At 40.2% G+C, this 116,468-nt stretch overlaps 8 protein-coding genes and 1 long non-coding RNA gene across 12 annotated transcripts; 8 read left to right on the forward strand and 1 right to left on the reverse strand.

The window, feature by feature from the left end:
- The first annotated feature begins 5,393 nt into the window (after nucleotides 1-5,393).
- On the forward strand, nucleotides 5,394-19,418 carry st6galnac5b (ST6 (alpha-N-acetyl-neuraminyl-2,3-beta-galactosyl-1,3)-N-acetylgalactosaminide alpha-2,6-sialyltransferase 5b). The gene is made up of 5 exons (XM_079350447.1): nucleotides 5,394-5,568; nucleotides 6,029-6,232; nucleotides 14,756-15,165; nucleotides 16,085-16,192; nucleotides 18,505-19,418. Exons 1-5 carry the CDS (start codon nucleotides 5,554-5,556, stop codon nucleotides 18,746-18,748), a joined length of 981 nt encoding a protein of 326 aa, XP_079206573.1. The 5' UTR covers nucleotides 5,394-5,553; the 3' UTR covers nucleotides 18,749-19,418.
- A 9,759-nt stretch (nucleotides 19,419-29,177) lies between these two features.
- Nucleotides 29,178-33,106, forward strand: ptgfr (prostaglandin F receptor (FP)). The gene is made up of 3 exons (XM_079350242.1): nucleotides 29,178-29,343; nucleotides 29,881-30,689; nucleotides 32,634-33,106. The coding sequence occupies exons 2-3, from the start codon at nucleotides 29,895-29,897 to the stop codon at nucleotides 32,940-32,942; spliced, it is 1,104 nt and encodes a 367-aa protein (XP_079206368.1). The 5' UTR covers nucleotides 29,178-29,343; nucleotides 29,881-29,894; the 3' UTR covers nucleotides 32,943-33,106.
- Nucleotides 33,107-34,164: 1,058 nt separating this feature from the next.
- On the forward strand, nucleotides 34,165-39,052 carry btf3l4 (basic transcription factor 3-like 4). Its single transcript, XM_079349692.1, has 6 exons — nucleotides 34,165-34,273; nucleotides 34,647-34,708; nucleotides 35,460-35,573; nucleotides 35,766-35,967; nucleotides 38,400-38,459; nucleotides 38,689-39,052. Exons 2-6 carry the CDS (start codon nucleotides 34,655-34,657, stop codon nucleotides 38,733-38,735), a joined length of 477 nt encoding a protein of 158 aa, XP_079205818.1. The 5' UTR covers nucleotides 34,165-34,273; nucleotides 34,647-34,654; the 3' UTR covers nucleotides 38,736-39,052.
- A 140-nt stretch (nucleotides 39,053-39,192) lies between these two features.
- On the forward strand, nucleotides 39,193-48,615 carry zfyve9b (zinc finger, FYVE domain containing 9b). 2 transcript variants are annotated; one of them, XM_079349691.1, is made up of 16 exons: nucleotides 39,193-39,519; nucleotides 40,974-41,776; nucleotides 41,861-41,960; nucleotides 42,037-42,239; nucleotides 42,353-42,464; nucleotides 43,210-43,332; nucleotides 44,099-44,254; nucleotides 44,388-44,612; nucleotides 44,695-44,777; nucleotides 44,903-45,007; nucleotides 45,849-45,999; nucleotides 46,426-46,506; nucleotides 46,766-46,928; nucleotides 47,168-47,273; nucleotides 47,359-47,538; nucleotides 47,893-48,615. In XM_079349691.1, the coding sequence occupies exons 1-16, from the start codon at nucleotides 39,456-39,458 to the stop codon at nucleotides 48,052-48,054; spliced, it is 2,817 nt and encodes a 938-aa protein (XP_079205817.1). In that variant the 5' UTR covers nucleotides 39,193-39,455; the 3' UTR covers nucleotides 48,055-48,615. The 2 variants fall into 2 exon arrangements, 1 of the variants encoding a protein (XP_079205817.1); XR_013779662.1 differs by lacking the exon at nucleotides 47,893-48,615 and having other exon boundaries at nucleotides 46,674-46,928; nucleotides 47,359-47,375.
- Nucleotides 48,616-49,792: 1,177 nt separating this feature from the next.
- elovl1b (ELOVL fatty acid elongase 1b) lies at nucleotides 49,793-65,589 on the reverse strand. 2 transcript variants are annotated; one of them, XM_079351497.1, is made up of 9 exons: nucleotides 65,461-65,589; nucleotides 56,944-57,043; nucleotides 53,806-53,908; nucleotides 53,527-53,717; nucleotides 53,261-53,341; nucleotides 53,079-53,135; nucleotides 52,885-52,990; nucleotides 52,422-52,558; nucleotides 49,793-50,546 (listed from the first exon to the last, which is right to left on the reverse strand). In XM_079351497.1, the coding sequence occupies exons 3-9, from the start codon at nucleotides 53,882-53,884 to the stop codon at nucleotides 50,241-50,243; spliced, it is 957 nt and encodes a 318-aa protein (XP_079207623.1). In that variant the 5' UTR covers nucleotides 53,885-53,908; nucleotides 56,944-57,043; nucleotides 65,461-65,589; the 3' UTR covers nucleotides 49,793-50,240. The 2 variants fall into 2 exon arrangements, with proteins under 2 accessions (XP_079207623.1, XP_079207622.1); XM_079351496.1 differs by lacking the exon at nucleotides 56,944-57,043.
- On the forward strand, nucleotides 65,003-73,298 carry mob3c (MOB kinase activator 3C). Of its 2 annotated transcripts, XM_079351499.1 has the most exons (6): nucleotides 65,003-65,218; nucleotides 66,870-66,932; nucleotides 68,628-68,722; nucleotides 70,371-70,969; nucleotides 72,024-72,226; nucleotides 72,895-73,298. In XM_079351499.1, exons 4-6 carry the CDS (start codon nucleotides 70,552-70,554, stop codon nucleotides 72,922-72,924), a joined length of 651 nt encoding a protein of 216 aa, XP_079207625.1. In that variant the 5' UTR covers nucleotides 65,003-65,218; nucleotides 66,870-66,932; nucleotides 68,628-68,722; nucleotides 70,371-70,551; the 3' UTR covers nucleotides 72,925-73,298. The 2 variants fall into 2 exon arrangements, with proteins under 2 accessions (XP_079207625.1, XP_079207624.1); XM_079351498.1 differs by lacking the exons at nucleotides 65,003-65,218; nucleotides 66,870-66,932 and having other exon boundaries at nucleotides 68,394-68,722; nucleotides 70,313-70,969.
- Nucleotides 73,299-73,713: 415 nt separating this feature from the next.
- Nucleotides 73,714-81,352, forward strand: mknk1 (MAPK interacting serine/threonine kinase 1). The gene is made up of 14 exons (XM_079349690.1): nucleotides 73,714-73,841; nucleotides 74,423-74,485; nucleotides 74,911-75,016; nucleotides 75,119-75,217; nucleotides 75,329-75,426; nucleotides 75,887-75,966; nucleotides 76,052-76,125; nucleotides 76,224-76,328; nucleotides 76,409-76,464; nucleotides 76,566-76,661; nucleotides 76,759-76,953; nucleotides 77,352-77,516; nucleotides 77,659-77,702; nucleotides 79,310-81,352. Exons 2-14 carry the CDS (start codon nucleotides 74,432-74,434, stop codon nucleotides 79,527-79,529), a joined length of 1,392 nt encoding a protein of 463 aa, XP_079205816.1. The 5' UTR covers nucleotides 73,714-73,841; nucleotides 74,423-74,431; the 3' UTR covers nucleotides 79,530-81,352.
- A 545-nt stretch (nucleotides 81,353-81,897) lies between these two features.
- LOC306828453 (transmembrane protein 275-like) lies at nucleotides 81,898-83,716 on the forward strand. The gene is made up of 2 exons (XM_079350935.1): nucleotides 81,898-82,188; nucleotides 82,619-83,716. Exon 2 carries the CDS (start codon nucleotides 82,634-82,636, stop codon nucleotides 83,210-83,212), a length of 579 nt encoding a protein of 192 aa, XP_079207061.1. The 5' UTR covers nucleotides 81,898-82,188; nucleotides 82,619-82,633; the 3' UTR covers nucleotides 83,213-83,716.
- A 3,324-nt stretch (nucleotides 83,717-87,040) lies between these two features.
- LOC306828442 lies at nucleotides 87,041-99,510 on the forward strand. Its single transcript, XR_013779744.1, has 3 exons — nucleotides 87,041-87,111; nucleotides 87,350-87,475; nucleotides 99,063-99,510. It is a non-coding gene; the product is annotated as an uncharacterized lncRNA (long non-coding RNA).
- Nucleotides 99,511-116,468: the final 16,958 nt, after the last annotated feature.

Consider the following 116,468-nt stretch of genomic DNA (forward strand, 5'->3'; position numbering starts at 1 on the left):
TGATTCAGAGAAAAAATATCAGTCGGGGGGTTATTGATCCCCAGTGGGCATATTCAAGTGTTGCAGCAGTAAAACACACCAAGAAGAACATGCATGAGTACTAATACAATTAGAATATATAGGAAGAAAATAAAAAGGTAACTGTATTCCATAACTAGTATAAGCAAGAATTAAGTTTGTACAAAATTCAAATCTTAACTATACACTAAAAATCTATACAGGACATTGACTCATTAATTGGCAAGTTGAATTTCAAGTGACCAGTTACAAGATAAAGTGACAAAGTAGCAAAAGATAAGCAATAAATATCTAAATAAGATCAGCCTTCTCTGTCCCTTCCTGAAGAGGGTGTCAGTGTTGTGGGATCAGTCCAGTTTATGGTTTATGTGGGCCTCAAGGTACTTGTAAGAGCTCACTCTCTCCACTTCATCCCCCTGTATGCTGACTGGGCAAGGGGCTCCAATTCACATGGCTTGCATTAACCCCAACTTTTTGGGAACCAGGTGCCCCCACTATAGCTCAAAGTCAATGGAGCATCTATATACATCGGTCAAAATATTTCACAACAAAAATCCACAGTAAAAAAAGTGCAGTAAAGATAAACAAGGGCAATTGAGATGTAAATTAATAGTTTTTACACAACAATGTGGTATTGGTACAAAGCATTTCACAATAGAGTGCATACTGTCCCTTTAAATGACCATTGTAAGTGACCAACGTGATTCCATCAAGCACTTAGACTTGTCCATTGTTATGTTAATAAAACAATCTATCATATTTTTTGGAATATTCTAGCCTAATTTACAGATGAAAAAAAAAAAAGGAAAAATAATAATAACAATAAAAACCCAATGAATGTAGTGGAGGAAAGGGGAACAATACAATTTGTATTTGGATGCAGAGAACAACAATGTTCATGACTACAAACAAAACGTTCTTAAGAACAAACTTTAGCATGAGCTCTAACATTAGAAACTCCAAACAGATCCCACTGAATAATGTCTTTGAGCGTTCATATTGCGACTTTGACCAGGAAGTGGCAGCAGAGACTGGAAATCATTCACAGCTGATTTAAGAGCTCCAGGGTGAGATCTACAAACAGGTTACATACATACATGTTACAAGCTTTTTTTAATAGGAGAAAATGTTAAAATATTGTGCATTTTACGAAGAATGGAGTAGAAATGGAGAGGAAATTGGTATTACAAGCTGTTCTGTCTTTGTTAATGCTGTGGAGATAAAATAAATGAAAAAATCAGGTTGCCAAAGGCCAGCCATTAAGAAGGGATTGACTTCCCTGGGACAGATAAGATGTAGCAGGATCAGCTTGAGTGGCACACAGAGAGAATTATAATCACATTATTGCCAAGTGCAATATAGTGAATGCAGAATAATCAATCTGAGTGACGGAGGGCTAATTCAGTGATAGTCAATATTTTATGGCTGAGGAGTGTGCAGCATACATCCTATATGGGCTGTGAAACAACAACATCAAAAAGGGAGGGCCACTGAAACCAACAAATTATTTTCATAAGATTTGGAAATTGGTACAACAGCTGGATAGATTTTAGATTTCTACATCTGGATATTTCTGTTGTGCACATTTTCATGACTATTATAATAAAAGTGTTGGTGTGTTTTACCTTACTAACTTGTAACTCCTATGTTTCAGTAATTTAACGAGAAGAGGTAAAATATTCATGTGATCGCACATGCAAACCTTGGTCAAATAAATGATTCACAATTGGCATTAGTGCCATCATTATAAAACAAGGACAATGACACATTTCTGGTGATTTGTGTTCTCCTTCAAGAATGACTGTATTTTCAAGAGTTGGCGGCCCATCTGCTTGTCATTCTGTAAAAATGATGCATGCCAACAGCTTGCAAACAATTCACCACATAATGGAGAATGGCCATGACAGTTACAGGGACATTTGTGCTGGTTTACTTTGCATGTCATTTCTAATTTGTCTTTTTTACAGTTTAGACAGATGAGGTATAGTGGTGACAATTGTTGCAGATAAACCCCTCTGACTACCCAAAGTCCCTCCATACAGGGGGAGATCTGGTAGAGCAGTAGCACAACCAGGTTGTTTGTCTTCTTTCCAGTCAATTGGGTACACACAACAAATCTAGTATACACACTTCACATTAAGTATGAAAAAAATGCATTTGTGATAAGTTTGGAGCCAGTCCATGATGAGTCAGTTTTGACTGTGTTTTATCTCACAGGCCAGAGAATGCACTGCACCCTACTGCTTTTACAAAGAGACAAAAGTGGAAAAAACGATGTAATTTTGTACATTTGGCCTTAAAGAAATAACATTACAATAACAATGGAAAGGGGGTGAATGTTGGCATGGCTGGTTGTCTGTCTCTATACGTCAGACGAGCAAAGGAAGCTGGGATCGGCTCCAGCCTGCTGCGACCCCTAACAGGAAATGGTGGTACAGTTGATGGGTGGATAACTGTCAACTTAGAAGGAACCATTAGGGCTAAGACTAAACCAGAGAAGTGTAAACAATTGTAGTTCCTCACGTGGCCACTTGAGGCTCATGACATTAGCAGCTCAATCCCCATCACTGGTGCCACATTAGCCACAATTTACAGTAAAATTAATCATATTTACAGCCTGCTATAGAAAACCACACTAGTATTTAATATTTCAGAGCATGAAAACTTCACAGAGATTGAATTAGTATATAACATTAATATTTAAATAGTTGTAAGCCTTGTTATGCATAATTAGGGGCTTGGTTGATTTAAGTAATGGGTGCGGCTGTCTCCAAGGCATCAACTGCTTATTCAGATAATAAATTGGACCTCTATGTTTGTTGTTTAGCAGTGTATGGACCCAATTGCAGCACGACAGGAAACTGGCATATAAAGTCACACACACTTCACCCCGGAAAACAGGCAAACAGGAACCTGAAGGGGCTGAAGCAATAGTCGTGGTTGGGGACAGAAGGCTGAGGTAATTACTGGGGTTTTGACAGAGTAGGTGAGCCCAAGGCAAGCAGGGTTGGAGATCAGTTCAAGGGGAAAAGCTAAGAGAGCAGGTCAGCTGATGAAGAGGGTGTGGCTGAATATACTGAGAGGCAGAACAGGGCTATGACATGATTAATTCTTTGGGAGCTTTAATTTAATTTAACAAAAGAGTGTGATTTATCCCTGGCAGAAAAACAATGGGAGTGTTGCTGTCTTTTCAAATGTAGTCACTGTTTGCTCCAGAAACCAACATGGTGGCAGCCATACTGCAAACTTAAGGTTCCAAAGGCAGTCAGCCAACCAATGGCAGTGTCCATTATTGCTATAAACCCATTTTTTTGTGCCAACAAGTCGAATCTAACTTCCATCACTGAGAATTTGTTAGTGTCATACAACATTTTTATCCACTAGTCAGCGTTCCTAATACAATTGGGCTCAGAAATATTCAAATATTATTGTAACAATAGCTTTGAGAAAAGTAAAGCATTAATGCCATTAAGACTTCTTACACAGGTGTCCATTCATATGCAGGAATGGATCTCTGATAAACCACCATATTGCTTGACTAATATCATCTATTTAAAAGCGGTTGCTTAAGCTTGGCTCAGCTGATAACAGCTTTTACTATTGAAGATATTTATCAGATTCATGAGATGATCAAAGCATTAGATTTATATAGCTTCTTATAGAAGTTATATTACATGACGGTTCCTGGCTTTTATATAAAAAGCTAGTGAGTCTAAAGAGGAACTTGTTTTAACTTTTGTCAAATCTAGGCCAAAAACAGGAAAGCAACAATGTGCTGTTCCCACTGATTTAAAGTAGGCTACCCGGATCTTTCTTGTAACATCTGTTCTGGTTGTTTTTTTAAATTTTTATTGTTATTATTTTTTCAGATTAATTAATTATCAATTACCACAATGCCAAAGTGAAACATCTTGGCAAATCATCTTCAAACACGCTACAAAATGAATTTCTCATTCTACTTAATCTGACATGAACCCAATGTCTGTGGACATTGACACAATTTCTTTTAGAACTTAAAATGTTCTTAGAACTTAGTTATGTGTGACAGATAATTTGATTTTGGTATCTTTTTTTTCACTGTAAAAGTTTATAGTGTGACTCACAAAACTGAGGCGCTACCTGATCTTTATCCGTTGTCACCTTTTGATCTGCTGCACCTGTGGACTGTTCTACAAATGCCTGAGCTCCTCCTTCTCTCAAACTGCACCCAGGATCAGAAGAATGCCTTTAGCCACTACATTTTTCTTTTCTTTGAGTATTTGTTTTATGTTGTTTGGCAATAAGGCAACCTGAGCAGCAGAAGCTCATTGGGAGACAGACTTGCTGGAGGCTGTAATCTTGTAGGAAGGAGCTGGGAAATTGAGAATGAGTCTTTTTACCATCTTAGCTGATGACTTTGTTTTCATTTTCTTATCTTTTGTTTTTATCATTCCTCAATATTAATAGGTCTTGCTCTGTAAACTGATAAGTATCCTCTGACTTTACATTTAAAACGTTTTTTCCCCCCCAATTCATAACACTTCTTACATTGAGACACAAGTTTCACTAACTGTCTATAGAAGCAGAGTGGGATTTTCTGGCAAAACTTCACAAACTACCAAGAGTAGAAGGTTTGAATGGGTCAAAAAGAACTATATACACCTGAAGAACAACTCTATACGCATGAAGAACAACTTTATCAACAAATTAAATTTGAAATTAATACTACAAGTGTTGCTTGAGCTATTTGGCCTCGAACCAATAATGTTTAACGCAACAACAACAAAAAAAATGTTTTGAAAGTGCCTTAAAACATTTTATTAGAAACTCATTTTCATATACTAAATCCATTAACGGGATATTAGAATATATTTGCCATTTAAAAATGCATTTTTATGTGATGATAAAATTGAGTTTTTGATAATGGTGCTCAGAGGAAATTGTGAAATAAATTTAGCCTTTATTTTGCAGCGTTTTGTTCACACTTCCCCTCTTTTGTTGGTCATCTTCCTGCCTATGTAGGCTACGTTGTCCCCAGTGGTTTTCCTGCTTCTGTCATCGTTTGACCGGCCTTAATTATTTTCACCTGTGCTGTAGGCCATATTGTCTTATCGATGCGACCCTATACTCAACCTGCCTATATCTGTGACAGTAGCTTATAGCCTATAGACTACAACGATTTGTGTGGTTAGTCACATGTAATTCTGCTTTTGAGATTCGTTGTAATACAAAGATAATATGTAGCCTAGTCTAGACTATTACAATGTTTATTAGGAAAATGTATGTCTCATGAACCACCAGGGAAACCTGAATATGATGTAAACTGGTAAATGGAGTTGTTTAGGACCATGAGGCGCACGCTGGTGAATCCGTGTGAAGGAGCGCATGGACGGGAGAGGAGCGTTGTGTTGGAGCGTCGATCGTCTCATCGCCGCGCTGATCCCGGTGATGCTGCCGCTCAAGTGTTGCATGCTGAAGACTCCAGATGCCGTGAGGGAGCTCCGACTCCGATACTATGAAGGCTCGATGTGCGGTGGGCAGCGAGGGTAATTGAAGATGAAGATCAGAGTGGTAAGTAAAGAAACCTGCTGGAAATTTGACTGTCATGATCCGCTGTATGGAGTCTTTGTCAATATGTGGTCTGCTGTGACCTAGTTGCACTTTGTAGTGTTTTATTTTCATATAGCACGAGCTTTAATTTAACTTATTCCAATGAAAGGATTATATGAGCGAGTGAAGGTTTTTTTTTCTACAGTGGGGCAGTAACTGGAAGATGTTTAATGTCAGCAGCCTATAGTGCTTTTCTTTCCCACATGTTGCCCTGCTAATGTTGAGCACATTTGAGTGGCACAGCTGACATTTTATTTGCAGCCTTGCACGAGGAAAGAGCAGCTGCCAGTCAAGCAACAATCTGCTTTAAATCATAAATCTATTCAGCACTCTGTTCTAAAAGAAAGCTGTAGCAATTTCTCCTGTTTCCTATTTTTAGTATGTTCCTTTTTGAAGTTGTGTTTTACATTTGTCTTTCCAGTGCCAAGGCATTAGTGGCATCATCATCATCACCATGGTTACCAGTTTTATGCTGGTGTACAACAGCCGCACTGGGGACAGATCCTCTTCCTCGTCAGCGTTGGCATTGTCATCCCAGCGTTCAGATGGATCTGCTCCATCCAGAAAGCCACAGAGACCTTCAGTATCAACACTGGAGGGATACACAGGTGTAATGGATCACAAGGTAAATATGCACCATCTGTGCTCACAGGCGGTCTGTCCCCTGATATTACAGGTAAAGATGATGTTTTTGTCATTTCTAATGTTTGTTAATTCACTGCATATAAGCAGGTAATTGAATACTAAATATAAGTCAAATTATTTTTTGTGTAATTTTATATGGTATATGCGCTCCTTAAACTCGTCACACAGCCACAGCTCTGTACAGGTCCAGCATTGGCGCTTTAGTACTTTTTTGTATATTATTTATTTTTCTTACTATAAATTCCTAACAATAGTTAGATTACTTTTGCACTAAAACACTGAGTCAAACTCCTTGATGTAGTAAAATACTTGGAAATGAACCAAATTCTTAAAATAGTTTAGCACGTGGAGGCCTGTAGTGGTGATATGACTGAACAGAACAAAGGCACGAGATACTTCAGTGTGCACCTCAAACATCATTATATTTGGTTAGACGTGGGATAAATCAGTCTCTTGTATGAGCTTCTTTACGTTGATTTTGTCAGTGCATTTCACATGGTAAGTGTCCTTAAACATGATGTTTTAGTGTGCTTTGGAGGTTTAAAAACAATCACTTCCACTCCTGTATATGTCTGCACCTCTTCAGTATTCAGCTCTCATCTATGAAATGCAGGGAAACTAACGTGTGAAAGTAGAGTCCAGGTATGCACACAAAAATTGATTTTTGAAGCTTCCGGTGCTTCCCTGGCTTCAAAGAGAACTGAGAAGTGGTCTGCATGTGTGGTCCGTGTCCTAAGCCTTCCTCACAGCTGCACATGTTGTCTTTTGATTTTAATAAGTGAGATATAATATTTACAAAGTGTTCTTATTTTGAAGACTGTTTCTAGCTGTACCAGCAAATGTATCTTGTGGTAACTGGAAAACAAAATCAGAATTTATTTCAGTTTGGTTTCTCCTCTTAAGACCATAATTATAAAAATCATTCCTCTAATCATCAAACTCAAAAGCAGAAATTGCAGTAGAGGTATTTTCTTTGGCTCCCCTTTGTTTATCTAGTGTCTTAATTTATAATTAATGCCATTACCATGAAATATTTAGTGACAGAAGCACAAAAAAAAGGGATGCGTTTCTATTAGAACAGCTACATCACTGCTGTAACAGTTTAGTTTTTAAAGTTTTACATTCAATGATTTAAACAAATGAATTTTATTCAGACCTGCAAGGTTATACAGGCAGCTCATTTCGACAGCGTCACCTCTCTCCTCAAAGAAAAAGAGAGCAGTACAGCCAGGAGTAGAGGATGTTTCCCTGGGTGCATTGGATAGGACAAGTTTGAAGTACAGTTTGTCTGTCGGTGGATGACCAGTGACTTGAGAGTATAAGTTTGATAAGAGGTTGGATCTGGCTCAAGTTCTCTGGATTTTATTTCTGTTTCTTGATGTGCTAGATTTTTAAATGCAGAGCTCCTGAGATGTTGTATAATCATTTCCCTTTCAAGTAAATGAAAAGGAAACATTAATTTGAAGATTAAACAGGGCAGCTGCTTGCAGTTTTTTAGCCACTGTGATTTTCACACTTATTCCTGGCCGACCACCTTTTCCTGGCTGACAGCTGATTCATGATGTATCCGCACTGCAAAATCTTCAAACTGCATAATGCCCCCCCCCCCCCCCCCCCCACCCCCCACCCTCCCATGGGGGCTGCTGCTGCTTCTGCATCCTCACAGAGCCGATGGAATAACTAACCAGAGGAGACCTGCTGTGGGGTTGTCAGTGGGTGGACACGTCTGTACTTTTCTCTCCAGGGTCATGTGAGGTCTGCTACTGTTGGAGGGAGTCTTTGCTTTGACACACATGCAGGAAGCCCCAGGCAAATGCCCAGAGACAATGTAAATGTTTAATGCCCTCATCAGAAATGCAAAGTGAGCTCTGTTAATGTGCCTGCCAGATCCTGTTTTATGGCCCATGTTAGCTTCTGTGTGTGGCAAAGCGGGAGAGGGGATTGTGGTTTTGGTGGAAAGCTAACAATGTTTAACAATAATAGACAACGCCACCTGGGGGCTTGCACAGGTTCAAAAACTGAAGAGGCAGAGACGTTTTATAGAAACGTAAAAAAGGTTATTTTAATTAATCAAAAGAAAGTAAAAAATAACAAAAAAAGCAAAGTACAGGGAACTGAGCTGAGGGAAAACTGGTTAAACAAAAGAAATCCAAATACTAATAATAACTCAACTAACTAATAATTACTAACTAATAACTAATTAATAATAACTAACTAACCAACTAGTAATAAATAACTAACTAATAATAACTAAAAAGAAATAAACCAAAACTGAGCTTAAGCCACTTAATGAAGAGGCAGACTACGCTGAGGAAGGTGTGGGGGTGCTACCATATACTTATAGTCGTGCAGCACCGCAAACCTCACAGCACCAAAACGTTACTGCCGTCTATTAGTGACCCAGTGCTGTTAACTCGCATGCAACTGGAAGGACTTCATCCTGGGTACCTAGCCTCTAAACAAAGTGGCTCAGTGGCTGAAAGAGAAACACAACTTTAAACAATCAAAACAAAGCAATCAAAGGAAAATGTCAGTTGGTCGCAAAACAAAGCTAACCAAGGCTATAAAGGGAAACCAGTACAAAATAAGGTAAAAAGAAAAGGGACCAAAATAGGGCCCGTTAGTCAAATCAGCCACATCCCTTGGTATGGCTAATTATGCAAAACTCTTGGCCTTGATTTGATCAGATTAGATTAAAGTTTTAACTAATTAAACTATTGTGACTAAAACTGTTTTTGATAACTGCCAGGCTGTCAATATGTTCACCCCTGCTGTCAAAATGGCCATTTTAAATATGCGCACCAAAGAGGATTACTTAATTTAGCCAGCCACAAATAGACACTCAATGAACTGCATATATTGTTGCATTTCCGCACTGGCTTAATGTATCAGCTATGCAGGTTGGAGCTTCATTGAAATCCACAAAAAAATGTTAAAAATATTAAACTTCAAATACTGAACAACAAACGTGTCATGTGTTGGATGTATTTTGAACAATTGTGGTTCATTTTATTTCTCTGTACGTGCTTTGTCTGCAGGTTTTTCGTGTGACGTGTTTCTCTGGCATTTCTTCTATTTCTTCTTCAGGCTACAGTAATTAGAGCTGCTGGGTTTCTTAACCTCTTTCAAATCCTATCAACCAAATTTCAGTCTGAACAGCTATTTTTCTACCTTTGCTTCTCATCCTCTTTCCATCTCTGATGTTGTACCAATTTAAGAGATGTTGACCTTTTTGAAGAACCATTGGCAGAATCAATCTACATTGGCCTTTCTGTGTATGGCAATTGTGAGAGCACTCGTGTGGATTGTGTGCCTGTTCCAGTATATGATGTACCTGCTTATTATGGGCGATAACTTTCTGTGCTCTGACAGCCTATAATACCGTCCTTCTGGGAGAAATGGTTGTCGTAAAAAAAAAAAAGTATGCAAAATATCTATGACAACCCCTTTCTAAGGTTCTTATTCTAGAGGTATGTACCAGATTGATTATGCAGGAAAAAAACAGGTCACTGGGTATGTCTAAGCTCTATTAGCGTACCTAAAAATCACACTTCTGGTATACGATGGTATACAAGGATTTCAAGCCATAGGTGCAGTAAAATAGCAGTATATCTGGACACATTATCTATCCTGAGCTCTTTGCATATAAACCAAGCATAAAGTATCACTGTTATTCCCAATGTGGCCAGGTTTTGGTACCATGTGCTGCTTGCTACAAGGCTAATTCTTCAGAGACGCTGTCTGAGGTTAACATGACATTGGAGAAATGTTATTCTGACTTTCCTTTATTCAAAGGAAATGAATACAGAGCATGTTTCAGATAGAAACTTGAATATGTTTCACACAGAGGAGCTTAATGAGCTGTCAACTGTCTGGAGGATGTCTGTATAATTAATTAGTGTCTGAGAAAACAGAAGATATGCTGATCATTAAATCCTCACACCTCAGTTTTTACAAAATCTGCCTCCGCTCTCAGTCAGACCATTAGTACGATTTTCTATCATGTACATTCTTTCAACATTTAAGTTTATGAACCCAGCAGCTATTATATCACACGTTGAAGCAGTGTATTATCTCTTAAAAGGATTCTTTCTCACTTTTTCCTCATCATGGTGTTGCACTAGTTTCTTAGGAGTTACATTTATCAACATTTCAGAGATCGCTTGTAAATTAAAATCACCAACTTACATGACTGTAGGCATTGTTCATTCTTTACTGATGAATGTTCTGCAACTTCTTAATAGCTCACCCTGTTGGAAGCTAGTCTCTCTGTAGGTTTGTGCTCTCAACCTATCTTAAACTGAAATGTAGTTGAGGGCAAAGACTGCCGAGGCACAGTCAAGTCTCTTGTGCCATATTTAAGGCTGGCTGGTGGGGTTTGCTCTGAAAGCAATTATGATCCTGTGTTCTCCTGGGAACCATAAATAGGACCATACTGATGAGTCTGCAGTCAGTGTGTGGGCTGTAATTGACTCAGACTAGAACCAGAGAGCCGTAGTCCTAACAATTGCAGCTCTGGAAGCTACAGCATTGTCTTTTGTTCAAACAACTATGGATTTAACCTGAATAGTTGAATACAAAAATACTGGTGTATCCTAACATACACAAACTGGCATGTTAAAAAAATATCTTTTAGATTAGATGTTGGATTAAATATTTACAATGGTAATGCCCCATTTATAAAGTAAAAATGACGTCCAAAATAACTATGTAGCCAAAGAAAATCAAACAGTTCTAAAAAACGTTTACAATTGAACTCAAATTCCTTTAAACACTTTGAGGTTTTGAACTTGGAAAATGTTTTTCAAAGATTTTGTTCGAAAAAATTGCCTAGAAATATCTCGATTGTGCACCAGAATATACAATGACGAATCTTGAGCACGAGAATCAGAATAATTGGAGACATTCTCATTCGTTTCCCCCGCCCTCTCCTCCCTAGAGGTAATTTCTACACGGGTTGCCCAAGTGATAACTTCTGATGTTGGAAAAAAATGAAGCAATTGGTAATGCAAAAACCTGAAAGTCACATCCACCCATTACAGTTTTTAGGGTTGCCCTGTCAGAAGCCAGTTCTGCATCGATTTTGAAACCTCTTTAAGTTTTAACATTGCTTTATTTTTTAAAAGCATCTCCAATATGTATCCTGGTTTTATCACATTTCTGGTCACAGAGCTTCTTAGAAAATGCTGAGATGTTAAGAATCAATTATCTCGGAAACAGGCAAGCAAACTAGTTCAATCACTGCAACACCTGCTGGTTTGCAGTTTGCCTGACAAGTGGGCGAGGGGCAAGACGGCAGTGTGGGTGTGACCTAAAGCACTTCAGTGGTCAAAATGGATTTAGACTACTCCAGACCAGGATCAATATTTATACAGAAGAACCAACTGGCTTCTGCTTGTTTTCCAGAGAAGCCAGCGCTTCAACATGTTTGCTTAATGTCTGCTGATATAATAAGGTCATTTCATGGTTTAATTCAGCACACATCGTACATATTGCTCCTTTAATAAGAATGTGATTTACGGAGGAAATGCTGTGTTGTAAAAAGTTTAGAAATATTATTTGACAGTTGTCAATAATATTGCATGGTATGATTATGACTTTAATATAATTAACTCTGTAGATGAATAGCTAAATACTTAGTGGCACCAGATAATTAATTTGTAGACTAATGTACAATCTGCTCTTGCAGTTAAAAAAGGTCATTTCATATGGGTTAATTAAACTTTAATTAAAAGGCGTTGTTTTCTGCTCCCTCTAATTATCTGCTCTTGATCAAACCAGGAGCAGCAAAAACTATTTCTGAGAGCTTGACGGAAATATAAACACCCGAAACATCATAGATAGATAGAACATCATAGAAGCTGGGAAATTACGGCAACTTTTGACAGTCCTCAAAAATACATCATTCTTGGATAATATATAACATTGAATCACAAAGAGTATATCAAAAGGACAATATTAATCAATGTATCATCCAGTAGTTTAGGTGGCTTCTTGCCACCATGAAACTTAAAGTTTGGACAGTTAAATCCAACATGCATCACATTAAAGCTCACTAAATGGCCTCCTTGGGTTGAACATTTTGTCTTTAGACCTTGTTTTTCTGGGGAGGAGCATTGCTTCCCACGATATGCATTATTGATAAAGGCAGACAAGCCTCTGTCCTCACGATGAAGTGCAGACTGACTGTGTGTGTGCCTGTTGGCAAGGGTTACAAAGATAACTGAATCACAAATCGAAGATTACAGTGTTAATTAAAGGCTGATTATACATTAAACAACAGTGTTAATATTCATTACATTGCACTCACTCACATATTCATTCATTCATTCAACAGTGTGTGGGTTGCCACTATTAGCTGCTTGTCGTCTGTAATATTGTGAAATTGACTGTGAAAGCCTCTTTCAATGTGATCCATGGTTTACAAGTGGCTATTTCCCAACATCACCAAGCTGTCAGAGGCTGAGTGGGAGCTGGCAGTGAAGCTTGAGCCTCACTGTTAAGGACACTATTATTTCATCGACACTTCAAAGCGTAACGTCACAATTGCAACCTTCAATCACCTTTTACCGGTTTAAAAAAATCCATGACTTCTGATGTGATTAGAAGTTGCTTTGGGGTAACTGTAAGGACAGAGCTGATAGGATAATGCATGTGATCTGTTTTTGTCGAAGAAGAAACTACTTTAAGGTTTTTTTTCCCCAGCAAAGATGAGGAAGGTGTGTTTGTGCAGACAAGGGTGTAATTTGCTCAAGTCTACTTCTTATGGAGGGAAAGGGGGTCTGAGGACAGAGCGAAAAACACACTCCAACAGGAAATGTCTTGTTTTTGGAAGTATGTTTTGGTATTCGAAATCCTGCTCCTGAGTGCAAAAAGGCTGGGATTGTTTGTGTGTATAGAGGGGATTACAAATGGTCTAAAACCTTGACACTTTTTAGACAGCTGCAGCTTCTTGTAAGGAAAACGTGATAGTATTACATATCCATGGGGTCATCAAACTTGACAGTTTAAAGGAGCTCAACAACTATAACTATAAAAAAAAATACAGATGCAGTACACGCACACACACACACACACACACACACACACACACACGAGGGCAATCACTCAGTGTGGGGCCACAGAGATAGTGGAAGAGTATTACAAATATAGCACTGTGAGCGGCACAGACTCTGGCCCCTGTAACATCACCTGCATGTCAGTGTGTGTACACACATATGGACAAACGCATCCCCACCTCAGAACCTGATGGAGTGTGAAGCTCAGGCCACAGTTCAGAATGCCAATGTAGCTCTCTATTAAGGTCGGGAATAATTCATGTGCAGAGTGGGGGATTTTGCTGTTGGATCATTCAATCAGAGCTCACCTTTTGGTGATAACAACATGAATATATGGTCAAACAAAAGTGTAAAACTAATGCAGCACTTCTGCAATACATTCTTCCTTTGAAATCATTCATACATACATGAATAATACATGAATTTACTGTAAGTGTATATCACTAGAAGTCTGCGTGTGACTTCATTTGTCACTTCAGTATAGGTTTATGTTTTCATGATTTCCATTTGAAATCCCATTGAAGAACTGTCTCTGCTTCAACGGCTAACAAGATGGGTGTGTTTGAATAACAGTATAACTAAAAGAACAGGCTGTCTGGATAACGCTTACCTTATTTACTGTATGTGTTTGAAACACTAAAAAGCTATACTATCAATGAGACTAACATTAATACTGTATATTAAAGAATCTTTGCGTTAAATCCCAAAGTTATGGCTTCTTTAGAGAGAGAGAGAGGTCAATGATATAATGGAAAGGATCCATAGGTCCAAGTGGAGCCCGGTTTCCTCACTTTTTAAGACTACAGCCTCTGCATGAGGCATACGAGTTATCCACCGGCATCCCATGGCTTCACATTCAAAGATGCTCTATAAAGCTTGAGGACATTTGACAGGTCTTAGCTATTGTCTGCGCATGCACCACAGACTGTTAAAGGTTTCCATGATTGAGCTTCATGGTTCTCTTGCTGCTTTGTCTCTGCTTTGCTCTTTGTCTCTTTTGGACTTTGGTCATTCTCAGAATTACCCTCAATCACTGAGGTTCAGCATTTTGGAAATGACCAATGAGCATGAATTACAGGTTCTGTACACATAGACATGTTTTGGTGATCCAAACCTTTTCTTTTGTCCAAAAGTTTGATTGACTAATTATCTACAAAATTATTGCTAATCCTGGAGATTCAATGACACTTTGTACCAAAAGCCTATTTTTGATTGTTAGCCTGCCAACACATTTGACAAACATTTTGAACAAGATCATATGTATACCTATTGAAAATAAGTCTGTTGGCTGATTTGTTTAGAGAGAGTAAAGCCAGACTTATTCAATAGAAATGTAATGGTTTAATGAGACTCTACTCTGGCTAGCTGTTCTACAGACCACAACCTGTCTTGAATATTTCTGAATGAAACTACAAATACATACCTTTGACCTTTCGTCTCTCTAGCATCTGAAGTTGCACTGCAAGACATGTGCCCTGGTGACCAGCTCCGGTCAGCTTACAGGGAGCAAGAGAGGAGAAGAAATTGACATCTCTGAGTGTGTAATCCGTATGAACGATGCCCCCAACGTTGGCTACCAGCAGGATGTTGGCCGACGCACAAGCCTGCGTGTCATAGCTCACTCGAGTCTGCAGAGGGTGCTGCGGACCCGACATCAGCTGCTAAACGTGAGCCAAGACACAGTGTTCATCTTCTGGGGACCCAGCAACTGCATGAGACGGGACGGGAAAGGACACGTTTACAACAACCTCAGGCTGTTAAACCAGCTGCTGCCCAAACTTCAAATCTTTACTATTTCCAGGATCAGAATGCTGAAGTTTGACGAACTTTTTAAAAAGGAAACTGGAATGGATAGGTAAGTGTCCCCAGAATCATATTTCTGTTTTTATGATTTATGTTGGAGCTGTCTAAGTGAGACAAACCAAGCATGTTTAAAACAGTAAAAGAGTAAAACGCTTCAGCTCATGATTCTCGTTTACAAAGGAAATATCAGAGCGTAAAACAACACTGGCAGCATTATTTACAGGATTTACATACAAACCTCAGGGATTTCATGCAAAGTATACGTATCTATCTATTATCTATTATCTATCTATCTATCTATCTATCTATCTATCTATCGTGTCGTGATGATGGAGAGTGGCTGGATGGGGAGTCATAACAAACCAATCTGACACTGTTCTTTTCATCTTACTGTGGAGAATGATTTAATAGAGAGGTGGTTTTGTATTTCACATTTTCAGAGGCAGTCGTTGAGCTTGGTTTGGAACAAATAGAAAAAACCTTTCATGAATGCGAAGCAAATGGCCATATAAAAAGGATGAGACAACCCCACACAGCACACATATTTCTTTCTTTCATGCTTAAAAATGAAAAGAACACATCATGCAGTGATTGTACCTGTGCTGTAGAAAAATGGTTAGATGAATCAGGGCTTATAAAATGAAGACAATAAGACATTTATCTATGTCATTTCATCCTTTCATAAACTCATTTGCATGAGAACAGCTCGTCCACAGGAAGATAAGATGACATTGCATTTGAATGGAAAATCCAATGACTTCAGCCTCCATGTAACAGAATAAATGACTTACTCATTAATCATTTCCTTTTTGTTGTGTACAAAACAAAGAAGACTCTTAACTTTATGGATTTTTCCCTGAAAAGTAAAAATGAAGAACTATTGGTTCACAGTATAACACTGGTCCCAGCTAACAGACCACAGACTACATGAGAACAGATCTACCAATAAAGACGTTTTTCTTTTCTTGCAGGAAGAGTTCAAACTCCTGGCTGAGTACTGGCTGGTTCACCATGGCCATCGCCCTGGAGCTGTGTGACAGGATTAATGTGTACGGCATGGTGCCTCCTGATTACTGCAGGTAGAGACACATTGTTTATATCCATGATTTAAACCCTTAAACTTTACATACCCAGAGAAAAACATACTGTAAATATCCAAATACCACATAACTAATACTACATGCATTTTAATTTTAGTCTGTCTGTCGGGATGTGTTATAGTTTTCTCAAATGTTAACTTTAATTTACTTCCAAACAGTTTGGGGCCACTTACATTGCCAGTAGGATACATATTACCAACAACCTTGAATTTAATTGTTAGCTTTGTAGCTTTTATACAAATGTACTATTTGTATATTTGTACTGTTCCAACGTTTACCTCCATTTTATGTCTCTGCCTCTTCCTAAGAAAAGCATCAGTCTCTGAATGCTCTATTATTGCTAACTTTGCATGTTTGGTTTCAGAACAGGTTGTCTTCATAAGAGTTTGTCTTTAACTTTCTTACTCTAAACACTTCACACATCTGTCATATTGGATTTGTAAAGTGACACACAGAACCAAAACAGCAACTTTGTCACCGTTAGGCCAAAGTAGTGAGCTGAAAGACACCAAAATTCTTCAATAAGTCAGTGTCCGTTTCTTTATCAGTTTCCTAGCAACAGTGTTCAGAAGACTTAATCCATGTGCATGCCAATAATATTGTGTCCTTGACTTTCTGCTGCTTGACTTTCATCTGAGGGCATTAAAAGTTATAATGCAATGAAAAATCCACCTTATTGATAATTTCACCATCATTTTCACATACTAATGTGTTTGAACAAATGGCTTACAAGAAAGACTTCATGTAAATATTATATTTACTCTTGTAGGATAGCAGCAGGAAAATCATTTTTTAGTTTCTAATAATATAACAAATGTTTTGCAGCTCCATTCTGCATGCTGACAACATGCATACAAATAATACATAGTATATTTAGAAAGATGTCTTCCACTTGTAAAGTCTATGTTATATTTACTACCTGCTGAGATTTATTCAACATTTTTTGATTTCCTGCTGTCAGGCTGATAAATGACTAAGATTTTTAGCCAGTGAACATTTTTTGAATTAAAATATCAGAAAAAAACAGATATTAATAACAATATACTTCAAAAGTTGACGATAGACTTTAAGTTGATTGGGGGCGGCAGTAGCCTAGGAACTTGGGTTGAGAACTGGAGGGTCGCCGGTTCAAGTCCTAGCACGGATCAAGTCCAGAAATTGGCTTGGTAGCTGGAGAGGTGCCAGTCCACTTCCTGAGCACTGCTGAGGTGCCCTTGAGCAAGGCACCAAACCTCAAAACAGCTCTAGAGCCTTTGTGGGCAACCCCTAACTCTGAGACCTCTCCATTTCAATCAGGATAGACAAGTGATCTTAAGAATGAATTTATTACAGTGAAAGTGTGATTGACAAAATGACATTTGACAGAAAAGTTTTAGCGCTTGGACTCTATGGGGTAGAAGATGCGATTTAGTGATGAAGTTCAGCTCGTCATTAGGATAGATCCCCCCCATGTAGGTCAGACCCTTGTGGTGGAGGACTGATGCTTTGATGAGACCGAGTGAGAGAAGAATTGATGGGAGTTGACTCTGCTTCTGAAGATGGCGGTGATGGGGAGGTGGAGGGGCGCACGAAGCCAGCTTGAAAGAACTCGGGAAGAAAAAGAATCATATTTAAAAGGAGAGCTGAACGATGATAGGCTGCGCCATTGGTTAGATGAGGTCTGGTGACAGAAAAGCTGATTAACCCGCGGACGGCCCAAACTGACAGCTTGAGAATGACAGCGGAAATGAGATAGCGTGAAAAAGTGTGACTGAGAAACCTGATTGTGGATGACTTAAAGTCTTCCTTACTGAACTTTCACTAAGCTTCATTAATGCATTTAGGATTCTGTTGTATTTCGGCCTACGTGTCTGTTCATGTCCATTAAACAGAGTGTTAACCGAATTTACCCTCGTGGGATTGATAAAGTATAAATTATTATTTTTTATAAATAATCAGAGAAATAATGTTGTTCTCACTTTAATCAACAAGGGCATAAAGGACAGTCTTGACACATTTGAATATTCATAAGAGGAAAGCAGCGCAGGGATTGATGTGACTCTTATTTGGCTGAGCCTTCAGCTCTGTGGGACAACACATATCAGAGGAATAAGATGGTGTATAATGAACACATCTGTGAGCCCACATTCCTCTGATCATCCGTTTTCCTTTGTTCTTATCGCCTTTTCTTCCCTTGCCTTGCTTTTTCTCCCCTCCCTCCCACCCTGATAATTATCCCCTCTCTATCTCCCCATCCCTCCCTCTCACTTTGACTTTCATGTCTTTTTACGTCTCTCTCTGCTCCTGTGCAGATCTTCCTCCCATCCCTCTGTGCCGTATCATTACTATGAGCCCTCGGGGCCTGACGAATGCTCCATGTACCTCTCCCATGAGAGGAGCAGACGAGGAAGCCACCACCGCTTTATCACGGAGAAGACAGTGTTTGCAAACTGGGCTCGAACCCTCAACATCCACTTTTACCAGCCTGACTGGAAGCCAGCTGCTGTCATCACTGGCATGAACAGTTCCTTCAATCTTGTTCCTGCTGGATCCTGAGATTCACTCGTGAGACGATACCCAGAAGTGCACAATATGAGCGTGGATGGTTTTCAGTGTTCAGATTCTCGCTGTGGCTGACATGAATGTATGAGACAGCAGTAAGACTAAACAAGCCTCTGTTGTGGCTCTAAGCCCTCCACCATAAGCAGCTTGGCAGAATGGGATCATTGCATAAAAGCAGCACAAAGCCTCAACAATGTTGTGGAAGTATAACTGCAATAGGATGAATCTTATACTGGAATCAAACCAACAGCAGCTAGCTCAATTATGATTTTTAACACATGAGTTCGAAGAGGCAAGTCACTGACAATGAGACAGTTCATCTCTCCAATAGCTGCACACTGATTCATTGTCATGTATTCAAATCCATGACAAACTCACTTAGGACACATGTCATATCTGTGTTGTTTATAAAAGTAAGTATTGAAATGACTTGGGAAAAGTTTGTACTTCTCAGTTAGATACTGTAGACTCATAGATTAGAACAGATTACATTTATAAAGGCTGATTATGATGTTGAGAGCTACCATCCAACAATTTTTAACATGTTTATACATTTACGGTACCTCTTGTTGAAACTTCCATTTTCATAGTACAGACAACAGGGTCAAAACAGAGAGAAATACGTGTTCATACTGTTAAAATATATCAAAGAACAATTGCAGAAGGTCACTGAAATTACAAACATGCAAAAGTGACATTGAAGAACTAAAGAATGGAGGAATCAGGAAGAAAACGTTATGGTTAACTGGTTTACATGTAAATATGTTTTTGGTATATTTTTTTGTTTTTAACAGATGTTTAAACAATATGTACTGGGGCTGGGCTTATAAAGTGCATCAATAGTGAATAACATTGGATCTGGATCTGATGATTTTATCATCCAGCTGCAACAATGTAATGTCATTATTATTTGAAACATTCATTTAAGATTACTTCGACGAGTCAATTTTGCTATGAAATGTCAGTAAGTTCTGAAATGTAAAAAAAAAAATTCAAACCCCCCAAACATTTAGTTTTCAATGATGTAAAACAGAAAAAACAAGCAGCGACTGGTTATCATTTCTTATCTGTATTGTAGTAAATGCATCGTTTCATTGCTTGTTTTATTGCAGTATGAAAACTCCTAATGTGCAGCGATGATTTAAAGAGCTGCAGGGGCAGAGCATGTGGTCTACTGCTGCTGATGACTGGTGATGTTGAATGTAGGACACGTGTCAGAACTTAATTTAAGGACACATTTTCCCTGTTAATTAAAGTGGAACTTGCTCATAATTTTTGTAGCACAAAAAAATGAAATTGGAGAAGAAGATTGAGGCTTTGACCAGCACTAAGTCCATCAGCTTGGGAAATTATATGAATGAAACAGGAGAAACTGAAAGTGTAAAGTTTTTTGGTCATTTTGCTTCATGGTAGCTTAAATATTGGTGTTGGCTCTACCTGGGGATAATATGCATGCAGTTAATACACTTACATGAATCAATAGAACGGTGGGCAAGTGATCCCTCAAATCAGTAAGTTCAGGTCTGAAGTATTTTCCCACTTTTTTAAACTGTAAATAAATAATGTTTAAAAGTATGGTGATTTGACCTGATTTTATTGTGCATTCTTTAGACATCTTAAACAATAAGATTAAATTGGCATATATTACATGTTTTCTTCTATTGCTATTGAACAGATGGCCCCTCAGAAAGCCCATGTGTCTGATAGTCAAGGCCATGATTTGTCCTCTTATTGAAACCTATTGCAATTAAAACCAGAACTAGCCCTTAAAGGCTTTCCTAGCCAGTCAGCCACAGTATTACTGATACAAATGATCAAAGTGTCCTGAGAGGCTTCTTCAATCGTGACCCAAGGGCTTCAGTCTCGGCCTCTTCAGCATACAGAGAACTGGTTGTTCGCAAGGGATTAGACCATGCTTTCCAACCATATCCCCAGGGTGATGGAAACAGCAAGACGTCTGCAGAATAAAAGGTCCCATCTGACCAAAAAAGAAACTGATTGCTGCCTGTTCTCTGTTTTCCTTCTGATTTTACTGCGAGTGTCTGTACTTGGGTTGAATGTTAATGCTGGAATACTCTCAGGTACTCTGAGAAAAGCCAGAGCAGTGCTGGGTGTCATGCTAAGTGCACTGGCTGCTCCTGAGATCTGCGCTGTGTGCTCTGAAAACCAATTGCTGCTGCTTCAGGTGGAAAGGTGGGATTTTAAAGGCTTCAAAGGACAAACAGGCTTCAAATAAGCCTTCTGTGGCTATTTATGTAGATGGGCCGTAGATGGCCGATAGGCCAGCGGGGACATCATGATTTTCATCGACCTTGGAAACCTGAGGGCGTTTTCAACAATGAAAATGGGGTGCTTGTTGCCAAAACAGTGTTGCATGTTTTGGGGTAAAATTGAGCTCTGCAGGCTGATGAAGATGTTTAAGAATATCATTTATTATGTAACTGCGCAAGTTTCATTCACAATTAGCAAAACCAAAAGAACATAAGAATATTCAGCGATGCACTCATTATAGGCTATAAACGTTACTTGATAAATACACTCAACAAAAATATAAACGCAACACTTTTGTTTTTGCTCCCATTTGTCATGAGATGGACTCAAAGATCTAAAATTCATTCCAGATACACAATATTACCATTTCTCTCAAACATTGTTCATAAATCTGTCTAAATGTGTGATAGTGAGCACTTTTGCTTTGCTGAGACAATCCATCCCACCTCACAGGTGTGCCACATCAAGATGCTCATCAGACACCATGATTAGTGCATAGGTGTACCTTATACTGCCCACAATAAAAGGCCACCCTGAAATGTGCAGTTTTTGCTTTATTGAGGGTCTGGGGACTCAGAACCAGTCAGTATCTGGTGTGACCACCATTTGCCTCATGCAGTGCAACACATCTTCTTCGCATAGAGTTTATCAGATTGTCAATTGTGGCCTGTGGAATGTTGGTCCACTCCTCTTCAATGGCTGTGCGAAGTTGCTGGATATTAGTGGGAACTGGTACGCGCTGTCGTATACGCCGGTCAAGCACATCCCAAACATGCTCAATGGGTGACATGTCCGGTGAGTATGCTGGCCATGCAAGAACTGGGACATTTTCAGCTTCCAAGAATTGTGTACAGATCCTTGCAACATGGGGCCGTGCATTATCTTGCTGAAACATGAGGTGATGTTCATGGATGTATGGCACAACAATGGGCCTCAGGATCTCATCACGGTATCTCTGTGCATTCAAAATGCCATCAATAAAATGCACCTGTGTTCTTCGTCCATAACAGATGCCTGCCCATACCATAACCCCACCACCACCATGGGCCACTCGATCCACAACATTGACATCAGCAAAGCGCTCACCCACACGACGCCACACACGCTGTCTGCCATCTGCCCTGAACAATGTAAACCGAGATTCATCCGTGAAGAGAACACCTCTCCAACGTGCCAGACGCCATCGAATGTGAGCATTTGCCCACTCAAGTCTGTTACGGCGACGATCTGGAGTCAGGTTAAGACCCCGATGAGGACGACGAGCATGCAGTTGAGCTTCCCTGAGACGGTTTCTGACAGTTTGTGCAGAAATTCTTTGGTTATGCAAACCAATTGTTTCAGCAGCTGTCTGAGTAGCTGGTCTCAGACGATCTTGGAGGTGAACCTGCTGGATGTGGAGGTCCTGGGCTGGTGTGGTTACACGTGGTCTGCGGTTGTGAGGCCGGTTGGATGTACTGCCATATTCTCTGAAACGCCTTTGGAGACGGCTTATGGTGGAGAAATGAACATTCAATGCCCGAGCAACAGATCTGGTTGACATTCCTGCTGTCAGCATGCCAATTGCACGCTCCCTCAATGCTTGCGCCATCTGTGGCATTTTGCTGTGAGACAAAACTGCACATTTCAGAGTGGCCTTTTATTGTGGACAGTCTAAGGTACACCTATGCACTAATCATGGTGTCTGATGAGCATCTTGATGTGGCACACCTGTGAGGTGGGATGGATTATCTCAGCAAAGCAAAAGTGCTCACTATCACACATTTAGACAGATTTATGAACAATGTTTGAGAGAAATGGTAATATTGTGTATCTGGAATGAATTTTAGATCTTTGAGTCCATCTCATGACAAATGGGAGCAAAAACAAAAGTGTTGCGTTTATATTTTTGTTGAGTATAGTTCACATCTCTATGACAATTAGGCTAGTGCCAGAAGCTGGTGAGCTTAGCAGAGCAGGTATTTTTTGAAAACTAGCATGATTTTGTAAGTGGCATTCTCTCTGTGTTCCATCTTCACCCAGACCCTCCCCTCTGTGCTCCCTCAAAAGCCCATGCACCATAGCGCAATTGGTCCAGAAATAGATTTCAGCTCATGCTTTGAGTGTGGGCTCATGCATGCGCGGGGTAGAGAACGATTGGGGAGACATGGAGGTAGGATTGGTTCATAAAACGCGTACAGACAGTCAAAGTTTTTACATGCTTTAACTGCTACAGATGGCAGACTTTTTCATTTGTTTTTCAGAGTAAATTATTTATTTATTGCTTACTTTCAGGACCTAAAAAGAATTTCAACATTTTGTGTATCAGGAGGAAATTACCCTGCCTTCACATTGCGTCTCTCTCTCTCTCTTTCTCTCTCTCTCTCTCTCTCTCTCTCTCTCTCTCTCTCTCTCTCTCTCTCCCCGTCCGTCTGTCCGTCCAACACGAGAGCAACATAAATATTTTGGCCCGATTTTGTTTACTCAAAATCAGTTGATCTGTTCAAATTCAGTGTAAACAAAATATGCTACATTAGCATGCAAAGAATAGCTAGTAGCCACTTAGGGTCTTATGGTCCCTGGTACGGCAAATCTGATCTCAAGAGTGGATCACTGCCCCCCTCGGGATCCAATCTGATTGGAGCAGACTAAAATGTTCAAGCTTTATAAAAAAACAAACAAATAAATTGTATGTTTTATGGCAATTACATCTTCCATCGCTAATCAAATGCTCCCACTCTACAGTACTTTCACTCAATCTAGACATGTTTGGCTGTGACACCTTTGTAAATATAGTCGAAGTATAGCTGTTGCTAACCAGAGCGTGTGAACTGGCCTGACTTTCAGATACATCCTGTTAATCACAGCTATGGTTTTGAGCCATAGCAACAGGCTGCCAAAATACAATCATCATATGAAATGAAAGTCATATTTTATGTATCCGCTCTCTGTTTTAGAAAAGAATTCTCGATTAATCAGTCAAGTTCTCTAAGATAAAATCAACCTTTTCCTTAACGTTCATGTAGGCAAATGTTTCACATATCTTTACTGACACCTGGTGGCTACATTTGTCTCTGCATCTATGCAGCTCCATCACCTAAAGACCCAAATAAAGTTGTCTTTGATGCATTTATTTGTTCATGTGTTGGAAAGTGTAAACAAGTAAGGGGTTCAATATGGGTAGTTATTACCTAGGTCTCAAGTGTAGACTGGGTCTCAGTGAGACATTTTAATACAGCATTGAAAATGAATAAATGGTTCAAGGTTATCGTTTTGGTCCTGAGAAACGGTTTCTTTATCTGATCTACAAAACTGTATAATTGCTACAGTTATTGTCATTAAGTTGGCACTTATTCAGTATTGCTTGCCAAGACCTGTATACTGTTATTCATATCTTAAAATGGTAGAGTTGGCCCCTGTGTGTGATTGGATATTCAAACTCTGTTCTGAAGTCAAACTATCTCAAAACACAGACACATTCAAACAAAACCACAAGCCCATGGGTAAGGATCGGTGTACAAAGAACAGATATATAATCCAATAACATCAAGCAAACCAAATATGTTTGAACTGTTTGCTTTGTTTTGTCTCTTTGTTTCTTACAATCAACATAAAGCCTATCTATTGTATCACAGCACACCTTGTCGGTAGGAAGTAGCTTGGAGTGTTTTTTCTTTTATTTCTCCAGTTTGGCAATAAACACACGTCATAAGCCGATGACAGAACACTACATGAAGGCAACCCTGCATGGTGGAGATTAATTTCAGTAACTGAAAGTTCATTATAACTGAAATAATATTCAATAATTTAGTGCATTATACACTCTATTTTGTTTATATGAATTATGTTCTTTTGGAAGGATTACATTTTTAGCTTTAATATCTAGATTAAACCTTTTAAGATGTGTTTAATTCAGGGGTTGTTGTTTTTTTTTTTAAATAGATCCTCCAACTTTAAGTAACAATACTTCTGTGACTGAAAGTTGACAGAATAAAAAGTAATTCTGAAAGGTTTTGCAGACTCCTTAAAAACTGTAAAATGCACTTGAATATTTGTCCAAGACTTGCAAAAGTTTAAGAGAAGTTCTTCAAGAGTCAGACTTTGAGATGTCTGAGGCCGTTTCACCCAAAAGCAAAACTGAACTGAACAAAGCTGAACAAAACAACAACACACATTTTTGTTCACTCCCTCTTACAACCATCTGCTTTGTTTGCAATATGACTTTCAGATTTGCACGTTCTGCAGAGCTGTCAGAAATGTTTTAACTTTTCATCAACAACTTTAGGTAAGACTGTGCCTTGACTCCATGGCAACAGCGTATGGTGTCGTGTATTTCTAGAGTGCTCTTCACTTAGTACAGCTGTATGTCTCGTGCTGGATCAGCATGTTTGTTTTTCCAGGACAATCATGATGTCCTCTGCAATCACTGAACCTGATCTTCCGCTGGCTTTCATAAAGGTATTCCTGCAAAAGTCATGACACTTGCCACCGTCTGACTGATCTGATTTTATAACATCTGCAGCAGGTATTTGTATTTCTTTTGAATGCCTGCTGTCATCAGATATCCCTTTTTGGATTGACAAACATCACTGACACATTTTGCAGCTTTGCTGGATCCAGCGTCATCATAAATACCCAAAATGAAGGAAATCTTTGGGTCAGTGTGACAGGCAGAGACATAATGGCAGAGTGAGATCGGAAGAGGGGTGCTTTTGTTATTTGTGAATCTTGGCTCAGGAGTGTTTTCATGATCAGGTGGAGGAAGCGACAGTGCTGCTGGCAGAAAGCCCGCATTATGGGTTATTTTCTCATCTCGATAAAACTACTTGCAGCTCCATCTGAACCCCATCGAGGCAGTCAGTCTATTACACAGCCTCATTTGATACAACTAACAAAAGAATGTGATTGCACTCCCATGCCTTTGCTTTGCCTTGCATTGTCACAAGCACTGAGCTGCCGGCCATTACAGCATGCAGCAGACGCTGTGTGACATCACAATGGAGGTGTAATGTCACCCTGAAGAAGATTTCCTCCTGAGTCACCTTGTCAGATCATTAAAGACCATTCGGCTACATGCGGACTCTCAGAGAAAGGTTTCATTATCATAGTAAAAGGACTTGATAATCTGTTATGTACAAAAAAAGAAGACATGTCTATTCATTTATCAATTCATTGTGATTTTTTTTCTATCACTTCCTGGACTCATTTAGTTGCTGTCTAGAACTGATGAATAGATATAATTTAACAGAGCAGCTAAATTATCTCCTTCTAGGAGATGTCTTAACAAAGCAAATAGTCTATATTGTATTTCTTTGATTCAGTTATGGGCTTGGGAAATAGAAATTGTTATTAAAAATGTCATTGAACAACTATTTTTGAGCCAATTAGACAACCATTTTGTCCGCGCCACCATGAATGTTTGATTGAAAAATAATACTGTATACCGTGCTGTGCCTTTTCTGCCTACTTGAACATTGACCCTTTGGAGGAAATTTACATTCATGAACATATTTATAAAAAAGCTTTTAGCCTTTTCGTGTATTTGCTGGTTTACATCCCTTTGTTAAAATGACTCCAAGTAGGAGGCCCAGGCTCAAATCCAGCCGGTGGCTCCCTTCCCTTCCCTCTCTTTCCACTCTCTCTTTCTCCCTGATTTCTGACTCTATCCAATGTCTTATCTCTCCTATATAGGCACAAACGAGGAAATGCTGTCATATCCTGCTAATGCCGAAGTGTCAAGTGTGAAAAGGAAAATGACAGCAACAGAGTATATGAGGATCTTTGGGCTTGATAATGATCGGGTTGTTGTACTCCCTCAGGAACATGAGAAACAAATTCATGAAAAAAAAGTTCACATTTTCACTGCAACTTTTTTCCTTCCTGGAAAGGTAGAACTATCTCCTAAAACTAAATCACAGCTTCAATGTCCTTCTTTTCTCAGCCAAAAAAATCACTTAGAAACATCCTGTTTGGAGAACAGGCTTTCTTCCTGCCCAGTGATGATGTGCTTAAGTGTGTGCAAACCACTACTGCAAACAGATTGTTTGGTTAAATTTTGTCAGAGGATCTACAGAATCAAATCGAGCAATTTGGCACAAATAACAACACAACCAAACACATTTAAAAGAGAGAGAAAGGAGTGTGACAGCAAAAAGAGAACTCAAAACATGTTTACTGGAGATGTTCTCAGCTGTGAATATGGCTAACAGCAGTAACCAGTGCAGATTATTATTATGTTAAACTTATTCAAATTGGCTTTAAAAGACGTGCACATTTGGATAATGTATGTTATGTGACAATGCTTCTTTTGAGTTGATTCAATTGTTTAAGTTTGCCTTCAAACCTCGAAGTTTTAACAGGTGTCAGATCTCTCAGCTTCAACTTGTGGAGCTTAGAGGAAGTGAAATCAGGAAGACTTACTTTGCTCACTTCCAAGTTCACTCAGCTGACTGTGTGTTTACTTATTTCTTAATCAAGCAATAAGACCAAATCTAAACTGTCAAATTTGTAAAGTATTAGTTTATGTTGTGCATCAGTAACCATTTTAGTGTCATATTGCCCCCTCCCCCTTATTCACTTCCAGATTTCTCCACAAGCAGCCATGGGTCCTTAAACCAAACCATAAGTTTCTCTCAACATCAAAGCATGAAGATGTTGAGCTTCTCTCCAACATTTTGACACCATAACTTATATTTTTCAATCCATCCTGGATATTTGCCCCTTAAGCTTTAAGGCATTGACTTTCCCTTAATGTTATGGTCTAAGTTGTTCCCTCTTGTATACATTATCTACATTTAAATTCTCTTAAAGACTCCATTTCAATTAAGACTCTTCCAAATTAACAAAGAAAAGTTGTAAGAAACTGGTTGATCCAAACTGTTAGCTTACTCATGCCACTCAAGATGACAATATGAGTTTTAAAGGAAAAAAATGGTGGGGTTTGCAAAGAAATTGCTTGTTTGGTACATTGCTCATTATGAGTCCAGCATTGTTATAGGTGCACAATCCTAACTCAGTGAAGCACTTTTACAGTTAATACTTTGATAATAATATTAGTAATTCAACAGTTAAAAAACAGTTAAACCTTCAATTGCTGAGATAACTTAAAAAGGGACATGTCACGATAGAAAAAAAAAACATTTCTGGTATCATACGTTATCATGTTGGAATTAGACATGCATTTGGACATTACTGCTAATTGTTGACAGACACAGCTGTGATCCCTGTCTGAGAATCCAGAGAGAAATCCTTCCCACTTTGATTTTTTTTTTTTTAATCTAACCAGAGTTAGGAGAATATTGTTTTGAACCACCGCCCAGCTATGTGTTCAGCAAGCCAAGACTCTGTGTTGCAATAAAATATTTTGCATTTGTTCTCACACTGACTAAGACATGTTCTTTAAATAACGTGATAGCTTTCCATTGTTAAAGCCAGAGAACTACAGAATTGGATGGTTAGTGCTGAAGTTCTCAATATGTTCAAATTATTTTTCTATTTAAAATATGCCACAAAGTTAAACGTAGGGACGAAGTCAGTCGGCACATGAATGATAAAACATTAAAAACAAACTAAAAGACACCTTTGCAAAGTTACAACACAAGGTGCATATTGCATCTCTTTTTATTTTTTGTTTCTTATAACAGTGTTGTGGAAAAAAACTGTCTAATCTCTTTAAAGAAACATAGAACCACACAAACAAAACGTGTAAGTCCCTAGCAGGTGATTTTGTTCTGACAGACACACATCTCTAGGTCATCTCAGGAAAAGTTAACATCTTGATTCTGTCATCCCCAAAAAAGAAAAAAAAAGAGGAACACACAATGACAGTTAAGATGCGATCTGACATACCACAACATGTGAGTGCACAGAGAGTCTCTAAAATAAAATCAGAAACAGTAATGTATAGCTCTTAGCACAATATATAGATTCAAATTGTCCATACATTCAAGACCTTGAAGTCGGGGCAGTCATGCGTAATTTTAAGAATTCCACGCTGATTTCGGTTTGTTTGTGGTTAAATATTAAAACACGAGCAAATGTATGCATATTTTTAACAGATTGCGACAAATGTGAACAAGTAATGTGCGTGTGTGCTTGAAAAGGGACCACGTATGTTGAAGCGCTGCTGTCTTAACTGACTCTGCTCCAGCGGAGCGCAGACGGAACCAGTGCCACACATAGCCTCGACGGAAATATCGAGGAGGTTAGTTTCGGCGAGGTTTATCTTTTACTCCCTTGCTAAAAAAAACTTGTATTTGTTTTATTAATTAGCCTATCCATGAAGACGGATTGGAAAGACTGTTAACTTATGGCATGGTGTGTGAGAGAAGAGCAAATGTGAGGTAAGAAATGATATCTCATAGATTTTTACGAGTCCATAGTCATGTCAAAAGTTATTTGCTCATGAGAGTGCGAGATATTAAACAACAAGTTACAGTGTTGTCACTTAAAACTGCTTCATCTCTTCAATTCTTTTGTTTCGCCACTTCTGATACATTTATTTAACTACGTCGCAAATTAAGTTTACGCATGGCACGTGTTGCTAAAGCTGTGTAGTCAATATAGTAAAATGTGTAAACCTATTTTGCAAACGCTGCTGTACAGGATTGGTACACACGTTTCGTTATATTCTTTATACAATGACAATAAAGTGTATATCTATCTAAATCCTGCAATATAAAGCCAAACTATTTTTCTTGAAATTGGTGAATCTACAAGGTTCATATGGAGGATAAAAAAAAATCTAAACTCTCACCAGACTGAATTTTGTAACAATATTTTCCCTCATAGGTATTGTTTGAGGTTGTTTTTTTTTCTTTTTTTCTTTTTGGTATTTAAATTAATCATATCATCAATCCATCTTCAGTCCTCTCCTCCAGATATCATTCCCACCATGTCTGCGAATGGGAGCTCAGAAACAGGCTGCAGGTCAGAGATCAGACCAAGCAACACCACTTGCAGCCAGAAGGAGCTGTCTGTCGCCACCTCTGTCATCTCCATGACTGTGGGCATCTTGTCCAACAGCCTCGCCCTCTTCATCCTCATCAAGTCTTATAAGCGCATCCGGGTCAAGTCAAAGGCATCCTTCCTGCTGTTTGCCAGCAGTTTGGTGGTCACAGACCTGCTGGGTCACCTCATCAACGGCTCCCTGGTGCTGTATGTCTATGGCTCCCACAAGGAATGGGAGACGTTTGACCCTCATCGCATTGTGTGCAGTGTGTTCGGGGTGTGCATGGTGTTCTTCGGCCTGAGCCCCTTGTTCCTGGGGAGTGCTATGGCTGTGGAGCGCTGCATTGGAGTCACCATGCCTATCTTCCACTCCACAGCATTAACTTCTCACCACATGAAAATACTGCTGGGACTCACCTGGCTGCTGGCTGCACTGGTTGCTCTGCTGCCTTTGGTTTTGTGGAGGCCCTATAAGATTCAGAGCTCTAGAAGCTGGTGCTTCTTCCACATGGAGGAGTTCAAAGACTGGGTGGATGTGCTCCTGCCTCTGCTCTTTTCCATGCTGGGGCTGCTGGCTCTGCTGCTCTCCATCGTGTGCAACACTCTGACCAGCTTTGTGCTGCTGCTGTCCAGAATTAGACGCAATCATCACCGCATAGGCCCGTCCTACCACATAGAGATGATCTGCCAGCTTCTTGCTATCATGTTAGTGTCCTGTGTGTGCTGGGGCCCTTTACTGGTAAGTCTAGAGCTTTGTAGACCTTAAACTCTGCTTTTTAACTTTGAAAAAAACATTTATAGTGCGCTGACTACATTGCAGAGGCCGAGCTGAAAGTCCTTAGATAATTCCACATTAATGTTAAGTTGTTGCAATTTTTGTAGAAGACATGATCCGAAATCATTTTTTTTCTGCCCAATACATTCATACTACCAATTCTCTATAATACAACATCATTAAAAACATTTTAAAATTGATTGATTTGTAATGTGAAACTACTTAATTCAATATGTTTTCTGTTTAAAAATGCTTATATTTTTTTAAGCTGTCTTCTTCTAAATTGGAGCTGTTTTCACACATGCACTTCTGAACATTTCTAGGATTTCAGTCTGTCCCTCAAATATACCTGACTTGCCTATTCCCATTTACACCTCACAGCTGTAAAACTTACTGTGTGTGCTGTTTTCCTCTCTATGTATGAACAATCCAGTTCACAAATGGTGTATTTAACATAAATTAATACCTGATACTGAATACCTCATTCCCCAAAGAAGGGGTATCAATTCTGGTATTAGTTTCAGAACATTTCTTTAAACTAGGTACTTACACTCACATATGCCAAAAATGTTCTGATATTCAAAGCACATCTACTTACCAATGCCTGTCTGCATTTTGTATGGTGGTGAGAACAAAGTGGCAGACTGTTAGAGACATGGAAATTGGTTTTGAAATGAGACAGAAAACTGGCAGGTTTTATTATCTATGATGTGAAAGCATTACTCCTTGTGCCATTATATTTCATTTCCAATCTGTCCATCCCTCACATTCTTTCTGCTACGGCTCTCATCAATTTATTTATGTTTTCAAGACTGAAATACTTAAAGAGTTACCTGTTTGACCTTTCCTCTAAATTCCATAAAATCTGCAGTAAGTCTGCAGTAAGTTCAGAATCTCTGAACTCTCATACACCCCGCACTGTCCTTCAAGACTTACATACTCCTGGCAAAGCCGAAATTTCTCACCCTCTCATTAAACTTACATTCTTTATACCTTTAATTACCAATATTATAATGTCATCCACACCGTCTCTCCTCACTGGATGTTTTCATTGAGACGAGCTAAGCAGCTAGCAACACTCCTGCTTACCTGCAAAATCACAATTATATTTCTCACCTGTAAGGACCAAAACATGATTGATACTTTAGAGACTTTATAGTTTCAATCATTTCAGTGAGGTATTTGCATGTCCTATCATGTTATGAATTATAATATTGCTTGTTAGTTGTCATGTGAATTGGTATTTACATATATTAACATAACATAATGCCCTGATTATGTATTATTGTGTCATATTCACTCTTCAGACGTGCACTCTAAAGGACACAGCTTATAATGGCCTTGAAATCAATGCGACATGTAATTGGATGTACTCACAGTATAATAAGTGGAAAAAGCATATTGAACAGAAAAGTGGATGAAGCTGCTTTATTACACAAGGAAGGATCATAAGGATGAGGGAAGAAAATAATTCTTTGGGATAGTTTTTGATTCCCTTTATACATAATTAAGTGAGTTTTTATGTCTATTCATTAAATTCTAATTCATCGTCACTAACACGCTTCTTGCTTTATATGAGATCTGATCATTCTATAGAGTAATACAGTTCTGCATAGGGGCTCAGGCAGTTTCTTTGGACTTTTTCTTTTTCTTTTACATTATTGCTACATCTATCACCCACTGGCTTCAGAATAAATAAACGTCTTCACCCCCGCCTTCTTTGCACAGTGAATTTTCCTGAATATTAACTGCTGCATATATACATAACTCACAAAGACATGTCAAATAAATGCTACTAGTGGGCTGTCAGGAAAAAAGTCAGAGTAAAGTTAGGATGAAAAATGCAGCTATATGTCCTCTTTAAAATGGTTATGTAGTTGTTTCCATTATTTTTTGACCACTGTGCAGATCCGTGTCCTCATCCTGAGCACCAGAGCCGCAGATGAGCCTGCCTCCCTCAGCCTCCTCGTAGTTGTACGCATGGCCACATGGAACCAGATTCTGGACCCCTGGGTCTACATTCTCCTGAGGAAGGCTGTTCTAAAGAAACTCTTCATGTTGTTTCACACCTGCTTTGGCCCAAAGTTTCACAACCTTAACAGCTGGCAGCGCAGCATGCTCCGAAGTTCAATGGAGACCAGCAACCTTGCTACTGGTCCGTCTTATGGCCTCAGTAGATTACCACAGGAGGACACTGCTGTCAAATCAATCACCTGAGGCCTGACTCAGTGCTGAGCTAACATGACCGGAAGAATCTGTAGAGATCTCAAACTTTGTGGACTACATATAAAAAAATCGTGTTGATAGAGCATCATAAAACCCTTTTTATGCTGTGATAGGACTTATGAGATTTAAATATTGTTGCCTCATATGGGATTAATTTATTAGCTTCAGCATGTCTTTTGTGAAGAATCTGTTAAAGAGTTCCCTGTGCTCCTCAAACATGTCATCTAAAGTTGGTAAAGCCATGTCTTCATTGTGTTTTTTTCTTTGGAAATATGAATGTATTTGGTCTTACTAAAGTTTTTTTCCTGAAATGTTCATAAAACTGTACTGACCATGCTCTCATCTACAATGTACTATTTTATACTGGATGTTTTACTGTCTTACTTATTTTGTTAATCCTGTTACTGGGAGAAGCTCATGAGGAATGAAAAATGATATGCTTTTGGTTTCACATGTGAACATTAAGTTAATGGAGTCATGCTTGTGATTTGAGCTAATACAGGCTGTGTTACAAATTGGGATGTTATTGTCAACAGGTGCAGTATTTAATGGCTGTGCTTTTTTTGGCTTTTTAATTAAAAGATAATTTGTTTTGTTGGGCCAGGTGTTGTGTGATATTAAAAAAGCCCTTCTGTCTCTCTGACGTCAGGAGTTAAGCAGCAGAATAATGAGACTTTTCAGTAATGCATTTCAAAATATTAATTTTAATTTCAAAAACTAGAAAGACAGTGGCCTGTCATGTATTGATAGAATCCCTGATAATCACAGATCCAACTGCATGCTGTGGGGGATTTCAGCACTAACGCATCTTTGACATCTGTGCTTTAATAGCGAGAGAGTAATGTGAAATGATAGAGGCAACTGAAGTCTGACACGGCCTGAAACAGAATAAATCAATATGGTAAACAGATGAATAAAAGTTGCATGTTTCTGTTTTCAATATTTGAGTCTCCTTGAAGATAGAATAAAGAAGAGAAATTATTAAATGGGATAGCTTATTATGCTCTTCTTACATTTTTTAAGTGTGACTTTTTAAATGTATTTTTTAAATTCAAATCCATTACTATTTCAGTCACACACACCGTATGTAAGAGATATGTTTGTACAGGATGGTTAAAATGTTGTTGAACTTTAAATGTTTGGGTCTGAATACAACTTGTTGTTACAGTTCATAAAGTGTCCTGTAGGTGGCAGCACAACACCATAACCCCTACATCTGATCAGAAACGAAGAAGAAGAAAATTCCGTTTGGCATGTGACGTAATCTCTTCCTCATAACCTCCATCTTTCAGCACCGCATGTCTCTGTGGATATTTGAGCAGGTTTGGGATGCTAAGTGTTGTTGTCCTGTGTTGTGTGAGATGTTTGTTGAGTGTGTGGTTGTTGTTTGTGTGTGTTCTGTCTGCAGGCCCAGTGTTGTGTCTTCATGTGTGCAAGCTGCTAACTACACACAGCAGACTGTCTGCTGACAGGCTGAAACTAGTCTGGGTTACAATAACAACATCGGGATGTATTGTTTCCCTTTAACTCCTCTTTGTGATATTTATTTTATTAGTATTGCATACTTATTTCCTCTAGTAATGTACTGTGTTTTGACAGCTTAGTGGAAGAAGCTGTATGCTAGCTGTTAAGCTATTACAACATTTTCTTTTATTTGTTTGTGACTGTTATATATAATAAATTCTTATACTGTAGGTGACAACATGAATCAAGAGAAATTGGCCAAACTTCAAGCCCAGGTTCGGATAGGAGGAAAGGTAAGCTGACATAACAGAAGGTGTAATGTCAGGTGAGATTCACTTCAACATGAATAATGCCATTTTGCTGTGTGAATTATGTCAAATAAACTATGACTTAAATACATATGCATTTTTATTTTGTTTACAATTGAAGTTTGACAACCCGTTAATAAATTAAAACAACCATTGAGCAATGAGCAGTAAAGTTTTTGTCATTATACATGTAGAAGCTGTTATAACTTTTTTTTTTTTTTTTTTTTTTGGACTCTGTTAAGGTTTATTACTATTTTCTGACATGTTTTAGGTGAAACAAGAAAATTAATTGCAAACACTTTAGAGGATATTTCTTAATCATTTTGTGAAGACATGGGTATATATTTAGTGTTTGATTTTAGTATGTCTTGATTGCATTTTGGTTGATTTGTATTGCATCTCGATAAACCCAATATTTACGGCTAACTTCTTTTCTCGTAAGAAAATAAAGAAGCTATCTGTAGGATTTATAAAACTATATTTGTGGATTAAAAGAGGAGATTTAAAGTATTTTGTGAAGGGAGCAGCATGCTGTAGTCATCAAAAGCTCTGTCTCTTGTTAGGCGCACACATTATAGTTAAGTGTCATGCAAATAATTTATTGATATATCAGTTGATTTTTCAAAAACTTTAATGTCCTTGAATGTTGTTTTTTTTCTCCTTATACTTCCTGTCATTCTTGTAACTCATCTTCAGGAGTGACTTGACTCTAGTTTAATCTCTCCTCTGGTTTCAGGGATCTGCGCGCAGGAAGAAGAAGGTCGTACACAGAACAGCAACCGCTGATGACAAAAAGCTGCAGAGCTCACTCAAGAAGCTGGCTGTCAACAATATTGCTGGAATTGAGGAGGTAAATTGGCATGGCTCATCTGAGTAAATGTTTTCTTCTCATCTTTACATGAATATGATTTCTGATTTAGTGACGCATTCCTAAGCGACCGTGTACACCAGACCACATTATGGTTTCTAACGGAAGCAATTTGTAACTTCTCAGATTGTTGTTGCACACAAAGGTAAACGCAGGATGGTCTGCTCTTTTCAGGTGAACATGATCAAGGATGACGGCACTGTGATCCACTTCAACAACCCCAAAGTTCAGGCCTCTCTGTCCGCTAACACCTTCGCCATTACGGGCCATGCTGAGACCAAGCAGCTGACAGAGATGCTCCCCGGTATCCTCAGTCAGCTGGGAGCGGACAGCCTCAGCAGCCTGCGCAAACTGGCTGAACAGTTCCCTCGGCAAGGTGAGGCCTGACTGTCTAAGACCTGTGATATTTCACAGGCACAGTAAATAACGGGTTAGATGACGTATTGTTTGTGTGCTGTGACTCAATTTAAAGCTTCATTGCACACATTTACAGGTGAGAAGTCAATGGGAAATCTACATTTCAGTGATTCAACTTGTCATTGTTGCATGCAGCAGCAGGCCTTTTACATTTGCTACGTCAGGGTAGATTTCTCAAGAAAATAAAGAGGCATGTTGAAAAGTCAAACCTTCAGTGCTAAGAGGGAAATAGTGTTCATTATATGGATCACTCTCATGGTAGGGGACTAACTCCTGTAACTGACATTTTACATGATTGAGTGGCCACGTTTTTTTTTAAAGTGTAAGAAGTGAAAGTGGTAGACAACAGGGGAACTTAGGAGGTATTCGGAGAGCGCAGAAATTCAAATGTCCTTGAGGTAGAGACATATAGAGGAGGTACATTTGTAATGACTTGGAGATGAAGGTAGATCTGGGAGGAAAACTCTCATTCCACAGGAAATCATGTGCACTGACCTGAGGCTGAGTTTTTTTTGATTAAATCAGATGTGTTTTTCTGATTTTCTCTTGTCTTCTCTACCTGCCATTCTGTGTCGCATCAGGAACAGTTGAGCCATTAGGGGCTGTGTGGTCACTACCTAACATGTACAGGGCCTGGGTCTGTTGAAAGTGGCACTGCTGTTTGAGGCTATGATGGCTACGTATGTAGTAGTGTAGGTAATAATAAAAAAAAAAACAGTTCTGCATGGGGGTATAGTGGCAGTATGAGCTGGCATGGCGGTGGTTGGCTCTGCGATGTCGAAGCTCACCGTCCAGCCTTGCGGAGCTCTCATAAAACTAAATGGACGAAACACCGGTGTTGGGAAGTTCCCACTTTGAAGACCCCAGTGATTTCCCAGCTCCTGCTGCAGAGTGAAGTTGTGGGTGCCAATAAGAGCAATGTGGTAGCGCAAGGTCATATCGTGTTGTCACTTCCTTGTTAGCTCGCATAAATGGAGCCTGGGTCTTTTAAAGGTGGCAGTGCTGTCTTGGCTGCCATGGCAACCATGGACCATGAGGTAGGCTTTGTGACTTACACTTGAGTACAAAATTAGCTTTCGGTTTTTGTAAAATTATTTTGTTTCTGTGTGCGGAGTTAAATATTATGAGCATCCAAAATAAAACGAGGATGTTTGGAAAAGCTTTGTTATAAATGATTTGCTCTGTGTCTATGCAGTTGGGAAATACTTTTTAAAAAAGTGAAATTTTCATGGGGGGGGTCATTTCACCCTCATGTGTCTGAGGATGGCATACAGGCCTAATTGGGATGCAGGGTTTCTTCACTAAGTGCTGTTCCTTTCATTAGAGCCTTTCAGGTATTACTAAAGAAAGAGAAGTTCTCAGCGTCCCTCCTTTGTTGTGCAGTCGTTCAGGATGACGAGAGTGCTGACTTATAAATTCATGTGATTCTGGCTTTGTGCAGCCTGTATAAAGAATTAGCAGTTGCTACGTGCCTACACTTTGGTCATGAGCCCTACTATATACAAATATTAGATTTAGTGTTGACTTTTCCTTTAGTAACCAGCTGGATAATAATCAGAATCTGTTTTTATTGCCACGTACATCTTGATTTATATACGAGCCCCCTCGATACCCTGAAGTCCCTTACTCATGATAGACAGTCAGACATGAACTATACTTTGTAAAGACTTAAGGTGTTTGTTTGTTTTCCAAAAAATGTATCAAAGCTTCACTTGACCAGGTGGTGTTGTCCTGCTGATTGTCATTTATTATCATTATAGACCCAGCAAAACTTCCAGTCTCAACCTGTGAACTATAATGTCATTAAATACTCTATTGAGTATCTCATCAAGTACAGCATAGACTCTCTCTCTCTCTCTCTCTCTCTCTCTCTCTCTGGCTTCCCACCTCAAGTCCATGGCTCCCTCCCTACATGAACTAAACTGTTGTCAGAAGGACACTGAAATACATGGTTCAGATTTTTACAGGACAAAATAATGTCTTGCTGAGCAACTTAGCAAAGCTCTGTAATATTACCTCAAATCCTACTCAAACAGTCTTATTTGTTTTGGACCATTTTCCTTGGAGGCTTGTTGTACTTTTAGTGCTCAAGTTATTATTAACAGCAGCAGGACGGAGTGTGTGGGTGGACTCTAAATGAAATACATTTCCCATGTTGGTGAGAATGAAGTTTAACCCCCCACTTGTAGCAGCATGTCTCACTGATGAGATGTTTTAATACCGTTAGGACAACAAAGGCAGGTGGCACAGTTAATCAAGATTAATGAGGGTTAGTGATTTGAGGAGGATTATTACAAGTATTTAGATATAAATATTGCATATCAGGCTTTATTTTTATTTTTTTTTCAGAGTCAAGCATACATATCCTGTAATCTGTGTCTTTTATTTCAGCTCTCGACAGCAAGGCTCCTAAGGCAGAGGACATTGAGGAAGAGGATGATGATGTCCCAGGTAAAGGCTTTTACACGCATGAAAATCAGACTTAAGAGTGTGTTTTATTTCCAAGTATATCTAACAATTTAAATTGTTAATTTGTGCTCAAAGTCCACGTCATGGGTAAGCAGTAGAAACACTGAGTAGAATACTCTTGTCCTGTCCTTCAAATGAAAAACACAACAAAGTGATCATTTGATATATTTGGCACCTGAATGATTGACACGATGTTGTTTTTGTTCTTTAGATCTGGTGGAGAACTTTGATGAAGCGTCAAAGAACGAGGCCAACTGATACTAATGAAGTTCACATGCACAGAGACTGGACTGCAATGAAATGAAAATCCTTTTTATTGTTTCTAAGTCATCCTGACATATCAAACACGATCTGCTCAAACCAGAGACTTTTCTATTTTACCATGATGGCCCGTGGATGTCCCATCAGACCGACTGGTTCAATTATAAAAAAAAAATAAAGAAATAATGAGATACCCCCTGCTGGTAAATCCCTGCACCACTTATCAGTCATGATCAGGATAACTGTGGTCATTAAATGTAGACTTACAACTTTTTTTTGTTTATGAAACAAAATAAAGGTGATTAACATTTTTAGATGGTGCTGTGGTCATTGAGGACTTTTTTTTTTTTTTTTTTTAAATGTATGCTTTTCATACTTCTGCTCTGAAGGGTTTCATGTGCAGAATGATCTTTTCAATGAAGCTGACTTGCTGAAACCACATGTGCTACAGTGTGGCCAGTTATTCATGCATGCAGGCTTTTCATATCTGGCATCATGGCTCCTTCTTGTTGGCCTGTGCAGTGTCCTGCGGTCTGATAGAAAGCAAACTGGGGAGGGACGTTTCTGCACACCTCTTGAGTTTCTTCAAAGAGCTGCAGAGAGACACGGGGGAGGAGGGGGAGAGAGGGGCTGGAGAGGCGAAATCATCCTATCCTCCTCAGCAAGACACTGCTGCTTGGAACAGTTTCCTTCTGCACTCAGATGTAACCGGATAAAATGCTGAAGTTCTTCTCTTCGCGGGATGACGAGAATGAAAGCCTTTTGGCAGCGATAACTGAGGGTGAGAATTGCATTGGGGGTGCGGATGCTTTACTACCTGCCTGCATGCATTGCCTGTGTGTTTCAGGAAGATGATACTGCACGTATGTTTGTTCCTGAGAATCGCTGATACAGCACTTTGCTGCGCGTATAACCCGCGTATCCATGGACGTGTGAGTGTGCATTGCGCACATCATGTACACACTGCGCACATTACACGCGCTGTTATCGGACCGTAAACACATCGCATCAGTGAAGTGTCCCGTCAGGTCTGATGTAACGAGATGCGGATAGAGTGTCGCATTGCTGCCGTCCTCAGTGCCTTCGAGCGGATTAAACATTTGCACGTGTGTCGTATGTGTCACCATCCCGGGAAGCGATCCATCCGAGGCAGCCGGATCGGTTGAAGCCCCTCCGCCGTTTTTGGACAGCTTTCCTCTGTAGCCCGCAGCAGAACATCACGGCCCGCCTTTATCTGTTAATGGTTTCAGTGATGGAGCTGCAATGCAGTTTTAGCAGGAAGATTAGTCATTTAATTTGTTTTTTTCAAATCGTACTTGATGTTGTTCATCAAATATTCATTTTAATTGTGTGCCAAACCAAACGCTCATTGCAGCAAAACAGCACTAGTGGAACACACAGGATTAGCTATTGTACATTTTCTACTGCTTGTTTAAGTAATAACTACTCACAACTCATAAATCACTGGGTGCTGTGGGTGCTTCAGCCTAATGAACACACGCAGGGCACATGAATTCGCCTTGCTTCCCGCGCAAGTAATGAACGGTGATGGTTATTACGTAACTCATGCAAAGGGGAGGGGTGTTAACACAGTTATTTGATAGAATCAGAGATGATTTCCTGCTTCATGAAGCATTTAGATTATGAATGAATATCGCACTTCTTTGAAGCACACATTCATTTTTAATAGGCTGAAATGACATGTTTATGTTTAGAATTCAGCCTTTTTGGATAAGGTCCAGACTCAAATAGGTCTGTAATGAATTTAATTACACAGCATTTGTTATAGGCTATAGTATTAGGTCTAATATCAAAGGTAATGTTACAATGCAGACTTTTTTTTTTTTATTGTGAACAGCTGGGAAACAAAACATCAGTTAATCCTCCTGGTAATGAACACTCAATATACAGAGCCAATTAAACACAGAAGCAGTATCGACCTGCTTTCTAGCAAACCAGATTTATGTGCTGCCAATTACCTTACAACTACTATTGTTTTTTCATTCATTTGGTCCAACAAACCCCCTCCTCTTTTCTGTAGCCTGAGACCAGCTCAGACACACCTCTCAAGGGCACCTAAGAGCTTCAAGGGTGATGGAAAGCTATGAGTTAGGTCCAGGATCATTTAATCAATGATCACATATTGCTAAATGACCACTTTGCACGTATGAAGCCGCAGCTTTCCCACCTAATGACTCATTATTAATGAGCATGCATGTACTTTGTGTGGAGCAGATGAAGGAGACAATCCGTCTCTTCAGGACACCAAGCACCTCTGGCTGAACAGACCATGCCTGCTGGTGCTGAAAGATGGGGACGTGTCCAAACCAGGATTGGGATGCGGCCAAATACAACCACAATCTCCCTCGAAGATCCCATCAGATGCATCAGTGAGAAGCAGCTTTGGGCCATGTGAGCAGAAACCAGAACATCATGCCAACACTGCGTCTCCCTCCCAGCTAGAGGAAGGCAGCTGCACTGTGACCTCCATCTCCACATGGGGTGAGAGCTGTTTCGGGGAGCCTTCCTGCCCCTTGATGCTGAGTCCTGCTGAGGCGGCATGGCCTGAGGAAACTGAGGAGGAAAAAGAAAAGGAGAGAAAGCCTCAGGTTCTCCGGTCGAAGGAGGACTCTGTGATCGAGGAGAAGGAGCTGGAGGAGAGCAGGCTGGAGCAACAAGAGCAGTCCTGCAGCTCAGAGGTAACCACAGCATCCTCTGCTCTCTCACAGGAGGAGACACATGGCAGAAAGTCCAAGGAGCTGCAGGGTCAGTTTAGGATGATCAAATCTGAGGGAGAAGATGAGACAGATAGCAACACTGGTGATGAGGGAGCAATGGGGGACTGTGCTGCCTCCCATGTTGATCCTGACAACGAGTCACAGCCCAGCCCTGTTGGCATTATGTACAAAGATCGAAGCACCTTGCTCGGGGAGGTGGCTCCTGTGTGGATCCCTGATTCTCAGGCACAGGTCTGCATGAAGTGTGGAGTCAAGTTTACGTTTACCAAGAGGAGACACCACTGCCGTGCATGTGGGAAGGTAAGGAAAGAAGAACGTAAATGTAAATAGTTCAGGTTATTTGATTAATTGTTGTGGACATACGATATGTTTGTGTCTTTACAGGTTTTCTGTGCAGTCTGCTCCAATCTGAAGTTCAGACTCTCACATCTCGATGGAAAGGAGGGACGAGTTTGTGTTTCCTGTCACTCAGCTCTCATCAGAAGTTAGCAACAAGTTTTCTATTTTAAGGTTTTCTTGAGTTCAAATTTCTATGCATGATTCTGATACGTTCTCCTCAGGTACACCCCCGAGAGGGAAAAGAAAGGTGTGGTTTGCAGATGAAATCCTCCCAAGTAAGCAGTCAGAGTCTGCTCCGACCACACCAACCAGAGGACCTACTTTCTCGCCACTAATGAGACGAGCGCTGGGGGGGGCAGTTAGAAGTCCTGTTGGTTCACCGCAGCTCAGGAGAGCCTCAAGGCCACGTGGGACTAATATCAACGTAGGACCAGCAAAAACATAACAGAGAACAGAAGGAGAATGGGAATACAAATTCAGTGCTGCTTTTAGGGGTTTCTATATGTCTCTAAAATATCTTCTTCCCTTGTCCTCTAGGAGGCGTGTGGGCCGTACGGCTGGGGCACCACAGCTTTAGTGAGCAGCTCTGTCAACCTCATCCCCTTGAATGGTTTGCCGCCAATCCTCACCTCCACAGGGGTCAAAGGAGGTAAGACAAATTCTAACACTGCGTTGGTGTTTAAAGATTAAGCAAATTTACCATCTTTATACTTTATTCCTTTTAGTGCAGATGTTGGTGTTTCTTACCTTGTAATGTGCTTTAAAGATTTAAGACAAAGATGTAATTTCAGTAAATTAGGAAGCATCAGGTTCAGGGGAAATTACGGTGTCTCAAACACTAAAGACTGTTGTTGCAGCGGCAATTAAAGAAAAACGCTGAATAAGAAAAACAAATGACTACATTTAGCCTCGTCAGTTCTTAAAATGTAGGTTAATTAGTGGATCCTGCTGTAAGACTTGTACGTTTTTTTAGATTTTTCTCCTTTGTTTTTTTTTTTTGGAAAGGGATTCCTAAAGGTACCTGATCAAATATTCATGATTAAAACCAAAATAACCTCAAGAATGTATAGTCCTCTGTTTGCATCCAATTGATTGGTTCGATCCTTTTCTAAGATTTACTTACAGCACCATAGATTTGCACTGACTTGTACTTGGATATTCCCATTTGTCTTCATACTGTATGCACAAGCTATGGACCCATAGTGGAGGAAGTTTCAGCTTTGACATCTCGCTATTTAAAAGTCCATGTCCCTGTGCTGTTGCTGCACATAAAAAAAGTGATATGTTTCTGGTGAAAAAGATCATTTGGGAAAAAATAAAACAGAAAGTGAACTGTTCTTGCATCTTGTTTAGAGCCAGGTGTGAACCGATGTTTTTTTTTTGTTCCCCCTCAGATTATACTGTGGAGGAGCAGCCATCTGAGATGTTGCTCATCCAGGAGCTGGAGAGTGGCCGGCCAAAGCCCCTGGTGTTTGTTCTCAATGCCAACCTACTTGCGATGGTCAAGTTGGTCAACTGTAAGTATTCATATGTAAAAACTGTACACATGCAATCTATTTAACAGAGTAAAAGTCAAATAGAGCCCTACTGTGAACCTGCAAATGAATAAGCACTGCCTCAAAGCATTTTGAAAAAAGAAGCTGATTTACTGCTTTTATGCTTTACACTGTTTATACATTCATTCCCCCAAACTGCACAAGTCTTTTAAGAATTAATATTCTCTTTAAACATAAATTTAGATTAAATTTCTTTTTTTTGTCCACTATTGGTGATATCACTGTACTGCAAACAAGCCTTTAGTTTTCTATTCATCTGACCAAATACAATTCCTTGACCTCTTATCCTGTACTTGTTGAACGAGTAACCTTTAAACATTAATCTGGACTAACTCGACTGCTAATGTCAACCTGAGGTTGTGCTAGATTCTTATGTGGTTGATGCTTTTCAACACAACTACTGTCATGTTGTCTGCCAAGACAGCATATATGTTTTCTTTCTATGGTAATAAAAATAATTTAAAATGTCAAATAACAGTACATTGTTTTTTTTGTTGTTGTTTTTTTTTAATCAAAGTCAAAAACAAGAGCAACACAAAACTCTAAGGGGCATTAAGGCCAGCAGTCTTCATAGAATGAACGTCTCTTTAAAAACAATTCCTTCTGTCTTTAATGTTCAGATGTTTTAAAGCACTTTAAACATTAGTGTCATAGAATTTCTGTAAGTGGTTCTGTAAGCGCATCATCTTGTGAACCACTGAGGTTAAATGCTTTGAATTTTTGACAGATGTGAACAGGAAATGCTGGTGCGTGACGACAAAGGGAATGCATGCTGTGGGCCAGGTGGAGGTGGTGGTGCTGCTGCAGTGTTTACCTGAAGAGAAAAGCTTCCCCAAAGACATTTTCAGCCACTTCATCCAGCTGTACAGGGACACACTCACAGGTCAGAGCCGCACAGATACACACACACACACACACACACACACGCTACCCTACGCACCCTTATATAAAACAGCCTACTGTCACTTCCCTATAAGTGATATGCAATAATCCTGTCATTCCCTCTGTTCTTACAGGAAAAGTTGTGAAACACCTGTCGCTGTCCTTGTTTGGCAGTAGTTTCCTGGGAAGCCAGGAGCATGCTGGCTTCTTGTATGTCCGCTCCACTCTGCAGTCCCTTCAAGGTCTACCTCTGCCAAACCAGCCCTTCCTCTTTGGCCTTCTGGTCCATAGGGCAGAGGTAGCATGGGCCAAAGCCTTTCCTGTGCGCCTCATGTTGAGATTGGGAGCCGAGTACAGATGTAATCAGACACTTAAATGAAAGATGCCTCTGTATTGCTACTGTAATAAATTCCTCATCGGTTACTCACTTTTTTTTTCCAGTTTACCCATGCCCCCTGTACAGCGTGCGCTTTAGAAAGCCTTTGTTTGGGGAAATAGGCCACACCATAATGAGGCTGCTAGTGGTGAGTTTGACAGTTTGTGGCAGTTTTTGATCACAAAATCCAATTTCCCATTTACATGGAGGAAATGTGCCATAGAATTTCTTCCTGAAATGATATAAAGTGACGTCCCCCCCATCCTGTTTCAGGACTTCAGGAATTACCGGTACAGCCTTCCGATGGTGCCGGGGCTCACTGTGGACCTGGAAGCTCAGAGGACCTGCATAAAAATACCCACAACTGGGTATAATGAGGTTAGCCCTTTCATACTTAAAGGTACAATTTGAAGTCCAGTAGTTATCTAGTTGTATTAACCTTTCTCTTTTTTCTTTGATACCCAACCAAATGGTATTATGTCAGTGACTTTTTTGTCTCTTCTCAGCTCACTTACGGAGCCGAAAGTGTGCAACAACATTTGCTTATATGAGCTTAGAAATATCCATCCATTTTCACAGACAGCAGAGACAGCCAAAACAATATTCCCCCAAACGTTTTATCCTGTGAAGTCTGAATGGCAAACAGGAGACCAATGGACTACAGGTTTAACAAAGGTCTGTCTTAGCAATTAAGTTCAAGCAGGCAGAAGTATTCAATGATGGAATCTTGAGTGATTCCATCATTGAATTCTTTCAGACTAATCGGTTCATTTTGCTGGTGAACTGGCTAACTGGCTAACCTGCCATTTACTTATTAGTTTATAGTACACAAATACCAACTCCAGATCCACACCATTTAACTAATTTACAGCTAGTTGGCCAACCTTGAATTGACTTTTGCTAATTCTATATATTTTAACTGGCTAGCTTCTTCAATTATTAACAAACTAATGTGATCCAAACTAACTGCTATGAAAGAAGAAACATTGGTCAGAGTCTGAGTTACATGGAGTAATATAACCTTAATCCAGCTGCTTGCTTCACTGTTTGAACCTAAGATGCTTGTTATTGATGTAAATGGGGAAAAGCAACATCTCATGGCCACAGGTGTTGAAAATATCGATCTTCCGAGAACTCTAAATTGGAACTTTATTTGCAGATTTTTTTTTATTTTTATTAATCGTCTTCCTTTTCTCTCTGTTTGCATGTTTCACATTAGCTTATGAAGGCTTTGAATAAATCCAATGAGCATGTGCTGGCCATCGGGGCGTGCTTCAACGAGACCGCAGACTCACACCTCATCTGTGTGCAAGGAGAGGATGGCCAGTATCAGACTCAAGCCATCAGTATCCACAATCAGCCACGCAAAGGTGGGTCATAAAGATACTGTGAGGAATGTAAGACACTAAGAATCTGGACTTAATGTAACCAGGGGAGGTCCTGACTGAAGGACAGGGTCTGATTTTTATTAAGAGTACTTTTAAAATGTCAAATCTTAAGACTGTACTTTGTTCTGTTTGTCACAAGGAGCCTATTTTTAATTGATTAAATGCGTAAACCAATTTGGTGTAGCCATAAGAAATGAAATCCTTCATTAAAACTTGGCACTACATTTTTTTTTTTCGTATTTTAACGAGGAGAGAAGAAGGAAAGACAGTTGAAGGAGGCCAGCTGGCTCAAACTGCCACTTTCTATAGTAAACCACTAGATGGCACCACATGACTGTTATATTTTTCCTGTGAAGTCAGCTCGACAGTTTGTCTCTAAAGATGGTTTCTTTTCTTCCTTTACCACAGTGACTGGATCATGCTTTTTTATATTTAGTAGTGCACTGAAAGCGTCTGCAGGATACCTTGCCAAGTCCAGCATTGTTGAAGGTAGGATGACCACGCAGAGTGAGGCAGGTTCACCTCAACTTTTCCTGCCCTCTTACAGGAAATTCATTGTTTACTTTAAGTAATGCATGTTAACCACGTTCATTCATAACTGGTTTATTCAGAGTGTGTTGCTCTTTTTATGTGTGTGTCTGTGTACATTTTAACAGACTGTTTGTCTAAGCGTGGGTACATGTTGATGCATGTGAGTGTATGTGTGTGTGTTTGTGTTTCTCCTGTATCGCTGCCCCCTTTCCCCCAGATGGGCTCATGGTTCAGATTACTGTGGAAACCATGGCGGAGCTCCGTCGGTCACTCCGGGAGAGGAAAGACTACACCGTCACCTGTGGGCGGCTTGACCAATCAGACAGCCAGGAGCTTGTTTCGGTACAATGGGTCGAGGAGAAATGCTCTGTGAATAAAGGGTGAGTTTGTCCGTCCACCTGTTTGATGTCAATTTTGCATTTGCAAAAAAAACCCGTTTTTTTGCACCAGGAGAAAAATATAATGTATTTGAATCCTGTCATGATCCTATCATTTGTAGAATCACTCCAAAACACTGGCATCTAACATCAACAATCAAACATTTTGCTAACTGCTGTAGAATTCTTGTTTTATTTGTGATTTAATGCACAACATGTACATGTCTTATTGTTAATCTTAGAGTTATAAGTCCCATCGATGGAAAATCCATGGAGTCCATCAGCAGTATAAAGATGTTCCAGAAGTCTGAGTATAAAGAAAACGGGAAGATCATCCGCTGGACTGAAGTACATATTACCATCTTCTTATAATATCAACACAAGTCTATTTGAGTCCTCCTCCCTTTACGTTTTTTATGCATGTTTTGTGAAGGTGTTCTATCTGCAGAGAGCGGATCATCCCAAAGGAGATGCGTTTGACTCTGCAGAGCACAACCGGTTAACGGAGCGGATCGCCCGGGCGTTTTGCCTGGCACTGTGTCCACACCTCAAACTGCTGAAAGAGGACGGGATGGCCAAACTGGGGCTGCGCGTCGCTTTTGAATCTCAAGAGGTCAGAAAAAAAGTTTGGTTAACAGTGATCTGAATTGTATCAACAGCTACCCATATATCAGGATGGTAAAAATCATTCAAACATCAGTTGTATTGACCCTTTTTTTAAAGGTAAAATTATGAATTCTGCCCACAAAGTCAAATGCTAAGAGAGCTAAGAGAACAGATCTTTTAAGAAATACATTTTCGTCTTTTATTTCAAAACAAGTGTCTGCCATTTTTTGGTATTATGTTGTTCAATAGAAATGATGTCAACAGGAAATTGTTTGGAAAAAAAATATGAGGCAAATTGCAGCTCCCAATCTCCTGAGTGTTACTCCATATAAAGTAATTAGTGGTTTCTTTGTAATTCCAGGTGGGATATGTTGCTGGCAGCAATGGGCAGCCCCTCCCAGCTCAGTACCTCAATGCCCTGGATAGTGTGCTCATCCCCGTCATACACAGCAGGGGTCGCAAGAGAGGTGAAGAGCCTATAGTGATGGAGTTTATCTTTTACATCCTTGAGAACATCACTTAGAGCGCAGAGCACATGTATCTCATCTCCTTAACCCTGACCACAACTCTGACTCTGGCACTCTCCATCAGTGCCGCCATCCGTTTCAGGGCAATAGAAGCATTCAAAGGGCGAACCAGACTACATCTGTGGTCTGTATCCATCTCACCCACTCACAAGTAGAGAGAAGGGGTCTGACTCTTAGTGGTTTTCTGATCTCACACTGCCCTGCAGTAGACAATCTGGGTACGCATGCCACCTAGGACACATCAGATCAGGGTACTGCACTGTACAGTAGTAGCAACTTTGTAGCTTCATATCATCCAATGCAAACCCCCATAAAGAAATAACCTTTAATATGGGTGCTGGATTCAGCCCCATGACCTTAATGCAAAGAGAAAAAGAGAATGACTTTAAGTCCTATATGTAGTAGACCTGTAGCAATTTGATGCACACCGAATGAATGCCTAAAGAATGTTTTCTTACTGGAATCTATTTTAAATGATTGCTCATGAAATGTTATGTCAGCCTGGAATTAAACTTGCAAAAATGACAAACGATCAATGTCTGGGTGCAACTTTTAACCAAGCACAGCTTTGAGAACTCATGAGAAATGTTAGTTAATATAAAGAAGTCTAACAGATGAATTCCCATTGTTGTTTTTAATTGTGATATATTAAATATCCAATACGATTGAACAGATTCATTCAAATTTGCTCCGTTCTGATCAGCTATAAATACATGATTGACATGCTCATTTATCAACACACATCATTTTACTTGATGTTTCAGGTGAATTTTTATGCCAAAATGTGTTCTTATGATCGCTAATGGAGTTGTGCTCATAATTTATTGGGGTATTGCATTTTAAGTTTCATTTATGGCTTGTAATATATCTGAGACCGTTTACACCGCATTTCAAATAGACACTCCTGACTCTGAGGTTCTGTTCTAGTAAACAGTTTGGCCTCATCAGTTATCACTATAATATTGCTACAGGTGTTTATTCTGGTGGCACTGAAGTGCAAAGCACAACGACAAATCAGAAAACAGAGATGACAAATCAGCAAATACACAAGAATCAAGAAAAGTTCATGAGAGACTAAATCTGAATTACTGGTTGTGCTTATGTTTTGAAATCAACATGTGAAAGCAGCATATCTTTCTGGTTAAAAAGACGGACAGTGTCCAATCAGTGGCAATCCTCGTCAACCGCAGGTACCTAGCTTATGCGTTAGAAGTTAATGTTGCATTTCCTTACATCTTGTGCGTTAGTCGTTTTTTTTATTTTTGTCTTGTATGTTTTTACCTGTTTTTTGTTTTGTTTTGTTATTTCTTGTAATGTGACTTGTGTTTTCTGATTTGTGGCTGTGCTTTGCATTTCAGGGCCACCGTAGTTTATTGCTCTTTCAGCCATTGACGGAATGAAAGAATAACTTTTGATAGCGTACCGATGAAAATATCCGCTCATTTCTGCCCCTGATGAACCAGGGTGGGTGTTTGAGTTTTGAAGGCGTAGATCCGTTCTGCAGGATGCACTCTCTCCGCCTCTCATGATGAATATTTCTTAAACAAAGCAGAATGGGGCTCTTGTTTAGCTCCTACTTGCTCCACATACTTGGGATGACAAAGACACAAGGCACAAGCCAACAATGCAAATACTTTCCCTCTTTTGTTGCAACACAGCACAATTTCAGTCTCCCTCTGACAACCACATAACTAAAACTGCAACTCAACACAGGCACTGTAAATACACACACACTAAATTTAAAAATGGAATTTATTGGCATTTTAATTTTAAATACAAGTGAACAAAATTTTGAGTCTAAAGCATACCAATACAATTAGTTGTTTGCTACTATTTACAAAAAGTATGTTCTTTTGATTTTCAGTCATCTGTCCACAGGGGGGATTAGAAGGACACGACGGTCAATTAAATGTGTTGTGTAATGTGCACTGAACTAGGAGTTTGTGTTCAACATCAGTGAAGATAACATTTAGGGCTAAACATCTCCTCTTCATACATTGTGTACTGTACATTGTTCCCCAACTCAGAGAAATAAACAAAGCAACCAAATGTGGGACCCCTAACTGCGGAAGTCATCGACCATGTCATCTCCCCAGGTTTTGCATTTAATAATCTTTGGAACGCGTAGAAGGTTTAACAGCTTCACTGGGTCAAACTTCTTGGGTGTTTCCTTCCAGATAACCTACGCCTTCTTCATCTTGCCGGCCTGAGTACTGCCGTTCTCGTGGCGAGCTGAGCCATTGTTGTTGCTGCCGTTCTCGAGGTGTTTGCCGTTGGTGTAGACAGCTGTGCCGTTTTGACATGACTTAACTTCCTGTTTAGGCAGGCGCTTGCCCTTCACGTAAGCCTGGACCCAGAAGTTGGAGAAGAGCAAGAAGAAGAAGGTTCCGTAAATCCAGATGAGGTTGAGGATCATAGGGAACTGGTAGTCGCAGCTGTCCATGAAGTAATACTGTGTAGCGTGGAGGGAAACCAGGACGAACTGAATCTGGTGACAAGAAATCAAAAGGTTAGCCAGTGATTACTGTAAATATATGTAGAGGAATTTGTCTTACTGCTTTTGTAGCAGAACCATTAACATCTGCATTCACAAAATCCTCCTGCAAGAACAGAGGAGTTTAAAGGTCCCATATTAAGCCCTTTTTGAGGTTATTTTAAATGTCATTTATGCGTCTACTAAAGTACGTTCACAACTGCTAATGTTTGAAAAAAAGAGTCTATTTTCACGTACTGCTGCTCCATGCAGGCTCAGAATCCTGCTGAAGAGAAAAACAAAAAAGCGTCCCCACGTGTGCCAGGTCTGATCTGATTGGTCGGCAAATCTGCTCTCTTGTAATTGGTTGTTCAGCTTTGTTCTCTGATATGTCCCGCCCCTTTTAACATATTGTGAATGCTGTAGTCAGTGCGAGGGGAGCTTGTGCTTTCTATAAATCAGCCAATGGGCTTGGATCAGTGACATCTTTGTCTTGCGATGTCACTCCACACATTTTCAATGAGGGGGGCTAAAGATCGAGCATTTCATGCGGCTATTGCTACTGCGAACAGGAGGAGGGAGGAGAAGCTGCGTTTCTGCAAACTTTGAATTTTTTCTAACAGACGTGCCTAAACCTGCACAAGACAAGCGCAACACACACGAAAGATAAAACCAGAAAAAGCAGAATTTGGGACCTTTAAATAACTGAACAAGGCTCTGAAAAAACTGCAGTCAAGCTACAACATGAGTTTATCTTTAAAGGACAAATATGAAAGATATCTACTGAATGCAATCAGAAAATGACCTCACTGTGTTAACAGGCATTAAGGAAAGATTTTGAAGTATGGGCTTCTCTGACAACAATGCAGCAGCCAGTGTCTCTCCCTAAGGTCTGTATTTGTTTCCACCAGATAAGGTTTTAAGCCGACCCCTGATGGCAAAGCGAACACAAAAGTGATTGTGCCCGACCTAAAAAGCCTCAACATTCTTCTAATGAGCTCCAGGACCAGAAATGTGGTAAAACTAGGATAAATATTGAAGATCCTTTTTTTGTTTTTGACAATTGGAAAGAGGTTCGAATGCAGAAAGTTTTAAAGACCAAAGTAGAGCTGGTTAAACACAGCAACCCGCGCATCGAGTCTGCGGAGGACGGGGCCGGTGGGAGAGCTCTCTGCAATGTTTTGAATTGCAAGAGCAGTACCCATTATAAACACTATAGCCCTGTTTCCACACTGCGGCTCAGTATGGATCTGTACAGTTTGTTACGGTTTGGCTCGGTAAAGCCTGATCCTGTTCCCGTTTCCACGGCCACCCGTGCCCTATTTGGAAGGCGGTGTGTAAGTCGGATGCCGATTGCCGCGTCAGCTACGTAATAGCATCACATGATAGCAGCTAATTGCTAACAGCTAACCTGCTAATGAATTCAACAAAGGAGAAAAATGCAACGCAAAGAGTTCATCTACTCTCTCACTGTCATGTGACTCTTTATTACAAAACTCAATCAAGCTTTATTTCAGTGACGGCTGTGTGCTGCGAGGAGAAAAGCAGACGAATAAACAATCCACTGGGTGTTTAAACGCGGCGGGGTTTTGTTTGCCGCTGTCACACAGGAAGTGACGATTCTTTCGACCAATCAATGAACTGCAGTGTTTAGCTCCATCTATTAGGGTCGGCTTGATATTCTAGGCACCCCAAGGGAAGGGTCCCAAAAAGTAGGACGGTACGGATCAGTTATTTGAGAATCTTTCCCGGCTTTAGTAAAATGCGTACTGAACCGAGACGAACTGAACTGAACCACTAAAACAAAGCTTCAGTCAGAGTAGCATATCGTTCCTTAAAAGCATTAAAGAAGTAGAATATAGAAAACGATAACACATGGAGTGTACACACCAGCTGGATGGCAGTCATGTATTTCTTCCACCACAAAAACTTCTGGAAGCGGGGTCCAGCAGCAGAGAGGCCGTAGTAGAAATACATGATGATGTGGACGGTTGAGTTCACCATGGCGTGGAAAGATCCCATTCCACCTGAGGAAATCATCACAAATGTTAGGCAGAGTCAGATCACTGTGACAAGGACCTGAAATGAAATGTAGATTATGCAGACTATAGGTTTTACCAAGAGAAAGTAGTTTGATTATTTCATCATCACTACACTGAATGAAGTGTTTTACAGGTTCAGTGTGTGGAACTGAATTACTCTATTTCACTGCAGTATAAATTAATATAGATGCATTACGATGCTCAATCAAGACAGGTAACAACACTAACGCTCCCTCGCTGCTACTGTTCCTGCTAGTGTATCATGTTCTTCTCTTTGTGAAGTCATGACTGCAGACATGATGCTTACTCACCAGGAGCGAAACAAATTCCCCACCACCAAGTCCAGGGCATGAACGAGTGGTGGAAGATGTGCAGGAACGTGATCTGGCCAGGCTTTTTCCTCAGCACGAAGAAGATCTGAGAGTACGAGGACATGAAATACTCAGAGCAGAGCGAGTGACCAAAAAAACATGAACGCACGTCCTGTAAAATAGACTCAACTTACCGTGTCCATGAGCTCAATGATCTTGGAGAACCAGAACAGCCAGGCCACTCGGACCATCTGGTCAAGAGACAGATAAAAACAAAAAACAGAGAGACTCGAGTTCATTGAAGAACTTCTGATTCCGACAAAAGCACAGCAATCACTTCATGGTAATCAGGAATATGTATGTGACGTGGACTCACTCGTCGTGCTTCAGGGCTGTCGGACATATCAATTGGGTCACAATACCAGGTATACGTTGTGGCCCATCCAGACATCAAAAACTAAAAAAAAAAAAAAAGATTTAGTGTCACATTATATTTATGTATGTAAGTTTTCCTCTCATTCAAAATGTCACTAAAACGACACAAATAAAGCTATGCCTGTTGTTAAGGTGCCCTGCATGAGAAGTTCAAAACGTGCAGACATGAAGTGCAGTACAAGTGCAGACTTAATATGAGGGTCTTACTTCATAGACGATGAACACTGACAATGCCACTAGAGAGAAGTTGTAGACTATCATGGCTTCCTTAAGCTGAAAGGGCTTGCGTTTGGCCATTATGGAAGGTCCGAGATACAGTACAAAGAAAAGGTAGCCTATTAATATTGCAGTCATGGGAATAGGATTATTCATCAGTGGATAATCCTTCACCCGCGGATCTACAGAACCAAAACAGAAGAAGAAATTAAAACAATTATCAAATATTTGGAGGGATCTCTTTCGTGTGAGCTCAGGCGTGTCACTTACCAAATCCTGCCAAGAGGAAGTCATAGATATCCACGGCATGGGAGCCAATGTCTTTGAGCTCCCGCACTATGTTTGCCATCTTGTATTGTTGTTAACCGAGTATCTGCAAAAACAAGTTCAGAGTCAGTTTGACTTCATCACACAGCAGCGGACCGTCCACCACCAATCCCATGGCAGTAATTCAAAAAAGTCAAATAAGTCTCAAATTCAAGAAAACAACAAATCAACAAACAAATCATTTTATAAAAGCCTGTTTGATCAAAGGGGAGGGCTTTTCCAAGACGGTGAAGTTTCCCCACAAACGGAAATAAAAGACTGGATTACAGTGACACTTTCAACAAAGACAAACATCTCTTGGGTCTTTGTGGTTATCGGTTCATCCAGGGAGGAGAAACTGAGGAGAAACTGAGACGTTTCCCCGGTGAGCAGGATTGAAACGCTATTACCTTGAGAGAGCAGCTCATCCCTCACCAAACAAACACTCCCAACAAAACTCCCAGGATGCTTTGCCTCAACTCCAACCGCTCATCAGACATGGCCTGATATGAGAGAGGAGGTGCTAAAGCAAACTGGGAGGGCTTCCCTTATCCCGCAGTGAGACGGCACACATACTTTGAAGTTATAACACCAGAAGTGTGGCCCCCCCCACACACCTTCAATAACCTCTTAATGGAGAAACAAAAAAAGCAATGTATTCCTTCTTGTTGAGTGGCAGCCACATGTTTAGCCACCACAAACTACTGTACAAATTAGTAATTGGGTGAAAAGTATTTTATCAGTGGGAAGTGCCATGACTTGTAACATGCACGCAGGAATGTTTCAATGGTTTACAGAGCTACATTTTTGTTTCTACAAAGGTCTTTCATATCAACTGTTAAGTGTAATGTGTGTTGACAAAGTAGAGGACATGCAGGGTGTGGTCTCTAACACAACACTCGTCCCACAGGCAGCTATTGTTTGCTGTATGATCTTCAGTGTTGTGAGTTTTCACTGCCTGAGGACTAGAGAACAGCCCTCCTTAAGCCAATAGAATTTTAAACTAATACTCATATCTTGCTGAGGAATGAAGGGCGGGGAGGGGCCGAGTTCGGCCAGGTGCGGCGCAGAGAACATCTGAAGCGTAAGCAAAGTTACTCATTTGACTTAAAATGAGTTGGATTTCAGTTCAAAGTCGTCCACGTGCTTTCTACATGTCTGCCTCTCGGCACAGGATGTCAGACAGGAAATAGTGCTTCAGTACATGAAGTATGGAACCAATACTTCAAAAAGGCAATGACATCACTGAATACTTGCCAAGTTGAAAATGGACTCTGAGACGCAGGTCAACAATGAGAACTGATTGGATCTTAAACTGGATATTCTTCTTCCTGTTCTAGACATATATCTCACAAGGTCGTGTCAACGCCACTATCTCCTCTGCTCCATCTTTTTAAACTTCCAGGTGATCCGAGTTCAGCATACCACGCCAATTTGTGACAGCTGCTGTCTGCAGTAATGACATACTTCCTTCCACAGACATGGAGGGAAAACACAAACACTTAAAAACCAGAGTTGAGTCTTAATGCAGGCTGCAGTTTTTATCACCCAGAGTGCAAACAGAGGTGTATTAGTAACAGATCAGACACAGGACAGTTTTTGTTTCTTTTTCAAAGAACTCTTACGCAAAAAGCTGTGGTTGTTTTTGAACCGCTGATGAGGCGTTTGGGCAGGCGCCTCACAATTCAACAAGAATATCATGGTGTCTTTGGTGAAGAGTCTTTCCTGAGGAAAAATGCTGAACAGTTAAAATAGAGCAGACGACGACCTGCCCGTGTTAGTGCTAAGATCCCAGGTGTTACAACACAGTGGCCGTGCATCGTGTTGTGGCGGATTGACCACACCACATGACTTGAATTGGGTTTGCGAAAGAAATTTAAAAGGGGCTTCATCCAAGTCCAATTCTCAATGGCTTTGGTAATTCAACAACTTCCAATAGTTTACGAGAAGTCTGTAACACCATTTGGAAGATTCAATTTGTTGGCATCGCTTTTCGGACTCCTACATGTAATAATGTTGAACACACAGTAACATTGCAAATGTGATCATTCACACATACATGTACATACAATGTTTTTTTTGTGTTTTTTTTTTAACAAAGGTCCTTTATAGCTCACAGACTTCTGCATGAAACGCAACATGTGACTCACTTGGGAGTGATTTTTTGGGGGAATAGAATAACAAGAGTAAAATTGATTGTGTGAGTCAGGGGATAGTCTTATGATCATGACATTACTAAGGAGACAACATCAACAATATATTTGTTCATAGTCAGTCCCAGATAAAGGTAGAAGTCCACAGAGAAATGAGAATGAACCCACCCCCCCCCTCTTTCCAGTCCCGTTCAGTCGACCACAAAACCCTGTCACAGAAAAAAAACGGGATTTATTTCACCTCACTGCTCTGACACTTCTATCTGTGCCGTTTCTTCCATCTGGTTATCAGACCTCAAACACTGCGGCGAGGCCTTTCTGCTATTAATCGTAACCAAATTAAAGGCTGATGTATTACCCCACATTTATGACCCTCGTATAAACCTATCTCTCTGTTGCGCTACATCAGCTTTAGCAAAACTCAAATGGAGTTTCACGAGAGGACAGCAACTTTCTCATGATTGTGTGAGGAGTCTGACTGCTGTTCTCCCCTGAACAGCTGCAGAGCTCACCTACAGTCTTCTGACTTTACTGACATTTCTACTGAAACACTTTTATTCCCTTTTAGCCCCTCTTTTATTTTTTCTCCCACCATGAACACCCGTTCAATTTGAGGAAACACTGAAAGAGAGACTGGTAAAGATCCACCAAAAGGAATTAAAAAAAAAAAAAAAAAAAAAGAGCAGAAAGGGAAGGGGGAACATTTCTTATGAGTGCCATGTCAATGAATCACAGGGGCTGAAGACAAAAAGGGAACTCACACTCACGAGGCTAAAGTTAATGATGAACAAACGAGAGCAAAGGAAAAATAAAGAAGTCAGGGGACCTGTTAGTCAAACACTCAGTGAAGTGTCCTCCATAGAAGGACGAGTAGCGGGAGTTTCTCAAAGACCATCAGAACAGAAACACACACGTTAGTTCACCTTCTACTTAAGGTTGAGCAACTTACCTTCTTCAGACTAAAATCTCCCCCTTAAACCATTAAACGCCAATGTGGAGTCCTCTTCCGCAACCTGGAAAAAGCCTCTCTGTGTGTTTATACGGGCAGGCTGGGGCAGCAGCAAAAGGAGAAAACAGCAGAGCAGAAAGGGGGACAGAGGAAGAAAGAGAGAGAGAGAGAGAGAGAGAGAGAGAGAGAGAGATGGGGAATGAGAAAGTAAACTGACAAAGTGTGACTGGTACTGAAGTCTTCCAAAGCCCCGCCCTCCCTGACTCACACAGTGGATGAATAATCAGCTCAAAGAAGGAAAGAGAGAGAGGGAGCGAGAGAGAGAGGGAGCGAGAGAGAGAGAGAGCGAGGCAGCAAGCGAGCAGTGTGTGTGAGCGAGTAAGTGAGAGAGTCAGAGTACAACTGGGATGACAGAGACATGACCGCAATTTAAACCCACCCTACAAAACTCTGAACGCAACTTGCTCTCATTTGTCCGCCGCCCTCGCTTTTAACAAGTCGCAGTTTCCCCCGCTTCTTACTCTCCTGGCCACACCCACAATCCACTGAAACACACACACACACACACACACACACACACACACACATAACTGTGGAGTCCCTCTCTAAGTTTCCTCTCGGGGGTGGGCTGATAATATTATTCACTAGGAGCGGGCGAGAAATCAGTGGACGCTCTGTTGTCATGAACAGGCCATTGTTCTACATTTATTGGCGCTCTACCCGGCCGACGCCCATTAAGAAAAATGTCTTTCTTTTTGCGGAGAGACGATCAATATTACAGCTGAAGAATGTCAGTTCAGTTTCATCGAGTTTTTCCCCTTTTCTCAATGGGCCTCCCCCCCCCCAAACTACTTATACATACAATTCTATCCCAGTTGAAAATCTCTTTTTTTTATTTATTTAAAAAACATTGCCGGTCTACTGGCAGCTTCAGGCGGTTTATAGCCTTCAAGAGAAAAAAGGGGAGACATGCAAGCTTAGCTTTAAAAGCAGCCATAAATCTGGATGTTTACTCAGCGGTGGAGATTAAATGTAACAGCAGAAAAGATGATTGTAGCAACAGAGAGACTTCTTTGACAACGCTCTGAATTTGTCCAAATGTATCGTCTAAGGAGAGCTCACTCGACCTGGAAATCCCTTCATCTGATAACGCTGACACGTGCAGATTTCTATCAAATCAAACTAGTTACCTTTATAGTGGGCGGTTCATTTTCATCACGTCAGTCTTAAGCAGCACACGACCAATACAGGAATGCATGTGGGAAACCCTACAGGTATTTGTCTTACTTTCTTTAGATTGATTGTTATTATTCTTGAGTAAATCCAACATCAAACAGATTTCCATGTCCAGACTTATTTAGTAAAATGCAAACATGAATAACAAGCAGTCTGTGATTGCTCTTCAAAGTTAAATAACTGATGGTTACATTTTCGTTTGAAACGATAAACATCAGGCAGGTGACGTCACTCTCAAAACCATCTTCTGTCACGCTGCTTCTTCTTCACCAGGCAGGTCTTACCTGTCAATCTGACCCTGAGGGAGGCTTTTTACACCCTCCTCCAAATACCAAAACTCGCCGGACAAAATAAATCATCACTCTCTCCAAAGAGTACACAGTGGCTGACGTCTAAAATATGAAAGTCATCTCGCCCGGTTCAACTAACAGCTGTGCATCAAAAGCAACGACAGAGAATTAGAGGAAATGCCGATTATGGTGGTTTAAAAAAAACTCATGCTAGTATTAAAGTTAACTCCTCAGTGATTACTCTAAGTGTGTTAAACATGATTAAGTTTACTAAAGCAGAGAACAAAGGTTCTAAAGTCTCTTGAGGAAACTCTTGTGTTTTAAAGTGGGTGAGTTATATGCATTAATAACCTTGGATAATAAGTGAAAGACAACAGGGTTGATTCTTGTAGTTGGAAGGTCAGTGGGACAGCGTTGCACTCTACTTTTATGTCACAACTGATGATTTGCAGGTTATGGACTTGTTTAAAAAAAAAAAAAAAAAAAAAACAGCTTTAAAGGCGTACAAAGGTTGAGGTTAACATCCGAAAGTCTAGACACATTGTTGGTCGATACACCTGTTTTCAAGGAACAGTGCCAAACTAAATGAATCTGCCCTTTGTAGCCTATAAATCAATCAATCGCACTCCAATTTGAAATGTAATATACAACAGATAGACTGCGCTGAACATCTATCACTGGGACTTAATAAAACATGACTAAACTCAGGGCTGGGCACGACAACCAGAACCTTTAACTCACGTAATCTTGCCCATGTCGACACAAGTCTTATCTGTGACATGGAAGAAATGTCCGTCGTTTGGACACATTCAGTCTTCAGACGACACGGAACAAAAAGAAGTCAAACACTGAGGAAAACTGTTCGTAGGAAGTGCAAGATATTGATTTTCTGCTCTTTAAACAAAGTTGATTTCTACTTTAAAACTAAAATGTGTCCTTCTCAGTCCATGTGAGGCTACGATTCAGTCAATAAATAACCACTGAACAGTTCATCAGATGTTCACTCTTTCATTGGGAAGAAATGACCCGGCTTTAACAGTTGAGCATATTTACTGTAGAGAGGATGTCAGTGATCTATGAGCGCAAAAAAAATAATAATCATTCATCAAATAATCCTTCATGAAACATAATCGAGGTAGAATGTTTATGAATCGTGGTGTTGATTTGAGGTTGTAATCGCCCGGCCGTAATCCAAACGTTGTCTTCGAAGATCAAACTGGAGAACAAATGCGGCTTCTTTGAGCTTGAAGGTGTCGATGGACGAACAAGTGTGCGCACACATCTCACAAGAGTTTCAACCCGTACATCACACCAGAGTGAATTTGAATTCATTGAGGATTTTTAAAGATTATTCTAATCTGAAGGCGCTTTATATCTAAAATCACCTGTGACCAATTTCTTTACGGATTCTTGGGGCAGTGAAAAAAGGATGTTTCATGCGTTTTAGTGAACATGAGGATGTATATGGAACCAAGAAGTGTTTGAGATGTGACAGAACATCGACGACTAAAAGAAGCTGCGACGACTCCAAGCATTGTACACAGCTAATGCATTGTTGGTCAGCTTCTGGCTTTTAAAGCATTTATTGTCGGCTCTTTCTGAATTCTCTACTTTAAAAAAAAAACAGTTTGCAGAGAGTCGTGAACAGCAGCACCATAAACCTGAAAACAGAGATGATAGCAAGGGACCATATCAGCTAAATGAATACTTATCTCAAGTCCAAAAAGGTAACACACATTCCGAGTTAGCAGCATGACAAAGTCAAGTGAAGACAAATCTAAGGCATTAGTCAGGATGCTCTTCCTTCAGTCACCTGGAGCCTCGAGAGACATCTGACATAACCACTGAAGAAGAGTTTTAATTCAAACGCAAGCTGGTGTCATTCCACACGAGGACAACTTAGTTTAATCTTATCTTGTTCTGCAGCTCGTCACCTTAAAGCACTTTCAGTCAGAGGGGAAAAACGTATCTCAGGGAAATGTGCTCGAATGTAACACAGGCTCTATTGTGCAGGTACGCTCTGCACAATATCGATAGGGCAGCATCACAATGTTTTAACGTGATTATATGAAAATGTTCGAGGACGGGGTTCCCGTTTCTCTTGGTAACGGAGGGCCGAAACGGATGAGAGACTTTTTTTTTTTTTTTTTGGGACTGTGCCGATATTCCCCACACTCCGAATACAGACAGAGCAAAGATGAAAATGAAACCTCCGTAAGTCCACCCTCTCTTCACCCCTCTGTAGCTATATGATACACACTTCCTCTCTCACCTCCTGTGTTTTTGTTGTAGCTTTCTGCCTGTTTTTTTTTTCTTTTTCCGTCTTAATTATTATTATTTTTTGCCAGATGTTGGAATAACAAAAGGAATACTGCATAAAGCATACTGTAAGCCGTTTTTAAAGTTGAACTGAAATAAAAAACAAACAAACAAAGAAAATAAAAGATTTCATTTACCAGCTTTAAAAAACTGAGAATGATTAAGAATGACGTAACAACAAATTCTTGACATGGCAATAACTATTACCACCCTCGCCATCACAGGAATGTAACAGAACTAGCCTCAGGATTCACATGCTTACACCATCATCTCCACGCCGTGTTTGGGTGAGGGGGGGCTGTGAGTGGGCGAGTCACTGAGTGTGCAGATGGACATGGGGGGGGGGCATTATCACCTCTACTTGCACCTTAACACTGGCCCTATTCTCTGGACGCCCCTCCCTCCCTCGGTCACCTCTGAAGGCCTCAGCCACCTACGGCTCAGATTTCGGAAACTTTCCGCACACAACAATGGAGGTCTGCATCCTCATGAATGAGCTCAACCTGGGGCAGGACGACGAAGAAACTGCTGCAGCTCAACAAGTGCAGGGAGCGGGAGAGCGTATTTGTCCTTTTGTTTCAGTAACTTTCGCGATTCCTTTTCCCTTTGATGATACGGTTGGTTTGAGTTTTGTATTTCGGGTGAGCCGTCATCTGTCCATCATGGAGCTTAGGCAGAAATGTGACTGTTCAGACAACAAGGAGCCAGAAGTTCAAGAGAATGCCATCTATTAGATGTGATCTATTTCTTGACAAGGATCATTTCACAAATCAATGCAGATCAGTTATGTGGGTGAAAGTTGAAGCCACAAGCTGTTCTGTAAAGGGCAAAAGATATTTTGAAAACAGACTCAGTACAGCAAGATCAGCCGGCTCTACCTGCGTCTTAAACACTTCTTTATTTTTAGTCATCTCGTTGTTTTTATTTATGAATCTCTAAAGATGTGTTTAGAGTCCACAGTAATGAAAAGTGTTTTTACCGTGCTCCCCGTGTGACACCCTTAACCAAAGGACACTGAGCTTCTTTATTTAGGCCATGCCTGATGGTGCCACAAAAAAGTACAAGTTGTGACTCGAGCCGACAGGTTTCATTTGGAAAGGAATTTCCAACCACACACACACGAAGTACAGAGGGAAAAATTAGTGGGATGTAGGAGGATCCGGATCAAACACAAGCCTTTGCTAGAAGCACTTACACGAAAAAAACAACCAAAATGTATCAGATTAGCTTCGGCTATTTGTTTTCCACCTGTGTGCTCTGTTCGGTGTAAAAAGGTCAATTCCCCTCATTGATTCGGAGACAGGACGGGTTTACCTCAGGATAAGACTTTACAACGACTGAAATGACACACTCCATGTCTGTCAAATACCTAAGATGCTAACGTTACATCAGCATCCACTTCTTAGACTCGTGCAAATCTTTGCTGTGAGCAAAACTGCACCAAATCATCTCCTCCAGGTAATGACGTAGGACATTAAGCAGATTTTAAAGAGGGTTCAGGTTAGACGGTTACAGCCAAGTCTTTAATGCATCTTCTGTGCTGTACAACCTATACGTGACCTTTGCTCTACATTTCATACATTCGATGCAGCAACCCGTTCAGAAGAGCAAATAGTCAGATACTTCACCTCCCTGTGCATCTCTTCATGGCTCTACAGACAAGCAAACAGAAATAAGACTCTGAATATCTTCCACAAGAAAAGTTATTTAACCCTGCGAGGGTAATTTTCCAGGCATGCTGGTTACAGTAAGCACTCATCCACGGCCACTATAAAGTAACATCAATGACAATGCTGACACTGGCCTCGATAAACAGACTCTACTTTGTATTCTAACACGTCTAAGACCAATCAAAATGAGTTATTCTTTATAACAATGAAGTAAACCTGCTCAATGTTAAACACAAGTGATAACTCCATCTTTTTTTTTATAAAAGCAAATCCGAAAGGAAGAAATGACACGTAAGCCCATTCTGTCGTGCGACTAAATACTCCGATTGCATTGGTTCACACAGGTTCAGCTAAAGTGTTCTGGCAGGGCCCCCAATCGATGTCATCAAAACTTCTGCTTTAGACCAGGCAAAGCTTGGACCAGTTCATAGACAACTTCTCGCTTCTTCCTCTTGACTAACTTGTTCTGTAAAAACCACAAGGCTATCAGCTAGGGGATTGTTGCATAAAACATTTTACACAGATGATAATAACGAGCTGTAATTTAAAAACACACAAAAGAGTAGTCGTAATGGTTAGCCTTTAAATGGTTTACCTTTACCCAGACAGAAATAAACACCAATCTGTCTCCTTAAAGATCCGCAAGTGAGAGGAATCTAGTCAGAGAGAGAAGGCTAAGTCAAAACTGTTTATGCTCCTAATATTCTCCTTGCACATTAAGCGTACAGGCTAGGGGTCTCCAACAGGTCGCTCAGGGGGCAGGTTTATAGAAGCTCGCCTATGGGTTGACTGACTGTTAAAAACAATATATAAATAAATCAGAGGACACTTTTTCCTATCATTCCTATATTTGTCCCATAAAATCCAGTGTAAAGTGTTTTCTTGGGCCTTGATGTACATTTTCAATAACATAGCTGACTGTGGCACAATAAGAAGTGTCAAATATTCAGGGTTTTTTTTCTCTGACCTTGATGTGAATTTAAGATTATTGATAAACACTGGCATTTTTGCAATTTCACACGTGCACAAACAGCAGCTTAATTCAGCTGACGTGTGCTATGTGAATAAATCCGAGCGATGTGATGCAAGCAGCTGTTGGCCACTTTCATTTATTCAGAGTAGCGCTCACGTGAAGAAAGGTTGGAGACCCCTGGTATAGGCTGTATCTGTAGATGTCACTTAAACAGCTTTAATCCTTGTGGGAAATTTTAATGCGGTAACCAGCTTACTTTAAATGAGATCAGAGTTGCCTAAGTTAAACAAATACACGTGAAAAATCTTAAATTGCTCAACTGACGTTTAGATCCAAAGTTAATTGTGACAGTTACAGATTGCCAGATGGCTGCTACAGCATGCTCAAGTGTATGAAACATTATTCAAACACCTTCGGGGAACATTGATGAAAACCTGGGTAGTCTGGATCTAAAACTACAAAAGAGTTTTCCAAACAGGATTGCTCTTTGTGCTTCAGTGCACTGAGTCGCTGAAACGTTACTTGGTGTTTTGACAAAGAACCCCTCACGTGCAAGCACCACACTGGTTGTGGGGAGAATAAGGTAAGGGAAAATAGTGTGACTTACATATTCCTTAAACTAGCAAATAGCGTCTCTCTAACTGCTCAGTAAGAGGAGATGACTGTGGTCATCTGTGTGGAAAAGAAGTGCTGCATAAACTGACAAAGAACCTGTATCCATTGATTGTCTGTACTTTATACTTGTTAAAGTCTCTGCTTTCGTCTTATGTTGTTTTACATGAGGGAGTGTTACTGGCCCCTTCAGTGTTTACTTTACTCTCAGAGATACACCTAAGCAGTTAGCCTTGAGGCTCTTATTGTCTCAATCCTGCAGTTGTTAGTAACGGCAAATGTTTACATGTCCACACAAATTCAACGGACCATAATGCACCGTAGAGGGCCATCACCTGACAGGACTAAAGGGCCAGCTGGAATGAGGGTGCTGCAGGCATGTTCAGCATTATCACACTTCCCATAAACACGTCAAGAAGCACCACATGCAAACAGTAAAATGACAAGCACGAACCACTTTAACCTCACGATCTCAATCATGCTCCGTTGTCACTAAACACTTTCAACACATTCAGTTATGGTGGCACAAAAAAGTAAGTAGTAAATACTTCATTCAAAACTTCAACTACTTAAAGGAGGTTACAGTTATTTAGTAAAAAAAAAAAAAAAAAAGTTCCAACTCATCAACATTCAATTATGTGGCAGCATAAAACAATATAAGCATCATAAAAGTATTGTTGAGCCATTGACCCAATTATTATGACACTATTACAAGGCATCTCTTCTTTTAGCTTAAGTCCCAGAAACCTTCAAATTAAATGCATTTGTTTTGCTAAACTTGTTGGCAGGTAGGCTATGTGTCCCTTTGGATCAAGACTTGGTTTAATAGTAGGCCTACTCCTGTATAGCCCATATAGACAAAGTCATCCTCTTTACTTCCATTGACCTGAAATGTATGACAGCTAAAATTAACCCAGAAAGATTCATGTTGTCGTTATGAATTGCCCTCAAACGTGCAGCGTGTTCAGGTTATAATAGAAGATGTCCAGCTGTCAATGAGCTCTCTCTTGTATCTGCAGCACAGGTAAACCTCCCGAGGAGCTCCAGCAGCTAAGCTAGTTGGTGTGCAAAGTGAATCTGCAAACACATTTTGAAGGGATGAACATTTGAACGCAACACCGGACACGAGGTTCAATGATGACTCCCGACTTAGCAACGACAAACAACAGGGCTACGTCTTCGTTACTCTCTCACACACAAGCACACACACACACACACACACACACAAAGAAAAAAAAAAACTAATCAAGCCACCTGAAGTAAAATGTGACGCTACGTGAATAGATGGAGCGCGCGCCCCCATCCGTTTCTCCGCGTCCCCACCTGAAATAAGCTAAAGTCCCATCAGTCTAAAAGCCAAATGCTTAAATGCATGGTAACAGTACCAGAAAGCAGTTTATTAGAGTACAAGTCTTACCTGTAGAAACAGTCGTAAACAGGCGTATAATGTGGCAGAACTCGTGTATGAAGTTCTCTGCTCAGCTTCCTCTTTCTTTCGGGTAAAATCTTTCTTGCTGTGACCAAGCCCTTTGGTGCAACAGGAAAAAAAGGTGGAGTCATTTCACTACTCGCCTAATATGGGCATAATCATTAAAATACACTTTGTACAGTATTAGTGGCATCGAAATTAACGGGAAAAAAGATCCCCAAAAAAGCAGACAGTTCAGCTTCTTTCAGTTATTAATTGTTACCTGAAGCTCACTCAGTCTAAGTAACTATGGCCCTGTAGATAAGTTAACACTTGGTGAAAGGAGGGGTTTAAAGTCAACACTTAAAAGTGTAAAGATTACTAACGTCTGGTCTTTAATGCGAAGGGAAGCCAGAGTAGTTATATTATAATGGAAAGATATCAAAATAGCCTGAAAGGTAATCACTATTTGCCAAAACATAATAGCAACATTATTCCATCATTATTTTCTTAATTTAGCACAATCATCCTTTTATTAATAACACCCAAATCATTGTAAAGATTCAAACTTTTGTCTTTTACCAGTCATACTGTGGTCCTAAACAAAGTGACAAGCCTGACACAGTGCTCTCTCTGGTTTTCTTTCTGCAGATCATTAAAGAAAGAGTCTAACCCCTGTTTGAGATCAGAATCTCCTTATTAACGATGACAAAAAGCAAGTTGGTTTTTTTGTTCCACTATTTAAACCTCACACTGCTGAGGTATGTGAGGTAACATATTTTAAACTCATACAGCAACAACAAAAAAAATCTGAAAAGGAAATCCTAATTTAATTCTACATCTGTAGCTTTTAATGATAAGACAATGCAATCACTATGGTGAAATCCCCAATCAATATTGTAGATTCATAGTGATGCCCCTCAAGCATGAAAAGAGACAGCCGTTCTTCTTCAAAAACAAAGAAAGGTGTGCATTTAGCCTGCAGGTAAGGTTAAAAAAACACAATATGTGAGACACCTGTCCAGCTTGCATGTTCATAAATCCTGTACTTATAAAGAAGTAAACTGTCCACCTGCTGCTTTAGGTGCTCTTTCTTTTGGTAGCCTTTTCCTGAGGCCTAATGGGGAACTTTTGAACCACAGAGGACACTCCTCCCACACTATCAACAATCTGTGATTCAGTTTTACTTCAAATAAAAGACATTGATGTCAACACAGAAATATTAAAAATTATCTTCAATATATAATATATATATATATATATATATATATATATATATATATACATTATAATTTATAAATATACACACTGTATATATATAGTATAATGTTTGTTACCCATTCAGTTTCCTTCTATGTTTAAATACAGTATTGATATTGAAATATAATGCTGAACACTCTCTCCAACCACAGGTACAGGAGTTTGAATTCTGTGAGGACTCTGTCCTGCCAGTTTGAAGGCCCTCGAGCTACAAAATTAAGGTGAGTAATGGCAGAGTACTACGCTAGGGGACAATTAAGAGTGACAAAAGGCCAGACTGGTTCCACTTCCTCTTGTGTCTCATTTCCTACTGATGACATTAACACCAAGAGCAAAACTAGTGCAGTGGGCGGCAACAGGTTTCCTGTGTGTCGACACTGTAGAAAGTCCTCAGAAGCAGAATGTGGTAAAAGAAAATCAACTGCCAACTGTCATGTTGTCTATTTAAATAACAATAAGATGATGTTAATGAGTTTTCCAGGTGAAAATCTTGTAGTTGTTTGATAAAAGGTTGTCATATTAATTCATATTACATGAATATAAGATAAAACACCTCTCATAAAAAAAGTCATAGTGACCCCAAGCTGACATGTTTGGTCACTGCACCTTGGGTATGTTCTTTTGGGCATGCCTTTTTGTTTACATTTCTATCATTATTGTTGTTGTTGTTGTTATAAATACACAAATGCATGTATATAAACTTATATATTACACATAGTAAATACACACAAACCTGGCCAGTACAGGATATTAGAAAACAATATTGTTATTCACAAACATCAAATTCATATTATTACAAATATTTTATTGAATAGTGTTCTCATTAGTGAGCCTTTTTAAAAAAAAAAAAATCTTTATTAATAATCATAATCATTTCCCAAAAAATATACTCATGGTTATCACCTAATTCTTAGCTGTTCCTCACTTCCAGTACTGTATGTTTTTAGGCTGCTAAACACTGAACAAATGGTAAACATTTTGAAAATTATGAAGCTTTACCAATGTGATCATAATGCAAAAAAACAACAATTTACAAGTTCCAAATCTACATTACTTATTAAGTTATGATCTCATTCCATGTGTTAGGGTTGTATCACTGTATCATGAGAAGGCTATAACAAACTTTGCTTCAACTACTTCTGCTTGCAGGGTGACATTACTGTAATAGCAGGAACATACATTGTCTTTATATTTTTTGTAACATCCAGTCACCTTACAGACAAAGTGAACAGTCAGGACAACAGTCATAACACAACTCCAAAGGGCACCTGGAATTAGTTTGTTTTACCTAAACATAACTTGTTTGATATTGATGTGAACGAATGTGTTTTATTTTGAGCTCCATTTTTGGATAGCAGCATTTTCTGCATTCAAGGGAAAGCTCTGAGTTCAACAGGCCAAGAATTTAAATGATATGTTATTGAGAAACATAAAAAAGAGTGACATGGACTGCCAAACATCCAGAAATATTTGTGGGATCATTCTGCTCGCTCTGTTCCGTATGTGTCTTAAAAACAGGGGTGGTTTTCTCAGGACCTTTACCAGAGGGCCAGGCTTTGGGACAAGTAGGCTGACTTCTCTCTGAGGAAAAAAGAGGGAAAAAAAGATAAGGGGGGGTGGAAAGAGTTGGGGTTTTGAAAAACCTTTTTCCAGCCCTTCTTCTCATCCAATTTATAGGTTCTCCATGCACACACCCACATTAAGGGACAGACAAACACACACAGGCACTCGAGACCAGCAGACAAAGTCAGGATGTGACATCATTCACAGGAAGAAAAGCCAAACAACTTTTTTCTCTTCACTGAGTTGTCTGGGCTGTGGAGTCGAGCTGGAGTTTTTCGGTCTGTAAGTTGCCTGCAAAGAAAGAGAGGAGCCGAAGGGGGGAAACTGAGCAATTGGAGGTGTTCTCATTTCAGAGTTAAAAGTGAAGCTGTCCAGCTCCTGAATCATTGCTGAACTTCTCCTGGCTTTCCAACACATAACAGATTGTGGGCTGTGGGATTTCAGCCAGGTACAGTGTCTGCAGCTACAGTTTTTTTCTACTCTGTAACTTGTTTTGATTTCCCACACATCTTTTTTTTAAATTTCTATTTCCTGTGACTTGCGATACTTTCTTCTGTGTCGGGTATTCTTGAGAGTAACTTTGTCGGGAAAGCATTTAACAACCACGAAAATATGCCCACAGTGCATGATCAGACATGCTTGTGTTCGAGGTTGTTGAAAAATGCAGAGGGGCGTAAAGTAGTGCAAATTAGAGTCACATGTCTCACATGCTGTCACTTTTTCGACAAACATGTTACGTGATTGGTAACTAGAAGGGTCCTTGTTTAATGTTAGACTGAATGAGTGTCCCTGAACCCGGTACTGAATGTAACACTGTCACTAAAACTTTCCTCAGAAGCCCTTTTGTTTTGGACAAATACTGAGCTATCTCATGACCACGTATTCATGGTCCCCCAGTGGTGAGTTGTGATCAAGCAGACTGTGGAAAGCAAATGGAAAGAAAAAGCAACACAGATTCATCAAAATTAAGAGTAAAGAAACAGCAAGATTATGCTTAAAGAGATTTAGAAGTCTTAGATTGTGACAAACACTTTCATCAGCATTTAGTCTACAGTATAATGTGAATACAGATGATAATGTACCATCAGTAACTTCTGCTTATTTGAGTCGTAGAGAAAGAACCACAGGAAGTCCAAAATGGGACACAAATGCAGATACGGTATCATGTTGCAACCACAGAATGTGACAGCAATGTTATCTCTGTGAAAGCAACATAAAGCTGCAGTCTCCTGTAATGACTTTATGGACACATTTTAATGTAACATTTTAAATAACGTATCAGACCTGTATTTTATTTATTATAAACCTCCCACCTCATTTTCCAATAATAGCCCAAGCCTCTTATATTTGAATGCTAAGACCTTTATTTGACTATAATGAGAGTTACAGCACTATGTAACCAATAATTGAGGTCAGCCTACTGAACTGTGTCAGTGATATGAGCCAGATGGTAAATAGCCAACAGAGAATTAATTTCCATGACTCATTTGGCAGGAACTTTTTTTCAAGTTGTATTTCAGAGTGTTTTAATACAAATTTGATGTCACAACACTCTTTCTTTCTTTCTTTCTTTCTTTCTTTCTTTCTTTCTTTCTTTCTTTCTTTCTTTCTTTCTTTCTCTCTTTATTAGGAATCCCATTAGACCCATACGCTTTGGTTTCTTTCCTGGGGTCTACATAAAATATATATATAATATATGTACAGTAAGATCTTGATGACAGAACTTATATTAGTGCTATGTCGATGCTTTGTTTCGTAATAATCTCTATATTTAATCAATTCAAAGCAGACCATTCATTTTCTTATTTTCAATGAACTCTGCCTGAAAAAATTGTGTGCAGCTGTGGCTATTTTTATCAATGTGAGCTACTGAAAATCTTGTGATGAGGTCACTTTTGGTTACATAGAGCAGTGGGGACAATATTTGAGCATTCGGGATGAACTAACTCTAGTATTTTCAAAGCCTTCCATTACATATCCAACAATCATGTGTTTACCTCAGAAATATTGCTAATGTGTAATTTTTTTGTCATTTCAGCCTACAGCAATGGACTGACAGTGAATAAACCTCTGGCTTCTCTTGTTCTGCTTCACAGAAATGTCCCTCCATCTGAAAACAAGAGCAACTTGCAATCTCTAAATGCCAGACTCTGATTCCTGTGACCTGATCTCTGAGTTGAAACTATCTCTCAGGAAGGCCACGCTTTATCAGACTCAAACCAGTTATCATTCTGGAAAGTGTATCCTCCTCTTATCTGAGGGGAAGCCACTGAGTCAATGGCATTGTGTCTTGGACAAGTATTCAGCAAAGACAAAACATTCAGGCCAAGGAAGCGGTTTGAACCAGGCACCCAGCGATTTGAACTCTACAAGAAGGCGCAGGCGTCGCTCAAGTCCGGGCTGGACCTGAGGAAAGTGGTGCAGTTGCCGGAGGGAGAGAACCACAATGACTGGATAGCTGTTCATGTTGTGGATTTCTTTAACAGGATCAACTTGATTTATGGCACTATGAGCGAGTTCTGCACAGAGCGGTCGTGTCCCATCATGTCGGGGGGGCTAAGGTATGAGTACAGGTGGCAGGATGGAGATGACTACAAGAAGCCGACCAAGCTGCCTGCTCTCAAGTACATGAACCTGCTAATGGACTGGATAGAATCTCTTATCAATGATGAGGATATCTTCCCCACCAGAGTAGGTGTGTGAAGAGTCCACAAATAACCATTGTTGAGTGTGTAACCTAATGCGAGATTGATTGCAGACTGTGCGAATGTGCAGCAAGGTTTGTGTCAGCCTGGAGTGTCAACATCTCAGATGGGATGATCAAGTTCAAGCAGAGGTTAATTAAAGAGTGTGGTTGACATTTAGAGGAGAGTGAAGAGGATGACGGTGTGTCTTATTTTAAACAAGTACCAGATCTGACAATCAAAATTCATAAGAGGTAGTTTGAAATTGTATCAATAATCCATAAATTAGCGCCATGTGGTTAGCACCATAATTGAAATAGCACTCAGTTTGAACCAATCAAATGGTTTATTTTATTTATGTTTTTAAAATTTTGCATGACTTTTTTTCTGAGAATTAGGGTTACCTTCCAAAGTCTGCAGGTCACATAACGTGAAAATAAAGATTTCTCTAAATAGGTTTTTTCTTCTTGACCGTTAACTGGATTAGATATAGTGAAAGAAAAATATGCATATTTTTATGATTAGAGGCCAAACAATGCTGTATACTGCAGCAGTGTTTGTGTTTTTTCTTGCACACTTCAACAGGCCTTTCATAAAGCCTCAACTACAACTGGGTGTACAATCAGATACCCTACCAGGGAATTTAATTTTTCATGGCTTGGGAAAGACATTGGCATAGGTGACTGCTCCAACTGAAAACCCATCAGCAGTATCCTCTATCATTGCCTGATGTCAATATATGTGTCTGGGAATAGATCCAAATATCTCTGTAATTCCATTGTAGCCAGCAGTTAGTGTTAGGCAGCTATAGCCAAGAGTGCCAGAGTTTTTGTACCATTTCTCCCACTTCCTCCCAGTGAGTTTATCTCTGGAATAAACTGTCAATGTAAATTAGATTTCATTAAGTCACTGACTAGAACTCAATGGATGCTGTTGAGGCAAACAGTATAACCTTGAGGGTATGACATCTGTGATAAATGGAGATTTACTCATTTCTAATGAAAAGTTTTATTCTCAGTTTTTTCTTCAAATTTCTATAACCCTCTTCTCCTTTCTTCACACCAGGGGTACCTTTCCCTAAGAACTTCCAGCAGGTATGCAAGAAGATCCTGAGCCGCCTTTTCAGGGTGTTTGTACACGTTTACATCCATCACTTTGACAGCATCTGCAGTATGGGGGCTGAAGCACACATCAATACCTGTTACAAACACTACTACTACTTCATCTCAGAGTTCAACCTCATTGATCATTCAGAACTGGAGCCACTGGTGAGACAATAGAGTAAACCTCAGTTGTGTGTTATTGAGGACAGGAAGTAGAAGAGGATCAGATGAATGTTTTGTGTTAGGAAGGATCTCATTCGCTTTGTTATTTACACAAACCATTTTTTTTTTTTTACAACATGCACACTCAGATAAACGGAGGGCCAAATTGACAACTGACTGGCTTTGTCCTATAAGTCTATAGCATAATAATAAATCATTTGACTCTATTATTTAAACGTTGTTGGGGGGAGGGGCAACACTTCCAGAGAGAAGTTGCTAACAGAACAATGAGGTAGCTATACAGTTGGAATAATTGTTGCTCTTTCCAACAGTGAGACAATCCTGCCCACATGAGAAAAGGGGCTTAAAGTGCCAATAAAAGGCTTAAATTATCTTTATAATGCAAATCATGCAAGACTAATTTCCCTACCATATTAAAACAGGGATGATTAGTGTATGTCAACACACTATATTGATATTAAATGTAAGCCAACCCTTGTTTTATTGTCTAACCTTAAGTACTCCAGGCTTATCTTTTTCTTGTTGCTCTTATCTACACAGTAACAAACAATGTGCTCTAAACTGGAAGTGTGGGTTTGCACCGCAAACATTCATGTCTTAATACAATTTGTTTTGTCTAAACATTTTTTTCTTTTTTTTTCCCCCTCCAGAAAGAGATGACGGAGAAGATATGCCATTAAACAAAACCAAATGGATAAAGAAGTTTACACTCTGAAATAATCTGAGCCCTGTAAGAAATAAATGGCTTCAAAAACACTTTAAACTAAAGAACCATTTCATATGAAGTTGAATAAGAGGTTTTTGATGCAAGACTTGAAAGGCCAACTATCTACCACACTTCTTCTGGAGTGCACCACAGGTTTTTAACACAATAATTATTGAGCGTAATGCCATCCTTTTATTACTCTGTTGGTTTATAATACTAAGTCTTCTGTCCTCATATTTCTTCTTTCCTTTGCATGCATGTTCATGTCTGATCTTTCTATAAGCAGTGTTGAGACGTCTTTTCTTGGAAAATGTTTGTGATGTCAGTGTTTTTATGGTGGCAAGATTAAAAAAATCGATGCCAAAGAAGGGTCTGTGATTTTTAAACGTTTTTGTTCACATATTGCAACTCAAAACATGCACAAATGTTGTATCATAGTTTAAAACCAGCACAGTCAAATAGGCTACTTAGACCTCCCTTAGGCCTACCTGTATTTAATTCAGATAAATCAAGAGGTGACAGCATAATAGTGATGGCATGGAGAAGGTATGTGGAGTTAGCACTTCTTTTCATAACTGACCAGCCAAACCTTTCCTCATGGGAGTATAATTCAGATATAAATAAAGGCCATAATCACGCACAAAAAATGCCACTCTACGTGGAGCGGGGCGTGAATCAATCTAAGTGACGCAGATGAGGCAGTCTCATTCTCGACCAATAGGAGGAGGAACTATGTAAAAAGGGGCGGGCCATGTGTGTGTTTATGTGTTTTCCCGCCCGCCGCGTCACTGGCTGTCTGCTCTGAAAGATGGATCTCAGCTAGCAGAGGATGCTAACATCAGCTGTCAGAGGTTATGATAAAGAGGAGGTTTTGTGCTGGTTTGAACACAGGTTAGACATTGTTTTTTTGTATCTGTTGTTTAGTTTCCGGGCCCGGGATCTTTTTTGGCTCAATGTATAAAGTGTCGATTTGACGTGAATAGGTAGAACGAGCTAGTTTTACTTAAGGGTGTTTGCTAGCTAGCCGGAGCTAACTTTGTATTGTATAGTCAGCAGCAGTAACTCTAAACTTTTGTGCTGGTCTGCTAAATGATTTTCTCTTTCGCTGCCTGTTTGAAAAGGCATTTTAATTGTTGTTGCGACACTGCTAATGTCAGGACTGTGGGATATCGTTCCCCCTTTTAGTGTGTGTTACCTAAATCTTTGGTAAGTCAACACTTCCCTGGTTTACGTGCTCTGCAGGAAATCAACGATGAGATATCGATTATATCGACATCACGTTGGGCTGGCATTACACCAGATATGTGCTACTAAACGTATAATTCATAATAATAATAATTCATCACTCTGTGTCTGTTAGGTTTTATGTCGTATTGGCTTAACATCTCAGAATTTACCAATACTTTGGATTGATTTGGATTGTTCCGTTTGTTTATATCTCTGCTGATGCAGTTTAATCTTTGTGCTTTCAGTTGGCAGGTATGGTGAGGCACAGCATGATGGCTGAGTTACAAACCTTCCAGCACTCTTTCCAGGTAAGCTCCCAGCTGTTTCAACACGTCTGACTTCCTGCGTGAGATGCAACCAGAAGCTAATTCACAGCATATTGACACATAAATGTGGAAGTTTCATCACTCTCCATGAGTCATGCACTTTTACTGGTTGTGTGACTGTTTCTGGTAATATCCACCACAGAGAGATAAGGGTTATCATGCTGTTTCCCGTTCGCTTGTCGGACCACTGTTTTGGCATCATGCCGACATGCATTTAGTTGTTGTAGTAACAGTACCATAAACTAATGTGACGTAGTGAGCCTGTGTATACATAACTGAGAAACAAGTTAGAGAGTGTGTATTCCTTCTCGTACTCTCTCTCCACCACCTGACCGGCTTGCGACTCTCACTCCCCTTCCCCAACTGTCCCCCCCACCTCCCCTTCGCCGGCCTTCTCTCTGTTACAGGATAACTCCCTGACTCGGAGCCAAGTGGGGCAGAGCTGTGGGGCAATTCAGGAGAATGGGGTTACTCTAGAGGAAAGACAACAAACCCTTTCCCAAGTCCCAGCAGGTAAAGCAGCTGTTAATGCCATGATGCTGCTGTTAAAAAAAATCTTTTTTTCCCCTTTTTTTTTTTAATCAAATTTGATTGGATTCGTCTGTGCTTTGACAGAAACTGAGAAGAGTCACCCAGTTAACATCCCGGATGCAGCTAAAAGAAAGAAGAAGAAAAGAACCAAAGCAACAGACAGCTCTAAAGGCACCTTTGAAGGTAATGTCTGATAAACTGTTCTGAATTTTGGTTATTACTGATCATTTAAATTGATTTAAAAAAATAAATAAAAAATCTCTGCTTCAGCTTCATATAGTACATTTCTTTCAGATCTCTACAAATTGACAGATGAGGTGCTTGGTCAGGGAGCCTATGCTAAAGTTCAAGGATGCATAAGTCTCCAGAATGGACACGAGTTTGCTGTGAAGGTTAGTCAGGATACTTTTTTAGGTGTCGTTGTAAGAGTTAATGGATTCATGGGGGGAAAAAATTACGTTTTTTTAAATTAAATTATAGTTACTTTGTACTTCATCATTTTAATATTTCACAACACACAATTAATAACACAAGTTTTGTTAAATCAACATGATCTGCTGCACTTAGAGGAGCCCCCCCTTTACAGAACATTGTAGAAATCGTACATTGAAGGAAAAAGTATTTCCATAAACGCGCAACTTTTTAAAAAAAACACTTGGACTAAAAAGAAACACAATAACAACCTTGAGACATGTTGTCTTGGTTTACATTATTATTATTAGTGTGTTGAACACAGTCTACTTTCACACTTTTTACTTAGCTAAAGATAAAATGAATCATCAAAAACGGATCAGAGACTTTTTAAATATAAATTATTTACACACATGAATCTTTTTTTTTTTTTTTACAAAGATTATTGAAAAGAGTGCAGGGCACAGCCGCAGCAGAGTGTTTCGAGAAGTGGAGACTCTCTACCAATGTCAGGGAAACATGTAAGTGCATTTGTATAAAAAAAAAAAAAAGTAAATAAACGCATACTGAAAAACATTTTAATAATTGTGAAATGTGTCGACTCAGGAACATCTTGGAGTTAATTCAGTTCTTTGAAGACGACTCCTGCTTCTATTTGGTATTTGAAAAGCTGCGTGGAGGTGAGTTTAAATTCATGACTCAACATTATGTTTTTTGATTTGATGAGTCAGTTTGAGCACAGATTGATGCTCCAGGTGATTGTCTTCTTCTCCTTCAGGCTCCATTCTCACACACATCCAGAACCGAAAGCACTTTGATGAGCTGGAGGCCAGTAAGGTGGTCCGGGACATCGCACAGGCTCTTGACTTCCTCCACACGAAAGGTAGGTCAACATCCACACAGCTACATAAAAAGCCTTTTTTTTCAACAATTCTGCAAATGTGACATTGTGCTTTCCTGCAGGCATTGCCCACAGAGACCTTAAGCTGGAGAACATCCTTTGTGAAGACACCGATCGTGTAAGTGACTTTTAGAGGATGCAAAGCTGAAGAACGTTAGTTGTCCCTAGATATAGATTATTAATGTTTTTTTTTTTTTTTTTTTTAAACCTTTCTCTCAGGTGTCACCAGTTAAGATCTGCGATTTTGACTTGGGAAGTGGAGTGAAGCTCAGCAGTGCCTGTACGCCCATCACTACTCCGGAACTCACCACACCGGTACCAGATTGATTCAACATTTATACCACAAACCCTCGAAGGAGATCTTTATAACAGTGAACAGCACTCCTAATGTTTTTTTTGTGTCCTCTCTCAGTGTGGCTCAGCAGAGTACATGGCTCCAGAAGTAGTCGAAGTGTTCACTGATGAGGCGTCTTTCTACGACAAGCGCTGCGACCTTTGGAGCCTCGGGGTCATCCTCTACATCCTGCTGAGTGGAAGCCCGCCCTTCACGGGTCACTGTGGCACCGACTGTGGCTGGGACCGAGGGGAGACCTGCAGAACCTGCCAGGTACGCTCATCCAGTCAGCGTCCACATTTCCTCACTGCCCGTTCCTGAATATGGATGATCAATTTCTAAAGAGTTGAAGAAGAAATAGAAATAGTTGACAACATAAACACCCCCCCCTAAGGGTGCCTGGACCATAACACTTTAAACCATAAGAACAGAAATACTGTATTTGACTGTGTCGCTTAACTTGGACGTGACTGTCCTTGTAATTCTGGCATGAACTGTTTTCCTATTTTGTCACCTTATTCAAACTAGTCTGTGACTCTACTATAGTTTGGGTCTACTGGCTCCAGAGTCAGCGGAGGAGCAGCATGCAGTCATCAGCAGATTCATTAACGTGCGTCTTGCTGTGAACATCACAGGCAGGTACTCATGTTTGTGTCCTTCTCTCTCCTCAGAGCAACCTGTTTGAGAGCATCCAGCAGGGCAACTATGAGTTTCCAGATAAGGACTGGAATCACATCACAGAGGGGGCCAAGGACCTCATATCCAAGCTGTTAGTCCGAGATGCAACTCTGCGCCTCAGTGCTGCTCAGGTCCTCAAGCACCCTTGGGTGCAGGGGGTGGGTATGATTTAAATCTGTGTGCAACAGAGAGACATCCTTGAACTTGGTGTGCTTCTATTGAGTGAAAAAAACAGTGTTTGCCAATTTTCATTTGTAATTGTTGTTATTTGTAATTTTAAGTCCATTATATGTTTTACAGAATGCTCCAGAGAGAGGGCTCCCAACTCCTCATGTCCTACAGAGGTATGTCACCCACATTAGAAAGTCCAGTCATGTGATTATTTACAAGTTTAGTGCTTCCAAACATCGACTGCACCTAAGCAGCCAAACCAGGCGCATGCAGGGCAGCTGACATGTGTTCGCTGGCCAGTAACTCGACATGTTCAAAGTGAGCACATCGTGCTTCGGCTTCGACACTTTCACGTGTCATCAGAAGCTGAGGCTCAGAAGAAACCAGATCTATGACCATGTATAACCATCTATTTTTAACTCTACAATGTGCAATACTGCAAACATGAATACATCCAGGTATGCTAATCCTGTGTATGACCATACCCGTCTGTGTATGCAGACTCAGTATATGTGCAATAACACCGGCACAGTACCTTCCCACAATACTCCGGCCCTTTACATCCCGGAGCAGCTCTTTAACTTTGAAGGTCACTTTATCCCGGTGTGTTCAGAACAACACAGCCACTTTTTATTGCCATAACCTGGCTCGTGACAAATACGAGGAAGGACACCAGTAAACTTCAGATAATAACAATTTATTATAACACGGTAAACTAAAGACCTGAGAGCAGTAAACATGGAGTGTGTCCGTCAGTAAAGTTAGAAATGTGAATGTTTGGCATAAATGAGGCGTGGGGTGTTGTGAAGCAAACTGCAACAACGTCCAAGTGTGCAATTGTTGAGGATGTGAGCGACAGGCCCAGGTCTCTCGATTGCATCAGTCTCTAGTAGAGAAGAAACAGCGTCAGTTAATAATAGCCTGGTATTCAGCCAAGGCAGTGACCTTCTCATTATTGTTATATAAGCTGCGGTTTCTGTACATGTGTGCCATGTGTAGAGAAGATGGACAATCTGTACCTGTTGCGAGTCGCGCCTGATACTGTCACCTCAGGTGGTTAGACAGAAATATATCCTCCTGTTTGATTGTAGAGCAACATCTAATGATGAATATGAACTTTGTAATCTTTGAATCATCTTGTGCGGATGTTTGCTGCAGATGTCATTTTCCTAAAGGAAGTCAAAGGAGTAGACTCTTTTCTGTGTGTGTGTGTGTGTGTGTGTGTGTGTGTGTGTGTGTGTGTGTGTGTGTGTGTGTGTGTGTGTGTGTGTGTGTGTGTGTGTGTGTGTGTGTGTGTGTGTGTGTGTGTGTGTGTGTGTGTGTGTGTGTGTGTGTGTGTGTGTGTGTGTGTGTGTGTGTGTGTGTGTGTGTGTGTGTGTGTGTGTGTGTGTGTGTGTGTGTGTGTGTGTGTGAGTGAGAACTGAAGTTGAGTGAATTTATTAGTCATTTGTGGGGGAAAAAACGACAACTATGTAACAGTTGGAGAATAAAGTACAATAAACTATTTAATCTAACCTGATCTAAATAGGGCAATGTTATTCTTAAAAGCATTACAATAGACGACACAACACAACCTTCACCGCTGTTGCTATGGCCACCTGTTTGCCGCTAGTCTGTTGGGGAATCCTGGTTTAAAATGTTCTCACCAGGATGTGAATTAAGATTAGAGCAAAAAAACCAAGAAGAGGAAAGAAGTACAAATTGTGTCATAAAAACGTGTGAATTCCACCCATGGGTAAAAAGCTGTCTCTTAAATCCTCCTCCGCCTCTCTTCTTCTAGGAACAGCAGCACCAAAGACCTGACTCAGTTTGCAGCAGAAGCCATCGCCTTTAACCGGCAGCTCTCTCAGCACGACGAGCAGCAGGAGGATGTTGGGGCCATCATTTGCTCCATGAGGCTTTCTCCTCCTTCCAACTCCAGACTCGCCCGTAGACGAGCGCAGTCCAATGCCCTGCGCGCCCAGGACTTCGCACCTGCATCGGACAACCTCGCTGCCTAAAGGACTAGAACACGTCCTCTTGTCCTTTTTTTAAAAAAATTTTTTTATGATTGATTTTAGTCTCCGCCTGCTCCTTGTATTTTTATTCTTTTAGTTTAACAGAGAGGTTACTCTGATCAGCCACAAAGTATCACAAGCAACTACAAGTTCTTGGTGTTGAAGCTCTCGTTCATGGCCAGTAATCTTATCACCTAAACAGAGTTTAGGCACCAAGAAGCCAGGGAATTCTCGGCTATCAACTTTTTAATTAAAAAATCAGACACTCCTGAGGTTCTTCCAGGAATTATTTTAAGCTGCTTGAATTTCTTAAAGCAAACTGTTTTATGTAAGATGAGCTTTGGGTTTACTTTTCCAATGATCTTCGTGAAAGCATTTCTATCTATTAGTGCTGAATAATGCTTAATTTTACAATGACCCCCACAGCAGAAGCAGCTCTTAATGCCACGTATCTATCTGTACATATCATAATGGTGAATATGCCATTACATACTCTGGGTGCAGCTCAGTTGTGCAGCTGTTGCTGACCTAATGCAATATCATCTAATTTATATCAGATTTTATTTTTCTTGTCATTCAACTGTCGTTTAATTCATGTTTTATTGAATGCAACTACTTCTCAGTCACTTGAGAAAAGGGATAAGATTTCTTCTATTTTGGCTTTTTTTGATTTTGATAACAGGATAAATGTGGTTTAGGTGAGAGAAATCAAACTTCACTTTAAGGAGACTGTTAGTGTTTCCCCCTTTAACTGATTTCTTCTGAAAACGTTTTATTCAGAGAGTGCAGGAATGTGAATAGATGTAGGAAGGAGCCTTTGATCAAAGTCTTTCTTTTGATTCTCATCATTTCATCTTAACACAAGCTACCTGTAGCACTGATGTACTTTAAAGTTTGCCACGTAATTGGTTCAACTGAAATTGAATACATTGTGTTGTTAAAAGATCACTTTGGTCCAACAATGTGAATCCTACTGTTGAGATGATCTTTTAAGTTGTTTTCCTTTTTAACTTTTATCCTCACGAGAGTCCAACTTTACCTCAGACTTTTTTTTTTTGCACATTTTGTACTTATGTGAAAAGTAACCCCCCCCCCAAAAAAAAACCAAAACAAAACAAAAACATCTCCTTAGTTTCTTGAAGTCTTATTGATTTGATTGTGTGATTGACTTACAATGCACATGTTTGTATGTAGTCATAAGAGACACAAAGGGGGATTGTGGGTAGCTGCTGTTACACTTACGATTGAGGAAACGTACTGGTGTTAAAGGTATTTATTTTTATACAAGTATTTGTATGTTGTGAAGTTCTTTTCTTTTTTTCTTTTTTGTTATTCTGAAATGTCCTGTAAAGGAAAATTGGACTAACCAGGCGAAAAAGTTTTTCTCTGATTTAAGTTTTTTGCAATTTGCAATTCATTTATGGTCCTGTCTCTGTTGGAGCGCAGTCATTGATGGCAGCATATCACTTTTATTTCCCCTGACCCTGTTAACTTTATGTGTTGCCTGCTCAATTACATGCCCCTGATTTCACACTGTTGCCATGGACACCCCATCCCTATAGCAACTAAGGTCTGTCATGATCTGCTTGCAGGGATCCGATCTGCTCAGAGTGAATAAACAATAACCCCTTGCTATGTTAAAACCCTCTAGCTCCCATTATGAACCATCAAAGCACCCTCAACCTGTAATGGCATCAGATGAGATACAGTAGTTGGTGTGCAATTATAGATTCCCATTCAAATTTGTCAAAGCTCTTCTGGGGTGTTATGAGTGAAGCTCCTTGTGAAAAGCATATTTCCAGTTGTCATTAAAAAGATCCTCTACATCTCCTGCTTTTCTTCATCTTTGTTGCATCATTTAAACTGCACTATTTATCTTTCCCTGCAATGACTCTTTCAGGACTCAGTAATACATTGTTTTTTTAGTGGAGTGAAGTGGTACAATAGTGAAGCTTCATGAACAGTTTTGTATTGGATGAAGAGACAGAAAGGTCTTGTATACCTGAACACACACTGACACGACCACATCTCTCTGACAGAAGCCGAGTCCTTAAGATGTATTTGAAAGCAGAGAAGGATTATGGTTATCCAACATTTTATTATTTATAACCTGATCCTATAAGACCTTGAAAACCTTTTTTAAAAAAAAGAATTAATATCAAAAACCCAACTACCATTTCAATTGCTGCATGTGTAATAATACAGTTAACTTCCAGTGTAATACATTATCAATTTAAATTGAAAAATACTTTTAAAAAAGCATCAACTGCAATGGTGTAACTGCTTTTTAACTTTATTTGTACACCATGGTTTTTTGGGTAGTGTCTTTGCTTTTAAACGATAATGTTCCTTTTGAGGAGTAAACAAATGTTTGTCTCGTATCATCTCTCAGTAATCGTTCATATTCTGAACGCTAAAGGTGAAAAACGCATAGTTTCGTTGCTTTATTGCGCCTAATTTGATTGTGCCGCCTCTTTTAGAGCTCTTCAGCGCCCCTAGTGGTCCATCTACATCAAAATGTGTGCGAGCAGCAGCTGAGTGTCTGCAGTTCACTGTCACCTGCTGCAGAGAGAGACCGACTCCTGCTCGATAATCCTGAACTCCACGATGGACGGACGAAAAACACCCAAACAAAAAAACTGGATTTGGGGTCTGATCTAAGGTAAATGAAACTGAGAATATGGAGAAGTATTGTTGCTTGAAGTTTTTTTTCCAGGAAATCATGTGGTTTTTGGACGTGTGTTTTGCAAGAGCCGTCTGATTGTTCAGTGACAGTTTTATTACCGAGAGATAGTTGGATTTTTATTGGTAGTGCCACATGCATTAAAATTGTGTTGCATTATTTACTTTTTCTTGAAACTGCATAATTGCTATCACAAAACTATAGAGACATTTTTTGGGGGGGAGTAGGCCTAATTGTTCAGAATGCAAAGTTTAGTAAATATACTAGAAATATTTTTGCTCGTATTAAAACTGCACAGACACGTTTGCTCTCAGGCTTCAGCAATCTTCATCTCTCTTTCTCCCCCTCAAAGATGACTTTAGTCAGAGAACCATCATTCATTTTTCTTCATCCTCCCTGGGTCACACAGATTTCTCTATAAGACATGGTGCTACCTGACAAAACCTCCAGACCGTCTGCTCCCAAGAAGGTCCCCCATCAGCCCACCAAGCCTCGTCACCCAAACCTGCCCTCCCCGGCACTCTGCTGTGCGTGTGGACTGTGCATCATGCTTGCTGGCATCAACATCACCCTGGTGGGAGCTTTCGCCTTTGGCACCTTCATCCCTTCTGGTAACCCCCCCATCATCATCGGTCCTCTCCTCTTACTGATAGCCCTGGCCTTTTTCACAGCCTGCTGCGTGGTCAGCAGGAGGCCGCCCACCCACACTGGGCGTCGTAGGGCGAGAGGAGTAGAGAAGTGGGGGCTCATGCGGATGGGGACAGCAGCATTTGAGATGGAGGCAAGCGAGCACACCCTGCAGGACACTACGGCTGTTCAGCTCAGCCCAACCAACTCCCCCTCCTCCTTCCACAAGTCCTGCTCCAGTCATTTGGGCAACACTGCTTCACCTGGGTGTCAGGATAGTGCTGGGCTGATGCTCCAATCAGAGGTGGCTGTCATGGGTGTCACTGAAGATATCCCCACTTCCACACAGATGCTGCCCACTCAGAGCACTTACTGAACATACTGTACATTAACATTTTTCCTCATCCAGCTTTTAATTATTTTTATTTGCTGTTCTTTGATAGAAATGTGTTGTATAAAAACCTTAATGTTGCTTAATTGTTGATTTCCACAGTTGAATCTTTATTGCTCAGTCCCAGCAGGATGTATACGGGGCAGATGATACCTTAATCTAAGTGCCTGTTTATATACTGCTTTTTTGTATAAAAGATCCAGTTTAGACAAGTATTTGTACATGTACTTGTATTTCCTGTGTATCCACTGTGGTTAAAGCCTGTCACCTTAAACATCAGTGAAAAGAAGATTGTGTCCAACTGAGCTTCTCTGAGTCATGAAAGCTGTCCCTCTGTAAGCTTGGCAAAATCACACACTTTTTCACACATGTATTTTAAATGCTTGCAGCAAAAATAAATAAATAATAATAATAATAATAATTTAAAATGAATATTGAGGAACAAAGAAGTTAAAGTGCATATTATAGTGTCATTTATTGTTTCTGCAGCAGATAAAGTTGTTATTCTCTTTGGCAGTGATTTGGTGTTTTTTTTTTGTTTTGTTTTGTTTTTTTCAAAAAGTATGATTATATGGGGAGCTTAAAAAAACAGACAATGATGGAACAAGAAGAATCTCTTTGTGGTACGTGCTTGGAAAAAAAAGGCCGTAAAAGGTCACAATAGCACACACGTCATAAGAAAGGAACACAGGTAGTGAAGATGGCTCATTTGTTATCTGAGAAACAGATGCCTGTTTACTCACCGTTATACATCTGCCTTCCACAAACACAGCAAGACACACACTGTGATCCTGCACAGGACTCTAAAGAGAGATAACCGAGCAGCCACTGCATGCCTGCTGTTATTACAGTTTATTTTTACTGCCGAGCTCCCGAGTTAATATCATTTTTAACAACATATTTATCAGCAATATGTAAATTTCCTTCCACTTTGAGCCTTATCCAGGCTTAAAAACATTCATAATTGGAGTTGGATCATGATCGTAGTTCAGGCCTTCATGGTTCAGCTGTTTCTTCTTTATACATTTACAGAAAAAGTGTTGATTCATGAATCCAGTATTATGTATTTTAAGTATTTACACATGTATAGTTTATCGATGATAATGTTGATTATTGTAGATCTGGTAAAATCCACCCTCTTAAGTCTAAAAGAGGACAGGGGACTTGGACATAAGGTACACCCTGCTGACCCTTGTAGAGGAGGAATCAACACAAAAAGTCACACTGTCTCTGGACAGCTGCTTGCAGTGAGAAATCCCCCCCCCCCCCCCCCCCCCCAAAAAAAAAAAAAGAGAAGTTCTGAGTTTGGCACCCATGTAAACAAAAAGGTACTGCAACAACAAATATAAATGCTCCACGTGTGATATGCTGAAAATATATACAGGCAAGTAAAGGAGCATGAGTTACAGAAAATAAAGCATTCTCCCACATTTTCTTCAAAAGAATACAAAATAGACCAGAATATTCCTTTTCTACACACTGAGAAAAATGTGCCTTTGGTTGTCACTTAACACCAAAACACGTACTGAGGAGCCAAAATTACACTGAGGGTTACAAGAGGCAAAGCAAAAAAAGAAAGAAAGAAAGAAAAAAAGAAAAAAAGAAAACACTGTTGATGTGTTTGCAGTTTTTCATTGAATCAGATATTGTCACTGTGTGTGACGACTTCATTTTGAAAATCTGATTTAATTCTTCAAATGTTTCTGTAAGGGAAAATTATCTTGGATCATTATGAATACATATAATAGCTGTAATTTCTGACTCACCTTTATTTCCATTCCAACTCACTCATTACAGTAATGATATGTGGTTTTAATAATGACTTTGGGCCTGGGGGCTTATAATTACATAAGGTTCAGTGGGAGCTGATTGATTCACAAAAGGATGTGCCGATTTCTTTTTATGCAAATAGCTCCCATTAGTGAAGAGGAACGTTTTAAGTGAATGGCCAGAAAAAAAAAAGGGGGGGGGGGAGATGTTGTAGTTCAATAGGCTTAATTACACACTTAATTACACACTCACAATAACTCACAATAATATAGCTCCTATGGACAGAGATAAAGCTACATCTTGTGACTACAAGTTGTGGAAGGACTAAGTCCAGTAAGTGTTCATGAGGAGAAAGACGGAAATGAGCCTATATCAATTATTTATCTGGGAGCTTTATTGATCAACACATTTAATATACGTCAAAGAATAGCTAGGATATGACTTTATTAAGACTTCTGTTTTTAATATGTCTGGTTATCTAACGTATGTACTTCCATATGCCTTTTTTTTAATAGTCTTTAATTTCAAATGCATTTGTTCCACTGGTTACTTTACAGAGTTCTGCCACCAGGGGGCATTATTGCCTTTCTCACAGGCTTTTCAAGTCAGGTAAATACGGTAGAAATTATTTCGTGCACTGCTGATTTGTTTCGGGTTTCTCTTGGGGTTTTATATCAAGAAAAGTAGCCTAATGTTTTTAAAAATAGATAAATAAAAATAAATAAATATCCCAGTGGGGTTACATTACTCGGGGAGGATTCATACCCTTTTACTGCTGGAAATGCTCTTTTAACTATGAAGCTGAAAGACTCAACAGAAACACATAAATCAGCTATAAGAAGACCCAGCTAAAACTAACAAGAATATTACGAGAGAATTGTTTAGTTTTAATTGAAGCTGGCATGTTTTATAATCAAACTTCGGTCGATTCCGGTTGCAGTTCGCTGCACAGAGACATGGACACATGCTTAATTGCCAATTTTATCATCTACCCTAACCTGTCTCATCATATTGGACACAATGTCAGAAACTTAAATAATTGTGGAGTTGTGTTACAAAGTATGTCCAGCCTACTTATTAGTCCGACAATGAAAGTGTAGGCTATAGATTTAAAGTTCCCCCCTGAAGTTAGAAATATCTGTCTTTTCTTAAAGTTACTTTTCGTTGCTGCATGGCTTACACAGTAAGTAAGCTATTCATAAGCTACATGCAAGTAGCACCGTTTGTAGGTAAACATTTAAAATACATGTGTTGTGTACAGTAAATGCTGGTGTTAAGATAATATGTAATATGTCAGTGAACTCAGTGAGTGTTAGTGAACTTTATTAGTGAACTTTATTTGCGAGATACAAATATCAGACTAAAAATATTTTCAAAGTAAAGTAAATCAAGTTTTTGTTCTTTATTTTTCATCTGAAAAAGTGACAGCAACCAGCCCGAGGGTTAAATTGCATGGAAATAAATAAAAGAGTGAAATTTTAAATGCATTATTCATTATTATTCTAGTCACCACTGAGTTTAACCAATTACTATAGGCTACCCATGACATTAATATATATTGTTTTACATTCTTAAATTTACTCAATTTTGCAACTTTATTAACAGATGTATCATGAGGTTTATATTTTTCCTGATGTTTTTCAATTTAGGTTTTCTTTATTTTCTGTTTTTTTTTTTTTGTTCCTTGTTTTCCTGTGTGTTAATGTTTGGTCTTAAGTGTTACCCGTCTTATTTTTGTAATTTCTTATCTTGGTGTTTTATATTTAAGTCTTTATTGTTTCGTATGTTATTTTGTAACTTTGTATCCTCTCTCTTTCTTTTCGTTCTGGTGTGTTTTTTGTTTCATTCTTGAATTGTGTGTGTCTTCAGTGTTTCATAATTTAGTTTGTAGTCTCCTCAGTCTTTCTTGTATTTTACTCCTGCCTGTGTTTCTCTCCTGTCTTGATTGCCCTGATTGTCCACACCTGTGTCTCGTCAGTCTCACCTGCGTTTAATTGCTCCTGTCTATTTAGTCTCAGTGTTCCCTGCCTCGTCTTGTCTGTTCATTGTCATATGTTGGATGTTTGCCAGTGTTTCCCGGTGGTTTCTTCTCGTGCCTCCCTGTGATCATTTCTGTAAGACGTTTTTGCCTTTTTTTACGTAATACACATTTTTCTTTATATCTGCATTTGGTTCACTGTTTTTCCACAACTATGACAAATGTATTCATGATTCACATTAAAAAAGAGCGATGCAGGCTCACTTATTTCTTTCTTTTTAGTTGAATTAATCGCTTAAATTGATTTGTACCTTTCCTCTTCCCATGTGTTTGGATCTGACTGCTTCTTGGCCTTTATCTGTGCTTCTTCAAAGTCCCTGACTGCAGTGCACCGTCCTTGGGCCTCCCCCTGCCTGCAGCATGATGTGTTTCAGACGGGTTGCAGTGATCCTCCTGCCACCCTGAAGCCAGGACGTCTCTAAAAAATACATTTCCCACAGGTAAATCACTACACTCCCAGAGAGCCACGATAGAACAATAGCAAGGTTACAGTGTCTTTGACCTCCTCTGTGAATATAACCATCAAAAGGTGAGTGACCCCCTTGTGTTTTATGCACGCTGAACTTATTCTACACTGGCCTGTATACAGTTTGTTCTGTCATCTTTTGTATAAGCCATTTGTCTTTGTGTCTCACCTCCGTTATGGGGCAGAGCAGCTGGTTAATATAACCCCTCTTTAAATGAAATGCCATTCATTTTATCCTTCTTCGCAGTTCGCAAAGTGTACCTCTAAACAGCAGCAGGATTGATGTAATTCCTAATGACTGTTGTGAGTGCTGACTCGGCTATTGTAAAACAAATGATATCTCTGTCCTGTTGGAATAATCCTAATCTATTTCAATGGAGCCGCATTAAAGTGAAAAAAGGGGGAGTATATTTCCATCTTGTGATAAATGTGCAAATGTCCACCAAAGCTGAATCAGACACCACATTTTAATAGCCTGATTGCTGGTTCATTTCTCGCCTCATTCTCTAGCAGCCCTGCTCCCTCCCTTTTAATGCCGAGCTGGTCATATTTTGTCCCAGATTAGTATAGATGCTGGCTGACAGTTGCCTCTGCTCAAGGTATTTAGAAGACATAATTCATTCATAGATCTAGAAGTGCTCCCATTTGTCATCCCCATTTTTTATGCCCAGGCTCTCCACAGTCGCTCATTCCTCTGGGTGTTGGTGTGTGTGTATGTGTGTGTCAAGGGAGATGAAGGCCAGGGCAGTTTTCAGCTGATGTATTAGCTGGCATATGCAAGCAATGAATTATCAAGGAGGGAAAGGAGTCAATTATCCACTCCTAAAGAGGGGCCAGGGCCTGTGTGGCCTAGGGGCCCCTTTCCATATTTACCCAATCATTTCAAAGAAAGGTATACACTGGGAGACCTGGGGACGAGACGGTTATCAGACAGAACACACACACTCGTGCAGGAACACAGACACACGATCAGATTCAACCCTCTTGGACTCACCTTGCCCACTCTCGTCACTCGCCTCCCTGCATATGCACAGTGCATGCTCCTCGGTTAATAAGGACAGGCAGTGACATTTTGTGTCTGTATGTTTATACGAATCCATTTTTACCAACTTCTAAAACTGATTTAGGCTTAGCTGGAATAGCCACGGCGTGACCGCCAGCCATTTTGCTGTGTCTCACTTCTCTCCCCCGACTCCCCTCCAAATCAAAATGGGGCCCTGATTGACTGTGCCGCTCTGACTAATAGAGTGGATATGGTAAATGAAATACCCGGCACTTTCATTCCAAAGTGTCTTACCCCCTGTGTCCCTGCTCACTTTGCCTTGACATATTTTCAGAGATTGAGCGCTCTATCCTGTTTCTGATGAGGACGAGGTGAACGTGACGGCGGCGGTGGCTTTGATGCCTCGGAGCAGCCGGGACCCTCCGACGGAGGCGGCCAAGCTGACAGGGCCCTCTGGTGACTGGCAGGGCTGACACTTAGGGAAATTAGGTCGTTAGACAGCATTATGAGTGGGCTGATAGCTCAGTAATGGGTTTTAAGTTTGGAATTTAACACAGAAGCCCACCGGGGATGGGTTTGATGTGCAGGCAGACAGGTGGTTTCTCCAGAGTAAAAGTGGCAACTCTCTCAGGGCAAACGAGAGAACAGGATGGGGATAAAAGGATGAGGGAAAAAGAGAAGCAAGAGGATGGAAATTGTTTCTGAGAATAAAGCACAGCAGACCGCAATCCTCCGTAACACAAAGAAATTTAAGAAGATGGCAGATGAGAGGCTTTTGTTTTTTTGTCTTGGCCCTGGCTTAAACTTGGTTTGGAAGTTCACACGTATTTGCCCAAGTGCAAAAGAAATCTCCTTCAGATGACTGTATGTTCGTCAAGAAACTGCAGTTGCAGAAGGTGCAGAATCCTAAAACAATGACACTTTCTCGTCCTTTGTTATGTTTGCAAAGGTTTATAATTTTGCACGGCGTATGCACACAAGCCTCTGAAGCTGCCTTGAGTCTTAAGAGAGGAAGTCTAAATTTAGCACACAACGATAAACTCTTAAGTTATAAGACATAGGCTAATGCGTAAGGGTGTTAAAACCAGTGGGATAGTTTAGTGGAGATTAAGGGACGTATCAAAGACTCGCGTAAAGCTCTATCAAGAGCTGTGCGGTTGTTTGGTGGGCATCTGCACATGCTTTAAAGGAAAAAAAAAAGGAAGAGGGCAAAAGAATCTCAAAGAGCTTTGGCGTCCAGTGAGTGACTGAAAATGTCTCAACATCACTCCCATCTGTGCCGTGAAAACGAATGGTCTACTTTACTGCTGCCATGGACCCGACGAGCTCTGTTCAGGAGGAAGATTTAGAGGTGGTGTTATGGCCGTCCAGCGGAGGGCAGGACGAGTCACAGGAGAGGATGAAATGGATGAGGTCGGGTAGAATGATGGCGGCACTTTCATTCATTTCGTGGAGTGAGTTTGTGGGAGATGAATCACAGTTGGCGAGAGAATGAGAGAGGGGGGGGGAAGAAGGTCAGGTTTCTGTAGGTAGGATATTTCAGGAGAGCAGATGAGGAGGGTTGGCGCTACAAATCAAGCCAAGAAGCTTGGCAATGTGTTTTAGCTCCATGTCCTGACTCCTGCAGGCATCTTTGTCATGGCACTCGAGAGAATACACACCAAGCTCGACCTCATCATACAGTCCGACTGGTCAAGAAGTGATTTCTGGTTTATTAAAGGGGACTTGTGGGTGTGTGTGTATACTTGCAGAAATCTCACTCGTGTTAAGTGTGAAGTATCTTTCACAAGCCTGCTGCTTTAATCAGCATCTGTCAGGGAATTCATTATGCTCAAGTGAACATGAAGCCTTTCTTCAGAGTTGTGAAAACAGAATAATAACAGCCCCTTTCACTACCAGAGGTGTGGATGATCGCTGCAGTGGGCTTAAGTGACAGGTAAATTGCAGGTTAAGTGGAGAACACCGTCTTTTAACAAGAGACTCCAGGCTCCAGCAAATCCTCCTTAGTCTTTAATCTGAATACAAAAGGCAGGGGCGGGAGGATTAAATCTGACCCCTCAATGTTCTGTTTGTTCCAGGCTCGACTCAAGGGCCTGCTGCAGCCAGCAGAAGAGTCCCAGGTTTGCATTTCCTTTTGTGCCACATTGCGGCATTTAAAAACAAGCAGCGTCCACAATGCTGCCTCTTCGGCTGGCTAAATTCCCCGGGACAACAACGGGGCCTAGAGTCACAAGCTTCCCCTATCACATCCACTCTAATCAAGCATAGATTTAGTGTGTATTCCTTTCAAACGCAACCATTTTAATTTTTTTTCTTCTGAAATGCCAAAACACTGCATCATTATCACAATTCCGCAATGGTGGAAAAACAAATCATTCTTTATTTAGCAGCAGTGACGGGTAGAAAGAAGAGAAGGGGCCGGGGTGAGGAAGGCGGTTAGGGCTTGCAGAGAGAAAGGCGCTTTGGGTTGTCAACGTTTTAGAGGCTTAGAGTCAAACCTATCCGGGCTCAGGAGAGAGGAGTCTGGGTGTTAGGCAGGCAGAATGACTCCTGATAGAAGGAGTTTGCGGCTCAAGTCGAGAGGAATCGTCTTGGCTCCCGGATGAGGCGAGGACTAATTGATTCTCTGAAGTTTTCTGTCGCAGAGCCCGATTACAGGTATGACCGGATTAAAAAAGGAGAGGGGAAAAAAAACAAGGGATCTGTGGGAGGGAAATGGTAAAAATCAAAGAGAAAAGAAGATGAGGGCTGCCATAGACGGATCAGCATCACTTATACGCGTTGATGTGCTTGCTTTTGTGTGCATTTTGTTTGTGTATGTGTGAGCATACGGGTATGTGAGTGTGTTCGCATTGGTGCAGCCGTGTTTGATCTCTATACTCAGTGGCAATCATCAGGTCACATTGCAAGGCCCCTTTTACTTTCGTGTTGCACAGGAGCACATTGTGTTCTAGCAGCATGCTCACCCTAATCACTCACTTCTGGTTAACACGTCTCAAAGCCAGAGGCATGTGTCTCGCCTGCCCATAACAGTGCATGACAAGATTGAGTACGGAGGCCTGTGGGAGCCATATTGAAGCGGGCTGTAAGAGAGAAGCCTCCAGGAGAAGGAGGGTTAGGACGCATATCTAGACCTAAGCTGTCATGCGTGCGGCTGTAATGGCTTGTTTAGTGGCAAAGTCCAATCTAAGGCCCCAGAGAGCCATTATTCCTAGAGTATCGATCGAGCCCTACGGCCACAACAGCTCGGCCCCTGTCCCTGATCCTGTTCAGTAATAAGCGTACTCATGTCAAGGTGGTAATTATCATTGATCTGTAGCTGCTATGACAGGGCAGCGGCCCCTTGCCGTGATTCATACCCAGTGAGGGACTACTGGACTTCAGGCACCAAATCACCAATCTCATAGAGGAATGCAGTTGTGGTGGCACTGCCAAGCTCGGTCTGAGAATCAAAGGAGTCTGGAGAGTGATTCCTGTTTTTTTTTTTCCCGCTGTTACTTGTTTGGTGGCAGTTATGAGCATAGCTAATTACCAGCAGGATAGTCATGCTTGGCATTTTGTCACAGAACCTTACATGCCTGAAGACCTACTAACTTTTTTCTTCTTAGTTAGACAATGAAGGAACCTGCAGAAAGTTAAACATTTGTTCTCGAGTTGGTCTCTGCCTCTCTTCAGAAAAAGTTGTTCCTCACCTCCGGATGTCCTTCCCCTGTGTTGGACAAGATGCCCTCACCTCTCCTGGGCTATAAGCAGGGAGATCTATCACGGTTAATCTGGGCACAGTGTCTAAAGGGTTAATGTTATTCTACATTTTTTTTTATTAATATGAAGTATTTTATTCCCACTTTTCATGTGGCTTTGTGCTTTTTACTGTGCTAGAAGCATATCTCTGTGATGCACTCAAATATCTAAAACATTTGGATGAATCACCGTTAAAAAATGTCAAAACGTTATGCTCCCCAGAAGACGAATCCTAGAGACTTTCATAATATGAAATTTAAATTTGGGCTTTAAGTGATGTGTATTGCTAACCAATGGAGGGATTATAATTATAATTGATGCAGATGTTTATGGTACTTAAAGGAATATTCTTTTTGCATAATTCCTTACTCTGTAATTAGTCAACAGTATCTAAGCATAAATAGTCACTTAGTATAAATTGTAATAACTGGTGATTTCCTGATTTACTTTCTCAATTGCCATTATACTTTAAGAACTTCCAGGTGTTCTTCTCTGGATTCAGACCTAAATAAATACCTTTTGAAACTGTGACTTTCCAATCAGCAAAATTGCATTTTGGTTATCTAAAAGTGATAGCCTTTTGACTAGTCAACTAAAATGTGGATCCACTTATAGTCTACAGGTCAAAATATATAGAACTGTCAATCTGCTTTCTAGTTATGTATTTTCCTTATTGACACAGCTTTCACCAGGCTATCTCTGATTGAATCTAATTGTACGACATGCTCATGATAAACCCCCCACTTGTATTGGAGTGACTGAAGCAGATGAGGACAGGGGAGAAGTGCTAGTCAGATAGGCGTTGGGGAGAGACGGACCAACAGAGAAATAGAGAGATGGTGGGGGTTTCAAGGCAGGCAATCAGTTTTCTTTTTGTGATCGCTGGAGCAGGACTCGTGTCACCTGCAGACCAAACCCCATTTCCTCTGATTAAGTCCTTTGAAATATTCCATTTGTCAGTGTCACGGCCCCAGTGTGTTGCCGCTGCAAGCAGCCAGCCATATCTGTTGACTGTGTCATTCTCCAATTTACATCAGACACTGACAACATAATCATGTCCCTATGATGTCCCCTTGGTTTGCTCTTACTCAACCCTTTGCCCGTGCTCTTTATTTCTCAGGTCCCTCCCCCCAATGCACCAATCAATCATTTATCCACGTCCTTTGTATCACAGCTACAGGAGAGCCATCAGTTGTCTGGATTTTTCTCTGATTTCATGTACTATACATAGTGAAACCAAAACTGTTTCCTGAGATCTGGTGTCTGGAGACTGTCACTATCTGGCCAAACCTTATGGGAGTAACCTCATCAAATTTTTTTTTTTTTTTTTTGTGGGACGCTGGATAGCCTAGCGATCATTTGTGCGCCCCAGGTAAAGAGACTGTAGTCCTTTCTGCACTAGCCATAGGTTTGAATGTGACCTCCGTCTTTTGCTGTATGTCATCCCCTACTCTCTCCTTCAAACATTTCTTGTCTCTCTTCTGCTGTCCTTTCCAATAAAAGCAACAATGTACCCAAAAAAACATGTCTGATATGTCTGCAGACAGCATTCAGAACACTTTTTTTGTTTGTTTGTTTTTTTTCAACTGTGTCTGGAGTATCAACAGCTACCATCACTCAGGTCTCAAACGCTCATGCGTGTGATCTAACCCCATTAGCATCCAATGTCTTTCCAGGAGCAGAGCTGGCACGGTTCAGAGAGGATGGAAATTTCAATCTCCCCTCTGTCATTTTCCCTATCATTACTCCATTCACATTCGTTCCTCTCCATTCTGAGTCTCAAGAGGGAAAGGAGCAGCCGAAAAAGGAGGGCATCGTGCACTCTGAGCCTAACTTTATTATGAGAGAAGCAAAAAAAAAAAAAAAAGAGTGGGGGTGTTTATACATTATTAGGGGGTCTATTATAAAGCTGCTATCATATTCTCCCTCTTCCTTTCATTCCCTCACTCTCCTGACAGGTAGCGGGCGGGCCGCCTTGATGACTAGACTCAATCACCTGTGACAGTTTTGATTTGATGTCACTCTCTGGGTCGCTCTATTTGTTTGAGCAGTTAAGAGGTAATTGTGTGACATTGGTGGGAGTAGACGTACTTTGGCGGTGCACCCGCTGAACCGAAAGGACGAGACGAGTGAGGTTGGCAATAATAAATGAGGGTTATTTTCCCCAGCATTCCTAGATTGTGTGTAGATGTGTGTGTCAGGGTGTGTATTACACTGGTGTGTATGTTTAGCTGATGTGAAGGGGGGGGGGCAAGAGGGGGTGATGAGCCCCTCCACCCTCAGGGAATTCAACTGTGAGATGCACATTGAGATTGCCAGCACCCACTCTGATCATCACTCTCTTTGATCAGAACTGTTTGTGTTTTTCTGATAAGAATGAGTTGTCACTCAGAATTCTCAGCTAAAATAGTTGAGTGAGTGGTGCTTTATTTTTCAGGCTGCTTTTCATTGTTAGATTGATTTCAAAAGAATTTGATTCCTTAAGGTAAAGTAGGTCATATGACAACATTTTGATAATAACCGCTGTGCACATGGATCTGCCTGGCCTGCCTGCCTGCCTGACGATATACCAACGTTTTTTTTACATTTTTCTGTACTTTTGATTTGGTACTAGAATTTCCCATTGTCCAATACTTTTTGTTGGTCAAATGGTGGCCATGGTGTAGGTTGCTGAGAGAACTTAAAAATATTTTTCCACAAGCCCGCATGATGAGCAATGTGGTCAAGTTAAGCTGTCAATGGTCAACTAGATGCATGCTATAGTCATTAGTTTGTAAGGCAAACGTGCAAAGCCATGGTTGAATTGCTAAATCTCTCCTCCTCCTCCCCAGAAAAAGGTAGTGTCTCCTCATCATCTACAATTTACTTGAATTAAATAGGTGCTGTATTCAGCTTTGAATTAGCAAATACATGCACAACAGGCCATAGGACAACAAGTACAGAACACAACAGATAAAGAAACATGAATCTGTATCACAGATGGCTTGGATATTCAGGGAATATATACACCTCCTGTTAAGTTCACAGGCGTCTACGGCTCCTAAACACTGTGGCATATCATGACCATCTTGAAATCTGATAACAAGTGCCTGGGCCTCGGGTTCAGTTAAAGGCAACTAAATGTATTCCTTAGGGACATGGCTTTACACCCTTTGATATACAGACAAAGTTTTGCTTCCATTCATTCTTCAACAACTTAATTCATAAAGTTTTCCTTAAAATTTCCTGTCCACCGAGATCTTATCCAAAAGCGTCTTTTGGCTGCCCTTCGTCTGCTCACTGGATAGGTAAGTAATACTTCTCTGCTGATTAAATTGATGCTGTGGGAATTCTACACCCTCCCTCATGCATCATTATGGACATTTTTGTTAAATTTGGCCTCTTGATCTGTTCATTATTTTGGCTGTGTTAGTGCATAATGACACAATGTTTTGTAAGAAAGTCTAAACAAAATTTGTAAAGCAATTTATAATTGTTGTACTCGATCAATAGAACACTGTGAAATGTTTTTACTGTTCTCTTAATTCATTAAGGAGAAAAATGTCCACTTCCAAAAAACTGCTGTAAAAATCGTATAGATTAATACATTCATTTGCTACTTTTTTCTTTATAATTCTCTCAAACAACTTAATTCATGCTCAAAACTACCAAAAATGCAATCATCTTGGGGAATGTATTTCTTTAAAAGCTAGCTTGTTTAACAATTGCCTGTCTTAGGGGGTAATTGAACCGAGAATAAAATCTGTGAACAAACTGATGATGCAACAGATGTTATTAAAAGAGTTTTTATTGGGTTGAACTATTCAAATGATTTAAAAGCAGCTGGAATTGCTTCCTTAAACTTAGTGACAGTCCTAACTGTTTTATCAGGGAGAAAAATTGATTGGATCTGACTGTAGCACTCTAAAAATAGCGCAGCAAAGAGAGACAGATGCACTGAGTTTCTGTGGTAAACGTGATGGGGTCAAAATAAATTAACTTAAAAAATGGGTAAGACTTGTAACAATGGTATACAACGGCTTCAACGATTGCTGAATTATTAGAAGACACTAAAACAAATCTAAATGTAAAATAAATGTATTGACAAAATGCATAGACAACCCTTTGACATGGTACGACGAGTTGGTGTCATCTGTTATTTATTGTCATTAACAATCACAATTGCTATAAATATATAGAAATGAGACATACATAAAGACAACTGACCAACAGTTTCAGCTCATAGAACTTGTTGATATTATCCCTCGTGAATAAACACAGTGAGGCACTTTGGATCAGTTAGAGAAAGATACTCACTTTGGACATATATTTAACCAGGATAAAAACACCTTTTGGCTGTTTAAAATCCCCTTATGTTGTGACTATTCTGGGTTGGTTGTGATGTCCTCTGCATTCAGCAAGTCTTCAACTCGTCCTGGCTTTGAGTGCCAGAGATAATCTAGAATGTGTATTTTCTTATATTGAAGAAGCAGAGAGAAATCAGGACTGCAGATTGCAAATCTATGAGCTCGAGCTTAACGCCATCCCCTGCCTGTTTCTTTACAACAGGGAGAAGATAAAGGAGGATATTTGAGGGAAAACTGGAGGTCAGCCTGGTCCAAACTCCTTAAAAATCTGACCCATTTGTATTTCCGGCTCTGACCACAGTGCAATTTTAGGACAGTCTTTTTGGCATTAAAGGTGCCAGCAAAAGGCTTTCTTCCTCTGCATGTTGAGCTTATCCATTTGTTTGTTATCTCAATCCAGGATTTAGAGAGATACAAAGCTGATTAAACAACAAAAGCATATGGGAAGATAAAGAACACTTAGGTAATGGGTTTAGCTTGCCTGTTTAGAACGCCAAATTCATCCCCTTTTCTTTTGGCTCAAAATGTATGTTATTCTTCTCTCAGCCTTGATCCAGACGGGAGAAAAGGAACAAGAAAGGGGAAAAATACAACAACAAAAGAGTGTATGAAGAAGAAGAGGCTCCATGAGACAATCGTGTGGGAGAGTCTGGAAAACCAGCTTTAGGGAAATGCAGCAGGAAGCAGATCAGTTACTTTTTGACGGCTGCTGGAAAACACGTTTTATAAGGGTTTGATTCTGATGTTTTAAATATAAATTAATGTTGTTCAAATATATATTTAGAAGTATCTTGTAATTAATTTCTGCTTATTTTTTTCTAATGCGTACTTGTTATTGACATAGGAGTTGCCATACTGTACATGAGGAACACAAAAAAGGAAAAAGCCAGAGTGATAGCCCCACAGAAAATTGATTTTCTTTTTCTTTTTCGTGTCAGTTGAATATTACTTGTTTAATCTTTACAATGTCTGCTGTATATGAAAAGTGAAGGGAATGTGTAGATTCAACATTGTTTAATCAGATGAATTATACCATTTCAGCAGAGAGAGATAGAAGAAGATAAAATGTGAATAGCCACTTAATTGAAGTAAAACAAAAGGGGCCTGTTCTATTTTAAAAAGTGACTACCTCTTCTTTATTACATAACAGACAGGTGTTTGATTTATTACAAAATAATTAGTCATAGTAATTCCTTTATAATTTCCTTCTTTATGACTATAGGAGATAAAAAATGTTAATCCTCATTTGGGCTATTATTTGTAATTTTTTTTTAAATAATTGACTAATATGAGAAGTGTGCTTCTTTCAGTTTTCTTTGTTTGGCACATTAACCAATACTGAGCCATTAAAGCCAGCCTTCCTCTCCCCTGCTGAACCTGGCTAAAAGCAATCTGAGGGCTTAGCAGTCACTCTGATAATAACACCTTACAGAGGTCAGTGAGCAATGGGGCTCGGGGAAAACATATTTACGCTACTCCAGCTGCTTCGCCCTCATGGAAAGAAGCCATGAGAAAGGTGCTTACTTAGACGAGATAAAGAGCAAGATGAGAGGCAGCGGACTTGGATTAGGGAAGGGAGACGATCACGGCCAGAAAAGGCAGGGAAAGGGAGGGGGGGTTGGAGGACAGCGAGGCCGGGAGATGGTGTCTGGGCTGGTTGGATATGTGGGGAATATTAATCTGGGTTTAGTGCAAGCAGGACCCCACAAACAGCTCAAGCAAACAGAGCTTAGACGAGGCCAAGCCTCTGAGAAAGTCCTAAATCTTCACATTAGCTCCCCGCGTTTCTTCTGCTGAACCCGTAAGCTCTTTTTCTAAAGGACAGCACAAACAAACCACAACCCGCCAATAGTACCTCTTGCCAGTCCCACACTTCCTCTCTCTCAAGTAGACGCACACACTCTCAAAATCAAGACTGCTTTGAGAATCGAGATTGCAGGAAATGTATAAACCCAGGGTCTGAGTGGATAGGGAGGGATTAGATGGGTCCCCCTTTTAAAACGACAGGATGCCTCCCAATTGTGTTGCTCATTCTCCGGTGTGCCCTACTTCTGTGTCTGTGTCGAAAGACAGAATATAGAGGAACACTAAGGGGTTGAAGAGCTGGTGTCATGATAACCTTGAAAGCCTTGGAAAAAACATTACTAAATTCATGCTTCATGAAGCTTTTTATTGGTTTGATGTGTTTTTATTGGTTTGTTATAAGTCTTTAATCCATTCTGAAATCCATCTATATAATGAGCATTGTTGCATTAGTTTTAGAAGCAATAATTAAATATTATTGAATTTTCCTCTTTAAAAGCTCTTCTCCTTTGCTTTAGACTGGCATTTTCCATTGTCTAATAAAAAGTTACATATTACATCACAAGTCGAGTGTTAATTAACTGGTAGAAAGTCAGCGTAATCTGATAGAGGAGAAGGGATATGGAGGCAGAAGAGTAATACAACTCTAGAGCTCTCCGTGCTTTCAGAAGGCATCAGACCATCCTGTCTGTGGAGAGGGGGCCTGAAGAGGGAGCAACGCGCTGAACCTCATCCCATCACCCGCAGCTTCCAGGCGGGAAGGGAACCAGGAGAAAGTGCCTTCTCACTGAGTTTCATTAACCTGACCACATGTGCCAAAATACTGGTATTAGAGTTAATCAAAGTGACACTGACACACTTGCTGCAGTCTTCTGGGTCACTTGGGAAGCTCATCCAGAGTCATGCTGCTCCTTATGTTGAAGGCTCACACAGAAAGTATGCATATGTTGGCTCCTGCACTCACCCACATTAACGCCAGCTCTATAAGCAACACATCTGAAAGTTACACATGCATGAATGTGATTTATACTTCAAATTCATCTTTAAATCATTGAGTCAAACTTAAGTCTCCCACACAGGACTGGAAAAAGCTGAAAAATAAGTTATTTAAAAAAAAAATGTGTTTGTTTTTTCAAATGAAAAAGGCAATTTTATGGACCTGAAGCTTTGGTAGACCACAATCGCAACTTTGTCAAACTTCTTTTCATCTTTTTATTATACAGTTTAAGTTAATATAACTGTGCTTTTATAAAGTCATTGGGCAAAAATCACATTTTGAATATTGACTTTTTGAAAAAGAAACCCTTCTGTGGGATAAAATAATCATAAAGGAATTGTGTGTGTGTGTGTGTGTGTGTGTGTGTGTGTGTGTGTGTGTGTGTGTGTGTGTGTGTGTGTGTGTGTGTGTGTGTGTGTGTGTGTGTGTGTGTGTGTGTGTGTGTGTGTGTGTGTGTGTGTGTGTGTGTGTGTGTGTGTGTGTGTGTGTGTGTGTGTGTGTGTGTGTGTGTGTGTGTGTGTGTGTGTGTGTGTGTGTGTGTGTGTGTGTGTGTGTGTGTGTGTGTGTGTGTGTGTGTGTGTGTGTGTGTGTGTGTGTGTGTGTGTGTGTGTGTGTGTGTGTGTGTGTGTGTGTGTGTGTGTGTGTGTGTGTGTGTGTGTGTGTGTGCGCGCGATGAGATGAGATATATGCAAGGCATGCAGGACAGGGGCAACAGGTCGTACTTGAACCCAGGTCACCTGTTTTGAGGATAACAGCCTTTGTACATTAGGCGTACTACCTATCTTCACTTATGTATTACAATGACATATTTATCATTCTTTATATTTGGGTGATAAAATTACCTAATAATCTTAGAATAAAACATGCTCCATCCTTTGACCTAACTTGATCTTTGAACTAAAAAAAGGGGAGATGTTGTGGAGTGACTGCACATCTTTCTGTGTACATTTGACAAGCATACAGAAACCACAGTTACTGCACGATTAGCCTAATACTCCCCATAGAGGAGAAGCAGTGGTTTAAACTTGACAGTCAGTAAAAATCCATTTCTGTGGACAAGAATTACTAATGGAAAGGAGTAAAATGGGGTTTAAGATATGTACAGTAGGAGGACTGGTTGTATTTAAGCCCCCTGCAAAGTCTCCAGCTGGCAGTATTATCCGGCCTATGCACCTGTCAGACAACAGAACATGACGAAAAATGTACCTTCATCAAAAGGAGCCGAGGGACTATTAGACAATCTTCAAAACATTAGAGACAGTGCAGCTCCATCCTTCCACCTGCTGGCATTTATTCACAGAAATCGTAGAAAATTAGCCTCACATTTTGACTCAGACGTATTTTTAAGCATATTTCAGACTTTTTAGAAGTGCACTCAGACGTGTGCATTTGCAGACCGTGACAGGTTGCTCTGCAGGCTTCACATGAAGCCCCTGGAGGCGCTAAGGAGGGTAACCAGGTGTCCAGTGAAGTGCCCACTCAGAAGAACATCCTTCATCATGGCAACGCCCCCAACAGATCAATCTTCCCGTGACACTTCATTTAGACTGCATTAATGTGGAATTAGGGCCCATTACGGCAATTGGCAGGACCTGACAGTCCCTCAGCTCAGTGATCCTCGCTTCCCAGGAGAGACTGCTGCTGAATAGAGCAGATAAGGCTTTTTCAGCCCTGCTACAAAGCCAAAGAAGTCATTAGATTTTTTCTGCCTCTCATTCAACCCTGTCATCAGTATTGCTAATCAAATAAAGGAATGTGTAAGGCTTTTTTTCCCCTTCTCTTCTCTTTGCTTTTAGCAGTCCAGTCCTTTTTTTTTTGTAATCAAAGAAACGTATCAAAGCCTTTTGAAGGGCATATTTGACTCACTTCATAGACCTGATTTACCATACTCATAAGCCTACCTTTTGGTCAGGTTATAATCTAATATCAAAAGTGTAATAGATGCTTTTGTGTATTTGAATGACACCTTTTGGAACGCTTTTTGAGAAGTCATATCCACCACGAGTCAGTGTCTTATGTCTGTATATAAATCTATTTCAGGGATCCATTAGATCTGGAGCCCAGTTTTAAGCTCTGTGAATAAGACCTGCCTACTATACAGACACGCTGTATCTCCACCATACCCCTCCAAAACACATACACAGTCATGCTCACTAAACCTCAGGGACAACTTCAAAATGACATATTAGGGTAACACAGACGAACTTAAGCAAAATCCTCTCAGGTGCTACTGTCCTTTTCTGTCATCCTTTTTTGCTGGCATACAAAGGAGTGAATCTTTTTTTAAGGTCTGAGCTTGTAAACAGGGTCAGGGTGGTGCCAGTCATGGGGTAGGAGTCAGGTCAGCCTCCATGCCATCCTCACCCCCACCTTTTATGTGTCCCCCATCCCCCACTGTCTCAGTGGAGTTCACGACGAGGCCCCCCTCACGCATCTCTCACTGACCAGGCGTCTGAGAGGCACACAGATACCCCCTTAAGGAGCTTTGCTCTCCAGAGGAAACTTAATCTCCTTTTTTAACGCCATCCCGAGGCTCCTCGCAGGCCCTGAATAGAGCGGGGGGAGGAGCCGGCTGCAGAGTATCTCCGAGCCCACATGGCAGCCAAGCCCAAATCTGAATATCTGAGCCACGGCGGAGCTGAAGAGCTTCAACGCCAGTAGAGGAATTAGCCCTCCGACAGGCCACACTAAATCCCCCCGCCTCCTCCCCCTCATCCCTACTTGCTCCTGCAGAGACTTCCCCGATTCACCCATTACCACACGTGTTCAACTGGCTGCATCAGAAAGCCATGAAATGCAGAAACTGATAGAATGGAACTTCATGCACACTTTATATGTCCGAAATGAATTTGACTAAAATAATGAGCCGCCAACGAACATGCTGGTACCAGGAATTGTTTGTTTCAAATAGTTTGGTGATACTCTCCTCCATTGATTATAAAGCATAAAGACTGAATACAGTGAGTATCTACATACCTGAGACAGTCTCATAGCCTTTACGTGATAGACATATCTCAGTGATTTCATCCATTCTGGAGAGGCCCACAATGGTGGTGGCCATGTTCAAAATACTGACTCCAACTAACTTTTAATTAGTTGAGAAGCAGGCAAGAGTTGGAGTTGAGACAGGCCAAATGATTATCTTGGTTGCTGGCTTACCACACCCATCTGTCAGGGAAATCAGCCACACTCCATAACATGCCTTATCATGCATAACAATACGCCTTGATGTGTTCAAAATGCAGCTGTAAAATTTGAATTTTAAAATGGGACCTAAAGTAGATTTCTTGGCTTTTGGAGCCGGCCTCAAACAGACACTCGAGGAACTGACGTTTTTGCACTTATGCATTGCCTTCATTTTTTTTAACCAACAGAGGCTGCTGCTTGGTCTGACTGAAGATAAAGATGGCTGCCTACCTGCACTTCTTTTGGAAAAAAACCCCAACAACTTAAAAAAAACCCACAATGTGTTCATAACTTTGACATCTAGATCAAGCAAGGCTAGTATAGTTTACTCTGCTTGCAGTCTATGTTTTGGATCAGTTTGGATTCATATTAGTCTTCTTATCAAACTTTAAGGCTTACATTTTTTGTACCCCACATTTACTCAACTTATATATTGTTTTATTTTCTGGATTTAATTGAATTCTTTCTGTATAAAAATTGGTACATGTTAACAAATGATTTGTCGATGTGTGCAATAGCAACAACAAAGAAAAAAAGTCAGATAAAATGTGTGTCATTATCTTATCACCTTGTCATGTCTGCTTTAAAGACACCCAGATGACTCCCTGCTCCAAACTCTCACATTTCTTCCCCCCCCACTGCTTCTCTCTCCTCCCTTGACCAAAGGGCAGGGGTAAATATTAACCTTGACAGACTTGTGTGAAAATCTCTCAGCCATTTTATTTGGAAGGAGGTGTGACAGATTACCGAAGAAGGGCGGATTCCTCAGTGGCAAGAGGTAGCGGCTCTCTTTGCCCAAACACTTTGGGACCTGTGCTCTGACATGCTCCTTTAGCGCCCTGTCAGGAGACCATTCCCAAAGCAAACACAGCCAAAGCTTTCTTTTTTTTGAGGCGGGCCCTCATAAACTCCCTGAAAAGAACTTAGAGTGCTGAAGAGCCACAAGAAAACAAGATGTGGGGAGACCAAACAGACCTTACAAAGCCCTGGACATGGTTTCTTTAGTCAACTTAACCAGAGTCTGGTGTTCACTTAGGGCAGTCAAAGGGAAGGCGAATTGTAGCTCCATTTTATCTCAGCATGTCCAAACATAGACCAGAGCTGTATTTCATGCTAAAAAAGTGTCCAAGTGATGGCAACGGAGAGAAGAGAGAAAATCTGAGGAGAACAGCCTGTTAAACCAGTTCTAAGTCTGATTTCTAGCATTTTTATAAAATTGTTTTTATTCTCATAAATTCCCCCTTCTGGTTTACGTTTTTTACCTCCCTTTTCATAGTTGAGCTCTGTTGAGTTATAGCCATGATTAAATGTACGAGTAAATAGAGATCCACATTGACAATCACATGAGGGTTTTGATGAAAATGCTCGTTCTGGTTGAACAAAGACTTTCAAACTGCACAGCGATGCAGATTTTGACCCAGTAGAGTAATTTATGGTTGTGGTGTGAGATTCTGTCACAGACATGATAATATAGTCAACACACTGGCTTACGAGAGCCATGAAGTATATGAGGAATTTAAAACTGGTCAGCTGTTGAAACATACCTGGTCTACTATTTAAATGAACCCTTTCTTTTAAACCTGGAATTACTCCAATATTTACACATAATTACATGAGACTGTTTCCAATTGAATTGAAGCACATTCATATCTCCACAAAATGCCCTTTTTTTAAGCTTGTTTTTAGTCTCCAAAAACTAATTTTTTCTAATCTGTTGATAATCTGGTTCTTAAAACGTCTTTTTATATTGTGATTATGGCTGTCTCCTGTATTACACTGAACAAATTAATCCTTCGATCTATTATCGATGGTGTGCTGCATCTGTGAACCAAACAGCCACATTTTTAACTCAGACTTTGTCACAAGTTTCTCCTGACAACTCTGTAGTATTTTTTCTGCAGAAAATCCAGTGAGCTGGTAATGCTGCAGGATATTATCAAGAGAATTCACCTCAAGGGGGTGGAAGGGTGATGATGTTTTACCCTGTGAACGGTGCATGCTGATGTGTATATATATATATATATATATATATATATATATATATATATGAGAGAGAGAATAGCAATAAAATAAAAGCATATTAAACAAATATTTGTCTTAATATGCCTGCATGGGTAAATTTACTAGATACACCTTGAAAAGCAGATAGCCTAAAGCCGACAGGTCAGTCCAAATCATAACTCCTTCCCTATTGTCTCACACACAGATATCTATTTGTGTGTCTGTGTGCACGCATACTCTCTTACCTCTGGAGCAAAAACTGGGTCAAATGCTTGAACCAAGAATTAATTTACAGGTGGTGGTGTATAACAATATTACAGAGGTTCAGCAGGTTGTATAGTGTGGGTTGGTGTTGAAGGACGTACAGTAAGAGCAAATGGTGGTTAATGGAAACCGAGTTCTTAATTCAAAAATGGACCCTTTAGAGTGGATTCCTCTGGGGTAAGAGGGATCACAATTTCTTTCATTGGGAAAATTAGCCAAATGGATCATCCATTTATTCATCGTGCATTGAATTGTATTAATTGGAATTCAATTTAGCAGTATGATTGTGTGTGTGCGCTAATGTGACAGTGTGTGTGCAATCACAGGCATATTGGACCCAATTTTAAATTTGCTGTGCCTGATGGGCTTTGAAATACATTTCTCTTGAGCCCTGAGCAGACTTAGATACACTTGTCACATAATCAAATGTGAAATACAAAGTGGTGCATGGTGAAAGAGGCCAGGACTTTATTCCAGGGGAAATAATTTACTTTTTTTTTTTTCTCCCTTCTCTCCCGCCGGGTGCTTTCATGTCATTTAGATGAGTGGTTAATAAGGCAGAGCGTTAAGAGGATTATGATCTGGTTTGGCCATGGTGGTGGTGGTCTGCGAAGGGGGAGTCAGAGCATAAGAGGCATAGAGATATACAGTCAGCTGGTACAATATTGGGCAGGAGGAGAGCATCCTCCTCACTGTCAAGATTCATTTAGTCAGAACTAAGCACTCCAATAGGCCTGAGCTCTTCAATAGGCCATATCTTCTTCCTGTTCTTTGGGGCAGGGTGGGAATTATTTAAAGACTCTCTATCTCTCTGTTAATGAAGACCCTCAAAGTGGTCCAATAGGAGGAGTTGAAGGTATTGGTTAGCCAATGAGGAGTAAAGAGTCCATTTTGGGTAATGCTTGGAAATAAATGAGAAGGGAAATCTTCATATATGAAGATTTTGGGGTCCTGTGTGCCTGGAATCCAAAGATAGAGCTTAAAGAAAAAAAGGCTTTAAAAACTTACACTTTCCGCCAGTCCAGAGTGGTTTCACTTTGCAGGGAAAGGAAGATATTTGGGTAAAGTTTCTTACAGGTAAAGCGGACTTCACCTGGGAATCATCCTCTTGATGTGTTCTTAGAGGAACTCAGAGGATGGACAGGACTTGGTGCGCTATCTCTGAGGTGGTAAACGTAAAGAGAGCCGCCTCTTTGCTGAAGAGTCTTACTGACACAGACACGCATTCCCACCACTGCGAGGCTGCTGCCATTGGCCAGTGTCCTCTGATGCCTCCGCCGAGCGAGGCACTTTTCGAGAGCCCATTTCAAGAAATCTCCATGGAAGACACAAGCCTTCCCCCACTCCCACCCCCCCCCTCCCCCCCCCCCCCCCCCCCCCCCTCCCCCCAATACAACCTCCCACCCCACCCTGCGACTCACAGCGCCCGGCACCAGGCGTCTTAAATGCATCTTTAATTCAGCAACTTTGAAGTGGCACTCCGGCAAATGCACTCAATCAATTATAAATGAAATAATCTCCTTATAATATTAGAGATTTTTAAAGTCTAAGAAATACTGGGAGATTAGGGAGCCCAAATCAGTTTTAGCGGTATCTAAAGTGACAGCAGGAGAATCATTGGAAGGAGCGGGTAGAAACTTAAAATGATTATGTAGATCTGTGTCACTGCTGAATGTTTCTGCAAATCCCTGCTGGATCTACCGCGACGGAGGATACAGATTATTCCTGGCCTTATTTAAAGGGTTGGAGTTCTTAAGTGGCTTTTTAAAAAGAAACATTTATATATATTTATACATTTATTTACTCCTCTCTCTCTCTCCCTCCTTACAGCTGCTCTTGAAACTCCTCACCACCACATTTCAGCCTCTAGGTCAGCCTGCGTTGTCACATCTACATGAGCTTCCCTTTTGTATGATGGATAAAGCTGTTGTTAAAGTTTAGCTAATAACAACCCTCAAAATCTAATTCTGTCAAAACTGAGGATGGCTGTACAGTAGACATGCTGTCATAATGTTTTTGCATAGAGTCATTAGCAATTTAGGTCTGCTTCAGGACAATTAAAATTTGTTTTATTGACCTAAGTTTAGTTTAAAGTAAAGTTATTCGTTTAAAGTCTATCTATATAAAATATTATCTGAAGTATAAGTACCTTCTAAGATTTTTTTTTTAATTGTTAATAACAGTCCAAAATGTTATCGTGATGATATGATATTTGATATTGATATATGATTTGATATTTAATGCAAACAAGATCATCACAGTACTAATAAGGTAAAGAAATGCGACTCATCTCACGGGGCTTTCATCTGATAAATTCACATTCAACACTGATTTTTTTATCAATCATGTGATTTTGTTCTTGCACAAACATATTCCAGATTTTAAGAGCCTATTTTTTATTTCATTTTTTTCATGGGCAAATTTTACATTGAGGTGCTCTTGAATAAAGTAGGAGGAGATTTTGTCTTTCAAAAAAATTGTAATGCACTTATGTAACAGAGGATCAGTCAAGACAGGCTGTACTGTTTTTCCATAGGACCTGGCAAAATTGAAATATAATGTATGTATAAAATAATACATTTATACACCTAATCTATTTAATTTTATACTCATTATGCCCTGATTTTCAGGATATTGAGAAACGAAATGTTTAAATTCAGACATTGTTTTAATTCACCAGACTAAACCTTACATTGAGGGTTTATTGTTGTAGCTGTTGTTGTGCTTCTACCGTCCCACCATTACTCAGGGTATAAAAAATTATGACCCATTGCACATTTCTATTATGCTGTGGTTCATTCATCTTTGATTACACCTTTCAGATGATATAAATTAGGCCTATCCCACACTGTTAGCTTGATGGATTACAGGGGCCAATATGAAACAAACTGATCAATATCATGGATTCGTTTTTGTGTTTCAAGGCTATGGGATGCTGTGCGAGTGCGTCTGTTGTTGCAAGCCTGCTTAGCACTAATAAAGAAGTCTGCTGCATTTTGACAGTGGGGTTCATTTACACTGAGCTGAATTCACAATGTTAAACGTGAACTAACAGAAGCGTAAAAACACAACAGTGCTCTTAATTACATTTCTTTAGTGGCGTCCTGCATCTTTGCTGTGCACGAATAAATGTAAACATTTTCTGAAAGTATTCCCAGAGGATCACTGACACTATCAAACTGATTTTTTTTTTTTTTTTTTTTTTGTAGCTGGCACAGCAGGTACTGTAAACAGAGAGAAGACATTAATCCAGGACTAACTGTTCTTGAGGGCAAAGGTCAGAGCAACAAGATGGCAGCAGGCCTTTCCACTCACAAGCCATCCATCCATATTGTTGTGCATTGAGGGGTCTAAATGAGAAAGAATACATTTTAGAGCATGACATTATGATTACAAAGCTGTTATGTATTCATTTATGCTCAGCAATTATGTTAATTTAATATTTTTTATTATTTGTAAAGACAATATTAATACTACGCATCAAATGGCAATAATATGTTTAATATTGTATCAGAATAAGCCTAAAGCTAGTTTACATCTGCAGTCCCTCGGCAGGTCAAATCTGACACAACTTTGTCTAGAAAGAACTTTTCTGATGTGCAATATATAACAGGTGGCTTCTTTTATCAGGCAATACGAAGATGACTACTTTTAGCATTAAATGAGTAAAACTATTGTTCACAGGTCCTTTAATGTTCATGACTCACAGTTGTACCTTTTCTTACGATGAATTGTGGGCATGTAATAATCTTCAAAATCAGCTAAAATGTGACACTATGGTACCAATTCACATATTTTTAAAACACTATCATAAAGAGTGTTATAAGAGCATGTTCTTGTTTTTTTAATGTAATGAATATATAACCTTCCTAAATAGTTTAGATTTTCACGTTATTTTGTTTGACATTTTTTTTGTGTAGTAATTTTTTGCACAATGTGTTGTAATGATCATTTTTTTAATTGCAATGGAACTTCCTAGGACATAAACTCCAATATATAAATCTAGTATAAAAATTGTTGATCACTTAGAAAGAAAGAAATAGAAAGTCAATTCTTTTTCAAGTGTGAGACAGAACAAAACCAAATAAGACATGAGGTCAGGCTCGTCATGTTGTTTTGTTTGTTGCTATTGTACATGTTAATTGTGTGTGCTTAAGTATTATAGTTGGCATAGATAATGTATGATCCTTTTTAGCCAAAGGGCATGAAAGCTAAAAAAAAAACACATTTCAAAAGAGGAAGAGGAGGTTTTGGTAAAGCAAATAAAACAAAAACAATGGGTTATTACAATTTAAGGAACCATTTATCAGGCTTATTTTAAAGACTCCATTCAGATAAGGTGCAGGTCAAATGAATAAGCTTTTAAAAATCAATCCAGCCAATTACTGCATGTCTTGCTTGTGAACAAGTCACGCTTCACTCAGCACACAACCAGAAGAGGCAGATGCAGGGAGAAGCTGAGGAGGGAGAAGAGTGACAACTTCATGTTTAGGTAATTATCACCACTTCTGGCATGAGCCGAGGGGCCTCTTAGCTGCCTCATTGTTGTTGTTGTTAAACAGTTTACTCTGCTGATTGATGATGAAAAGCGAACATGCACCCACACCCCTCCTGGGACTGTGACATAATGTGTTATGCATCCCTTGTGACCCTGCCAGCTGGGCAGGCTAAACACAACACACACACACGACTGAGATTGTATGAACTACCACAGAGGGAGCCTGGCTATCAATCCATTATTCATATCCATCTGATGGTACACATGCACACCCTCAGACCCACCTACTCATAGACACACACACACACACACACACACACACACACGTATTTAAATTCAGCCACTTCATCACATCGGTGGCAGGGCAGGGAAGTCATACATCCCTGTAGATGCTTGGGTCTTTTCCTGCACTGTCATCAGATTCCCCAGCTCTCCCCTGTGTGCAACCTGCTCATCCATATTCATGTATATGGAGCCAGACCCCCACTAAAGGGCTCCACTGAGGGGTGGGTTGTAGGACCCTGAGGCAAGGAAAACACACTTAAAACATACATACACATACATCATTATCTATCTCAGCATGGAATGTTTCCTAGAGAGAAAATATGATGTCATGTAACCGATTTTAACGTTTTCTTTCTTTCTCCAAATTAAAGGCAATTCCTCCAGTCTTTACTTTCCTTACGTCCACGTTCCAGCTCAGCGGGCAGCTAATCAGCACTCATTAGGAACAGATAAATACACACGGATATCCATCGACACTGGCTCTCTTTAACAGGCTCAGCCTCCCCCCCCCCCCCCCCCCCCCCCGCCCCCCCCAGCTGCTGTGTGCTGGAGGGATTATCTAACGACAAGACAACAGCTCTCACTCCCCGGGTTCCTCAAGCCAGGCGCCATCTGACAGGCAGGGCTGCCTGATTCTTTTACATGGCCAGTTGGGCCCAGCAAGGCTCCTTTTTATTCCGAAGGCCCCTCTGTTTTCACGTCACCACTTCTGCCTTTCTCTGTCTCAATGTATTTGGTTGAGTTTAGCAAGCCACACAGCTCACCCAGACTACTTCTTAAACAACATTACAATGAATGTTCCTTATTAATCCCTGGCTTGTTGGATCTGTGTGAGCAGGTATCCAGGTTAAGTGGCCAACAGCAGCCTCCATCAAGGGAGTTTGATGCCTTCAGGCAGACTACAGCAGTAATTTCTTAAACACTGGCTCATGCTCTCTTCAGAGGCTCCTACCACAATGTAATTAGAGCCAAATGGCTGGGAGCAGACCTGCTGATCAGCAAGTATAACTCAATGTATTATATCACCTGTACTGCACATTGTTTCAGCTCTATACCTGAGGTAAGGGAGGTTTATCATCAGTAAGATTTGGAATTTAAACATTCTTTAGGCATTGTAGATGTCTGGGGCAAATATAGACATATGGACTTGTAACTACAGACTGAAATAGGAAAACGTATAAACATTTTTCTTCCACAAACACGAATGTACCAAACAACACTTTTGTCCCTAAATATTGACGTTAATGAATGAATAGGCCACAATAAGAGTGATAATGATAAATAAGTAAACTAGTACTATTTTGAGATGAATGATGCCATTAGATGAAGCTTGGCTTAGCATAAAAACTGAAAGCAGTGAAGGACAACTTGCCAGGCAATTTAAAGAGGACCAACATATTCCTTAAACGACACCTAAAGCTCACTAATTATCAAAGTAGAACTACATTTGTACAAAAACAGCAGCATTCATTATAAGATGTTATTGAACATGTTATAACCTTATTTTGGGGGGCTATTTATGCAAAACCATCTGCATTTTTTTTATTATTTTATTTATTCTATTATTTTTTGTGCAATTCTTTCTTTTGTAAGTTTGACATTTTAGACAGTGGCCAGTGAGTGGGTTAATGGGGGATGTGGCTCTGACAGCCAGGCAAAGCCTTCTTACAAAGGCTTTTTGCAGAACAAGGCCTAAACCCAGATTATAAAACAACAATAAATCGAACCCTTATGTTCATCTGTGCAAAACATTTTATAATAGAGCTTATGGGAAAAGAGCTGGACTTAGCAAGTCCTATGAGCTGTGACCTTTGGGATGCAGGCCATCAATGGATTTTAACTGTCGATGACCAAGAATCAGTTCTGTGCATATTAATGCTGCATTTGTACTTACACCTGCAGACATAGTCATGCAATTATATGAAATTAAGCACAGCTGCAGATGTTGAGGTGAAACAAGGCTTCAGCTCAGCACCGTTAATTCTGATAAGAGACTAAAAAGGAAAAATGCAACAGCAGTGACTTAAGCTCAGTAGATGAGCCTCAATTCTCTAAATGTTCCTATCCAGACGACCCACAGATGCTTTAAAGCAGATTTAACAACAATAGCCAGATGTTGAGAGGTAGCTAGTAGTTATCACACCGGCTAAGTTTTTTTCTCTTGTCCTTTTAATCGAGAAAAGACTTTGAGCTGTTTCTAAGTGCTTCCAAATCAGATAAAACAGACAGAGAAAATCAACTTCTTCATGTAAGTGTGCACTGCTTTTTGAGCTTCATGTGGACTGAGAGGATTACGCCTGGATGGGAGGCTGGCTTTGAAAGGACTATGAAGATAGAAATATAGACTTTCCTACTTTATAGGATCATGACAATCAAAAAGTGGATGGAAGTCATTCGTGTGTGTGTGCGCCATGCATAGATTTTTGAAGGGGAACATCACTACATTTCTGAGTGTAATTCTTTTAATACTTTTTAATTCTACATTTCTCAGACAGCACTTTTTGTTTTGTATTTCAGTGAACAATTGACGTGAGTAAAGCAGCATTTTTTTGTCTGCTACTTTTTAATCATCCCAAAAGGGCAGCAGTGCACATTTTTAATTCAGAAGTGAAGTCCTTACAAAGGAGCACATCAAATTAATTGACCTATAAAGTTAATATAACATGGTAATGGCATTTGAGGTAAATCCAAGCTGACTTTGTTGTACTGAAATATTTTATATAAGTAAAATAAAAGTTTGAATTGATACATGTTGATTATCATCTGAACACTTGAAGAATTCCAACTTTCAGTCTGAAGAAAAGTTTTGTTTGTCTGCTGCTAGTGGTTATTTTCTGGTTGGGAACACATTCCTTCTTTAAAGAAAGTACAATTTACAATATGAAAAATATAAGCCTCAAATATTGAGCTTTAGTGTTCATCCCCTATAGGGCATTTTGCCATTTTGTGCCTGATGTAAAAATGAAAAGTGATTTCTCTTCAAGTTCTTTGCCAAATGTGAAAGAACATTGGTACCACTGTTACATCTGTCAGCATGCTGCTACTGTAGTTAGCTTGGGGGCAGCTAGGTTTTACATTTAACGATGAACTGAAGAGATACTTGTAGAGATTTAGTTTGACCTTTTTACAATGTCCAACATGCTATTTAAAGTGTCTGTGCTAAGCTCAGGAATCCTTTGTCAGGTTGTTGTCAAGTAAAGAAAGATCTGCTGAACATCACATGTTGAAAAGTCCAACATACGAGGCTACTAGAGTCAGTCTACTGTGTGATGACAGTGTGACTTCACTTTAGGTTACTGATATGCACAGTCCCAGCCCCTTCCCTGGGTGATAGTTAATTACCCCAGATAAATCCATTGGCAATTTGTCAGGCTGTTACAGTATGCCCCCCCCCCCCCCCCCCCCCCCCCCCCCACACACACACACACACACACTGCAACCTAACCACTACCCTCCTCTCTTCTTCCTCATTCTAAGCTCATGTAATGAATCACTAATCACTCAGTCCCTGATGAGCATCCCCGGTCTATTATCTCTTAATTACCCTATGCAGGACGCACCAACCCAGGCCAGCAGGGGGCGTGCAGTCAATCAAGTGCAAAACTTCAATGCAAATAAAATCATCCTGTGCAACATCTGTATATTAAAACAATACAATATATCAATAACTCCTGAAATGTGTTGTGTGTGCATATGGACGGATAATTTACTGTCAGATAGTGAAATATGCATGTCACTGTGTTTCTGTTAGTATACCTGAGAGGCCAAGAAAGTGACAGTGAAACCCCCCGGCTGTGCTGGTTTATGTACATAGAGCCAGAAAAAACTGGCTTGTTCTCGATGTCTGCTCAGCTCTGTGGCCACTCGACTCCAAATGGTTCTCTTGTGGAGCATTTGGTCTGTGATAGAAAATGGAGCCTCTAACTCACAGAGTCATTTGCAGATGGGACTCTTGGGATCCTTTGTGAGCTGCCACAGAGCAAAGATAGAAATTGGAATTGGCAGCAGACATGAAACAGGGTCAAGGGATCTGTCGCTAAAAAGCACACTCTCACAGTCACATCATGCAAGTTATAAAGTCAGACAAAGATGTAGAATAAAAAGTCATTGCCTTTGGAAAAATTCTTCACATAAAATTAAACAAATGATTTCAGACTTTTTCCTAATTGAAAGTAAATGAGGGGAGGAAACAGGTCGGTGTCACAGATTGTCTCAGTGTTGTGTGACAAAATAAGTGTCATTCCCATATAGGCCTACTTGCATTTGCTGAGAAAAGAGCAAATGATAGATTCAACATCACACAGTCATTGCTTATGGGAAATCAAGGGGAAAACCCAGAACACTTTTTGTACAACTCTAAAACTGACAGGTGCCCCCCTGCCAAGTCCTCTTAATAGTTCAGGTTTTTGAATTTAATCTCACTAATTTCGACATATCCCACTGAGGATCTTAAAGCTTAACTTTAGAAAAGAAAAATGGACCCTGTGCAGCCCTTTCTGCAATCCTGGTGTCCGTTTTTTGTCAGCCCTTTAGTGAAAGCCTGTCAAAAATGGTTAGCTTCTCCAGTGAAACTACTTCTTTGAATCTTAGCTCCCGGTCTTGCCCTGTGTCTGCACAATTTCTTTCTATCCTCTTGTTTCTCTTCTTTTGTTTAGATAAAGCGAGGGATTAGGAAAGATTTGCCCCCATAAAGTAGTGGTTTGATGGGCTTTTATCCCACCATGTTGCTAAAGCTGTGTAGCCCCTGGATTAGGCCCTGACAATAGGAACCCTTGTGCTGGGCCGCAGCCTGAGGGGCACAACCAAAGAGTGCGCTCTGAGAAAGAGGGAGGAAACAAACCTGCCAACCTCGATATGTCAAGTCTGCCAGAGAAACCATTCATAGGAGCAGCCCTGGTTGCAGCATGGTGTGCTACAACATCATACAAGGATCACCAATAGTGAAAGTGAACAGTTTGTGGTCACAGAATTTCTGTATTACTGTTCCAATATTTACATTCTTTGAACACCGATTTCAACCAAGAGATAATTTTTAATTATTTTTAAAGAGAACTCCATAAAATAAACACATCACAGTATATGTTTACTGGATACTTAAAGAACCCTGTACAATGCCTTCAGTGGCTCCATATGTCCTAATAAGTGTCCTTAAGTGATGTCACTCTAGGCAATGTGAGGGTTAGAGGCATCTAAAACGGAAAACAATTAGGGAGCTAGAAAGGAGGCTTAAAGTTCAAGCGTTTTAAGCCCTGATACCATAATACACCAGACTCTCTGAGCAAACTGTGAGCAGTCAAGTTGCATTGCATGTAGGATGGGTATCTAGAAGTGTCGCTGTGTGTGTCAATGTAATTTGCTTGCTAAAAATTCAAGATACAGATAAAGTTTGTGACTGGCTGGCTGAGAAACAGAAGGAGCATATTTTGGAAGCCAAAGCAATATTTACATTTGGACTTTGCATTAAATGAGCACAAGCAGGAGAGCAAATACATGAATTGTGGGTTGTGTGTACAATTTAAGTGTATTTGTAAAAAAGCCTGCAAGGCCTTTTTTTGTAGCACAATCACAATGGATGTGAAGTACAGAAACTAGAGGTTTCTGATGCCAGAAATCTATCCATATTAATCAAGTTATCATGCACAAATGAGGAAAGTCTTATGGGTGAATGCCCCGCTTATACACAGACGGAGGATGGCTAATGGCAAGTTGCTTTGTTACTCCAGTCACACAAGTCCCAAGGACCCAGTCAATTCTAAACCATACATCAAAATGATTAATTTCACCCAAATGAGCACAAGCTAACCTTGACTAAGAGTGTGTGCAGGCTGGAGCAGCTGGATTGAAACCTAACATATTCATGAAGTTAAAGAAAAACCTAATGGTAAAAGTTAATGGGCTCTGAAGGCTGAAGGCATCAACTTTCTCCTCGATTTGATGTAAAACGCCATTCGGAGATATAGGGAACCAGTTGAGGGGTAAAATTACAAACGCTCATGCGTTATAAACCTGATTAAAAACTGAACATGATTTATAAATCGCTGCAGCTTCCTCGGCTGAGCTTTGATTCTGGCTGCCAAAGTCCTGATGCAGGGATAAAGTTTGGATATTCAGAAAGCAGGCGGGAGGATGATTGAGAGCAAAGACGATAACTCAGATCTGAGAGGAGGCTTTAACACGATAAAGCCTGAATGCAGCAGGAGTGCAGAGAACAATGAGAGCGTCGATAAAATCCACAGAAATCTGATATTAATTTGGAGTTTAGAAAGTTAGCCTGGAGTGAGCAGTGCTGAGATACTGAGGGTGATCAGGATGAGAGTTGGCGAGTGGATGATAAATAAACATGAGTAAACGAGGGCCTGCATTCTGGATAATCATAATAATAAGATCCCAGAAACACCAGTACACTCTTCTCTAAATAAACAGCTAAATTGGTAAGGAGTGATTAGTTAGTTGCAGTGGATAGTGTTGCCTGAAGAAGTGGCTAGCTCCTAATTTTTGTCCCAAATATTTTTTTAAGTATCCTGTCCAGCATGCAATGAACAGTGACAGGGTAATATTACTATTGTATTGTCAGTGCATACTTGCCAATTAGTAAAAGAGTAGGGAGAGTTATCCCGTTCCTATCCTTGGAAAAAAAACACATACTAGTGAATATTGTTAATCAATCAATGATGTGAAATGTGTGTGTGTGTGTGGGGGGGGGGGGGGGGGGAGGGGGGGGGAGGGGGGGGAGGGGGGGGAAAGAGAATTCCCTGATGAGAATAAACTATAAAGGGTATACTCAGTTTATTTATGTGCACTGTAACAATCAATGGTTAGTTGACTGGCAGAAGCCTAACCTGC

Source organism: Symphodus melops (assembly GCF_947650265.1).
Source record: "Symphodus melops genome assembly, chromosome: 8".
Lineage (NCBI taxonomy): Eukaryota > Metazoa > Chordata > Actinopteri > Labriformes > Labridae > Symphodus > Symphodus melops.

What these genes read in the sequence shown, in the direction of transcription:
- st6galnac5b (XM_079350447.1), top strand. An exon ending in AAGGAAACTGGAATGGATAG is followed by an intron (nt 15,166 to 16,084) that starts GTAAGTGTCCCC and finishes CTTTTCTTGCAG; the next exon opens with GAAGAGTTCAAACTCCTGGC. An exon ending in GTGCCTCCTGATTACTGCAG is followed by an intron (nt 16,193 to 18,504) that starts GTAGAGACACAT and finishes GCTCCTGTGCAG; the next exon opens with ATCTTCCTCCCATCCCTCTG.
- ptgfr (XM_079350242.1), top strand. Translation starts at nt 29,895, where the DNA reads ATGTCTGCGAATGGGAGCTCAGAAACAGGCTGCAGGTCAGAGATCAGA. An exon ending in TGTGCTGGGGCCCTTTACTG is followed by an intron (nt 30,690 to 32,633) that starts GTAAGTCTAGAG and finishes ACCACTGTGCAG; the next exon opens with ATCCGTGTCCTCATCCTGAG.
- btf3l4 (XM_079349692.1), top strand. Translation starts at nt 34,655, where the DNA reads ATGAATCAAGAGAAATTGGCCAAACTTCAAGCCCAGGTTCGGATAGGA. An exon ending in AGGTTCGGATAGGAGGAAAG is followed by an intron (nt 34,709 to 35,459) that starts GTAAGCTGACAT and finishes CTCTGGTTTCAG; the next exon opens with GGATCTGCGCGCAGGAAGAA. An exon ending in AGAGGATGATGATGTCCCAG is followed by an intron (nt 38,460 to 38,688) that starts GTAAAGGCTTTT and finishes TTTGTTCTTTAG; the next exon opens with ATCTGGTGGAGAACTTTGAT.
- zfyve9b (XM_079349691.1), top strand. Translation starts at nt 39,456, where the DNA reads ATGCTGAAGTTCTTCTCTTCGCGGGATGACGAGAATGAAAGCCTTTTG. An exon ending in ACTGCCGTGCATGTGGGAAG is followed by an intron (nt 41,777 to 41,860) that starts GTAAGGAAAGAA and finishes GTGTCTTTACAG; the next exon opens with GTTTTCTGTGCAGTCTGCTC. An exon ending in GATGGTCAAGTTGGTCAACT is followed by an intron (nt 43,333 to 44,098) that starts GTAAGTATTCAT and finishes AATTTTTGACAG; the next exon opens with ATGTGAACAGGAAATGCTGG.
- elovl1b (XM_079351496.1), bottom strand. Translation starts at nt 53,884, where the DNA reads ATGGCAAACATAGTGCGGGAGCTCAAAGACATTGGCTCCCATGCCGTG. An exon ending in ACAGCCCTGAAGCACGACGA is followed by an intron (nt 53,136 to 53,260) that starts GTGAGTCCACGT and finishes TCTCTTGACCAG; the next exon opens with ATGGTCCGAGTGGCCTGGCT. An exon ending in GGGAATTTGTTTCGCTCCTG is followed by an intron (nt 52,559 to 52,884) that starts GTGAGTAAGCAT and finishes TGATTTCCTCAG; the next exon opens with GTGGAATGGGATCTTTCCAC.
- mob3c (XM_079351499.1), top strand. Translation starts at nt 70,552, where the DNA reads ATGGCATTGTGTCTTGGACAAGTATTCAGCAAAGACAAAACATTCAGG. An exon ending in TATCTTCCCCACCAGAGTAG is followed by an intron (nt 70,970 to 72,023) that starts GTGTGTGAAGAG and finishes TCTTCACACCAG; the next exon opens with GGGTACCTTTCCCTAAGAAC. An exon ending in ATTCAGAACTGGAGCCACTG is followed by an intron (nt 72,227 to 72,894) that starts GTGAGACAATAG and finishes TTCCCCCTCCAG; the next exon opens with AAAGAGATGACGGAGAAGAT.
- mknk1 (XM_079349690.1), top strand. Translation starts at nt 74,432, where the DNA reads ATGGTGAGGCACAGCATGATGGCTGAGTTACAAACCTTCCAGCACTCT. An exon ending in ATTTGAAAAGCTGCGTGGAG is followed by an intron (nt 76,126 to 76,223) that starts GTGAGTTTAAAT and finishes CTTCTCCTTCAG; the next exon opens with GCTCCATTCTCACACACATC. An exon ending in ACTCCTCATGTCCTACAGAG is followed by an intron (nt 77,703 to 79,309) that starts GTATGTCACCCA and finishes CTCTTCTTCTAG; the next exon opens with GAACAGCAGCACCAAAGACC.
- LOC306828453 (XM_079350935.1), top strand. Translation starts at nt 82,634, where the DNA reads ATGGTGCTACCTGACAAAACCTCCAGACCGTCTGCTCCCAAGAAGGTC.